The sequence below is a fragment of the Somniosus microcephalus genome, chromosome 3, assembly GCF_052327205.1.
Source record: "Somniosus microcephalus isolate GS21.2 chromosome 3, FLI_Smic_1.0, whole genome shotgun sequence".
NCBI lineage: Eukaryota > Metazoa > Chordata > Chondrichthyes > Squaliformes > Somniosidae > Somniosus > Somniosus microcephalus.
In genome coordinates, this window is record NC_140989.1 from 297,086,521 (window position 1) to 297,230,699 (window position 144,179).

A 144,179-nucleotide genomic window follows, 5' to 3' on the forward strand; every position below is an offset into this window, starting at 1 on the left:
CTATGCCCCCTAGTCCTAGAATCCCCAACCAGCAGAAATAGTTGCTCTCTATTGACCCTATCGGTTCCCCCTAATATCTTGAAAACTTTGATCAGATCACCCCTTAACCTTCTAAATTCTCAGGTACAGCCTAATTTGTGTAATCTCTCCTCGTAACTTAACCCTTGAAGTCTGGGTATCATTCCAGTAAACCTACACTGCACTCCCCTGAAGGCCAATACATCCTTCCTAAGGTGTAGTGCCCAGAACTGCTCACAGTACTCCAGGTGTGGTCTAACCAGGATTTTGTACAGCTGCAACATAACTTCTGCCCCCTTGTACTCTAGTCCTCTCGATATAAATGCTAGCATTCCATTCGCCTTTTTGATTATTTTCTGTACCTGTTCATGACACATTAATGATCTATGTACCTCAACCCCCAAGTCTCTTCGGACATCCATTGTTTTTAGCTTTTTACCAGTTAGAAAGTAGCGTGTTCTATCCATTTCAGGTCCAAAGAGGCTGACCTCACATTGAAATCCATTTGCCACAGTTTTGCCCATTCACTTAATCTATCAATATCCCTTTGTAATTTTATGCTTTCATCTACACTGCCTACAATGCTGCCTATCATTATGTCATTAGCAAATTTGGATATATGACTTTCTATGCCATCATCTAAGTTGTTAATAAATATTGTGAATAGTTGAGGCCCCAACACAGATCCCTGTGGAACACCGCTAGTCACATCCTGCCAATTTGAGTACCTACCCATTATGCCTACTCCCTGGTCATTTCATAGGAACCTCTTTTGAACATTTACAGTGGCACCATGTCTACAAATCAGATGGGTGGTTTGTATACCTCATTCATGACCAGCAGGTTTGACTTCACAAGGCTGGGCACGAGTCTTCCATCAGCATTGTAATGTTTCTTCACAATCCTGTCATTTTATTTGGATGCGATGGTCTGAGGCAGTCAATAGATGATGGATCAAAGTAGTCTCAGGTGCTTCACCTGTGGTTAAAGGAGGCGCAGCCAATACTTACCCAGGAATACTCGAAGTTTTACTGCTAAGATAAACAATAAGTTGCATTTATATAACGTAGTAAAAAGTTCCAAGGTGCATCATAGGAGCATTATCAAACAAGGTTTTAACACCTAGCCACATAAAGAGATATTAGGACAGGTGACCAAAAGCTTGGTCAAAGAGTAGGTTTTAAGGAGCAACTTAAATGATGAGAGAGAGGGGGAGAGGTTATGGGAGAGAATTCCAGAGCTTAGGACCTAGGCAGCTTAAGGCACGGCCACCAATAGTGGAGCAATTAAAATCAGGGATGCTCAAGAGGCCGGAATTGGAGGAGCGCAGAGATCTCGGAGGGTTGTAGGACTGGAGGAGGTTACAGAGATAGTGAGGGGTGCAGCCACAGAGGGATTTGAACACAAGGATGAGAAATTGAAAATAAACTGACCAACTGAGCAGCCTGGATGCACTTCTTTATTGTTCTTGTGAATCTTTCAACCTCGGAGATAGCAGTTAGCCATTGTGGTGTGATTCACCAAAATATGATCTGGTGACATTCATGGTTTTCTAGAAACTGCTAGAATTCTGAATTCTAGATGGAGATCTGCTGTCTAGTTCTAACACCTCTAGAATTCAGTGCACTGCAAAAATCTGTCCAGATACTAGCTACTATGGATCTGGAAATCAGAAAAATCAATTACTCGTGAAAAGTAGTTACCTAAAGGAAGGGCTTCAGAAAAATCATCACTAACTTTCCGTCATGGATCATCAGGCAGATATGACCAGGTGAGTGGTGCTGTCTTGTGTTCAACAGTTGTTATTTGACAGCAGACACATATTTTAACAGCTTCATCACCTTTATTATCTCTTATGGGAAATAAATATATAGGGCTCGATTTTCCCAGCCCCAAGGAGGCGGGTTTGGAGGCGTGCGAGTTGTTAAAAATCGCCAAAACTGGCGGGCGGGCCCGTTCCCACCTCCATCCCACCTCCGAGCAATCTTCCCAAGTGCGTGTTTTCTGACCCGCCTTAAGGCCCTTAACAACCATTTAATTGCCTCTATAATCCCATTTTGAGAGGCCCTTCCGATTTTAACACATTTCCCCCATCCTACATGCCACCTCTGGAACACGCCAGGTAATCCTGGCGGCCTCACTAGTGGATTGCTTACGAACAGCTGCAGCTCCACCATGACAAAGGAGTTTTCACTGATGACCATTTGCAGGTGGCAGAACTTTGTTGTTTCAGGTCTGGGGGAACTTTTAGCAGGCATGCTCAGTGTTGTGGAAGTTTGGAGCCTGACACCCATCTCCAGTGTGACCTCCTTGGAAACCCCTCTCCCCACCTTGACTAAGCACTTCCTCAACTGAGGCATATACCAGAAGCATGGCAACCATTTAATTCCTTTTTTCCTGGACATCAGATTTGGATGAAGACCAGTCACGGCAGCAGCAGAACCATGAGCAACAGCAGCAGGAACATCAACAGGAGCGCCAAGCTAATAGTCACCCACCTGAAGATGCACAGGCCAGAAGGCGCCAGAGCACCACCATATTGCTGCCCAGGATGCAAGGGACGCACTCATCCTGGCCAGATTTGCTTAGCCTGCACAATCAAACACTTAGTCTTGCTCCTTCTTACCAGATCATCGACAATGGAGAAGAACCTACGGAATCCTATCACTCTGACCACCATTCTGATAATCGCAAGGCGCCCTAAGCCCTCAATGTGAAAGTCCCATTTGCAAAATGACACAGGCCACAACTTCAACAGTTTGCCATCAAAACACTTTATAATACAATCACAATGATGGCTGGTCCAAAAACAAAACAGCACCCAAGTGACTACCCTTTGTGACTACTTGTGCTTTATCTTCCTCTTACGCGTGCTCCTACATGGTGCTTCCCCTGTGGCTTCAGCAGATGTGGAGGCCCCTTGCTCGCTCTCTTGCTGCTCCTATCCCAACGCCTTTGGCGGGCATCCTCTGGGGTGGCGAACCTGTGCGGGCTTGCCAACAGTCTGCTGCTCCTACGGCTGTGCTGGGGCTGAGATGCCCATCTCATTTGGGTGAGGACTCTGGTGGGGCTCTGACCGAGGGCTTTGCTGTGGCATGGTCATGTGAGCGCTTGGAGAGGAGCCCCACTTCCTTGTTGTCTGCCACCAACATCCCTCTCATGGGTCAGCCCCACTTCAGAGGTAGCAAGTGGCTTGACAGCACCTTGTTGCACTGCAGGGGGGCCATGAGGACCAATTTCTGCACTGGAAGTCCTACACCAGAGGACTTGCATGAAGGTCTGCTTTGTTTGCCCAATAGCTGACCATCACTCCTCAAGAGATGTCATTCTATTCTGAACAATGACCATGTTCTCAATACCCTTGTGACTAAGCTCCTCCATGGACCATGGAAGGAGTGACTGTAGTGAATGCATAGCATAGATGCTTAGAAGGATACAAAAGACCCTCCCTGTGTGTTGTAAGTAGTTGTTGTCATGTCATCACTGTGATAGGAAGTGTGAAGGCTGCATGGTCGAATAGTGAATGTGACCATAGAGAGAGAGAGAGGGAATGGGTAAGGGTGCAGGGATGTAAGTGTCAAGTGGGATGTGGAGGAAAAGGTTGTCAAAGCAGAGTGCTGGTGAGGAGAGGCGATGGGGATCAGATTGAGGGTGATGGGAAAGTCATACTCACTTTTCCAGTGCGGAGAAGGTCATGAAACCTCTTCCTGCATTGCAGCCAGATTCTGCGGCTCATTGAAATGGAGTTGACAACCTGGCCCACTTGTAGCCACACAGCTTTTGTCTGCTGGGGTGGCTTTTTTCTCCCTGAGGAAGGGAACAGCACCTCCTTATTACAGCTGGCTCCGTACACCAGAGCTTAGAGGGAGGGCTCATCAAACCGAGGAACACACTTTTGCTTGATCGTTGACGTTTTCCACAATTCAACTCCTTCATATAAATTGCAGAGCCTTTGCAGTCTCCAGAAGAATCAAGGTTGCTTGCAGGCCTTAAATCCAATAGCATTGATGACATCCTCGGAGGCGACTTTCTGTATGAAAAGACTAATTGGGCCAGTGGTTCCCACATGCAGGAAATCAATTGGCCAATTAGGGGAAAATTGCAAGTTTTCAACACTTCACTTAGGAGTCGGGGTCCTGACACGATTTCCACCTGACACGCCCCAGCCCGCCCACATGGACAAAATCCAGCCCATAATCTCCAGAACTGCATACAGTTTGATCTGTTTCAGTAATCTTCCCCACATTCTGCTGTTTTGACTTTCTATATTTTTGTAGATATGTACCTGAGGCATCATGTTTCATTGAATGTTTCTGTTGAGCTCTACGGTGGCATAGTGGTTAGCACTGTTGCCTCACAGTGCCAGGGTTCAAATCCGGCCTCGGGCGACTGTCTGTGTGGAGTTTGCACATTCTCCCCGTGTTTGCGTGGGTTTTCTCCGGGTGCTCCGGTTTCCTCCCACAGTCCAAAGATGTGCGGGTTAGGTTGATTGGCTATGATAAATTGACCCTTAGTGTTAGGGGGATTAAATACATGGGGTTACAGGGATAGGGTGGGATATGTGTTGGTGTAGGGGTTACGGGGATCGGGTGGGATATGTGTCGGTGCAGGCTCGATGGGCCGAAATGGCCTCTATCTGCATTGTGGGGTTTCTGTGATTCTGTGATTAGATAATTGACAGCATCAGGATTTTGGTTCCCAAATGCACAAAATTCTTTGCCCTTGCTGGGCAATCACTAGTATGGGGGTTATTTAAACTGCAGTAATAATGCATGCAATTAGATTTGCCCTGGTTTGATTGTGGTTTCACTTTGGCATAATGCAGTTTATACTTCATAGTTATCCAGTTGCTAGAAACTTGTTGCCTATTTTCCACATCTGTTGCACAACATTCAGCTAGACCAACACATTTCTACTAATAATACGGCCAGTTTTAAAAGTTCATCCAAGGTACACCGAGGCTTGACAGTGCAAAGTTTCAGATGAAAGGCCTTCTGTAATATGTTTAGATTTTATGGCCCACATCAAAATCTTGCTTGTTGATGCAAGTGTGTGCAAAATCATTTGCAGATGAATTCTTGTGTTGTGCAACCCATTGAAATATGACTGATTCATATGTTGTACTTTATTCAGGTGTGTTGAGAATTTATGACTTTCTTAGCCTTATCGTAGTCCCAATTATTTCTAGTATCAGACAGCATGTCAAATATTCACCCTCTGAAGTGAATCTCTTCCCCCACCGCCCACCACCCCCACCCCCGGCCCTACGCCAACCCCCTCATCCCCACTATTCCCATTAAGAAAGACTAGGTTCTGCCCATGTACTATGCTAAGGGACAGCTGCTGAAAAATAGAAGGTACCATTATCTTTGGACCCTTTTTCACTGTGATGTAGAAAGACTACCCAAGATACCTCCCAACTGTAAGTTCTGCAGATGCAAAGATACTACAGGGCCAGTTGGAATCTATATCATCTTTTAATAAATGATTTACAAATGATAACGTTCTAACACATCAACAAGACTATATTCAAAAATATTCAAACCACCCCTATTGAAAATTAACCTCCAGGCTAGACACAGGCTCCTGACATTGGGTCACCCAATTAAAACCCAATAAGCAACACGTTCAAATCCTGTGTTTTAAATTTCATTGTCAAAATTAAATTGTTCCAATCCTGACAAACAAAATATTTTATCATTTATATCATTTGTCACATTGTTACATAGATAAAGTATCTCATCATCACAGGCACAATGGGTTGAATGGACTCCTTCTGTGCTGTATCAGTCTATGATCAGTGGAACAATCCATTGCTAGGAAGGGATTGATAAATTTGATAAAAGTAGTTTGACCTCCTCAATGCATTTCAGAATTAAAATATATATCTGTTAGATAAATAGATATCTGTTAGTTTGGAGATTCATTCTAAGTAACATATGGATATAAACACAATCAACTTGTTTATTTATAAGGTACAGCAGTAGCATCTCTGCCACTGTCTTACCACATTTACCATTGCCCTTCCCTGCAAACATATAACTACTTCTTGCATTTATATAGTGTTCCTTATGTACGGAAGACATCTCAGAGTACTTTACACTAAGGAGGAAACAAATAAAGTGGACACAAAGCATGGGCAAAGGGAGATAAAACGGTGAGTTAAGGATGAGAAACCAATGGTGCAATTGAAGAGAAGCGTTTTGAGAAGGTTTTTGAAAGCAGGGAGGGAGGTGACGAGGCAGAGGAGCTGGGTACAGAGTTTCAGTAAAGCTCTGTGGGCAAAAGAGCAGCTGCAGATGGTGGAGCAAGGGATGAGAAGTCCAGTGTTAGAGGAGCAGAGGGCGTGTGCTGGGATAAAAGACAGGAGGAGATCATGAAGGAAGAATGGAATGAGACCATGAAAAGCCTTAAAATCAAGGCCAAGAATTGACATCTGGGGCACAGTCAACTAGAGTTTGGCGAGGACGGGTGATGGGAAAATGAGACTTAATCCGGGTGAGAATATGGGCTGTTTTGGATGAGATGAAGCTTGGGAGAGTTGAGGTGGGAAAGCCCAGCTATGATGGTGTTACAGAAGTCAAACCTTGAGATAATAAAGGCTTGCATTAGAAGGTCATAGACGAGAGCTAAGGCTGGAAATGCTGCGGAGGTAGGAGAGAGTGGTTTTGGTAACCACAGAAGTGAAGAAGGAAACTGAGCTCAGGCCTAAACAGGAAGCCAAGTTTTCATATCTCTTGATTTCAGCTTGAGATGTTGGCTGGGGAGGTTGATGGAATTGAGGCCAGAGGCATAGAGGTATTGATGGGTGTGAAAGAGTATTCAGTTGGAGGAAGCTTTGACTCATTCAGATCTTAATATCAGGCAGGCAATTTCAGAGTGTGGCAATAACCTTTATATCAAAAGAGGAAGCAGCAAGATAGAGCTGCATGTCATCAATATACAAGTGGAAACTCCATTCTTAAGTTTCAATAATGTTGCCAAAGCATAGCTTGTAGACATTGATGAAGAGGGGGCCAAGGATGAACCATTTGTCCCCTCAAGGCGACCAGATGAACAGAGTAGGAAATACCATTGGCAGCAATATAGTTTCTGCATTGAGTCAGATAAGATGTGGAACTAGAAGGCAGCAGCCCCTTGGGGTATATTGCAGATGAGAGATACTAGAGGATTGAGTGGTCAATATTGTCAACTGTGGCAGAAAGGTCAAGGAGGCTGAGGGCATATAGGGAGCTACAGGCACACAGGATGTTGTTTGTGACTTTAGCTAGTACAGTCATGGTATTGTAGGCAAGGCAGAAACCAGATTAGAGGGACTGGAATAAGGAGTGGTCAGAGAGGTGGGTCTGTAGTTGCAAGGCAATCATCTGGTTCCAAACTCTGGAGAACAAAGCAAGTTTGAGGAAGGCTGGTAGTTGGAGATGACAAAAATACTTAGGGTGAGTTTCTTGAGGAGAAGGATGATCATGGTAGTTTTGAAGAAGGTGTGCACAGATTTGGATAAGAGAGGCAGGTTGATAATGTCAGCAAGCATGAGGTTGAGGAGGTAAAGTTGAGTGGTCAAGAGCTGGGAGGAGAGGGTATCAAGGAAGTAGATGGGCTGTATAGATGAGATGAGGGAGAGAGAGGAGAACAGGGAGGTAAGGGCATCATTAGGTGGGGGAATTTAGGGGAAGCTTAGAGTTTGCGGGAGTAGGAACCAGTCAGTCAGAGGAGGCATTGATGGCGATTTGGATGACCTCTATTTTGTAACACCAGCCAACAACATAGTGTATGGAAAGCACAACACTAAATGTCTTGGTTATTTTTCATTGGCAATTACTTATCATTCTGAGTAGCTTGGTCACCATCATTCTCTAAATTGTCCCCTGAGGTGCCATCCTCCTTTGTGGATGTGGAAGCGGACTCGGAGTATGCACCCATATCCAGCACTTGTAAGAACTTCAACTTCTCAAATGCACTTTCTTTTACTCTACTCGTTGTAAGTCTGTTGTCCCTGTGGAAGGAAAAGACTGTGAACAGTGTATGTAATATAAGAAAGAATTTGCATTTATACAGCATCTTTCATGATCTTTCAAAGCGCGTCATAGCCAAAGTATTTTTGAAGTGTACGCCATGTTGTACGGAGCTGCAGTGGCCAATCCCACTGACAGCAACGAGACGAACAGATAATCTGTTTTAGTGATGGTGGTTGAGGAATATATATTGGCCACACACCACCTCTACTCTTCTTCATGAGAACTTTTACATCCACATGAAAGGCAGATGGGGCCTCAGTTTAACATTTCATCCAAACGATGGCACCTTTGACAGTGCAGCACTCCCTAAGTACGACACTGAAGTTTCAGCCTGGATTATGTGCTCAGGTCTCTCAAATAGGACTTAAACCCACAACCATCTGACCCAGAGGCAAAAGGGCTACCACTAAACCAAAGTTGACACTATGGCCGCGATTTTGCCGGCGCTCAGAGGGTGGGTTCGGAGGCGGGTCAGGTGTTACAGTTGCAATGATTGATGGCAGGTTGGAAACACAATGCAAACCCGCCTTCGTCTGAGTTTCAGGATTGTCAGGTCTGAGATCTCACAACAGACCCGACACCATGCGACGGGCAAGTGATTTAAGGCACTTAACTTCTTAATTGCTTGTTTAGAGCTATTTTGACAGCCTTTTGCAAATTTTCCAAGTTTTGGGTCGGGTTTCACAACATTCGGAGAACACGCCAGGTAATTGTGTTGGGAACATCAAGAGCTGGAAACTTCACAGTTGCAACTGCACTCTAAAAGCTGCACTCTCGAATCTGGTCAATTTCAAATGTCAGAGGTTGGTGATTTAACAAATTGGGAGGCACATTCTGTGTTTAGGCTGCAAGTAAGTGGTGTCAACTCTATATCCACTGTCATCTGCATTGCTGGACATAAAAGGCACCCTGACCTTTCACTGTGCCACCTCAAAGTGTTAGCACACACATGGCAATGATGTCAAACATTCATGCAACGTTAATTTATTGCAACTTAAGAAAAGAACAGAAACTTCACAATGAATTCTATTAGAGCACCCAAGTGAGAACCCTTGTTCTTATTTATGTATCAGATTTCTCTTACGCGTGCTTCTACGTTGTGCTTCCCCCTGTGGCTTAAGCAGATGTAGAGACAACCTGCTCACCTCCCTGCTGTGTCTGCTTAGACGCCTTTGGCGGTCGTCTTCTGGGTTTTGGTGCCTGTGAGGGCCCCGCCAAAGTCTGCTCCTCCTGCGGCTGTACAGGGGCAGACTCAGCCATCACTGCTTGGGTGCTCACCTGGGGCTCTGACCAAGGGGTTGGAAGTTTGAGTGCTTGGAGAGGAGCCCTATTTGCATGTCGCCTCCCACCATCATCCCTCTCATGGGCCACCCGCTAGTAAGTAGCTGAAGAGCATCTTGCTGCACATCAGTGGGGCCATGAGGACCCGTCCCTGTACTGACAGTCCTCATAACGGGAACGTCCATGGACCTCTGGTTCCTCTCCACGATAGATGCCTAGCTATCCTCCATAGCTGACCATCTATCTAGAAGAGTCACCATGTTGGTTTGAGTCTGGCGATTTATGTCCTCCATGGAGGTTACCATCCTTTCCATGGCGGTACCTACATTCGCCATTGCATGCACCACGACATTGCTCATGTTTGAGATGGACACCTCCATTCTCTTCACAGTCACCGTGGTTGCAAACCCTGTCAGAGCCTCCTGCACTTGTTCCTGAAACTCCAGCACCGCTCTCTTTCTGGATGGCCCCCGAGGCTCAGTATCTACATGCAGCTGAGCAGAGCAAGGGGCATCCTGCGGCCTCTGACAAGGACTCTCCACTGCTGTCCCTGTCTCCACCATCTGCTATTGCACACTCGTGTGTTGTGATAGACCAGGTGACAACACTACTCTATCTCGCAAACGACCCACCGAGGTGTGCGTCTCTGCGCTGGTGCTGGGTGCGCTGATTGCTGCTGACACTGCTCCCTCAGAGGATGCTGCATCCTCTGAGGAATTCTCCTGCTCTTCCTCCTGGATAGTAGGGAGGGGCTCTTGATGGTCCTGTGGGAGAGTAAAGACAGGAGTTAGATATGTGAAATGTAGATTGCAGACACATCGCATTGTGCACATGATGAGCATTCAATTTCTATTGACATCAGATGCCATATGTGTCACTCATGAAAGCCAAATAAGATGGATGGAAAAGCATTCTGTCACCAGGTTGTTCAACTGAGCCCATCTCTATCCCCCACTTCTAGCTGTTCCACTGATCCCACAATTTCGAGAGCCGCCTCCTCAGCATTGGTCACCTGCGCCACGGATGGTGGTCTGCCTCCTGTTCTCTCCCTCTTATTGTGGGATCTCTTTTCCTGCAATGAGGGAAAGAAGTGGAGTTTCAGTGAGAGTGATGGAATGAGTGTTCTTATCCCTTCTTTGCCTAGCAACAAATCTAGTTGCTTCTCAAATCCACTGTTCTGTCTTCTTGAATGACCTTCCCTAGTAATTTAATTTTATAAATCGGTTATCTGTTGGGTGGAAAAGCCCCCTTCTTATTGTTTAACTTCCTAAATTTCAATTTGTGTCTTCTGTATTTGAACCATTTTGCATAATGAACAATTTGCTCAAATCAACTTTATCTATTCTTGTGTTAGCTACGAACATATTTTCAGTGATTCCAGTAGCCGATTTATACAAGTGCCTTCTCTGGATAGTATGTGTGAAAAACACCTCTCCCCTGTTCTGTTTCCAAGTCTATTATTAGAATAGTTAACAGCCAATGTCACAAGTTACCTGTAATTATTTTCATTTAACCGATTGGACTCCACAGATCTTTTCTTTCTTGCCAGTTTTTCTCCAACAATGTGCTTTCCTTCAGTCCTTGCTTAGTTTCACAGGCACAGGTTCCCTCCAGTAAATGTCCATGAGCTATTTGATGTGGGTCACATCATAGTAAAGCCAGATCCTGTCTGTATTGGTTTCTTTGTGGGTTCAATGATGAGACATTTATGAAAGAGAATGTCTTTTAATCTAAAGTATGTTCAACTCTTTCTAACAGCAGTTACAGGAGACACCATGCTAGAGATCCATCTAGAACAAAACTGAAACTAAACTAAACTGCCTTGCTTGTCTCTGTCACATGCCCTCTGCTGGTCAGGCACAAGCAATCAATACATGCAAACATGCTGGTCAGGCATCATAATCGAACAGGCAAATACCATCTCTATTTGCTGATATCATTACATCTCCTTTTCTTAAAACAAAAGTATTTTACTTTTAACTAACAACATGTTTTCTTTGTATTAATCTGCATTTTAACAGTAACACTTAATGAACTTACATTATTATTATCATGATCAAGGTTTTTTAACCTTACTTTGTGTGTTCACATGAAATATGTCAATACACTAGAACTTGAAGAAAGAATAAGATAACATTACTTCCTTCTATAACAATAGTCCTTAAATTTGCTCAATGAGTCTCTCAGGAGGCTTCACGTGTCTTGAGGATTTTCTGATTGATTGTCCTTGAATCTGAGTTGTTGCCTCAGATGATGGTTTCTCAGCTGTGTGATCAGGTTGTTAAACAGTATCAGTCTCTTGACCTGCTGTGGCTGGTCCCATGAGAAGATCTCAACGATTTCTTCTCAGAACAGCACCCTCATCTGTCTGAATGGTGTATGATCTTGGTTGAACTTCACTCAGGACAGTTCCCTTCTGAGTCCATGTGTTTGTTTTGTCTTTGAACCTTACTTGGTCACCAGTGTGGAGTTCAGGTAGGTTTTGTGTTCCTCTGTCATAGTAGTACTTTTACTTTTCTTTCTGTTGTTCTTTGAACTTCCTCACTTTCTCCCCCTCTTTTGTTTTCAGGAGGTTCTCCGGGATGGGTAGGTTTGACCTTAGCCGACGTCCCATAAGGAGTTGGGCTGGTGACTTACCACACTCGAGCGGCGTTGTGTGGTATACAAGCATGCTCTGGTAGAAGTCAGTTCCACCGTCTTTTGCCTTGTACATCAGTCTTTTCACTGTCTGGACCGATTTTTCCACTAGTCCATTGGACTGTGGAAAGTGAGGACTTGACGTTGTGTGGACAAAGTCCCACTCTTTGGCAAAGTGTTGGAAACTTGCATTGTAAAACTGAGGTCCGTTGTCTGTGAAGACCTCGCTTGCCACGCCATGTCTGGAGAATATGGCTTTCATACATGTTATCACAGCATCTGCAGTGGTGGTGTGCAGTCTACAAACCTCTGGATACAGGGAGTAATAGTCTGTGACTACAAGATAGTCCTTCCCTTGACATACGAATAGGTCAGCACCTACCTTCTGGTAAGGTCTGTCTGGTGCTGGGTGTGGCTTTAGTGGTTCTACCGGATTGCTTGCTCGATATTTCAGGCATATTGTGCAGTTTGACACCTCATTTGTCACATCTTGGTTGATTCGTGGCCAGTACATCACCTTTCGTGCTCTTTTCTTACACTTTTTGATTCCCAGATGTCCTCCATGGATCCTTTTCAGCATCTCTCTTCGCAGACTCTTTGGGATAACTATTTTACTTCCTTTGTAGATGATGTCTTCGACCACTGATAGTTCCGCCCTGCAGTTCCAGTACTCTGCCATGTCAGGTGAGCAGTCTTGCTTCATGTTGGGCCATCCATCCAAGATGCTTTGCCTCAGTCGTCTCATTGTTTCATCTTTGTTTGTCTCAGTCTTTATGAGCTCCATTTTTGCATCTGCTATGGGCAGTGCACTTGTGATCATGTCCACGTAGGCGTTCACTTTTTCATCCATCGTGGTGTTTGCGGGCTCACTTGGGTCAACAGCTCTGGACAACGTGTCTGCTGTATACATCAGTTTACCCGGTGTGTACGCAACATTCAGTGTATAGCGTTGCAGCCTGATCATCATTCTTTGTATTCTAAGCGGACAGCTATTTAGTGGCTTTTGGAACAATGCAATCAAGGGCTTATGGTCAGTCTCTACACTGATTGCTTGTCCTGCCACAAACTGGTGAAATCTTTCACAGGCGTATGTGATGCTGAGCAGCTCCTTTTCTATTTGAGCATATCGCGTCTCCGCATCTGTCATTGAGCGCGATGCATATGCAATAGGTTGCCAGTAGTCATATTGTTGCAGAAGAACGGCACCGAGCCCACTCTGTGATGCATCTGATGATATCTTGATGGGTCTCGCTGGGTCATAAAACCTCAGAACTGGTTCCTCTGTGAGCAGTTTCTTTAGATCGCTCCATGACTTCTCATGCTCATGATTCCATTCCCATTCTATGTTCTTTTCAGTTAGTCTTCTCAGTGGCGCCATCTTTTCTGAGAGGTTGGATATGAATTTACCCATGTAGTTGATCATTCCATTAAACCTCTGCACGTCCTTTTTGCATTGTGGCTTTGGCATATTCTCAATGGCGGACACCTTTCTGGGATCTGGTCTGATGCCCTCACTGCTAAGGATGTCTCCCACGAATGTCAGTTCTGTCACCCCGAGCTGGCATTTCTCTCTATTCAGCTTCAGGTTTGTTTTCCTTGTTGCTTCCAGCACTTTTTTCAGTCTCTCGTCATGCTCAGTTCTCGTGGTTCCCCATACTATGATGTCATCCATTGATGTATCAACTCCCTCCAGGTGCTCATAGATCATATGGATAGTTTTGTGATACACTTCAGGAGCTGAGGCAATGCCAAATGGTAACCTTAGGAATCTGTATCTGCCAAATGGACTGTTGAACATGCACAGTCTTGAACTTGCTTCATCCAATTTCATCTGCCAAAATCCTGATGATGCATCTAACTTGCTGAAATACTTTGCATTTGCAAACTGTGCCATGATTTCCTCACGTGTAGGAAGCTTGAAGTGCTCTCTCTTTATTGCTCGGTTTAGATCTCTTGGATCCAGGCAAATTCTGAGCTTTCCATTCTTTTTGTCCACTACGACGAGGGAACTCACCCACTCAGTTGGCTCATCTATCTTCCGAATCACGTTCAGGCTTTCCATCCTGTCCAACTCTGCCTTCAGTTGCTTTTGAAGAGCAAACGGGACTTTTCTGCATGGATGTATGACCGGTGTCATACTTTTATCTACTCTGATTGTGTGTTCTACTGGAATGCAGCCTAGACCCTGAAATAGGTCGTTGTACTCTTTCATGAGTTCATCATAGACTGTCTCTCCTTCGCTTTCCACAACGAGGACTCTCTTTACCAGGTTCAGTCTCTCACAGGCTTTTAAACCTAGTATGGCTTGCACATCCTTTGGCACCACGATTAATGCTAGCGTGTGCTCTCTGTCCTTGTGTGTTACTTTGACAATGCATCTTCCTTTCACTGGTATATCAGTACCTGAGTATCCTGTCACTTTCACTTTTATTCCATGTATCTTTGGTCTGGATCTAATTTTCTTAAAATCAGTCTCTGATATCACATTAACTTGTGCTTCAGTATCCAATTTAAATGGAATGTGTATGTCATTCACTTTTAGTGTCAACATCCAGTCTCTTTCTTCTTTTTTGTTTTCAGACACAACATCTACATAGAACTCCTCTATGTCGCTTTCATCTACTGCATGGACCTTGCTTTGTTGCATTTGATTCTTACAGCAACGGGCATAATGGTTGTTCTTGTTGCAACTATTGCATGTTTTACCATATGCTGGACACTTTCTTGGTGGATGCTGTGTACCGCATCGACTACATGACTTTCGATTGTCCCTTTCATTTTCGTTTGCTGGCCACGCCTCTTTTTTCAAATTGGCGCTCTTTTTGTTAAACGGTTTGTGTCCGTTCTTACTCACTGCATCCACGTTGCAGCTACTGTCACTGAACAGCTCCTTTGCCTGCGACTTCACAGTCTCTGTAGCCTTACACAGTGCTATGGCTTTTCCCAGGTCTAGATCTTGCTCTCTTAGCAGTCTTTCCCTTAGACCATTATCTGGAATACCACACACCAGTCTGTCTTTTATCAGCGAGTCTGTCAGTCCCCCAAATTCACACGATTTGCTTCTGTTTCTCAGTTCAGTTACATACTGATCAATAGTCTCTCCCGTTTTCTGTACACATGTGAAAAATCTGTGCCTCTCAAACGTCACGTTACGTTTAGGTATGCAGTAGGCCTCAAACTGTTCCATTATTTTATCTAGCTTCACTTTGTCTCCATCAGCAGCGAATGTGAAGTTATTATACACCTCCAGCGCTTCATCACCCACGACATGTAAGAACAGTGACGCTTTCATTTTATCACCTTTCTCGTCAGCTCCGATTGCTGATAAATACAACCCCAAATGTTGTTTGAACCTCCTCCAATTTTCAGCCACATTACCTGTCAACTGAAGCGTCGCCGGTGGGTGTAAACCTTCCATTTTTTCACTTCGTTAGCTATTCTCCAATGGTAAGCAACGAGGTTCTCTTTTGGCTTGCTAATTTGTGGAGAGCTGATTTAACTTCAGATTTTTTCTCTTCATCTCTTTCAATCACTTCTGACACCATGTATTGATTTATTTGTGGGTTCAATGACGAGACATTTATGAAAGAGAATGTCTTTTAATCTAAAGTATGTTCAACTCTTTCTAACAGCATTTACAGGAGACACCATCTAGAACGAAACTGAAACTAAACTAAACTGCCTTGCTTGTCTCTGTCACATGCCCTCTGCTGGTCAGGCACAAGCAATCAATACATGCAAACATGCTGGTCAGGCATCATAATCGAACAGGCAAATACCACCTCTATTTGCTGATATCATTACACTGTCCTTGCCCAAAATGCACATATATACACTTCCAGAAAGAGGTAATGCATAGTGAACAGGAACAGGAACAGTAACCCTGCATGATTTTCCTCTCTCTGTCCCAGGAGCACTGAGACCAATCCTAGTCGCACCTATCACTGCCCTGACATTTTTCCATTTCCCACACCATCCATCCTCTCTGACTGAGATTACCAATTAATGTTGAACTTTGTGCTGTAGGTCTATGCCTACTGGATTCACACTGCCCAAATGTAACTTTTACATCCAATAATGAGATTGAAGCCAGTATGTATGTGATTAGGCCGTGGAAAACACTTCGAGGCTTCAATTCATTATTGCCTGAAACCGGGTCGACATGGTCTGCATGTTCAATTTCCCTCCATTGGGAATGTTTTGATTTCTCTCTATCCTGTTGGTACTACAGTCATTGATCATGTGGACTTTCTTCTCTTGCTCATCTGAAACTACGAGTTCTTCTTTCTCCCTGCATTATTGCTGTGTTGTCGTTAAGATTCAGGACTTCAAAGACATTGGGCTGAAAATTCAGTAGGCTTAGCGCCCCATTTGGGGCGCTGGAGGGCCTAGCGCCGCAGTTATGGCCAGTTTGAAAATTCAGTGGGGCCCTTCCGTCGGCGTTACACCGGTTGCGCTGCGCCGGCACCGATGACGTCATCGGTGTGCGCAGCGTCCCGGTTGCCGTGGTGACGGGCCCCAGCGCCGAAATTGAGTTGCGGCCGCCTCGCCCGTGGCAGCCGCAACTAAGATTTTTTCAACCGAGTCTTCCCCGAGTTAGCGCCGGCGCATTAAGGTCGCGCGGCGGCCGGCCGCTTTCCCGCCGGCCGCCTGCCCGCACCTCCCTCCCCGGACTCCTCCACCCCCCCCCCGCGGAACAGATGCGTCTGGCCTGCAAGCCCGGCACTTGTCCGAGGTGCCGGGCTCATTTTTTTCAATATTTGAACGGACAGCGGGCGGGTGCAGGCAGCTCCTCCTTAACTGAAGGAGGAGGCCTGCACTTCCCCAGCCTGCCGCACCGCATCGGGTCCCGCAGCGCCGGATTAGCGCCGCAATGCGGCAGTCAGCGCCCATTGGGAGGCGCTCACGCCCGCCAGTAGCGCCGGCAGCCGTCTGGGCGCGGCGCTACTGAATTTTTGGCGCGCGCAGGGGGACTTAGCGCCGGCGCTAAATTTCCGGCGCTAAAGCCCTGGCGCGGCGCCAACTCAATTTCTAGGCCATTCTCTGGTATCAGAAAAATATATTTTTTCTAGAGGCAATTATATCCAAGACACTCTGGTAGATCAGGAGGAACATAGAGGAACCGATTGCCTCAAAACTGTGGAAATTCCAGCTTTCCTCGGTCTTTTCACCTCCAAGTGAACTTATTCAAAATAGACCAAGGATCAAATGGTTTAGTATCACAGTGCACTGAGCTATCAGAAGGCCTCAGCTACAGTTATAAAAGGCAGAAGCTTTCCTATTCCTGAGTACTTTTTCTCTATTGAACTCAGCAGTACAAAGGGATCTTTCCCTCTTTGACAATAAGAGCATGTTAATACTTAATTCATCTTACCTAAGAAAAATCCCTTTGATGTTTGGTGTGGATTCAAAAGCATTCTCTGGGATGACAGAAAGCTGATTGTTCTGGAGGTAAATATATTCAAGAGACTGTGGCAGATCAGAAGGAACATAGGAGAGCTGATTGCCTGAAAGTTCCAAAAGCTGAACACAGAACACAACAAATTAAAACTGACACTGTTATCCATTAGGCACAAAGGAGCTGCATTGTTTTCATGACACATATCATAGTGCAAATGATTTTAATGCCTTCATACAAATATTAATTTGTGTTTATTTAATTAAATTAAAATGTTTGCAGTGTAATAAGTGGCCCTAAGATTTATAATGAAATCTGGTTTTAAGAATATAACTCCTCTCAAACCTATCTCTTTGCCCCATCCATTAATCCCTTCTCTCCCCTAAAACTCATCCTATTGCCTCTTGAACCCATTCATGCTGCTATTCCATGGTATTCTACAAATCTATTACCATTTGAGTGAAAAAATTCCACCTGAAATTCTTCTTACTCCTAACTTATTAATTTTTAAGTTGTGTTGCCTGACTTGTGGAAACCATCAACACAGCCAACAAAAGATCTGCAACCTCACATCATCTAGAAATTCGATGTTTTTTTTGGGCGCCAAATGGGCACCTAAGCCTCCAGTATGACAGGCAGGAAGCACCCGCTTACGGACTGGAAATGCTCTGCCCACCATATTGGTATACACAAAAAAAAGGCATCCAGGCTGCACTCGCATATGCAAATGTAGGGCCTAACGCCTATTTGAGGCCCCCTGTGCAAAATTGGGTTGCCCTGAACACAGCTGGCTTCTCCCTAATCACATTGCAACAAAACAATTCACTGACATATAGCCAGAACACCAGTTCCTCGCCCATTCAACTATATACCCTTAAAATAACATTTATAATATAATGAACATATAAAAAATAGAACATTTTATGAAAAAAAAATCACGAACTCATCCAGAAATATACTGATCCCATCATCCAACAGATCCAACAACTGTGTTTTTCACACGTGGCCCAGCAAACACAGCCAGGCCACATGAACATCCCAGCTTCAGACATACTGTTCCCCAGTATTTCACAGCTTGGCCAACCCAGTTGAGAGCCAATGTTCTGAGACCTGACATCAAGAATGCATGTATAGCAGGGTGAAAGCATGTGTATTCATAGCAGTTAACAATCCAACTTTGTCTCTGCCTCCCGATCCCTTTCCCAGGCATGGCCACATCTGGCACCACTGTTTGCACCTTGTCCCCTTCCCTCCAAACTTTCCTTCTCACTCCCTTCCCTCCATCTTTTGTTTTCAAAATGGTAGTGACAAATTTAATGGAAAGAACAAAAGACAGACAGATTTGCATTTATATTACATCTTATCACAATATTAGAAAAGAATATTGCAAGCTAAATATTGGATAAGAAATTTTAGAAACAAACTGATATGAAGAACATGGGAAATACAAATAATTATGGGGTAACATAGAGTCATACGGCACAGATGGAGGCCATTCGGCCCATTGAGTCCGTGCTGGCTCTCTGTAGAGCAATCCAGTCAGTCCAATTCCCCCGCTCTATCCCCGTAGCCCTGCAACTTTATTTCCCTCAAGTGCCTATCCAGTCTCCTCTTGAAAACATTGAGTGTCTCCGCTTCCACCGGTTCCACAATTTCCATGTCATCATCACTCGCTATGTAAAAAAGTTTTCCCTCACATCCCCCCTGTATCTCTTGCCCAAAACCTTAAATTTGTGTCCCCTAGTCCTTGTACCATCAACTTTCCCCGTCTAGCCTATCGAAACCCGTCATAATCTTGTACACCTCTATCAAATCACCCCTCAACCTCCTTTGCTCTAATGAAAACAAATCCAGCTTCTCCAACCTGTCCTTGTAGCTAAGATGCCCCATCCCCAGAACCATGCTGCTAAATCTCCTCTGCACCCTCTCAAGGGCCTGCACATCCTTCCGGAAGTGTCCTGCCACCTTCAGGGACCCATGCACATTAACTCCCAGGTCACTCTGTCCCTGCACACTATCTAAAACTGTGCCATTAAGTGTATATTGCCTCTCCCTGTTCCTTCTGCCAAAATTCATCACCCCTCACTTCTCTGTATTAAATTCCATCTGCCACGTGTCTGCCCATTCTGCTAGCCTTTCTATGTCCTGTTGCAGTCGATTGGTATCATCATCACTGTTTGCCACATCCCCAAGTTTGGTGTCATCGGCAAATTTAGAAATTCTACTCAGTATTCCAATATCCAGGTCATTTATATATATCAAAAAAAGCAGTGGCCCCAGCACTGACCCTTGGGGAACACCGCTGTCTACAATCCTCCAGTCTGAAAAACAGCCATTTACCACAACTCGCTGTTTTTTGTCCTTAAGCCAATTGCTTATCCAAACTGCCACTGACCCACCTATTCCATGAGCCTCAATTTTGTTAACCAGCCTTCTATGTAGTACTTTGTCAAACGCCTTCCAAAAATCCATGTAGACAACATTCATTGCATTCCCTTCATCAATCCTCTCTGTTACTTCATCAAAAAATTCAATTAGATTCGTCAGGCCAGTGTCGGGAGTGGTGAGAGCGGAGACTCAGTGAGTATTTAAACTCACTTTCTCTGACTTTTTTTCACAGGCCAGTGTCAGGAGCGGTGAGAGCGGAGATTCAGTGAGTATTTAAACTCACTTTCGCAGGGTTTTTACAGAGGCTTACCAATCTCGCAGACCAGCGGCGGCGTTCCAGAGCCGCATCACGATTCAAAACATGACGTGGGCAGGAGGAAGCAGCTGATTGGGAGGGTATTCATACGACTCTATAGTTTGACAGTTAAGGTTCATAGTTTATAAAGTTTAGAAGGTCTTAATTTTGTGGTTATGCTTTCTAAGGTCTCTGTTGTGTAGTGGGGAGTGCTAGGAAACCAGGGCCCTTGAGTATATCATTTAATTGTAGTATAATTGGTGGTATTGATTTAATTTAAATGAATTAAAGGGTAAGTCATGGCAGCATAGCTCAGCCCCGTGGCATGCTCCTCCTGCACTATGTGGGAAATCAGGGACACTTCCTGTGTCCCTGACGACCATGTGTGCGGGAAGTGTATCCAGGTGCAGCTACTGACAGACCACATTGCGGTGCTGGAGCTGCGAATGGATACATACTGGAGCATTTGCGATGCTGAGGACATTGTGGATATCATGTTTAATCAGTTGGTCACATCGCAGGTAAAGTCTGCACAGGCAGGAAGGGAATGGGTGACCGCCAGGCAGAGTAGTAGGTGCAGGCAGGTAGTGCAGGGGTCCCCTGTGGCCATCCCCCTCTCAAACAGATATACCGCTTTGGATATTGTTGGGGAGGATGGCTTATCGGGGGAAGGCAGCATCAACCAATTTCCTGGCATCATGGGTGGTTCTGCTGCATGGGACGGGAGGAAAAAGAGCGAGAGAGCTATAGTGATAGGGGATTCTATTGTAAGGGGAATAGATAGGCGTTTCTGCAGCTGCAAATGAGACTCCAGGATAGTATTTTGCCTCCCTGGTGCAAGGGTCAAGGATGTCTCGGAGCGGCTGAAGGGCATTCTGGAGGGGGAGGGAGAACAGCCAGTTGCCGTGGTGCATATAGGTACCAACGATATAGGTAAGAAATGGGATGAGGTCCTAAAAGCTGAATATAGGGAGTTAGGAGGTAAATTAAAAAATAGGACCTCAAAGGCAGTAATCTCAGGATTGCTACCAGTGCCACGTGTTAGTCAGAGTAGAAATAGAAGGATATTTCAGATGAATACGTGGCTAGAAGAATGGTGTAAGGGGGAGGGATTCAATTTCCTGGGACATTGGAACCGGTTCTGGGGGAGGTGGGACCAGTACAAACTGGACGGTTTGCACCTGGGCAGGACCGGGACTGATGTCCTAGGGGGAGTGTTTCCTAGTGCTATTGGGAAGGGTTTAAACTAAAATGGCAGGGGGTTGGGAACCTGTGCAGGGAGACAGAGGAAAGGGAAGCAAGGATAGAAGCAAAAGACAGGAAGGGGAAAAACAAAAGTGGAAGTCAGAGAAATCAAGGGTGTAAATCAAACATGGCCGCAGTAAACAATAATTCTATAAGGTCTAAGAGTGTTAAAAAAACAAGCCTGAAGGCTTTGTGTCTTAATGCGAGGAGCGTTCGTAATAAGGTGGATGAATTAGCTGTGCAAATAGATGTAAACGGATATGATATCATTGGGATTACGGAGACATGGCTCCAGGGTGACCAAGGCTGGGAATTCAACATCCAGGGGTATTCAATATTCAGGAAGGACAGGCAAAAAGGAAAAGGCGGTGGGGTAGCATTGCTGGTTAAAGAGGAGATTAACACAATAGTAAGGAAGGATATTAGCTCTGATGATGTGGAATCTGTATGGGTAGAGCTGAGAAATACCAAGGGGCAGAAAATGTTAGTGGGAGTTGTATACAGTCCCCCAAATAGTAATGCTGAGGTTGGGGATGGCATTAAATGGGAAATTAGAGATGTGTGCAATAAGGGCACAGCAGTTATCATGGGTGACTTTAATCTACATATAGATTGGTCTAACCAAATTAGTAACAATACTGTGGAAGAGGAATTCCGAGAGTGTATACGGGATGGTTTCCTGGACCAATATATTGAGGAACCAACTAGAGATCAGGCCATCTTAGACTGGGTATTATGTAATGAGAAAGGATTAATTAGCAATTTGTTGTGCGAGGCCCCTTGGGGAGGAGCAATCATAATATGATAGAATTATTCATTAAGATGGAGAGTGAAGTAGTAGATTCAGAGACGTGGGTACTGGATTTAAATAAAGGAAACTACGATGGTATGAGGCGCGAGTTGGCTCGGATGGATTGGGGAATGTTACTTAAATGGTTGACGGTGAATAGGCAATGGCAAACATTTAAAGCACATTGATGAACTACAGAATTTGTTCATCCCAGTTTGGCATAAAAATAAAACAAAAAAGGTGACTCAACATTGGCTAACGAGGGAAATTAGGGATAGCATAAGATCCAAGGAGAGGACATATAAATTGGCCAGAAAAAGCAGCAAACCTGAGGATTGGGAGCTGTTTAGGATTCAGCAAAGGAGGACAAAGGGATTAATTAAGAGGGGGAAAATAGAGTATGAGAGTAAGCTTTCAGGGAACATAAAAACTGACTGTAAAAGCTTCTATAGATATGTGAAGAGAAAAAGATTGGTAAAGTCAAGCGTAGGTCCCTTGCAGTCAGAATCAGGGGAATTTATAATGGGGAACAAAGATATGGCAGACCAATTAAATACATACTTTGGTTCTGTCTTCACAAAGGAGGACACAAATAACCTCCCAGAGATGTCGGGGAACATAGGGTCTAATGAGAGAGAGGAACTGAATGAAATCAGTATTTGTAGGGAAATGGTGTTAGGGAAATTGACGGGATTGAAGGCCGATAAATCCCCAGGGCCTGATAATCTACATCCTAGGGTACTTAAGGAAGTGGCCCTAGAAATAGTAGATGCATTGCTGGTCATCTTCCAAAATTCTATAGACTCTGGAACAGTTCCCATGGATTGGAGGGTAGCTAATGTAACCCCACTATTTAAAAAGGTGGTAGAGAAAAAACAGGGAATTATAGACTGGTAAGCCTGACATCAGGGAAAATGCTAGAGTCCATTATAAAAGATGTAATAGCAGAGCACTTAGAAAACAGTGACAGGATCGGACAAAGTCAACATGGATTTACAAAAGCTAAATCATGCTTGACTAATCTACTGGAATTTTTTGAGGATGTAACTGGTAGAATAGAGAACCAGTGGATGTGGTATATTTGGACTTTCAGAAGACTTTCGATAAGGTCCCGCATAAGAGACTAGCGTGCAAAGTTAAAGCGCATGGGATTGGGGGCAAGGTATTGACTTGGATAGAAAACTGGTTGGCAGACAGGAAGCAAAGAGTTGGAATAAACGAGTCTTTTTCCGAGTGGAAGGCAGTGACTAGTGAGGTACCGCAGGGATCGGTCCTAGGACCCCAGTTATTCACAATATATATTAATGATCTAGACGAGGGAACTAGATGTAATATCCCCAAGTTTGCAGATGACACAAAGCTGGGTGGGCGTGTGTGCTGTGAGGAGGATGCAGAGAAACTCCAGTATGATTTGGACAGGTTGGGCGATTGGGCAGATGCATGGCAGATGCAGTATAATATGTGGATAAATGCGAGGTTATCCACTTTGGTGGCAAAAACAGGAAGGCAGATTATTATCTTAATGGCAATAGATTGGGAAAAGGGGAAGTACAACGAGACCTTGGTGTCCTTGTGCACCAGTCGCTGAAGGTAAGCATGCAGGTGCAGCAGGCGGTTAAGAAGGCAAATGGTATGCTGGCCTTCATAGCGAGAGGATTCGAGTACAGGGGCAAGGATGTCTTGCTGCAGTTGTACAGGGCCTTGGTGAGACCACATCTTGAGTATTGTGTGCAGTTTTGGTCGCCTTATCTGAGGAAGGATGTTCTTCCCATGGAGGGAGTGCAGCGAAGATTCACCAGACCGATACCTGGGATGGCAGGAATGACGTATGAAGAGAGATTGGGTCGATTAGGCTTGTATTCGCTAGAGTTCAGAAGAATGAGAGGGGATCTCATTGAAACTTATCAAATTCAAACAGGACTAGACAGACTAGATGCAGGAAAGCTGTTCCCAATGGCGGGCAAGTCCAGAACCAGGGGTCACAGTCTAAGGATAAGGGGTAAGCCATTTAGGACTGAGCGGAGGAGGAATTTCTTCACCCAGAGAGTGGTGAACCTATGGAATTCTCTACCACAGAAGACAGTTGAGGCCAATTCATTAAATATATTCAAGAAGGAGTTAGATATATTTCTTAAGGCTAAGGGGATCAAGGGATATGGGGAGGAAGCAGGGACAGGGTACTGAATTTGGATGATCAGCCATGATCGCATTGAATGGTAGAGCAGGCTTGAGGGGCCGAATGGCCTACTCCTGCTCCTACCTTCTATGTTTCTAAACACGATCTGCCTTTTACAAATCTGTGTTGGCTCTCCTTAATTAGCTTAAACCTCTCCAAGTGCCTGTTAATTTTTTCCTTGATTATTGTTTCTAAAACTTTACCCACCACTGATGTTAAACTGACCAGCCTGTAGTTACTAGGATTGTCCTTACACCCTTTCTTGAGCAATGGTGTCACATTTGCCACTTTCCAATCCTCAGGCACCTTCCCTGCATCGATGGAAAATTGGCAAATTATGGCAAGCCCTTCCGCTATCTCCTCCCCCAATTCCCTTAGCAACCTGGGATGTAAGTCATCTGGACCAGGCAACTTGTCCACTCTAAGCATACCTAGCCTTTCTAGTACAGGTAGACTACCCTTTATCCGGACTTCCGAAAACCGAAACCCTCTAAAAACCGAAGGTTTTTTCGTTCAGTGTAAGTCGTGCGTACGAACGAAAAAACCTTCGGTTTTTAAGAGGGTTCCGGTTTCGGAAGTTTGGATAAAGGGTAAGTTGTGCGCATGACCCCCCGCGGACCCCGCCGGCCCCGACAACCGCCGGCCCCGCCAGCCCCGACCCCCCCGCGGACCCCGCCGGCCCCGACAACCGCCGATCCCCCCCCGCCGACCCCCCCGCGGACCCCGACAACCGCCGACCCCCGCCGACCCCCCCGCGGACCCCGCCGGCCCCGACAACCGCCGATCCCCCCCGCCGACCCCGACAACCGCCGACCCCACCAACCGCCGACCCCCCCGGCCCCGACAACCGCCGACCCCGCCAGCCCCGACAACCGCCGACCCCCCCGCGGACCCCGCCGGCCCCGACAACCGCCGATCCCCCCCCGCCGACACCCCCGGCCCCGACAACCGCCGACCCCCCCGGCCCCGACAACCGCCGACCCCGCCAGCCCCGACAACCGCCGACCCCCCCGCGGACCCCGCCGGCCCCGACAACCGCCGATCCCCCCCGCTGACACCCCCGGCCCCGACAACCGCCGACCCCGCCAGCCCCGACAACCGCCGACCCCCCCGCGGACCCCGCCGGCCCCGACAACCGCCGATCCCGCCCGCTGACACCCCCGGCCCCGACAACCGCCGACCCCGCCAGCCCCGACAACCCCGCCAGCCCCGACAACCACCGACCCCCGCCAGCCCCGACAACCGCCGACCCCCCTGCGGACCCCGCCGGCCCAGACAACCGCCGATCCCCCCCGCCAACCCCCCCGTGGACCCCGCCGGCCCCGACCCCCGCCGACCCCGACTGACTTACGCTGAGCGTCAGCATAAGTCGTGCGCACGACCCCCCGCCGACCCCCCCGCCGACCCCCGCCGACCCACCTTCCGAAATCCGAAATTCTCCTTTATCCGAAACTCGGCTGGTCCCGAGGTTTTCGGATAAAGGATAGTCTACCTGTACATCCTGTCTATCAATTTTCACCCCTTGCATTGCTTCTACCTTTCCCACTTCTACCGATATTTTGTCAGCATCCACCTCCTTAGTAAACACTGATACAAAGTACTCATTGAATATTCTAGCCTTGCCCTGCGCCTCTAAGCATATAACACCTTCTTTGTCTCGAATAGGCCCCACCCCGCCTCTTACTACCCGCTTACTGTTTACATGCCAGTAGAAGATTTTTGGGTTCCCTTTTATGTTAACCGCCATTCTATTCTCATATTCTCTCTTTGCCAATCTTATTTTCATCTTCACTTCCCCTCTCAACTTATTGTATTTGGTCTGGTTCGCCCTTGAAGAATTCACCTGATATGCATCATACACCCTCTTTTTTTGTTTCATCATCTTCTCTATCTCGCTCATCATCCAAGGAGCCCTTGCTTTGGTTCCCTTACCCTTCCCTCTTGTTGGAATGTACCTAGTCTGTACTTGGAACATCTCCTCCTTAAAGATGGCCCATTGTTCTGTTACAGTTTTGGAAATTTCTGAAAACTGTGGTAAATACCAGTGTCATAAAACAGCAAGTAACCAATGAAACAAGTATTTAACAAGTTCTCCAGTGTCAGCACCTTCCGCAAGCAAGAGCAATATAAATGTACAGTAGTTTTATCTGCACTAAAAGCTAGCACCATTGGCAGCTGTTAACTGATTTAATATTACTGATTTTCTGTGGGGGAACATTTCTGTAATAACATTGTTCCTTTGGTTCCATTTTACCCTGGCTAGATCCACTTGCATCCCATTGAAGTTAGCCCTATTCCAGTTTAGAAGTTCCATTCTAGATTGTTCCTTGTTCCTCTCCATTGCTAATCTAAATCTTATGATACGATGATCATTCATACCTAAGTGTTCTCCCACAGACACTTGGTCGACCTGGCCCACCTCATTCCCCAGCACTAGATCCAGCAATGCCTCCTTCTTAGTTGGGCCAAGAACATATTGGTCAAGGAAATTCTCCTGAGCACATTTCAGAAATTCCTCCCCTCCTTTCCCTTTACCCTAGCATCATCCCAATCGAAATTTGGGTAATTAAAGTCCCTCAAATATCACCACTCTATAGCTCTTGCATATATCTGCGATTTCCCTGCCAATTTGCTCCTCTATCTCCCTCTCACTATTTGGAGGCCTATAGAATACCCCCAATAGCGTGATCATACCCTTTTTTCTCCTCAACTCTAACCAAATGACTTCTGTCCTTGTCCCCTCAAGAACATCCTCCCTTTCCAACACTACAATGTCTTCCTTAATCAGCACTGCCACCCCACCTACCTTTTCTCCTTCCCTATCTTTTCTGAACGCCTTGTACCCTTGAATATTAAGTGCCCAGTCCACACTGTTTTTAAGCCACATTACTGATTATTTTTAATATTCAAAAATTACATTGACTATTCTTGTCTATTAGCAATGCCAAAGATCAACACAGAAAATTTCAATTATACAAGGGTCAAAAACTCTAATGGAAAATTATTTAAGTGATTCCTGATGGAAATTTCTGAAAACTGTGGTAAATACCAGTGTCATAAAACAGCAAGTAACCAATGAAACAAGTATTTAACAAGTTCTTCAGTGTCAGCACCTTCCGCAAGCAAGAGCAATATAAATGTACAGTAGTTTTATTTGCACTAAAAGTTAGCACTATTGGCAGCTGTTAACTGATTTAATATTACTGATTTTCTGTGGGGGAACATTTCTGCAATAACATTGTTCCTTTGAAATTTTCATTAGTTTTGTTTTGAAAATGTATAACATTTTCAACATAACAGCCCGTAATTTGCAGTCAGCGGTGAAGCAAAGGCATTCGCCACTGGCCCTGAAGAAAGCTTCCCACAAAGATCTCGCAATCTCTGTGGTGAGAAGTTCGGCTTTTTTGACCTGCAATTGAGATCAGTGCAAGATAATGGGGAATCCCTAACGCGAGCTGCTGTGGCATTAACAAGCTGTCTAAGCAGCCAATCACAATGCAGAATTCTCACAGCCAGGGAACCAGGAAGTAAAGAAATTGCTTTTATTATGACTTTTAAAAAATGTTACAGAGAGTAACTCAAAGATTGGGGCTCTCACATAGGGAAATGGTAAACCTGAAATAAATATGAACAAACTTTTAGAAAATATAGTTATTTTTAAAGTTTCTTAAAAATTGTAATTTTATAATAATGCATAAATTTGACATTCCACAAAACTAAAATTAGTTTTTCAGGGCGATAATGTTTGTTTAGCAGTCAATACGCTGTTAAAACCCCAGTTACACCTAATCCAACAAGGTCTAACTTTTAATGGGGTATTTAACAGTGATATTACGGCAGAAAAGCCCAAGTTCTCATCAGTTTTACTGATTTCACTGATTTCTCTGATAACACTGATTGCTGGCTGTGGGGCGGGGGGTGGGCGGGGTGGGGTGGGGGTGCGGGGGGGGAGGCACAGTGCAGCAAGTGTTGGAGCAGTGAATGACTGACCGCAACTTCAGGATTTCCGTGTTATGATGTGAATGCGCTACATCCTGAAGTTGCGATCAGTTTCAAAGGGGTAATAACAGTGAACGCTATTCATTCGCTGTTGTTACCCACCACAAATTCCAGGTCAACGTTTTCCCTCAATTTTCTCCACTCTAATTGAAAGTGTTTACTACAATTTCTTGGACATCAGCAGCGAGTGCTATGATTGTACAATTTTTATATTATAGATATGTCATCCAAAAAGTGGGATGAGTCCTTATAAGTTTGCTGGTTGGAATCTCCATCAGTATTTAAAAAGAATTAATTAATTTCTACATCCCAAGGATTATTGACTGTATGTTAGGTATAGGTAGGATCTACTGTTGTTTCCGTGGGTAAAGACATAACTCGGACCAAGAAAGTCCTACTTTTGATCTTTGTTCATGATAAGTTAGCTGATTTCAACAAAGGTGACAGTGCATTTGGCCTCAGTGCCCATGGACTAACGTGGGTTTCCTCCGGGTGCTCCGGTTTCCTCCCACAGTCCAAAGATGTGCGGGTTAGGTTGATTGGCTATGATAAATTGACCCTTAGTGTTAGGGGGATTAAATACATGGGGTTACGGGGATAGGGTGGGATATGTGTTGGTGTAGGGGTTACGGGGATCGGGTGGGATATGTGTCGGTGCAGGCTCGATGGGCCGAAATGGCCTCTATCTGCACTGTGGGGTTTCTGTGATTCTGTGATTCTGAGTACAGTTGATATTGGTAATCCCTTACCTGTAGTGTAGACAGCTGTTTCCATGCCCCTGGATAGACAGAGTTCAGTTTAAGTTTGTTATTGCTCAAGAAGAGCTCCTTCAGTTTTGTCATTCCTGACAGTGCGCCATCAGTAATTGAATTAATTTCATTTTCCTTCAGCTTCAATACATGCAAATTCTTTGGCAGACCACTGGGCACTACATTTAGGTTGTTTCCAGAAAAATCCAAGGATTCAAGCAATCTCATTTTCCGGAATGCTTCCGGGTGGATTTTGGAACTCGTTAGTTTATTGTAACTCAAATTAAGCTCCGTCAAAAAGTATGTGTAAGCAAAATCATTTCTGGAAATTTCCGAGATCTGATTATGGAGAAGCATTAATGTCTTCACCCGTCGTGGTAAGCCACTTGGGATTCTTTCAAGCATATTATTGTAGAGGTGAAAGGTGTGGAGTTTTTTAAGCCCCTTGAATGCAAGTGGATGAATTGCTTTTGCCCTTATCTTGTTATTATGAAGCAAGAGGTATTCAAGATTTTTTATCTGCGTCAACCAGCTACCAGGTATTGATTTAATGGCATTTTTCTCCAAGTGTAAGAGGATAATATTTCGAGGTAACCCACTTGGTATCTGAGTCAGATTGTTGCTTGACAAATCCAGGTATTCCAAGCTTGACAGTTTCCTTAATTCAAGAACAGAGGTTATGTACAATTAAAAAAATAATTTACATTTTTCTACATATGCTACAGCAGCCTGGTCATTAGTAGAATGTGTACTCTCAACAGAATGACTTGAGGTTCAACTTAGTTGCAAAGCTGCATATCATTTAATTTTGCATGCCATCCTCTTGAGATGAGTTTCACCCATTCTTGACTGGCTTTGTATATGGAGTGCCTGAAGAAGTACCCAGCTTCACTATGGATAGAGAAGAATAACTGGAGTAGTTTTAGATGACTGGTACTTTAAGAATGCTCCATGGCGGGGGACAAGTAGCCGAGTGGTTAATGTACTGGACTATTGATTCAGGGATCTACTGACCCCATCCTAACTCGCACCAAGACCCGTTCACCCAGCACCCCTGTGCTCGCTGACCTACATTGGCTCCCGGAATGGCAATGCCTTGATTTAAAAATTCTCATCCTTGTTTTCAAATCCCTCCATGGCCTCACCCCTCCCTATCTCTGTAATCTCCTGCAGCCCTACGACCCTCCGAAATCTCTGCGCTCCTCCAATTCTGCCCTCTTGTGCATCCCTTTACCTAGGCCCTAAGCTGTGGGAATCCCTGCCTTAACCTCTCCGCCTCTCCTTTCTGCTTTAAGATGCTCCTTAAAATCTACCTCTTTGACCAAGCTTTTGGTCACCTGTCCTAGTATCTCTTTATGTGGCTCGGTGTCAAATTTTGCTTGATAACGCTCCTGTGAAGTGCCTTGGGACATTTTACTACATTAAAGGTGCTATATAAATGTAAGTTGTTTTTGTCATGAGTTCAAATCCCACCATAGCAAGTTGTGAAATTGAATTCAATGGGGGTGATTTTCATTCAGAAGTCAGGAAGGAGGCGGGACTACAACTTTCGGGGTTGTAGTTCCGCCTCCATCGAGATGCGGCCAATCCACGCGATTTTAACTTGATTGACCTTGTTGAGCCCGCCCAGTGGGCTCAGCAGGCCAATTAAGGGCCACCCGGCAACAGGTAATGTCACAGACTGAAATTTCATCTGTCAAGACGTTTTGACAGATGAAATATCAGCGTTTCACAGCTGTTTGAAGCTGTCAAACACTGACAGTCTTACTTCTAACCTGAGTCCTTCTACACAGACTCAGTTAGAAACCTCACCGGCACAGAAAGCTGCAGGCTGTCACTTTTGACAGATCGCAGCCATTCTGCTTTCTGTGCCGGTTAGATGATAGACTCCCGAAACCTAGAAGAAGGAAGGCTGTAAAGGTAAGTACAGGTAATTTAAACTTCTTTACACACTTTAGACACATCAAACACACTTACCTTTGCACTCATGCACACATCACTCACCTGAACACCGACATCTTGACCCCTCTAAGTCCTTCAACCCGACGGAGCCGTCGGAAATCCCACACTTCAAGCTTAAAAATAGGGATTAGGCTAAAAACTGCCTGTTAACTACCTGTTAACAGGCAGTTAATTGGCACTAATCCCTTCCCGCCTCAGGTAGGCGGGTCCCAGTGCGGGGCGGGTACCTGCTTCCTTTGAAACTTACATGGAGGCGGGTTGGGGGCTGGATGGTGTCGGGACCCCCGAATTCGGGACTTTAACCCCCGCACGCCTCCAATCCCAACTCCACGGGTCAATGAAAATCGACCCCAATAAATCTGATAAATTGTTGGCTGGCACCAGGAAAAATGACCATGAAAGCCATCCAAGAACACATTTTTTTAAAAATGGGTGCTGCTCAGCCAGCCCTTCCCTCACTTGGACCTGGGTTGAAATTAACGTCTTTGCTTTCTGTGTGAATTAAGTTGTGCCATTCTCAGGAGTTCTGTGGCCATTGCTCCAGCTGATTACTTGACAGCATAAAACGTAGAGTAAAAGCTCCCACCTGACAGATGATCACTTACCTCAGGCAGAAGCTGTCGCTCAGTCCATTTCCAGCACAGATTCTGCAGGCTGCAAGTCTTTCCAGCAAAGTCTCCATCCAGTGTCACCTCAATGGAAGAACTCCCTCACCAATGACAGAATGCTTCTGTCATCTGTACTTCACGTGCCATCTACCATCAACATGGGTGCTCTTTATACTGTCTCACCTTGGTCCTCAGAATCGGACCACAATGAGCCCCAACACCAGCAGCACCAACAACAACACCAATCTTCTCCGCAATCACCTGATGCTGCACAGGACAGAGGGCATCAGTACCCGAGCACATTGCTGCCCGGGAGGCCAGGGATGGCCTCATCATGGCCAGAGTTGGTTAACTTTATGCTGTACACCCATATGGCTGCCACATGATGTGCCAGGTTGGCACCAGCCCACACCAACACCATAAAGCATCCCTACAATGCCCAAGCCATTCCTTTCACACTCATCACCATTGCGGGAGGGGGGTTACCGTTACATCTCACCATTCACTGCAACTCACTAAGACACTTCCAAAAGTGCACACAAATCTGTCTAAGACTGGAATGTGTTGAAAATAAAGATTTTTATGTTTGACAGCACATTAACAGAAACTTTACATAAACATTGGATAAAACACCCAAGTGGCTACCCTTGTGTGTTGTTAGTTGGTATGACTGAGGGTGAGTGTGAGGGGTGCCTAGTGAGATGGGGAAGTGATAATGTAGATAGAGAGGGGTGGGTGGAGGTGCAAGGTAAGTTGGTGTGAGTAAGGATGTGCGGGAGTAGGGTAGGGAAGGCAGAGTAAAGTTGAATGTGGCTTTGTACTAACGTTTCCTGCTCTAATGAGATCATTGAAACGTTTGCAGCACTGCACCCAGGTCCTCCTGACCACATCGCTGCTTGTGACCTCCTCTGCAATTTCCAACCAGGCTGTCTTGGTCTCCTGGGGAGGTCTCTTACACCCATCGGAAGGGAAGAGGACCTCCCTGCGTGCTCGGATTCCCTCCATAAGCGTATGGAGGGAGTCATGGGAGAACCTGGGTGCAGCCCTCTGCCTCTGTGCAGTCATTGTCAATGTTTGCTGCACTCTAATGCTGTAGTGCACTGACAGCACTATGTTAGATTAAACTTCAAATCTAATGTGGCCATAGTTCCTTTAAAGATCCCGGCTGAAAACGTGTCATGAATTCGTCACCAGACCCGCTCCATCTAATTGGGCCGGGTAATGTGCTGGGTGGGCTTAGTAGGTCCCATTAAGTTAAGTTCATTTTCAACAGTGGGATGGAGCCAGCAACGGGGGTTACGACCCCCCCCATGGACACCGCCTGTGCCAGACCCGAAGGAGGCAAAATTCTAGCCTTGGAGTTAAGGCATCCGGTTTGGGCAGAGCAGTGCTTTGATTTAAGTCTGGCTATGCCTGACCTGGGTCTGTGGGAACTGAAAGTGGAAATTTGCAAAGAAATATCATACATCAGCATTAGGAATTTACAGAAATTTCTTTGTGGAAGACAGAGGGTGGAAACATTTGTATATTTTGAAAGTTGTAAAGAACACAAATTTGCAACTAAATTGATTTTATTCTGCTCAATGTCTGCTCAGCAGCTTTACCATGCAAGGTCCTTACCAAAATGTTTCGTTGTCCATTCCTTCATTGGTTATGTAATTGTGGTGAAGATACAGTTCTCGAAGATTTGAAAGATTATCAAAAGCTCCTTTAGGAATCTTTTCAAGTTTATTGTTCTGCAAACATTTCAATATAAAAGAGCGCAATGAGGTAAAGTTATTACATTGAACTTGAAATAATAGCTATTGCCTTTTTTTAAAATGATTTTCACGTACTTTTAAATGTAATCTGAATAGTTGCGTTGGCAAATTCTTAGGAACATACTTCAAGAAATTACTTGACATGATTAATATTCCAACACCATCAGATCCATTAAACATATGATCAGGTAATCCTGCATCTGTAAGCTTATTGTTATGGAGATAGATAGACCTATTAAGAGAGAGAAAAAAATAACAGTCAATAATTTTTTTTAAATGACTTAACATTATCAAATGTAATCAACAATTACAAAATCTAAAAATATAGGGTTATCATGAAAACCCTCAAAAAGAAAAAAATGGTAAGATTAATATTTAAGAATCTCTCAAATATATTTAAAGAGGAAATCCAGCTTGTAATAAATGCACTTTCTTCCACACCAGATGTGATTGTTTTTCTTTCATACATTGTATATTCTGGTTAGGATAACATCTGCATGGCTGATTTAATTGCCACAGGATCTTGGTTCATTGATAAAACAGCTATATCAATTTAAAAAGAATATCTCTATGACCCAAAATTCTGTGGATGGTTGTAGAGGCAACTAAGAACAGAAAACCTACATTTATGTAGCATGTCTTCTGGCAACGTGATTCGCAGCCAGTTAAATGTTGTTGAAGTGTTGTTGTTTTGTAGACAAACATGGCAGCCAATAGTATTTTACTATTGAAGCAGTTGTAATGTTAGCTGGTTTTACTGACCTTGGAGCTAGTTTTCCTCTCTTTTATTTTTTCCCCACTTTACTTCCTCCTCTCCTGAAGACACTGACTGTTAGGGGATGCTGGGACCCATAGAGCTAACTGACCTTTATCCTACACAAGCCTGGACAATGGCTATTGAAAGGCTAATGGACTGCGTGGCCATGAGAAGCACACTGGCTCCTGTCCTCACCCAATATCCACACGTAAACACTTTCTAGGAGGTGTCACTGAATAATGATTCAGAATAGGTGCAGGAGGCACTGAGGCCAATTACCCCAGCTGAGATTAGTTACTCAACTCAGGCTAGGGATCAAAGCTGGGGTATTCCTGGCATGTATAGCTCAATACTACATTTATAGATTATCATTTGTATTTTGTACTTTTAATATGATCATTCTGCATTATTCTGGATTGGTTACAACAATTCTAACTTACTGCCAGCTTGACATTGCCAACAAATATCTCCTCAGTTCGTAGATAAGTTAAGCTGTTGTGCATAAAACATAGAAATATAATTAAAAGAAAAGCATCCATTCTGGAGTGAAATATGCTTTGTTACCAGCTGGATTTTCCTGGTTCAGAATACACAATAAATTGTTTTTTCCCAAGAAAACGTCTAAATTTTACAATTTTTAAATAGCGAAACATTTCTGTTTAAAATGAGTGATATAACATTGAATAATAATGAGATTGTCATGATGGCTTGATTTACTATATAGCTCAGGTATCATACCTAATCTGATCTATTCCTTATTTTTATTCCCTCTACTCTTCCTGGGCCATCCTGTTGGTAAGGCTGAGAGGGCAGAAATGCCACTTGGACCCTTTTCTCTTCCAATACCCTGCAGGAGCAGCTGCTGGGAGGCACGTGAGAACTGGCCTCTAATCTTGTGGGGAAGCATCTGAACTCCATTGAGCACTTACCCACAACATGGTTAAGCATGAGAACTTTTAGAAGAGAATCAAACCTGTGCCCACTACTCATTGGTGCTGCTCATTGAGCTATGCCCTGCTATCAAATCTTTAACAATGCTTCAACATTACACTGGGGCCTTTTAAGTCTGTAACCTGGAAAATATCGGTGATGCTGGTGGACACATTCATATGACATTCCTCTGTCCATTATTTTAATGCATGTCTTAACCTCTGTATTTTAAATGAGTGGATGCTACTGCTAAAAAACAACAGAGGGATATAATACAGTATGTTAAGTATTTATTCATCCATCTTGCAACAGGCATTTCTAGGCTAGAGTCAATTAAAAGGCCACATTTGTGAACTATTTTATAACATAGCCCTAGATTGAGAGTTCTCTTATGTTTTGCCTCTGATAGAGTAGGTAATGTCTGCAAAATTATAGGACCCTTGAAGGAAATTAATATATGTGACCTTCTGCTTGACTTAATGGTTACCTCTGGCCTGACCAAAAGTAACTGCTGCTAATTGGACAGTGAGTGCAATTAACTATCACAGCACATTAGTGAATTGCACAATGAAAAAGGTCGCAGAAAAATGGACAGTATCACAGAATACAATCTCCCAAATGCAGGTAAACATCCTTTTGTATAATAAGATAGGGTATTAGTTGGGGGAAATGGGTAAAATTAGTGAATGCGATCTCCAAAACAATTATAAAAATCCTAGAATCCCATGCAATAAACAGGGAATTTGACATATTCAGTCCTGTAAATCAACAACTCTGATTATAATCTTTCTCACAAAGAAATCCCCCAATAGGGTTTTCATGCAGTGGATAGGAAGATTCCTCCTAGGTTTCCTACAGGTTTTATTTAGAGATAAGATAAAAGAGGTAAGTGCTTGGAGTGATGCCTACGGATCCCCTGACATAATTTAAGCCCTTTGGCTAGGCTCCCGAAAATGTCTCAGTGGGGAATGCACTATCTGGTATGACATTGAGCCACACAGACCAGGATGATCCCTGCTGAAGTAGCTGATCTTGGCCAGGGCAGCAGTTGGGACAGTGAAGTTGGCTGAAGTGCTAAGGGGATAAAAAAAAGTTACCCAAGTCTCCAGATCACTGGGTAGTGACCCCTGCTAAAGAGTGCACTGATGTGAGCAGGGTTGGGCTCAGCTCTGGCATTCTCCATGGTCAAATACTCTGCTGGTGCTGTCTTGAAGAATGTCCACTTGAGCAAGGGCTGATGGCACTGGTGGAACTGCACCCCTGCACAAGTCAGTACCTCTGGGAGAAAACTGGGGGGAAATGCTTTCTGCTTAGGGCGATGGTGATGGAGACTCTTTACACCAATCAACTTTAATATCCTCTGATTTGTTTGTGTGATATAAATATGTATTAGTTCACATGACAAATCATACCTTAGATTTGGCTTCTGCCCAAAAGTGAGGGGATAGATCTTTGTAAGGTAATTTGCAGCAACATCTGCACTAACCAAGGTTTTCGGCAGGTATTTTGGAGCAACTGTAAGCTGAAAAATATACAATAGCCAGTCAGTAGATCACTGACCTGTCTGGTTAAATTAAAGGAATCAGTCAAACTCAATTCTGGGTCATACACCACTGACACAAACATGCTTCTTGATTACTGGCCAACTGCGTGGGCAAGTCCGTTGTCATGCAAGTAAATTAGCCATGTATCATTGTGATGCAACATTTGCTTATTTTGCTTGTGAAAGCAGAGTTTTAACTGTTATGGTTTTCCCTTTGTAAACCAAACTAAGATGTCCATTAAATTAGAACAATTATTGGAGGTGTTAAAATTATGTTATAGGCACTCAAAATTTCTTTTATGTTTAAAAATAAATTCTCACTAACGTTCTCTTATGCCCTCCTCTCCTGAAGACCTTGCTGTGGGTATGGCTCCATTGGTGCCAGGCACCCTCTGGTACCTTGCCACATAACCATTATTCATGTGTGAACTTTTAGGGGGTTATTTTTGTTAAGTCTGTGTGTTCTAGTTGTAATTACTAACACAGACTACAAGATTAAAGTTCAACAGGTCCTTACTGGTTGGAGGTCAGGACTATACTAAATACAATATTACTACACAGTGCTTATATACCGGTGGTCACCACCGGTATTACGTATACAGCAGCCAGAGAAAGTAGTACATCTCTTAAGGTGGAACAGGCTTAAGTTCTCTTAAGGTGGAACAGGTTACATACACCACAATCCTCCCTTTTTAGCTTAACAGTCATATCCCCATTTAACATAACATAATAACATATATAACTTCAGGTATAAACAGTTCAAAGGTTCAGTCTCTCAGGAGGCCTTCTGATTCGGTTTGGATAACGCCTTTCAGTGGTCTCTGATTCCTGTTGCTGAGGTGACTCCTCTAGTTGGTCTCCCATGCATTGGGTGTTATCATCATCAGGTACATTCCCTGCCGAGGTAGATGCTTCAGGTTCATTAACGTCTTCCACAGTTGTCTCTGTCGCAACCATGGGTTCGACCCTTGCTCTCGATTCTACCAGTTGATCCGCATGACGCCTTATCACATTGTTACCAATATCTACTGTGTACATCAGAGGTCCTTGTCTGGCCTGAATTGTTCCGGACTGCCATTTTTCGTTTCCATAGCCCCTTGCCAACACTGGTTGTCCTACGTCGAAACTTCGAGTGGTCTTGTTATTAATATGCCGGAACTGTTTGTTTTCCACTTCCCTCCGCACATTTGGTTTTAACAAGTCCAACCTGGACCGCAACCTCCGGTTATAAAACATCATGGCAGGACTTTGGTTAGTCACTGCATGAGCGGCGTTTCGATATGCCATTAGGAAATTGTCCACCTTGTGCTGTAGTGGAATCTGATCATCGTTCATGGCCTTTATTGCCTTTTTGAATGTTTGGACAAATCTCTCGGCCAACCCGTTTGTCGCCGGATGATATGGGGCAGAGGTATAATGTTTCACCCCATTCTTCTTTAAGAATTTTTGGAATTCTTCCGACACGAACTGTGGTCCGTTGTCCGAACAGATCTGTTCTGGCAATCCATTCCTTGCGAATATTGTTCTTAACACCGCAATTGTATTTTCTGAAGTAGTGGTATTCATCTTGATCACTTCTGGCCATTTGGAATGTGCGTCCACCACAATTAGGAACATGGAGTCCATGAATGGACCAGCAAAGGCAATATGTACGCGTTGCCATGGGGCTGAAGGCCATTCCCATGGGTGTAGTGGTGCAATCGGAGGTGCATTTTGCACTTTTTGGCACCCAGCGCAGCTTTTCGTCAACTCCTCTATCTGTTGGTCAATACCCGGCCACCATACATAAGCCCTAGCAAGACTTTTCATCTTAACTCCCCCCAGATGACCTTCATGCAGTTCTTTTAGAAATCTTTCCATTAACTTGGGAGGAATAATCACTCTTGTCCCGTACATCAAAGTACCATGGCAGACGGACAGCTGGTCTCGCCGTGCCGAGAATACCGGTAACAGAGGATCACCACGTGTTGGCCATCCTTTCACTGTCACCTCGTAGACTCTGGACAGTGTCGGGTCATTCCTGGTTTCCCTTTCAATACTTGCATTGGTGACTGGTAAACACTCAATGATGGTCGAATGAAATAACTCAACAGGGTCAACTTTCGTCGTTTCTTCTTCTTCAGGTAGTGGCAGGCGCGACAGCCCATCAGCATTGCCATGCTGCTTCGTACCTTTGAATTCTATTTGATATTGATGTGCCCCTAGGAAAAGGGACCATCTCTGGAGATGCTGTGCTGTCATCACTGAAACACCCTTCTTAGGGTTAAAAATGGATACCAACGGCTGATGGTCTGTCAGAAGTGTGAATTTTTGGCCCTGCAGGTAATGATTAAACTTCTTCACTCCCCATACAAGGCTGAGAGCCTCCCTATCGATCTGCGCATAGTTGCGCTCAGCGGAGGTCAATGATCTGGATGCAAACGTGACTGGCCTTTCCGTGCCATTTGGCAACTTGTGTGAGAGTACTGCCCCAATACCATATGGAGAAGCATCACAAGCCAACCGAATAGGCAGTGTCGGGTTGAAGTGAGCCAACACTTCCTCTGAGGTGATCAATTCTTTGCTTTTGCGAAATGCCTTCTTACAGTTTTCGCTCCATTCCCATGGTACCCCCTTCTGTAAAAGAGCATTTAGCGGGTGCAGTACCGTGGATAGATTTGGTAGAAATTTATGGTAATAGTTAATCAATCCTAGAAACGACCTCAACTGAGAGACATTATCCGGAGCGGGAGCCTTTACAACTGCCTCTATCTTGTCAGGAGACTTATGAAGCCCCTCCTGGTCAATGACATGACCACAGTACGAGATCCGCTTCTGGAAGAACTCACATTTCTGCCGATTAACTCTAAGTCCATACTCTTTCAGTTTGTTGAGCACCAGTTCCAAGTTTGCGAGGTGTTCTTCATCACCATCACCTGTAATCAGAATATCGTCCAGGTAACATTGTGTGCCTGGAATTCCCTGTAATACCTGCTCCATGGCCCTCTGCCAAATTGCTGGAGCCGATGCCACTCCAAAAACCAGCCTATTGTACCGGTACAAACCTCGATGCGTGTTGATCGTGAGGTATTGGCATGACTCTTCTTCAACCTCCATCTGCAAGTACGCCTGCGCCAGGTCTATCTTGGTGAAGTGTTTCCCGCCAGACAACGAAGCAAAAATATCCTCAATCCGCAGAAGCGGATACTGCACCGTGTGAAGCACCGGATTAACGGTGATTTTGAAATCTCCACAGATGCGAACCTTCCCTGGTTCTCCTGGCTTGTTGCTCGAAGGACGTTTCATAACGGAACAATGGGCGTAGCCCACTCACTCCAATCTACCTTAGACAGTACACCTGAACGTTCTAGCGCTTCCAGTTCCGCTTCTACAGTAGGTCGTATTGCATAGGGTACCGGTCTGGCTTTAAAAAATTTTGGGTGTGCATGTTCATCAATCTTGATGTTTGCCGTAATTCCTCTCAGTGTTCCCAGTCCCTGCTGGAACACCTCTTTAGCATCATCCAATATTTTGGACAATCGTTTAGGTTTGACATCTGTTTCCCCGGAATCTACCGTTAGTGCCTTCAAGGAGTGCCAGTCCATATTCATTTTCCTAATCCACTCCTGTCCCAGTAGTGGTGGACCTCCTTCAGGTAGCACATATAAGTCCATTACTTGGCTTTCTTCGCCCTTGTGGACCACTTTTACCTCTATCTTTCCGATGGGGTACACTCTTTGCCCCGTGTATGTTTTCAATATAATCTCCATATCCCGTAGGGGAATATGTTGGAATAACCTTTTGTAATCTTTCTTATTCATGACCGTCAATGCCGATCCAGTGTCCAATTCCATCTTTACTTGGACTCCTGCTATCTGAAGGGTGACCCAAATTGTCTGGAGATCTGCATCCTTACCAACGTTGTGTACTCTTAAGCTACCCAGTTCATTACTGCTAGCGTCTGAATCTGACTTCTGTTCGGTCGAACTGTTCTTTGTCACCTTGTGTACCTTTATGTATTTTCCTTGCAGTGACTTTTTGTTGCTGGACTTCTTTCCTGACCGGCATACTTTAGCTATGTGGCCAAGCCTACCACACGTTCTGCATTCTTGGTTTTTAAACCAACACTGGTTCTGATCGTGCGTTGTCTTTCCACAACGATAACATTTTACAGTACTCAAACCCAATTTATTTGTACTGAGTTCCGGTGACCGTAGCTGCATTACTGCCGTGCCTCTCGCTGCAGCTTCGTGTGCTGCTGCCATAGTGACCGCTTTCTCAAGCGTCAGCTCATTCTCCTCGAGCAGTCGCTTTTGTGTATCTTCTTTTAATAAACCACACACAAATTTATCTCGTAGCGCCTCTGTCAGTCTCGTTCCAAACTGACAGTACTTTGCTAGCTTACGCAATTCCATTAAATATTCAGCATTGCTTTCATCCTTCAGCTGCCTTCTGCTGTAAAATTTAAATCGTTCCGCTAGCATCAGCGGCGTGGGGTTTAGATGATTTTTCAGGACAGTAACAATCTCCTCGAACGTCTTATCCGCCGGTTCGTCTGGTGATAAAAGGTGTTTCAATTGCCCGTATGTCTTCGCACCCATTAAGTTTAATAATGTTAGTGCTTTCTCTTCATCTGGGATTTTATTTGCTTTACAATAATTTTGTATGCGTTCGACATACATGGCCCAATCTTCGATGTCGCTATCAAAGGTATTAATGTTCCCATGTTTAGGCATCGTTGCAATTTAATTTATTTTAATTTTTATCCAAGATGGCGGCTTCCCGCTCTTGTCTTCATCCTCCGCCTACAAAATGGCAGTTTTCCCGTGCTTGGCGGTCTTCACCCGTCCCCCGACACTGTCTCCGCTTCACCGCGGCTCTCGCGCCTTCAGTTGCCCCAGACGCTGCGCCTTTTTAGCCCGAATGCGGCCCGGCCCTTATCACCAGCCGCGATCGATGTCCCCGCGCTGTGCCTTTCGGCCCGAATGCGGCCCGGCCCTTATCTCCGGTCGCGATCGATCTCACCGCCCTTATTCCTCCGTCTTCCCTCCCCGTCTGTACAGCCAACGCGGCCGACTTTCTGGTCGCGTCGCTGCCCGGCTTACCCACCACCGAGGTAGAAAGAAGATAGCTGACAGCCGCTGATGGAGGCTTCGAGTTCAGGATGTCTTCTGCACTCTGGTTTCTCGATGTCTGCCGCGCGACGTGTCTTCCAGCAGGGTGATGAGGGTGGAAGCCTCTCTTCGACGTCCGTTCTGTGGACGAAGCCGCCGTGGATATAAACTGCCGCAGGGTAAGAATCGGACTCGTCGCCACTGTTAAGTCTGTGTGTTCTAGTTGTAATTACTAACACAGACTACAGGATTAAAGTTCAACAGGTCTTTACTGGTTGGAGGTCAGGACTATACTAAATACAATATTACTACACAGTGCTTATATACCGGTGGTCACCACCGGTATTACGTATACAGCAGCCAGAGAAAGTAGTACATCTCTTAAGGTGGAACAGGCTTAAGTTCTCTTAAGGTGGAACAGGTTACATACGCCACAATTTTAACCTAACCCAACCAGCGGGAAACTGACGGGATCAGATCGACTGCCCGTTTTACACTCCGCCCGATTTCACTTTCCATTGACTTCAATGAAAAATAAAAATCGGGCACGGTGTGAAACAGACAGCCAATCAGATCCCGTTGATTTCCCCCCAGGCGGGATAGGTTAAAATGACTCCTTCAATCCTGAGTGTGAGCAGACATTTGACTAGTGGAGTGGAACCACGGCCAAGTCTCATCCTGTCTTCACCCAACATCCACATGTGCAGTCCTAGCATAATCACTAGATAGTGCTCAGGAATAGGAATCCTAGCTAATCCCTCCCTAAGGATCGCTATTGCGCCCCTACTACCACCTCGACTGGGATAAACCAACTCATCATTAGGGATCAAACTTAGCACTTTCCTGGTCTGTATGGCTCGGATGTGAACATCTTTTATCAGACGTTCCAGATCTGAGATAGCATAGCCAGCTGCAGCGTAAAGCTCCATTTTTTACTAATAGGATAAAAATGGTCACAAAATTATACATTCTCCCCCATGATTTTCCATCTTTTAATTTTATTTGACTGAAAATCAGAGGCTGGGAATATGCAATTCATGATATGTGCTCCTGGAGAGTGGTAGGAGCACAGAAGTGGAATTTCTACTCCAATGTGCCTTAACCCCACCTCACTAGAGCACCAACTACTAAACCAGTGTTCATTGTTCCATTCTGAAATCAGCCATTTTGAAAGCTTCTGCATGAAATTGCAAATTTAGGAGCAGCTTTAGGCTATGCACCCATGGCCAATAGGAACTGGGTTAAGACTTGGCGAGCTTATTTCATACTGGACCCTCAGAGCCAACAGACGCAAGAGTCTTTCACCCTATTAGTCTGGACTGGATTTGAGCCCAAGCCCTCGAGGTGAAAGCACAAATGTACTAACTTAGCACCTATTTTGTGATTCCTCAAGTAAAAAATGAAGTTTAAATTTAGCTGGGTAACAACTTATTTCTTTTTGATCTACAAATAACTACCTCCTAACAGGATGAATACAGCTGTCAAGGGGTCCTGTGTTGATTTTTTAGAGAGCCACGGCACCAAAAATGATTAGGAGCATTCTATCCTTCTGATGGTCAGTACTTTCAGACTTCATCTCCGCTCTGTATATTGAACAGCCATCTACATGGTAAAAGATTACATATGCTTTCTGGGAATTTTCCTGCAGTATTCCTGTAAACTATTAGATTATATGTGTTTGGAAATGTTTTAAATGTATATACAATGGACCTGATTTTAATTAAATAGAATCATAGAATGGTTACAGCTCAGAAGGAGGCCATTTGGCCCGTCGAGCCTGTGCCGGCTCTCTGCAAGAACACTTCAGCTAGTCCCACTCCCCCGCTCTTTCCCCGTAGCCCTGCAATTTGTTTACCTTCAGGTACTTATCCAATTCCCTTTTGAAAGCTGTGATTGAGTCTGCCTCCACCACCCTTTCAGGCATTGCATTCCAGATCCGAACCACTCGCTGCGTAAAAAAGTTTTTCCTCATGTTGCCTTTGGTTCTTTTGCCAATTACCTTAAATCTGTGTCCTCTGGTTCTCGACCCTTCTGCCAATAGACCTGGATTTTGCAGTAGAAATAACGGTGAGGCTATCAGCGCTCACTGTCACTAAAGAGTAAATTGGACAGCAACTTCCGGCGCCCGCACATGCGCAGTTAAACACGGAAATCAGGAAATTGCTGTCTAAGTTGTCCTGCTTCTCCAGAAGTTTCGTTATAACAGTATCTCACCGAGATACTCAGCATACAAATAGATGGTAGGGCGTGAAGTTGTGGTACTTACTCACTATATACCTGCTAAACACGCTATAAAATGTTAGGGCTTGTCCATTCACGAGTAAGTGAATTTTTAATGGTGTGATAAGCCTTAATTACTGCCAAACAACCTACCTGGCACTGATAAATTAACTTTTGCAAGTCTGGAATCTCATTTCTTCAGACTTTAATTATTGTTGAAGATTTTTTTTAATTTAAAAATTAAAATGTTTTAAAAACTTTTTTCTGCCTCTTTTCTCTCTCTCTCTCTTACTCCAATCTTTATTTCCCTCTCATTATTTTGCTTTCTGTACCTGATTTGACATTAAATGAACTATTCTAACTTACATTTCCTGATTTAGACCCTGTGGCTGCAGCAGGTTCGTGGCGGGCGACGTTGGTGGCGGGTCCTGACCCCGCTGCTGGCTCCATCCCGCTGTCCATAATGATTTTCCCCTGATTGGGCTTATTAAGCCCGCCCAGCGCGTTTTCTGGCCAACTGAAGGAAGCAGGTCTGACGACATCATTTGATGATGTGTCGTCAGCCGGTTTCCTTAAAGGGACCGTGCGCAAATTGCTTTTGACAGTTGTGCTGTCAGTGTTCTACAGCATTGAGGTGCTGCAAACACTGACAAGAACTGCACAGAGGTGCATGGCTGCACCCAGGCTCTCCCATTACTCCCTCCAATGGCTTATGCAGGGAGTCACAACACGCAGGGAGGTCCTCTTCCCTTCCAATGGGTGCAAGAGGTCGTCCCAGGAGATCAACGCAGCCTGAATGCACATTGCACAGGAGGACACAAGCAGGGATGTTGTAAGGAGGACTAGGCTGCAGTGGCACAAACCTTTCAATGATCTCAGATCACAAAATGTTAGTACAAAGCCACACTCAACCTCATCCTGCTCTGCCACTCACTCATCACTCTGCCTTCCCTACCCTACTCCTGCACATCCTTACTCACACCAACTTACCTTGCACTTCCGCCCATCCCTCTCTATCTACATTATCACATCCCCATCTCACGAGCTAAGCCTCACACTCACCCTCATCCTAGTCCAATCATAACAACTAACAACACACAAGGGTAGCCACTTGTGGGTTTTAGCCAATGTTCATGTGAAGTTTCTGTTAATGTGCTGTCAAACATTGAAATCTTTATTTTCAACACTTTGCGTTCTTGGACAGATTTGTGTGAACCTTTGAAAGTGGTTTCGTGCGATGCAGTGAATGGTGAGACATAACGGTACCCCCCGCAATGGTCATGAATGTGAACCGAATGGCTTGGGCATTGTAGGGATGCTTTATGGTGTTGGTGTGGAGTGGTGCTAACCTGGCACCTCATGTGGCAGCCAGGGTGTACAGCGTCAAGTTGGCCATGTTGGGGCCATCCCTGGCTTCCCGGGCAGCAATGTGGTCGAGTGCTGATGCCTTGTGTCCTGTGCAGCATCAGGTGATTGCGGAGAAGGTTGGTGTTGTTGGTGCTGCTGCTGCTGGTATTGGGGCTGATCGTGGTGGGATTCTGAGGACCAAGGTGAGATAGTTTCAAGGGCACCGATGCTGATCTAATAGATGGCAGGTGAACTTGAGATGACAGAAGCGATCCGTCAATGGTGAGAGTGGTTGTTCCAATGAGGTTATACTGGATAGAGAGTTTGCTCCAAACACCTATCAAAAATCTATCTCCCAAATGCAAAGAACAACAGCTTCTGAGCTTGGAAAGTGAACAGATGTGCGATGGGAGTTTTTATAGTACATTTGCAGCTGTCAAGTAAAGAGATGATTCCATGGTCATACAACTCCTGACCTCCTTACCTGATGTGATCCCCGAGCAACATGGACCGCACAGGCGACCTTGTAAAATGTAAAGGTGAACACAAAATACTTCTTAATGGGCTGTTAACAAGGTCAACATGACCTCAATTGCCTCCACCTCCACTGCGTGTCGAGTCTGTTCAGCGCTGACAGACCCGACATCTAGGAAAGGCACACAGCGGTGGGTTGACAATGTGGTCCCGACCTGCTGTCAAAACAAACATTTTCCCACCTGACCCGCCACCGAACGCGCCCACTGACAGCCCGAAAAATTCCCTCCTGTGAGTCTCAGTAAGAATTCTTTAATCTGATTGGTTAAGGGGGCACACAGTTGCTTGTCCTGTTCCTACGGGTCCCAGATCCCCTGTAGAGGATGCCACACTGTTTTGGCTCTCTAATAATTGCAAGTTCCAGTGTAAAAGCCCATAGAAAGTCTGTGTACAAGTGTAAGTGTGATGAACAGCTAGCGCTGTTTATTCATCACTGACCACAAAATCCGGGCCACTGAGCTGGATTTTAAGGAGGAGGGCAGGTTGGGGATGGGGTGGGGGAGTCCGGATTTCCCACAGGCCCTGCTGACTTTAACAGCAGGTCCTGATTTGTATGTGAGGCCTCGGTTTCCTGCCCGCAGCCAACCAGATTGAGAGGCTGGCTGGCTGCGGGCGGGTAGGTCTGCGGCACTAGGCCACAGCGAGCGAGGGAGGGAGGGAGTGATTGCATGGGGGCCGGGGGCTGACTGCAGCAGCACAGGGGCTGTTCAAGGATGATCACAGGTTGGGATGAGCTGGGTGATGTGCCATCAATAACTCAAAGACAAGGAGTTTAAAGGATTCAACTGAAGGCTTTTAATCACTAAGAACATTGCAGGTCTTTCCACATCGGGTTCGTCTGATAGAATGACTCATACAGCTCGAGACCTTTATATGACAAAAGACAGGGGCATAGCCAATACACACAATAGGAAGCAGGTAAAACACAGGGGCTGATGAAGGCATATATTTCATCACATTCACCCCTTCTACAGATTTAGTCTGTCCAGGGGTGTGATAGTCCTTCCTGAACGTCGCAACAGTACCTCGGGTTCCGACCGGGAGTCCGTGGTGCCCTCCTGGGCATACCCATGTGTTGGGGGTGTTGCAGGTACTTCTGGGGGTGGTGAGCCTGGGGATGGTGGAGGTTCTTCTGGGGGTGGTGGTGATGGGTCGTCGTCGCTTCCTGCCGAGGCGAGGTCCTTTATGGACACGGTGTCCTCACGCCCGTTGGCGTGCTTGACGTATGCGTACTGTGGGTTTGCGTGGAGTAGGTGTACTGCCTCCACGAGGGGATCCGTTTTGTGGCCCCTCACATGCTTCCGTAATAGGACTGTCCCTGGGGTGGAGAGCCACGAGGGTAGGGACACTCCTGAGGTTGATTTGCGGGGAATAACAAACATCTTCTCGTGAGGAGTGGCGTTAGTAGCAGTACACAGTAACGACCTTATCGAGTGGAGTACGTCTGGGAGGACCTCTTGCCAGCGGGAGGTGGGGAGGCCTTTAGACCTTAGTGCTAAGGTGACCGCCTTCCACACTGTCGCGTTCTCCCTCTCCACTTGCCCATTACCCCGGGGGTTATAACTAGTGGTCCGACTCGTGGCTATCCCCTTCGACAGCAGGTATTGGCGCAGTTCGTCGCTCATGAACGACGCCCCCCTGTCAGTGTGGATGTAGTTAGGCATGCCGAACGTGCAAAACAGGTTGCCGAGGCACTTGATGACCGTGGCACTGGTCATGTCTGGGCAGGGGTAGGCGAATGGGAAGCGGGAGTACTCGTCCACAATGTTGAGAAAGTACACATTGCGGTCGGTGGAGGGGAGTGGTCCCTTGAAATCTAAGCTCAGGCGCTCGAATGGCCGTGTAGCTTTGATCAGGTGGGCTCGGTTGGGCCTGAAAAAACGGGGCTTGCATTCCGCACAGGTGCGGCAGTCCCTGGTCATCGACCGGACCTCCTCGATGGAATAGGGGAGGTTACGGGATTTTATAAAGTGAAATAGCCGGGTGACCCCCGGGTGGCAGAGGCCATTGTGGAGGCCCTGTAGCCTGCCCCCCTGGATGCTGGCATACATCCCTCGTGATAGGGCGTCGGGGGATTCGTTGAGGGCCCCTGGCCTATATATTATGTCGTACTCAAACGTGGAGAGTTCGATCCGCCACCTGAGAATTTTGTCGTTCCTGATCTTCCCCCTCTGTTTGTTGTTAAACATGAAGGCTACCGACCGCTGGTCGGTAAGCAGGGTGAAGCGTTTGCCGGCTAGGTAGTGCCTCCAGTGCCGCACTGCCTCCACTATGGCCAGGGCCTCCTTCTCTACCGAGGAGTGCCTGATCTCGGGCCCTTGGAGGGTTCTTGAGAAAAAGGCTACGGGCCGCCCATCCTGGTTGAGGGTGGCTGCTAAAGCGAAGTCGGACGCATCGCTTTCGACCTGGAAAGGGATGTTTTCGTCCACTGCCTGCAGCGCGGCCTTCTCAATGTCGTGTTTAATGCTGTTGAAGGTGGCGTGGGCCTCGGCCGTGAGCGGGAAGGACGTTGATTTCAGGAGGGGACGGGCCTTGTCGGAATAATTGGGGACCCATTGGGCGTAATAGGAGAAGAACCCCAGGCACCTTTTCAGGGCCTTGGGAGTGTTTGGTAGGGGTAGCTCCCGTAGGGGGCGCAATCGGTCGGGGTCCGGACCGATTTCCCCGTTTTCCACCACGCAGCCCAGGATACAGAGGCGCGCGGTGCTAAAGACACACTTATCCTCATTGTAGGTGAGATTGAGTCTGAGGGCGGTTTTCAGAAATCTCGCGAGGTTCGAGTCGTGGTCTTGCTGGTCATGGCCGCAGATGGTGACGTTGTCTAGGTATGGGTAGGTGGCTGTTAACTGGTTCTCATCGACCATGCGGTCCATCTCCCGCTGGAAGACCGAGACCCCATTTGTTACCCCAAAGGGGACTCTGAGGAAGTGGTAGAGGCGTCCGTTCGCCTCGAAGGCGGTGTATGGACGGTCCTCCGGCCTAATGGGGAGCTGGTGGTATGCTGATTTTAGGTCGATGGTGGAAAACACCCGGTATTGCGCAATTTGGTTAACCATATCCGCTATGCGGGGCAGAGGGCAGGCGTTTAGCTGGGTGTATAGATTAACCATCTGGCTATAATCTATCACCATCCGCTTCTTTTCGCTACCCTTAACTACTACTACCTGGGCGCGCCACGGGCTGGTACTGCAGTCGATGATACCCTCCCGCTTGAGTCTTTCTACTTCCGACGCAATGAACCGTCTATCCTCCCAGCTGTACCGCCTACTCTTGGTCGCTATGGGTCGACAGTTGGGTGCGAGGTTGGCGAACAGAGAGGGCGGCTTGACCTTCAGGCTAGCCAGACCGCACACTGTGAGGGGCGGCTGGGACCCACCGTAGGTAAGCGTGATACTTTGGTGGTGGCACTGGAAGTCCAGACCCAAGATCACGCTCACACAGAGATCTGGCATTATCAATAGTTTAAAATCTCTGTAATCAGTGCCTTTTACCGACAACATAACCGCGCAGAAACCTGTAATTTTTGAGGTATGAGTCTTATCAGCCATGGCGATTTTGCCCTGTGTGGGGACTATCGTTAGTGAAAGTCGTTTTACCAGGCTAGGATGAATAAAGCTTTCGGTGCTCCCGCAGTCAATCAAGCATTTAACCTTGTTCCCGTTTACCTCTATGTCCATCATCGATTTAGACAACGGATGCGGCCTGGATTGATCCACTGTGATCGAGGCCACCAGTGGGTCCTGGAGGTCCGTGTAGTCGGGGCAAGATGGTGGACTCCATGAGGGTGGACAAGATGGCGTCCAAGATGGCCGCCCCCACGGCGCGCACGCGGCGGTGGTGGAGTTGGAGGCGGGGTTCCCTCTGCAGACTTTGCTGAAATGTCCTTTCTACCCGCATTTAAAACAGGTGGTGCCCTTCGCTGGGCACAGATGCCTGGAGTGTTTGTCCTGGCCGCAGAAGTAGCATTTCGGGCCCCGATGCATCGCGGCAGTAGTGGGGCTGCTGGGTGGGGGCTGGGGCTCCGATGGTGCTGGGCTGGCCTGAGACCTGGGAGGTGAAGATGGCTTCCAAGATGGCGGCCCCCACGGCGTGCACGAGGCGGAGTGGGCCGCGTGGCCTGAGGAACAGGATTCAGAGTTCCTCTGGGCCATATCCAGCAATCGCGCTATACCCATAGCCTGTTTTAAGTCCAGTCCCTCCTTTTCAAACAGTTTCTGCCGAATGTAATTTGAACTGAGGCCCGCAATAAAGGAGTCTCGGATCAGCTCCTCCGTGTACACGATGGCAGACACGGCCTTACAGTTACAGTCTCTGCCCAGTACTTTTAGGCTTAGCATGAAGTCCTCTAGTGACTCACCATGCCGCTGCGTGCGAGTAGTCAGAAGATGCCTGGCGTACACCTCGTTTATTGGCCGCACGTAGTGGGCCTTCAGAATGGTGCAGGCATCCCCGTAGCTGGTGGCATCTTGGATGAGAGGGGAGACCCGATGGCTCACCCAGTTTCGCAGGATTCCCAGTTTCACATCTCCGATGGCGGTTGCGGCTGCTATGGCGGTGGATGAGTTTGCGATGAAAAATTCGAAGCATTGGAACCAGTGTCCAAACTGTGTGGCTGTGTCTGAGGCATGGGGGTCCAGATCCAAGCGCTCTGGTTTCAGGAGTCGATCCATCTTGGTGTTTTAGTGATTAAAATTGATGTGCCATCAATAACTCAAAGACAAGGAGTTTAAAGGATTCAACTGAAGGCTTTTAATCACTAAGAACATTGCAGGTCTTTCCACATCGGGTTCGTCTGATATAAAGGTCTCAAGAGCTGTATGAGTCATTCTATGACAAAAGACAGGGGCGTAGCCAATACACACAATAGGAAAAAGGGGGCGGTATACACAATACAAAGCAGGTAAAACACAGGGGCTGATGAAGGCATATATTTCATCACACTGGGATCTACAGAAGATCGTGGGCCAGGAGGAGCATGGGGGAAGGCCGGAAGAGCGGTGGGGGGGTGGGGCTCATGGAGGCATCAGAGGCCTGTGGGGGTGGTAGGGGGTGATTGGAGGCCTCATGGAAAGATCGGAGACCTGGGGGGCGGGTCTCCGATTGTAGGGGGTGGGTTAGGTAGTGACCCTGGATCCAGGAGGTTGGTATAAAGGCACTTATCTCCTGGGTCCAGCCAATTGCTGCCCCATCAGTCTACTCTCAATCATCAGCAAACTGATGGAAGGTGTCATCAACAGTGCTATCAAGCGGCACTTACTCACCAATAACCTGCTCACTGATGCCCAGTTTGGGTTCTGCCAGGACCACTCAGCTCCCGACCTCATTACAGTCTTGGTCCAAACGTGGACAAAGGAGCTGAATTCCAGAGGTGAGGTGAGAGTGACTGCCCTTGACATCAAGGCAGCATTTGACCGAGTGTGGCATGAAGGAGCCCTAGTAAAACTGAAGTCAATGGGAATCGGGGGGAAAACTCTCCACTGACTGGAGTCATACCTAGCACAAAGGAAGATGGTTGTGGTGGTTGAAGGTTAATCATCACAGCCCCAGGACATCGCTTCAGGAGTTCCTCAGGGCAGTGTCCTATGCCCAACCATCTTCAGCTGCTTCATCAATGACCTTCCCTCCAACATAAGGTCAGAAATGGGGATGTTCGCTGATGACAGCACAGTGTTCAGCGCCATTTACAACTCCTCAGGTAATGAAGCAGTCCATGCCCGCATGCAACAAGACCTGGGCGATGTTCAGGCTTGGGCTGATAAGTGGCAAGTAACATTCGCGCCACAGAAGTGCCAGGCAATGTCTATCTCCAACAAGTGAGAGGCTAACCACCGACCCTTTACATTCAACGGCATTACCATTGCTGAATCCCCCACCATCAATATCCTGGGGGTTACCACTGACCAGAAACTTAACTGGACCAGCCACATAAATACTGTGGCAACAAGAGCATACCGAGGCTAGGTATTCTGTGATGTGCCTCAATAATTCCGAGACTCGAAGGTAGCAGAACAAAACAAGGCTTTTATTAACTTAGAACGAAACACGTAAGCGAGAGAGATGTCGTCCTTCTGGGGATTGGGGCTAGACTGAAGCTAGCTTACAAACGGGGCCAGGTATGGGCGGAGCCCTACACACAGCACATTCCAGTATACAATACAGCACATTCCAGTACCCAATACAATGAGGTCTGGGGGAAGGGAAATGACACTGAAACCGATCTCAGTCACAGGCAGTGATGAATGGAAATATTTCATCACATTCTGCGATGGGTGCCTCACCTCCTGACTCCCCAAAGCCTTTCCACCATCTACAAGGCACAAGTAAGGAGTGTGATGGAATCATCTCCATTTGCCTGGATGAGTGCAGCTCCAACAACACTCAAGAAGCTCGACACCATCCAGGACAAAGCAGCCCGCTTGATTGGCACACCATCCACCACCTTAAACATTCACTCCTTGCACCACCGGCACACCGTGGCGGCAGTGTGTACCATCTACAAGATGCACTGCAGCAACTCGCCAAGGCTTCTTCGGCAGCACCTCTCAAGCCCGCGATCTCTTCCACCTAGAAGGACAAGGGCAGCAGGCGCATGGCAACAACACCGCCTCCAGGTTCCCTCCAAATCACACACCATCCTGACTTGGCAGTATATCGCTGATCCTTCATCGTTGCTGGGTCAAAATCCTGGAACTCCCTCCCTAACAGCACTGTGGGAGTTCCTTCACCACACAGACTGCAGCGGTTCAAGAAGGCGGCTCACCATCACCTTCTCAAGGGCAATTAGGGATGATCAATAAATGCTGGCCTTGTCAGCGACGCCCACATCCCATAAAGTAATTTTTTAAAAAGTCCCCGCTTTGCTGTAACTGCCAGGTTTCATGAATTGTGTAAAAGCCGTCCACATGCAGTTTAAAAACAAAATGTAGGTTCAAAAAGAGGCTTCCAGCCTCAATATAATATTTAAATTGATGTCCCGCCCCCTGGGAGTGGGTTGGTCACCCGCCCCACCTTCCTGCCTCCGTTAAAACCGGAAGTGGGCGGGCTGGAGGCGGAATCAAGTCGGGAATCCCATTTTTTCCAATTTAACTACACCCATGCTCCAAACGCACCCTTTTATTCAGGTTTAAATTATCTCCATTGTTTTTTGAAAGGAGTTTGTGCTGGATCTGTTTATATTGGTGCAAATTAATACTAGTGGTATCACAAATAAAACTATCCTTAAATAATTGCATTGTGCAAGGCATAGGGGAAGTGCATGTATAAATATGGTAGGGTCGTTCATGCTTGCAACATTAAAGAACTGCTACACTTTTAGTGTTACCACAAATGGCTCATTGCAATTGCATTACCTCTGCATTGAGCAGCCATTCCTCGCTTGCCCTGAGCACTAATAGCAGAGGTGCATATTATACTTATATAATAAATATATATTTATAATATATATTTAAATATTAAATAGCACTAAACAATGCAATGTTAATGACATATAGTTTATCACATTTGTTCCTGAAACACTATTCTCCAAAAGCCTTACTTTGGTATCAAGGAGAATAGAGAATATTAAATAAAGGCCAACATATTCTTAAATAGATTCACTAAAACATGTGGAGGAGAAGGAAAGGACCTCAGTGGTGTGGGGGATTGCCGAGATATAAATCTATGGCCCATCTCCAACATGCTACACCATCATTTACCTCAACCAATACAACCTTCAACATACAGTATCCTCTTTTGCCTTTACCAGGGTTATTATTTAATTGATTAGGTAGCAGCTATATAACAGAATCATAACAGTATGGATAAAATTTCAATCCAATCTATCAAGTTCAGCAGCAGCAGTCGAATATTTTTTTTCCTGTTCTTTACCATTTGCCACAAGCTTGTGGTCACCTTGGCTTCCTCAGAATCCTCATTCATCTGCACCCAACTGGATCGCAGTCTGGAACCACTTCTTACAGAAACTGTTCTTTGGCTTGCAGCCCTTCAAAATGTCCAAACACCATGTTTTCTGCATCAAGTTAAGTGTTGGCTGCGACTTTGTTTGTTGTTTTATAAAGATATTCTAGACATTTTTTACTCTCCAGCTAAACACAAACATTAAAACTGTTCTTATGAAGCAACCATTCACTCCCAGCATTCTGGAGAAGATCATGGCCCAGAAATTCGGGTCGGGGGCTTCCCGTGGGTGTAAGCCCCCGACCTGCACTTACCTTGCGCGCCGGCCATTGAGCTGTGGGCCCCCGTGGAATTCCGATCCGGGGCCTGGTCCAGCTGCCAGCGCGCAGTGCTTGCGTATCCCAGAGGCGCAGTTAGTTCAATGCGTCCCCTGGGATCACATGGGCCATGGGGAGCCAATCGGAGCAGGGAATGCTCCATTCATAAGTCTGACAGGAAGTGCTGTCAAGACTTATAAATACTACGGCCCCAAAATAGCACTAAATCTTCAAATCATTTTTTTTTAAATATATCATTTTTTAAATAAACTATAAATTACATGAAAAAACTATTTTAAACAATAATTTAAATTTTTGAAAAAAATAATTTTATTTTCTAACGGGGCTAAAAATAAACTTACCTTGCTTTAAAGTATTTAAAAATAATAAACCGGTAGAAAAAATGTTTTAATTTTAATTAATTCACCACTTACCTTGTAAAAAGCAGGCCTTACGCCTGCTTTTTACATTTCTAAATTCTGCAGGCTTACGTTCACGGTAAAACCTGTAACAAAGACCGAAGTTCGATGCGCACGCGCAGCCCCTCCTGTGCACGCGTTCGACCTCTGAACCCCTTCGTTCAGAGGAATGGAAGTGCCGGTTTCCCACGCATGCGCAGTGCATGCAGGAAACCGGCACTTCCATCGGGCCTACGGGTGAGTACCCCGTGCGTACTCACCCGTGGAGACCCGAATTTCTGGGCCATTGATTTTACATGAGCTTTATATCTTGGCCGTAGTATTTTGTCAGGAAATACAGCTTTCACTGAACCACAACGAACTACAGATTGCAAAATTTTGTCGATATAAAACTGAAGTATCTACAAAAGATGCACATTTACAAATTCTTGTTGGTTCATGTTAAATCAAACATAGTACATGTGGTGAAATAAGTCTTATAAGTATATACCTTATTCTACCTGTGTATAGTTTCCTATTGTAATCTATTGTAACCCTGCTGTTTTCTTGGTTGGCCAGGAATGCTGATGTACTGTATACCACTCTGCTGTGCCATTGATTGTCCTGATCTGTTACTTCGCCCCTGGATCCACCTCCTAGTTCACTTCCGAGAAGCTGGTCAGAAGGCTAACATGTGTGTTCTGTTCTGTCCAGTTCTAAGCTATTAAAAGCCAACTGTTTGAGTTATAACTACCAGTCTCTGTAGCTATTTAAGGTATATCAATTTTAATAGCTTATTACTTCCAGGGATGGACAGACTCCTGAAGCCGGAGCGTCTAGACAGTGATCCACATTCGGCGGACGCATCGAAGAAATTCGCACATTGGCTCCGGTGTTTCGAACATTTCATTGCATCGCTCGATGATGGGGCCAACAAACTGGGCCTACTGACTAACCTAGTAAGTCATCGGACTTACTCGCTAATCGAGGACGTTTCTACATACGAGGATGCACTCGCGGCTCTCAAGGCCCAATACCTGAAGCCTGTTAACGAGGTGTATGCCAGGCATCTCTTGGCTACCCGCAGGCAACTACCAGAGGAGTCGCTGGATGATTTTCTACAGAATCTAAAGGCCCTGGCGAAGGACTGCAACTACAAGGCCGTGACGGCCATTTTGTACCAGGAAGAAGCGGTTCGCGATTCGTTTATATCGGGCCTTCGATCGAATTACATTAGGCAGAGGTTGCTTGAAAGGGACACTCTGGATCTAAAGACGGCCGTGGCTACAGCTCGATCGCTGGATGTGGCGCAGAAGAACTCCGAGACCTATGCGTCAGAGCGAGGAGGCGCCATCCTCTCCCCCTGGGCCTCGGACCAGCCCTACACCACGGGAGTCTCCACCCAGCCCCACCACTGCAGCGATGTCCCACGGACCAAGATGCTACTTCTGCGGCCAGCTCAAGCACCCCAGACACCGATGTCCTGCGAGAGACGCCACATGTTTCAAGTGCAAGAAACGGGGACATTTCAGCAAGGTATGTAAGGGGAATCCCGTACCTGATACAGTCTCCGCGGGCCTACACGTGGTCCCAGAATTTGATACCGTCTCAGCGGCCGCCTACGAATCTATGATAGCCTCAGTCACGGTTGACCAGTCCAGACTGCATCCACTATCAAAGTCTATGATGGACGTTAAAGGTAAACGGACACCCGACGAAATGTTTAATCGATTGCGGGAGTACTGAGAGTTTTATTCACCCTAGCCTCATCAAACCGTACTCACTAAAGGTGTACCCTACCCGGAGCAAAATTGCGATGGCATCTAAGTCCCTCACTTCGGAGGTAATCGGTTTCTGTAAAGTAACGCTGACTGTTAAGGGCACAGAGTATAAAGATTTTAAACTCCTTGTGTTGCCGCAGCTCTGCGTGAAACTAATTCTAGGCCTAGATTTCCAGTGCCACCACAAGAGCGTCACACTTGCATATGGTGGATCCCAGCCCCCGCTCACAGTTTGCGGCCTCTCCACTTTAAAGATAAGCCCGCCATCCCTGTTTGCGAACCTCACCCCAAACTGTAGACCTATCGCGACCAAAAGTCGACGGTACAGTTCGGAAGATAAAAAATTTATAAAAGAAGTAGGAAGGCTACAGCGGGAGGGTATCATCGAAAATAGTAATAGCCCGTGGCGTGCTCAGGTAGTGGTGGTTAAAACTAACGAAAAGAAACGGCTCGTGGTCGACTACAGCCAGACCATCAACATATATACGCAACTAGATGCTTATCCCTTGCCTCGCATCTCCGAGATGGTGAACCAGATTACCCAGTATCGTGTGTTTTCCACTATTGACTTAAAGTCTGCCTATCACCAGCTCCCCATAAAAGTAGATGACCGTCCTTATACGGCTTTTGAAGCAAATCACAGAATCACAGAAACCCCACAGTGCAGATAGAGGCCATTTCGGCCCATCGAGCCTGCACCGACACATATCCCACCCGATCCCCGTAACCCCTACACCAACACATATCCCACCCTATCCCCGTAACCCCACGTATTTAATCCCCCTAACACTAAGGGTCAATTTATCATAGCCAATCAACCTAACCCGCACATCTTTGGACTGTGGGAGGAAACCGGAGCACCCGGAGGAAACCCACGCAAACACGGGGAGAATGTGCAAACTCCACACAGACAGCCTGCACCAATTCCTTAGGGTACCCTTCGGGGTCACGAATGGAGTTTCCGTTTTCCAACGGGAAATGGACCGTATGGTAGATGAGAATGCGTTGGAGGCAACATTTCCGTAGCTGGACAATGTTACTGATATACCTATCAATTCAGTCCATGAAAAGCGACGAGTTAAGGTAGTAACCCGCCTGGTTTAGGGTTGCAGCTAGGGCGAAGTCGGATGCATCGCTCTCCACTTAGAAAGGGATGGACTCATCCACTGAGTGCATTGTGGCCTTCGCAATGTCTCCTTTTATGAGGGAGAAGGCTGCGCATGCTTCTTCTGTCAGGGGGAAGGAGGTGGACTTCATGAGGGGTCTGGCTTGTCCGCATAATTGGGCACCCATTGGGCATAGTAAGCGAAGAGCCCCAGGGTTCTCTTCAGTGCCTTTTGACAGTGGGGAAGGGGACGCTCCATGAGGGGGCGCATTCTTTCGGGGTCGGGGCCAATGACTCCGTTCTCTACTACGCAGCCGAGGATGGCAAGGCGCGAGGTGTTAAATATACATTTCTCCTTATTGTAAGTGAGATTCAGCCGTTGGGCCGTACGGAGGAATTTCTCCAGATTAACATCGTGGTCCTGCTGTTCGCGGCCGCAGATGGTGACGTTATCTAGATAAGGAAACGTGGCCTGCAGCGCGTTCTGGTCAACCATCCGGTCCATCTCCCTTTGGAAGACCGAAACCCCGTTGGTGACGCCGAAGGGAACCCTAAGGAAGTGGTAGAGGCGGCCATTCGCCTCGAAGGCGGTATACTGGCGGTCCTCAGGGTGGATAGGGAGTTGGTGATAGGCCGACTTAAGGTCGATGTTGGAGAATACCCGGTACTGTGCAATCTGGTTGACCATGTCAGATATGCGGGGAAGGGGATATGCATCCAGCTGGGTGTACCGGTTTATGGTTTGGCTGTAGTCGATGACCAGGCGGTTTTTATTGCCGGTCTTAACGACTACGACCTGGGCACGCCAGGGGCTGTTGCTCCCCTCGATGATGCCCTCCTTCAGGAGACGCTGCACCTCAGAGCTAATAAAAGCTCTGTCCCTGGCGCTGTACCGCCTGCTCTTGGTAGCGACGGGCTTACAGTCGCGGGTGAGGTTAGCAAACAAGGAGGGGGGCAGGACTTTGAGAGTGGAGAGGCCGCAGGTGGTATGCGGCGGGCGGTTTAAAAACTGCTGGTTGTAGACAGTGAGTGGGGGGAGGGGTCCACCGTATGCCAGAGTGACACTTTGGAGGTGGCATTGGAAATCCAGCCCTAGTAGGACGGCAGCGCAGAGCTGGGGCAGGACGAGAAGTTTAAAGTTTTTATATTCCGTGCCCCTAACCGACAGGGTCACCACACAGTAGCCGCTGATGTCTGTTGAATGGGACTTCGCCGCCATCGAGATCCGATGGCGCGTTGGCCGGACAGTGAGGGAGTAGCAGCTCACCGTGTCTGGGTGAATAAAACTTTCCGTGCTTCCGCTGTCGAACAGGCAGGTCGTGGCGTGGCCGTTTACTTCGATGTCCATCATGGACTTGGACAGATGATGCGGGAGGGCTTGGTCAAGCGTGACGGAGGCCAGTGTATGGCTGAGTGAGCTGCTGTAGTCTGCAGGTGAGGCGGTGGTCGGGTCTGGAGACAAAACGGCGTCCGAGTGCGGCGAACAAAATGGCGGCGCCCATGACGTGGATCCCCACGAAGTTGGACAAAATGGCGGAGAAGATGGCCGCCCCCACAACTCACATGAGGCACTGCTGGCGTCTGTGGCCTTGATCAAAGATGGCCACCCCCACGACGCACATGATGCAATGCTGGCATCTGTGGCCTTGATCAAAGATGGCCACCCCCACAACTCACATGAGGCACTGCTGGCGTCTGTGGCTTTCCCCCTGCGGGCGTTTACGAAGTGGCCTTTCTTTTTGCAGCCGGAGCAGGTCGCGTTCCTTGCAGTGCAGCGCGCCCTTTGATGTCTCGCCTGGCCACAGAAGAAGCAGCTGGCGGCCCGATCGCGGAGGTCCGCTGCCGCAACAGGTCCCGGGGGTGGCGGTCCCGATCGATTCCGGGACACCGACGCCGTAGTAGGTCCCAGGGGCGGCAGTGCGAGGGGTATTGCGGCCGGAATCGGGCCAGAGTCCCAGGGTCGCGCAGCACTGTACCTGGAGTACGCCTCGAGGTCCCGATGGGCCACTTCCAGGGAGCGAGCGAGGGCTGCAGCTGTTTTCAATTCAAGGTCCTTTGATTCGAGCAGTCTTTGCCGTGAGTAGTCGGACCGAAGGCCTTTCACGAAGGCATCGCGGATATTTCCTTCAGTATGTTCTGCAGCCGTTGCCGCTTTAAAGTCACAGTCCCTGCCGAGTGTTTGTAGCGCCCGTAAAAATTCATCTACAGACTCTCCTGGCTGTTGCGAGCGGGATCTTAGGAGATGTCTGGCATACATTGAATTTACTGGGCTCCGGTACTGCTCTTTTAGCAGGTTGAGGGCGTCCTCGTATGTAGCAAGGTCCCGGATGAGTGCAAATACTTTAGGGCTCACCTGGGCGGTCAGAACTCTTAGTTTGGATTCCGGAGGCACGCCGGAGGCTGCCAGGTAGGATTCGAAGCAGCTCAGCCAGTGTTCGAAGTCGAGGGCTGAATTCGCTGCCTGTGGGTTTAGATCCAGGTACGGCGGTCGGAGGGCTCGCAGCCAGGTCGGCTGCTGGGGCTGTTGTAGCTGGCCGTTTGGCTGGGGCTGTTGTAGCTGACCGTTTGGCTGGTCGTTTGGCTGCTCCGGTCCATACATTTCAAAATTTAGCCAATAAAATTGATATACCTATCAATTCAGTCCATGAAAAGCGACGAGTTAAGGTAGTAACTATAGGTTTTTATTGGCTAAATAACAGAGCCCACCCTCGTGGGTGATCGGTTCCAACAAGGAAGAATACTAGCCAAGCGGTCACCTTTATACCTGGGCAAGCAGGCGGAGCCATGGGCGGAGTCAGCTGAGGCCAGCCCAGGTATAACAGCGTGCGTGGCAAGAGGTAACCTTGTGTAGTGATAACAACAGTGTAAACAGTGATAACAACAGTGTAACAATAGTGAACGGTTGTGAACGATAACAGTGGTTTACCACAGTTACTATCTGTGGACGCGACCAACAGGAGCATGACCGGAATCTCGCTAAATTTCTAGACACTGCCCAAAAGCTAAACCTGACCTATAACGAGCACAAATGTACTTTCAACACTACTCGTGTATTCTCGGCTGTGTGGTAGAGAATGGGGTAATTGGGCCAGACCCTGAACGATTACGCCCGCTTAAAGAACTACCACTGCCACATAACCCTAAGGCCTTAAGAAGGTGTCTGGGATTCTTCTCTTATTATGCTCAGTGGGTGGCCAACTATTCGGACAAAGCCCGAGCCCTTATCAAGTCGACGTCCTTCCCTCTATCAGTAGAAGCGCAGGAGGCATTCACCAACATCAAACGGGACATTGAAAAGGCCGTGGTATGTGCTGTAGATGAGAGGATACCCTTCCAGGTAGAGAGCGATGCTTCTGATTTCGCGTTGGCTGCAACCCTCAACCAGGCCGGGAGACCGGTAGCCTTCTTTTCCCGTACACTACAGGGTCCTGAAGTCAGGCATTCTTCCGTTGAGAAGGAAGCACAAGCAATTATCGAGGCGGTCAGACATTGGAGACATTATCTCACCGGCAAACATTTCACACTCCTCACTGACCAGCGGTCTGTGGCCTTCATGATTAACACGAAGCAGAGAGGCAAGATAAAAAATGACAAGATCCTAAGATGGCGGATAGAACTGTCCACTTACGACTACGATATTATGTACAGGCCAGGAGCACTCAATGAGCCACCCGATGCCCTATCTCGAAGGGTATGTGCCAGCCTTAGTACTGACAAGCTCCAAAGTCTCCACGACGCACTCTGCCACCCAGGAATCACCCGATTGAATCACTTCATCAAGTCTCGCAACTTACCCTACTCCATTGAGGAGGTCCGAATGATGACCAGAGCCTGCCGCGTTTGTGCGGAATGCAAACCCCGCTTCTACAGGCCCGAACAAGCTCACCTCATCAAGGCAACTCGGCCATTCGAGCGCCTAAGCCTTGATTTCAAAGGTCCTCTCCCATCGGTTGATCGTAATGTCTATTTCCTCAACGTTATAGACGAATACTCTCGTTTCCCCTTTGCCATTCCCTGCCCGGACATGACCAGTGCTACGGTAATCAAAAGCCTCTGCAACTTATTCTGTCTGTTCGGTATGCCCAACTATATCCATAGCGACAGAGGGACGTCGTTTATGAGTGATGAGTTACGCCGGTTCTTACTATCAAAAGGGATTGCTACTAGTAGAACCACTAGCTACAACCCCCGGGGCAATGGGCAGGTTGAGAGGGAGAATGCGACAGTGTGGAAGGCAGTCGTTCTGTCTTTAAAATCGAAAGGCCTACCGACCTCTCGCTAGCAGGAAGTTCTTCCCGATTGTGATGAAATATTTCCATTCATCACTGCCTGTGACTGAGATCGGTTTCAGTGTCATTTCCCTTCCCCCAGACCTCATTGTATTGTGTACTGGAATGTGCTGTATTGTATACTGGAATGTGCTGGAATGTGCTGTGTGTAGGGCTCCGCCCATACCTGGCCCCGTTTGTAAGCTAGCTTCAGTGTAGCCCCAATCTCCAGAAGGACGACATCTCTCTCGCTTACGTGTTTCGTTCTAAGTTAATAAAAGCCTTGTTTTGTTCTGCTACCTTCGAGTCTCGGAATTATTGAGTCACATCACCGATGTACTGCATTCCATAAGGTCTTTGCTGTGCACCGCAACAAATGCTACTCCTCATGAGAGGATGTTCGGTTTCCCCAGGAAATCTTCCTCAGGTATTTCACTACCCGGGTGGTTGATGTCCTCGGGCACTGTACTGCTACGAAAACATGTGAGAGGTCATAAGACTGATCCCCTAGTGGAGGAAGTACAGCTCCTCCACGCCAATCCTCAGTACGCGTATATCCAATACCCTGATGGACGTGAGGACACTGTTTCAATAAAGGACCTGGCTCCGGCAGGAGAAGAGAGAGAGAGCGATGCTGCTAGCGAAGATGCGGGTGTGGAGCACCGTGATGCGCCGCCTGTGGGGGTGGGATGCCCGGAGGTACAAGACGTACAAAACGTCGTTTTGGAAAACCCAGCAGACGCCGGGACGGCGGAGGAACCTGAGCAAGTCCCCCAAGAGGTTCCTCGGCCGACGCTATGTCGCTCACTACGAACTGTAAAACCCCCGGTCAGACTTAACTTATAGGAGGGGTGAATGTGGTGAAATAAGTCTTATAAGTATATACCTTATTCTACCTGTGTATAGTTTCCTATTGTAACCCTGCTGTTTTCTTGGTTGGCCAAGAATGCTGATGTACTGTATACCACTCTGCTGTGCCATTGATTGTCCTGATCTGTTACTTCGCCCCTGGCTCCGCCTCCTAGTTCACTTCTGAGAAGCTGGTCAGAAGGCTAACATGTGTGTTCTGTTCTGTCCAGTTCTAAGCTATTAAAAGCCAACTGTTTTGAGTTATAACTACCAGTCTCTGTAGCTATTTAAGGTAGATCAGTACATTAATCAATGTAGAAATATTTCTAAGTGGCATCAAATATATAGCAGATATGTGCTGAATGAACACTGAATATGGAAAAGTATTCCTGATAATCCAACCACAGCAGGACCCTCTGGAAAAAGTTATAAATGATTCATGTTCTGGTCAGGTTGTTGTGGAACATTTTCTGTACTCCTTGGTCGCCTGCCATGTGTTCTGTTTATGCCATGAAACTGAAGCTCTTTCAACATTTTGAAACTATTTTTATTTTCCAGTCGTTTTTGTTCAATGTTTTACCTTTCTCCTTGCGGATTCCCTGTGCCACACAACCTTCCTGCGGTGAGGGCAGTCTGGAGAACTAATCCCAGGGCTCTGCTGCATTATAGCTTGTGTGCAAAAGGTGGCAAGGGATGACTAATTTCCCTTCCCTACTGCTGTGGGGATGCCTGGTGATGTAAGAAAACTACTAGGCACTTGGTCAGAGTATTAAACAAGGCTTTAATCGACTGTTTCACAACATGGAAGTCTAGTTATCCTTCACTAGTTCCTGTTTACAAAATGTCCTGAGCAAGCTGGGCCCGTGCCCGAGTATTTATACTCTCCCTGGACAGCGCCACCAGCAGGCCGCCCAGTATATTTCATAAGTCATTTCTATATGAATGGCAAGATTCACTGGCAAATTGATTAGTAGTATATCTGATTAACATTTTTCAACATTCATATTAATAGAAAGACAGCAAATAATTAAAGAAATCAAACTTATATTCTCTTTATCATTTTATATTCTGAGCAGTAACTGGTCTGAGTTGCAAAGTAAAGGGGATTGGATGGTGCAATGAGATAGTATTTAGTGATAATATTTAGTGAATTTTAGAGCTCTTCAAAGATGGCAGATATCAATGTCTTAGAATTCAACTCTTTCCACTTTTGTGCAAACACCAAGCACTCCCAGTCCAGACACAACAGGTCTAGAAGTTGCAGGGGAAAGGACATTCCCTCCGCAATGTGATTTAATCCCAACCATATTCTTAAACAGCCTATCTCGGAGTGAGATTGCTATTTTAGAGTCAATTAGTGCCAAATTATGGGCAGTTTTGTGCAGTGGTCTTGCAGCCCTTTGAACCTGGTTGAGGCACTTCCAAATTCATTTCTTTCAGGAGCGTTATAGCCGTTAGATACAAGAGACTTTCATCCATGGGCTAGACTTATGCCTAATGAAAGGACAATGTTATAATGTGCTTTTGTTTGGCTTGTAATTTAATTAGATAAATAGTACTCAGTCAATCTTACAAAACTGTCTAAAATAATTAAAATATTTTACCTTATTGTTCGCCAGGTATAAATACAGCAAGTTCTCAAGAGAACAAAATGCATCATCTGGAAGCCCTTCAAAAAGTCAAACAATAGAAGATTCAATCATCAACCTTTGACATTAGAGTTGCTTAATTCATCATGTTGGATAATTACAATTTTTAACATGAAATGACTACTTTGCTGCATTATTTATGTTTCATAATTCAATTTTTTGGATAATTCAGATTTTTTTGCGTAAAATAAACTATTATGAGTAGACTGTAATACTAAATCTCCTTTCACTCAGTGATCTTATAAAGTTTTCTCAGTAAAATGGTTCCAAATACATGTATAATATTGGGATCTAGAAATTCGGTAGCGTCCATCTATGGGCGCCTAAACTGCAGAGTCCTAACAGCCCGCGCTTAAATGGGAAGGTCTGAGGAATCCAGGATTTGGGGCCTTGGCCCTCATTAACATGTAGATGGTGCTGCGGTAGGAGCCCGCGCAGGGTGAAGCTCCAATTTCCGGTAAGTGATTGGGTTGCATAGCGTGGGTCTGGAGGAGGAACTGGTGGGCCTCGGTGTCTGTGATCGGAGGGCTGTCGGGGGTCGGGTAAGAAGATCGGGGGCGGGGGGGGGGGGGGGAGGCGGGCCTGCAGTATTGTTGGGGGATCGGCATTTCTTTTGGGGGGCTAAGAGGTCAAGGTCGGAGGAAGATCCGGGGAGCCTGGAGGTTGCAGTTGGGAGGTTGGAGATCTCGGGACCGGAAGCAGTGATGATAATGGTAAGTAATTCACTTTTTTAAATTCAGTGCTGTTTAGCGTTGGTTTTCCCGGGAGTAAACATCACTGGCACTGGCTGCCTCAAGCGCAAATCAAATTTGCAAGAGGGAGCAGAAGCAGGCGTAAGGCCCCTTATTTGAATAGGTTAATGTCCTAACGCCTGCTTAAGACGTGGGTAAACAGCGCCTCTTGTTTGGCCCTTACCAAAATGGGGACCGCCGCAGCCCATGTCGGAAGTGGGCGGAAGCGAGGTGGCCGCCATTTTTTTGCAGAAACCAGCCTTAACTGCTGGCGATAAGCAGGGAAATTTCTCCCTCTAGATGTCTGAAAATCAAGAAGTAATGATCAGGCTTGGATTTTAACCACGTGCAGATTCTAGAAGAAAGGAAAACTTTACAAGATAAGGAGTTGCACATATTGAGATCCTCTAAAAGAATGACATAGAGTAAGAGTAGGAGACGGTGCGAGGAGTCTTGATTTCAACACAGTAAAGATGCAGAAAGGAACAGCATGAAGAATGGAATATTGGAATGCAAACATTTGTTACAAAAATGTGATCATGTTGCTTATCATTGGGATAAAAATGAGACTCAGTTGTTCTGTTCTTATGCCTTTTCTGTACAAATAGACATTACAGGGGGGGGGGTTTTAACTCAGGTGCGGGATGGTGCCGTGTTATCCAAATTTTGTGTTTCCCACACGAATCTAAATGGATGTGGGAGATTGATGCAATTTTAACTGAATTGGCCAATTGATTTCCAACGTGTGGGAAGCCTTTGCAAATGGGTTTTTCATGACTGATAATCCCCTCCGATGATGTCATCATTGCTGCTGCATTTAAGGTCCACAGCAAGCCTTGCTTCTTCTGCAGACTGCCAAGCTTCTTGACTGTGCGGTGTGAGGGAGCTGCAGCAAATATGACAAGCAGGAGGGCCAGATCAGCTCCTCGCTTTGACGAGGTGGCACTGCAGGCATTAATGGATGGGGCTAGGGCCAACAGGGAGGTGCTCTTCCCTTCATCAGGGAGGAAGAGGCCTCCCACTCAGACCAAGGCAGTGTGGATGCAGGTGGCTGAAGAAGTCAATTCCTTGGGAGTCACCTGCAGAACCTGGATACAGTGCAGGAAAAGATTTCTTGACCTTCAGCGCACTGGAAAAGTGAGTATGAATTTCCCATCACCCTCAATCTGATCCCCATTGCCTTTCCTCACTAGCACTCAGCTTTAGCAATCTCTTCCTCCACATCCCACTTGACACTGACATCCATGCACCCTTACCATTCCCTCTCTCTCTATGCTCACATTCACATAACTATTCGACCATGCAGCCCTCACACTCCCTATCACTCTGATGCTTTGAACACAATTGACAACACACAGAGAGGGCCCTTGGTCTTGCAACCTCATTCCATCTTTGTCTCCTTCTAAGTATCTATGCTATGCAACCTCACTCCTTCATTCTCACTCAACCTCCACTTGTCTCCCTCATTGCAGGAAAAGAGAGCTCACAACAAAAGAGAGCGAGCCAGGGCAGGAGGAGGGACAGCCTCAATAGCCCACCTGACCCCCTGGGAGGAGGCTGTCCTGGAAATTATGGGAATAGAGGATGATTCGCACGTGGGGGACGGACAGACGGGTGTAACACAGCAAGCTGGTGACAGAAAAGTTTCCCATCTCTCTCTTTGACATTGCATGAGTCGCTGATAATGATTGTGAAGCTCTAACAGATGGACTTATCTTCTTCTTAGGCAGTCCCTCGGAACCGAGGATGACTTGCTTCCACATTAAAAATGAGCTCGCAGGTGACTGATTAGTCCAATGTGGGACCTACAGTCTCTGTCACAGGTGGGGCAGACGGTGGTTGAAGGGGCGGGTGGGTGGAGTGCTTGGGTTGACGTGCGCTCCTTGCGCTGCCTGCGCTTGGCTTCTGCTTGCTCCTGGCGAAGAGACTCGAGGTGTTCGGTGCCTTCCCGGATGTTTCTCCTCCACTTTGTGCGGTCTTGGGCCAGGGATTCCCAGGTGTCGGTGGGGATGATACACTTTTTCAAGGAGGCTTTGAGGGTGTCCTTGAAGCGTTTCCTCTGCCCACCTGGGGCTCTCTTGCTGTGCCGGAGCTCCGAGTAGAGCGCTTGTTTTGGGAGTCTCGTATCGGGCATGCGGACAATGTGACCCGTCCATTGGAGCTGATTGAGCGTGGTCAGAGCTTCGATGCTGGGGATGTTGGCCTGAGCGAGAACACTGACATTGGTGCGCCTATCCTGCCAATGGATTTGCAGGATCTTGCGGAGGCAGCATTGGTGGTACCTCTCCAGTGCTTTGAGGTGCCTGCTGTACATGGTCCATTTCTCTGAGCCATACAGCAGGGCAGGTATCACTGCTGCCCTGTAGACCATGAGCTTAGTGCCGGGTTTGAGGTCCTGGTCTTCAAACACTCTCTTCCTCAGGCGACCGAAGGCTGCACTGGCACACTGAAGGCGGTGTTGGACTTCGTCGTCGACGTCTGCCCTTGTTGACAGTAGGCTCCCGAGGTATGGAAAGTGGTCCACGTTGTCCAAGGCCTTGTCGTGGATTTTGATAATCGGGGGGGGGGCAGCACTGTGTGGCGGGGGCAGGTTGGTAGAGGACCTTTGTCTTACGGATGTTTAGTGTAAGGCCCATGCTCTCGTATGCTTCGGTGAAGGTGTTTACGATGGTTTGGAGTTCGACCTCCGAGTGAGCGCAGACGCAAGCATCGTCTGCATACTGTAATTCGATGACAGAGGATGGGACGACCTTGGATCTGGACTGGAGGCGACGGAGGTTGAACAGTTTCCCATTTGTTGTGTAAATTAGCTCCACTCCAGTGGGGAGCTTACTGAGGGTGAGATGGAGCATTGCAGCAAGGAAGATTGAGAAGAGCGTTGGTGCAATGACACAGCCTTGCTTGACCCCGGTTCGTACGTGAATTGGGTCTGTGGTGGAACTGTTGGTCAGGATCACGGCTTGCATGTTGATGGACTTATGAGCATCTGCAAAAAGCTATGTGCATGTAGCCTTTGCATCACATCTGACTCTTTCCTTTACTCCCCCACAGGACCATCCCAAGCATCCATCCCCCCTAGCCGGGAAGAAGAGGCTGAACAGCCAGACTCCTCAGAGGGAGCTGCAACCTCGGAGGGCGCAGCGTCAGCAGAATTCAGCGCACCCAGCACCAGCGCAGACACTCACACCTCGGTGGGACTTTCGGGACATAGAGTAGTGTTGTCACCTGGTGTATCACAGCTCACAAGTGAGCATCAGCAGATTGTGGAGACAGGGACAGCAGTGGAGAGTTCTAGTCGGAGGGCGCAGGACTCTGCCAGCTCGGCTCAGCAGCATGTCGACCCTCTGCCTCTGGGTCCATCCATAAGATCAGAGGTGATGGAAATCCAGGCACAGATGCAGGAGTCACTGGCAGGTTTTGTCTCTAGGGTCGCTGCGAGTGTGGAGCGAATGGAGGAGTCCATAGCGAACATGAGCAGAGCCTTTGTGGAGTCATTGGCGCATGAATGCATCACCACAGAAAGGATGGCTACCTCCATGGAAAGGATTGCTACCTCCGTGGTAAGGCTGGCTACCGTAGAGGAGAGGATGGCTATGTCCATGGAGCAGCTTAGTCGCCAGGTTATAGAAAACATGGTCATTGTTCAGAATTGAATGATATCTCTTGAAGAGCGATGGGCATCTATTGAACAGAGAAACCAGACCTTCATGGAAGTCCTCCTGAGTAGGACTGCCATTGCAGATATGGGTCCCCATGGACCCCCTGATGTGCAGCAAGGTGCTCTCCAGCCACTTCCAGGCGCTGGCCCCTTCTGGCCTGTGCAGCTTCAGGTGGGTAAGCAGCAGCCTGGCGCTCCTGCTGCTGCTGCTGTTGCTCCTGGCTCTGCTGCTGCCGTGGCTGGTGCTCGAGCTCCTCTAATTTCCAGATGGGAAGGAAATAAATGGCTCCCATGCTTCTGGTATATGCCTCTGTTGAGGAAGCGCTGAGTGAAGGTGGCGAGAGGGGTTTCCCAGGAGGTCACACTGGAGATGGATGTGAGGCTTCAACCTTCCACAGGTGTGGTTAAGCCTTCTAAAAGTTGTCCCAGACCTGAGACCACTAAGTCCTGCAAATCATGGCTGATCAAATCTCCTCTCTAATGGTTGACCTGCAGCTGATAGTCAGCAATCCAATAGTGCTCCCGCCAGGTTTCACATTCGTGTTTCCCACCAGGCGTGTTTCATGTGGGGAAAGGGTTAAATTCGCAAGGGCCTTTCAAAATAGGATTATCGAGGCCCTTTAGTGGTTGTTAAGGGCCCTAACGACCAGTCCCGCCTGTTGGATGCGGGACGGAGTCGGGACCATCAGACACGACTGAGTTCAAATTGCTCGGAGTCAGGAACCAGGCAGGGGGTCCCGCCCGCTAGTTTTTGCGATTTTAAACCCCCACACGACTCCAAGCCCACCTCCACGGCTCAATGAAAATCGAGCCCTACTTCTTTAAACAGTGATAATAAACTTGTTTGCTGCACATTAACATTGTGGTGTCATTTGATGCTGTCCATATCTACACTGCACTGACGGAATATTCAGCACTATTCCTCTCCTAATAAAGGACACAATCATCTGTACTGACGTGTTTAAAGCTTACTACCTCAACATTGTCATGGCATGGTTAAATTAATTTACATAATGCACAAAAACAGTATTTCTGAGGATCCAATTCGATTGAACTGTTGTAAGCAGATGTCAAGTGGAAAGGAGGGAAACTGGAGGGCCAATCAACAATGGCCTGCTTTTGGGTATTTGTGAGTGAATGGCTGTGCAGAAGAATGGGCAGAGGCCAGGGAAAAGGTTGCCTACTTGCCATTGTAGCCATGTTATAGTAAGTATTTTGAGGACATCTAAAGGGGGGACTTGGAGAAAAAATAAATAACATGACTGTTACAAATTTCAGATCTTCAATAGATATTCTCTTGAGTTCAGTGTCACTGGGCGCTCCCATAAGTGGACCCCACATGCCCTACAATCAGGAGCTAATCTTACTGCCCAATATTTAGTCATATGATAGTGGGAACCAACGCCATTATATTAAGATCCATCGTTGCTGTGTGTTTCTCCTAGCTTTCTAGGAGAGGGACTGATCAGTACGCTCGTGAGATAAGGAGAGATTGAGTAGACTAGGCCTATGTTCCTTAGAGTTTAGAAGAATGAGAGGTGATCTAATTGAAACATATAAAATTCTTAAGGGGCTTGACAGGGTTAATGCTGAGAAAATGTTTCACCTGGCTGGGGAATCTAGAACACAAGGTCACAGTCACAGGATAATGGGTCGGCCATTTAGGACTGAGATGAGGAGAAATTTCTTCACTCAAAGGGTTGTGAATCTTTGGAATTCTGTACCCCAGAGGGCTGTAGATGCTCAGTCGTTGAGTATATTCTCTCAAGACAGAGGTCGATAAATTTTTGGGAACAAAGTGAATTAAGGGATATGAGGATAGTGCGGGAAGGTGGAGTTGAGGTAGAAGATCAGCCATGGTCTTATTGAATGGCGGAGCAGGCTCGAAGGGCCAAATGGCTTACTCCTGCTCCTATTTCTTATGCTCTTATGAGACCAATTGCAAAACAAAAAATTGTTTAATTTTATGTGTAATATATGGACAAGTAGAATGCAGTTTACAGTGAATTTTATATCACACTTCATAAACTGTAAAATAACAAGTATGCCACCTTACCACTGTTAATGGGATATATTTACTTTACTCGCTGGCACTAATTTTCCCAATATGGGGCACATGCATCTGTGCCTCAACATGGAAGCTCTTTCAGCCTTCATTTGGCTGGAGAGAAAGCTCATTGCCTGTTTTCAAATCTAAACTTACTTCAGACTTGTAGTGTATGTACCCGTCTACCTTTAAGAGAACTATTGTATGTAACCGTTCACCTTTAAGAGAACTATTTTAGGTGTGGCACTACTTTGTTTGGCTTCTGTATACTGTAATACCGACGGTGACCACACCAGTATATAAGTGTTGTGTCAGGATTTATTGGGCAGATTCGCCCTGACCTTCGAATAGTAAAGTCCTGTTTTAAGTTACTCTGGTAGTCTGTGTATTAATTAACTAAACAACCCACAGACTTTACAGTGGCGACGAGTCCGATCGTACCCTGCAGCAACAATACTTCTGAAGCAGTTAACGAGCGTCGAGAAGAGGCAACCGCCCTCGTCATTCTGCTGGGAGAAAACTCGAGTCTGCAGAGCTGGAAAGGAGGAAGAATTCAGAGACAAAGACTTCCATCAGCAACAGGCACTGACTGTCCCTTCTGCCACGGTGAGGAGTGAGCCGATCAGCACGAGAAGCAAGCCGGCCACGGTGACTGTGAGTAAGGGAAAGGTAAAAAGAATAACCGGAGGATAAGGGCGGTGCACTCGACCACGGTCGAGGGGGAAAGGAGCCGGACAGAAGTCGGGCCCAGAGGCGCTGAGACTGGGGCAGCGTGGAGCAAGGAAGCCGCGGTACACACAGGCTGGGGACGCAACGGCGTCATGAGACAGCTAGACCGCGACCAGCGAAAAAGGCCGGGCAACGGCCGAAGCCACGAAGCGCTGCGACCGGGAGCGTAGGCGCGGGAAGATATAAAAACTCAGCCGCAGCCGGGGAGGGAAGCACCGGACTGCGAGAGGGCTGGGAGGCGCGATTGGGAGCCGAGCGAGCGGGAGAGGCAGAGCCGACCAAGGGAGACTGAGCGAGAGCCAGTCCAGCGGCTGAAACTGTTCTCCGTCAACGGGGTGTACCCAGCGCCGATAGAGCCGAGCGAGCGGGAGAGAGACAGAGCCCGAGCAAGGGAGACTGAGCGAGAGCCAGTCCAGCGGCTGAAACTGTTCTCCGTCAACGGGGTGTACCCAGCGCCGGTAGAGCCGAGCGAGCGGGGGAGAGACAGAGCCCGAGCAAGGGGAACTGAGCGAGAGCCAGCCCAGCGGCTGAAACTGTTCGCCGTCAACGGGGTGTACCCAGCGCCGGTTGCCCTGCCGAGAAAAGGGAAAGCACTGAAGCCGACGCGCAGGCTGTGAACCTGAAAGCCAGCAGCCGTCGCCCGTGGGGAAAGTGTACCCCTCCCGCCAGGGAAGAAACGCAGGAAGCCGCCATTAGGCGGGGAAGAAGACAGAAGCGGGAAACCGCCATTGAAGTGGGCGGGGAGAGAAGATAAGCGCGGGAAACCGCCATTTTCGCGGGAACCGCCATCTTGAAAAAAAATTTAAAGAAATAATTCGTGGTGTTTATCAGGAAGAGAGGAAGATGCCTAAGCGTGGTAACATCAACGATTTTAATTCCGAGGTAGAAGAATGGGCCATGTATGTGGAACGCATTGAGATCTATTGTGAGGCCAATAAAATAGAAGAAGATGACAAAGCTATAACCTTGCTAAACTCGATGGGCGCGAAGACATACGGGCTCTTGAAGCATTTACTATCACCAGCTAAACCGGCGGATCAGACTTTCGATGATATTGTGGCTGTTCTGAAGGATCACTTGAACCCCACACCGTTGATGTTGGCGGAACGATTCAAATTCTATGCGAGAACGCAACGGAAAGACGAAAGCAACGCAGAATACTTGGTCGAACTGCGTAGACTAGCAAAATACTGCCAGTTTGGAGGGAATCTGACAGAGGCATTGCGAGACAAGTTCGTGTGCGGATTGGCAAAGGAAGGAACGCAAAAGCGACTACTCGAAGAGAACGACCTTACACTTGACAGGGCTGTCCTTACTGCAGCATCGCACGAAGCCGCAGCGAAGGGAACTGCGGAAATGCAGCTAAAGACAGCGGCACTCAGTGTGGATCAAATTACCTCGACAACAACAAAATGTTATCGTTGTGGGAAGACAACACACGACCAGAACCAATGCTGGTTTAAGAACCAGGAATGTAGGAAATGTGGCAAACTGGGTCACATAGCTAAGGTATGCCGGTCAGGGAAGAAGACCAACAACCAAAGGACCAACAACCAAAGGAAGCCATCACAGGAAAAGTACAACAAGGTACACAAGGTGGCTGAGAAGAGTTCAGACGAACGGAATTCGGACTCAGACCCAAACGGCCAGGAGCTGGGTAGTCTGAGAATTCACAATGTGAGTAAGGAAGCTGACCTACAAACTATCTGGGTCATGCTAAAAATAGCTGGAGTCCAAGTGAAAATGGAGTTGGACACTGGATCAGCTCTATCAGTCATAAATCGAAGGGATTACCACCAGCTATTCTCACATATACCTTTAAGAGATACCAAATTCGTATTGCAGACATACACGGGGCATAAAGTATACCCCATGGGAAAGATAAGAGTCAAGGTGAGAGATAGGGGTAAAGAACACCCAAGAATGAACTTATACGTACTACCTGAGGGAGGACCACCACTTCTAGGATGGGAGTGGATCAAGAAAATAGACATGGAATGGCACTATCTAAAAGCCATAACGAGTGAGGACTCGGTGCAGACAATCAACTCAGATTCTGAATCGGATGACGATAAGACCAACCCAAATGTGAAAGACAAGGCTAAAATGGACTTGCCGACTAAGGTTGGAAAAACGAAGGCATGCAGAAAGGCTTATGCTCCAGAGAAGAACAAAGTTTCAGAACAGATCTCCACCGAACAACGACAACATAGTTTGACAGAGAATTCTGAGTCTGTTCAGTTTAAGGACATATCCATGACGGAAGAACACCGAGCTCGGACTCAACTTTATTTCAAATTACGACAACAATTAGAACAATTGAGTTACCGTCTCGTACAAGAGATGAAAACAATGAAAAAGTTCTATGACACCGAATGGGAGAATCTGGAAAGACAACAGAAGCAGCTAGCTCAAGCAGAGAGCGACCATAGAGCCATCGTGACCAATCACCGATCACATCTCCCTTATGATGTTCAGGAGTTAGAATATTTGCAGGAAGAAGCAAATGAAGAGGAATCTTCAGGAAGCCAGGATTTTTATTCCAGTTCTTCTCTACGACTCCTTACAAGCAGAGTTTGAGAAGTTGAAGGAACAGTATGAACAGGCCCAGGCTACAATCCTGGAGGGGGTTAACTCGGCAACCTCCGAAAAGCTAGTTTCAGTGGAAGCATATGAGCAACTAAAGGTTGAACATGAGCAAGAAGTCCAAAGGCTGCAGGAAATTCTTGATGAGCTCAAGGCCAAGACAGACTCATCGGTAGAAGTTCCATCCATAGATGAGAAATTAGAGGTGAAAGACATGGCAGAACATGAAAGTCAAGATGTCCAAGAACTCATAAAAATATTGAAGGAAACCCAAGACAAATATGAGGCGGCAATGACCGAGGTTCAACAACTTGAAGAACAGATTCAACTGGGAATTCTTTCAGTGAAAGAAAAGGCAACTGTAAGAAACACAGAGACTGTAAGAATGGCCCCTGAACATGAGCTAGAGAGCATCAAGGCGCAACTTCTCCGAGCGCTTAAAGCCAAAGTACAGGAGGAAAAAAAGGTGAAAGCATTGGAGGAAAAGGTGGATGAAATGGAGAAGACTCTGATCCACAGGGTCCCCGTGGAAGAGTTAACGGTCAGCCAGCTCCTTCATATGCTGAGAGACAAGACTCTGCAATGGGAACCATTTGAACATGAGCTTCAATCTTCAAAGGGAAGGGGTTCGGAGCTCTCAAAAGTTTGGGGAATAGTTGAGGTTGCAACACAGATTTTACGGGGCTGCCGAAAGTATGCTGAATCACGTCAATGTGAACTACAGAATGTTGAAACAGCTGCTCCAGTAGAAGGATTGAATAGCCCGATCAATCAATCCCCGATGGAAGGGGAAGTATTGGAATCACAAATGAGGTCATTAGTGAAGGATTGGCAGGAAACCCAGGAAGAGCGGGATGAATATGAACGCATGAAGAAGTCTCTTCAGGAAAGATGTCTAGGGAGGGAACAACAGTCGGCTAACGTCCAGTTGGGTAAGGAAGAAGTAGCAGGCCCTCTCGCTAGACTAGCTCATGACGACACCGAATATTACCATGACCTGTTGAGTGACACGGAATATTACGATGACTTGGTCTGCCCAGCTTGTGATGAAAACTCCCAAAGTGCAGAAATCAGGATGAAGCACTTAAAGTCTAAGGAACATAGGGAGATGGTGGCGCTACAGCTGGCAGCGGATAAGGGAGCCCCGAGAGTCTCCAAGAAGCAGAAAAGAAAAAGACGAAGCAGAAGACGATAACCATCTAAATCATTATCACTTCTATCAGATCATGCACGTGGGCCCTACGAAGGGGGCCAAATCAGTTGGAAAGTAGGAAAAATTACCAAGGCAGTCCAGCTGTTTGTAAAAGTCAGCACTGCTGGTTCAGCAGGACGGAAGTTCAAGCTGTTAAGCCAAGGGAAAGACTATTGGATGAGTCACGCTAGAAATGTGAACCGGCTACACCACAGAGATGTTGTTCGGACCGAGTCAAGACCAGAGACTGAATCTGTGAACTGTTCCCGCAGAGACTGAATCTGTGAACTGTTTCCCGCAGAGACTATATCTGTGAATTGTTTTACATGAAGTTGATTATATGTTATGTTTAATGGGGAATAAGTATGTTGTAAGCTAAAAAGGGAGGATTGTAGTGTATGTACCCGTCTACCTTTAAGAGAACTATTGTATGTAACCGTTCACCTTTAAGAGAACTATTTTAGGTGTGGCACTACTTTGTTTGGCTTCTGTATACTGTAATACTGACGGTGACCACACCAGTATATAAGTGTTGTGTCAGGATTTATTGGGCAGATTCGCCCTGACCTTCGAATAGTAAAGTCCTGTTTTAAGTTACTCTGGTAGTCTGTGTATTAATTAACTAAACAACCCACAGACTTTACAAGACTGCCCTTTATTCAATTCAGAGGGGAAGCCTAAAGCTTGACCTCTGAACCCTCCCTTAGCTCTCTGTGTTAAGGATTGAATCATTGTGCTGCCAATGAAAACTATCTTAAATCAGGAACCTGGCCCCCATCATGGCACCTACATGGCCTGTTCAGCCAATATGTTCCACTGTGCTCAGTGAAGGGCAGTCATTGTAACATTACAAGTATGAATGTCCTTAAAATATACCAACAAATTTCATTATCCCAAAACTGATAGGGTATGCAAGAAACACAATCCTATAAACATTCTGTCTGGCTCCAGCTAACGGGCTTAATCAACATTACCAGATTACATTACAGCCTTCTGGACTCAACATCGAGTTAAGCAATTTCAGACCATAACCTCTGCCCCTATCATTTTTTTTCTCTCTCTCACATGGCAGTAGTCTTTCATTCTGCCAGTGCCATTTACACTTCATCTAGAGTCATCTTTTGTTTCTTAACTTGTCCCATTACCATCTCCTTTTGCCTTGCACCATCATCCCTTTTGTCTCTTAACCTCTCCTGCCTTCCATCCTATCACAGACCTTCCCTTTTGTTCTTTCCTCCCCTCCCCCCTTTCCCTGCCCCTACACTTGCTTAAAAACCTTTTCCAGTTCTGACGAAGGGTCATCGACCTGATACGTTAACTCTGTTTCTCTCTCCACAGATGCTGCCTGACCTGCTGAGTATTTCCAGCATTTTCTGTTTTTATTTCAGATCTCCAGCAGCCGCAGTATTTTGCTTTTTTAACACTACCAGATGGTTGTGTGTTATGGAGAGTTAACCCCTTGTCGGCTGAAATTAACTAAATCGCAACAGCTCAGTAAAAATTAACCTGAACTTCCTCCTAGGCCAAATAGGCAAAAATATCAAACTATGACAATAATGCAGACAGAAACAACAATTTCTGCATGTCAGACAAAGAGTGAACTCACAAGAATGTAAACGTGAATTAAAGTGCTAACTTTGTGGCCTTGCATTTGTGCAATACCGGTGAAGGGGAACTTAAGTGTAAGGGTAAATACACTGAATGATGGGGCTTATCCTGACATCAATCCTTTAGTGGAGGGTGGAATTAGTTAACCATCTCAAGTGATTAACTTGCCCCCTCCTCCCCCCATTTATAATAAGTATGAAAGGTCTATAACAAATCTGTTTTTATATTAAAGGCGAATGAAAGCTACTGGTACTCTCGGACATCATAGTCATAAATCTTAAATATTGTGATCTTCAATGCAGCTATACCATAGGGTAAAATAGTAACCATCGTTGCAAAGAGAGAAGGAATGGATGTGATCAGGTACCTAGATAATAGACATAGATTGAAGCATACCCTTTCCTGCTGATAAGAATTTACTGATATCTTAAAAATATTAATAACTAACGGCTCCATCTCCACATCATGAGAAAAAAAATTGAATTCAATTTTTAAAAATGCACTTTTGGTAACAAGTTTACAATTTAGAAATACCCATTCAAAAAACAGATTGTACATGTCAAACCTGGATAGGTGGCAACCAGTGTAACTGGAGCCACAGGGTGGGGGGGAATTGGTCTTCAGTGGCAGCGCAAAACAGGCCATTGGAAAAGAAAATCAGGCATTGTGTAAAATGGGTGCCGATTCGCTATCACCCATTTTGAGTTACCACCCAAGACCAATTTTACCCCTACTGAGTTCATTAATAACCTAAATATGTCATTACAAGGATAGACGGAAGGAATTAAAATCTTGCGGTAAATTTCGGGTGGAGAGGGTCATTACAAATTTATGACTATGTAAAACTGCTAGTACCTGTATTCACAATCTTTAGGTTTTAGTCTCCCTTGTAACCATGGCAATACTCGTAAGAATAGAAGCCAGATTGTTTTGCCCCACCTGTGACAGACTGTAGGTCCCGCATTGGACTCATCAGTCACCTGAGAACTCATTTTTAATGTGGAAGCAAGTCATCCTCAGTTCCGAGGGACTGCCTAAGAAGAAGATAGATGGGGGAATGTTGATGTACAAAGGGACCTGGGTGTCCTTGTACACCGGTCACTGAAAGCAAACATGCAGGTTCAGCAAGCTGTTAGGAAGGCAAATGGTATGTTGGCCTTCATTGCAAGAGGATTTGAGTACAGGAGCAAGGATGTCTTACTACAGTTATACAGGGCCTTGATGAGACCACACCTGAAGTACTGTGTGCTTTTGGTCTCCTTACCTAAGAAAGGATATACTTGCCATAGAGGGAGTGCAGCGAAGGTTCACCAGACTGATTCCTGGGATGGCAGGACTGTCGTATGAGGAGAGATTGGGTCGACTAGGCCTGTATTCACTAGGGTTTAGAAGAATAAGAGGGGATCTCATTGAAACGTATAAAATTCTAACAGGGCTAGACAGACAGGATGCAGGGAGGATGATTCCCCTGGCTTGGGGCTCTAGAATGAGGGGTCACAGTCTCAGGATACGGGGTAGGATATTTAGGACTGAGATGAGGAGAAATTTCTTCACTCAGAGGGTGGTGAACCTGTGGAATTCTCTACCACAGAGGGCTGTGGAGGCCAAGTCACTGAATATATTTAAGAAGGAGATAGATAGATTTCTAGACGCAAGAGGCGTCAAGGGGTATGGGGAGAGAGCAGGAATGTGGTATTGAGATAGAGGATCAGCCATGATCATATTGAATGGAGGAGCAGGCTCGAAGGGCCAAATGGCCTACTCCTGCTCCTATTTTTCTATGTTTCTATGCGAATAGTAGGTGTGTGTTTTGTTCCTCAGAAGGTCTCGACGTCTTTTCACAACTGCTGGGCACTGTTCAATTCATTGTCCAAGCGACCATTCATAGAGTCATAGAGTAATACAGCACGGATAGAGGCCCTTCGGCCCATCGTGTCCGCGCCGGCCATCAAGCCCTGCCTAATCTAATCCCATATTCCAGCATTTGGCCCGTAGCCTTGTATGCTATGGCATTTCAAGTGCACATCCAAATGCTTCTTAAATGTTGTGAGGGTTTCTGCCTCCACAACCCTTTCAGGCAGTGAGTTCCAGACTCCAACCACCCTCTGGGTGAAAAAGTTCTTTCTCAAATCCCCTCTAAACCTCCCGCCCTTTACCTTGAATCTATGCCCCCTAGTTATTGACCCCTCTACTAAGGGAAAAAGCTCCTCAGCATCCATCCTATCTATGCCCCTCATAATTTTGTACACCTCAATCATGTCCCCCCTCAGCCTCCTCTGCTCCAAGGAAAACAAACCCAATCTGCCCAGTCTCTCTTCATAGCCGAAGCGCTCCAGCCCTGGTAACATCCTGGTGAACCTCCTCTGCACCCTCTCTAACGCGATCACATCCTTCCTGTAGTGTGGCGACCAGAACTGCACACCGTATTCCAGCTGTGGCCTAACCAGTGTTTTATACAGCTCCATCATAACCTCCTTGCTCTTATATTCAATGCCTCGGCTAATGAAGGCAAGTATCCCATATGCCTTTTTTACCACCTTATCCACCTGTTCCGCCGCCTTCAGGGATCTGTGTACTTGCACACCCAGATCCCTCTGACCCTCCGTCTTGCCTAGGGTCTTTCCATTCATTGTGTATTCCTTTGCCTTGTTAGTCCCCCCAAAGTGCATCACCTCGCACTTTTCCGGGTTAAATTCCATTTGCCACTGTTCCGCCCATCTGACCAACCCATCTATATCGTCCTGCAGACTGAGGCTACCCTCCTCGCTATTTACCACCCTACCAATTTTTGTATCATCCGCGAACTTACTGATCATACCCTTTACATTCATATCCAAGTCATTAATGTAGACCACAAACAGCAAGGGACCCAGCACCGATCCCTGTGGTACCCCACTGGCCACAGGCTTCCAGTCACAAAAACAACCTTCGACCATCACGCTCTGCCTTCTGCCACTAAGCCAGTTTTGTATCCAATGTGCCAAGGCACCCTGGATTCCATGGGCTCTTACCTTCTTGACCAGTCTCCTGTGCGGGACTTTATCGAAGGCCTTACTGAAATCCATGTATACCACATCCACTGCGTTACCCTCATCCACACACCTAGTCACCCCCTCAAAAAATTCAATCAAATTAGTCAGACATGATCTTCCCTTGACAAAGCCATGTTGACTATCCCTGATTAATCCTTGCCTCTCCAAGTGGAGACAAATTTTGTCCCTCAGGATTTTTTCCAATAATTTTCCTACCACTGATGTTAGGCTCACTGGCCTGTAGTTCCCCGGTTTTTCCCTACTACCCTTCTTGAATAATGGTACTACATTAGCGGTTCTCCAGTCCTCTGGCACATCCCCTGTGGCCAGAGAGGTCCTGAATATATGTGTTAGAGCCCCCGCAATCTCCTCCTTTGCCTCACACAGCAGCCTGGGATACATTTCATCCGGGCCTGGGGATTTATCCATTTTTAGGCCAGCTAAAACCGCCAATAACTCCTCCCTCTCGATGTTAATATGTTCGAGCATATCACAGTCCCCCCGCCCATTCTTCGTGTGTGAGCCTAGACAGCAAGTTTTGATTGATTGTCGAGGCATCACAGCTAGACCCCAAACTGTCCTCACCCATCATTTCTGTACATACAGTTTCGAGCAGGAGTTACTGAACAGTGCTCAGGAGTGGGGATATTTGCTGATTTTTCCTCTCCCCATTTCAGGAGCACTGAGGTCCATTGTAGTGCCCACACCAATGCGGCTCTAACCTCCCGACCAACTAACTGCACAGATCACATCTTCAACCTCTTCACTGTTCAATACTGGGCCACAGAATGTCTTCTCATTGGGTCTTATATACATGGCAGGTGTGACACATGGCAGTGATAGGTAACAACAACTTGCATTTATATAGCGCCTTTAATGTAGTAAAATCGTCCCAAGCCACTTCATAGGAGTGTTAGCAGACAAAATTTGAGACCGAGCTACATAAAAAGAGATATTAGGACAGATGACCAAAAACATCACCAAAGAGGGAACTTTTAAGGAGCGACTTAAAGGAGGAAAGAGAGGCAGAGCAGTTTAGTGAGAGAATTTAAGAGCTAGGGCCTAGGCAGTTGAAGGCACGGCCACCAATGGTGAGGCGATGACAATCGGGGTGTGCAAAAGGCCAGAACTGGAGGCGTGGAGAGATCTCGGAGTATTGTAAGGCTGAAGGAGGTTACAGAGATCGGGAGGGGTGAGGCCATGGAAGGATTTGAACACAAAGATGAGATTTTTAAAATTGAGGCATTGCCAGACCAGGAGCCAACGTAAGACAGCGAGGAGTGAGGGGTGAATGGGCATCAGAGTGTCAGGTAAGTGTCAGCTTGGCTCAGTTGGATGGTAATTGTGCCTCTGAGTCAGAAGATTGTGGGTTTAAGCATCATGACAAATCTGAGCACATAATTTAAGGTGACATTACAGTACTGAGGGCGTGCTGCATTATTGGATGTGCTGTCCTTAAAATGTGACATTAAAGCTGTTGATCTGTTCAGGTGGATGCAAAAAATCACATTGTACTATTTCAAGAAGAACAGGGAATTCTCCTGGTGTCTTGAACAACATTCTTCCTTCAATCAACACCATCAAAAATTATTTTTGTGGGACCTTGCTGTGTGCAAGTTGGCTGCTGCATTTGCGTACAGAACACTTCAAAACTATTTATGTATGTATATATGTATGTATTTCTTTTCTCAGTTTGCACCAAAGTTATCAGAGGGAACTGCTCCTCTTTGTGACCTACAGATTAAATTGATTTGATGTTGGACTGAAACCAGTGCCTGGGTGAGGTCAAGAATGTTAGGTCCGTGTATCTTAATGTTGTGTCCTTCAATAATCAGACAACAGACTGCAGGGAACGATTCAACAGGTGTTTACTGAATGAGGGTTACTCTAGAACTAAATGTACAGATCACTACTCAGGGTTTATATAGAGGTGTGGTCACTGCCGGTACTACAGTATACAGGAGCTGTAAAAAGTAGTTCTCTCCCTTAAAAAGGTACATACATTACAATTCCTCCCCTTTTAGATTAACACTACCATAATACTCATTTAACAATTAACATTTTTAATATACAATGTTATATGAAAATAGTCCATTCATATATTCAGTCTCTGGGGGGGGCTTCCCAATTCTTTCTGGATAACGCCTTTCCCGAGTGTCTCGCTCTTGGTGCGGAGGCGATTCTAGCACCCTGTCGTCAGTTGATTCATCAGCTTCCAATGCTATTGTTTCTGAGGTAGATGCGACCTGTACGTCGGGTTCCTCACCAGGTACGTATGGCCGAGACATGGGGTTGACTCGTTCCTGTGACTCTAGGATCTGGTCAGCATGGCGTCTCACAATGTTCTCCCCAACATCCACTGTGTACATTAGTGGCCCCTGCCGTGTGCACATCGTTCCTGGTTGCCATTTCTCTGTTCGGTAGTCGCGGGCCAAGACTGGTTGCCCTACATTGAAGCTCCTTGTCGGCTTCTCATTGATGTGCTGGAATTGCTTATTCTCAACATCTCTTCGTACATATGGTCTAAGCAAATCCAGAGGAGATCTCAACCTTCGGTTAAAGAACATCATGGCCGGGGCCTGGTTGGTGACTGCATGTGTCGCATTTCTGTAGGCTAACAGGAAATTGTCCACTTTATGCTGCAGTGGAATGTCGTCATTGCACATGGCCTTTACTGCTTTTTTAAAGGTTTGTACGAACCTCTCAGCCAATCCATTTGTGGCTGGATGATACGGGGCGGATGTGTAATGCCTTACCCCATTCCTTTTCATAAATCTTCGAAACTCTTCGGACACAAACTGTGGTCCGTTATCAGAGCAAATCTGCTCTGGCAAGCCGTTCCTGGCAAATATGGTCCGTAGGATTGCAATAGTTTTCTTCGTGGTGGTGGAGGACATTTTGATCACCTCAGGCCATTTCGAGTGTGCATCCACGGCTATTAAAAACATTGAGTCCATGAATGGACCAGCAAAATCAATATGCACCCGTTGCCATGGAGATGAGGGCCACTCCCATGGGTGTAGAGGGGCATGTGGTGGTGCATTTTGGACCTTCTGGCATCCTGAGCAGCTCTTTGTCAGGTCCTCGATTTGCTGATCGATCCCCGGCCACCACACATAAGCCCTAGCAAGGCTTTTCATTTTCACCCCTCCCAGATGACCTTCGTGAAGCTCATTGAGCACTCTCTCCCTTAACTTGGGTGGAATTACCACTCGGGATCCACACAGCAAGGTCCCCTGGCATACTGACAGCTGTTCTCTTCTGGATGAGAATGCTGGCAACAGTGAGTCACCATGTGCTGGCCATCCCTTCACCATCAAATCATATACCCGGGACAGTGTCGGGTCATTTCGGGTCTCCTTCTCTATACCAGCGTTAGTTACTGGCAAGCATTCAATTATAGTCGAATGAAATATTTCGACAGGATCCACTGCTGGTGCTTCCTCTGCAGTAGGCACTGGCAGGCGTGATAGCCCATCAGTGTTTCCATGCTGTTTCGTGCCCTTATACTCGATTTCATATTGGTGCGCCCCTAGAAAAAGGGACCATCTTTGTAGCCATTGCGCAGTCATCACCGGAACGCCCTTCTTTGGATTAAAGATGGAGACAAGTGGTTGGTGGTCAGTCAGCAAGGTGAACTTCTGCCCGTGCAGATAGTGATTGAACTTTTTCACTCCCCACACTAGGCTGAGGGCCTCCCTGTCAATCTGGGCGTAGTTACGCTCGGCTGAGGTTAGTGATCGTGACGCAAAGGCTATTGGCCTCTCTGAGCCGTCCAAGAATTTGTGCGACAGCACCGCTCCAATGCCATAGGGTGACGCATCACATGCCAACCAAATTGGTAATGCCAGGTTGTAATAGGCCAATACCTCTTTCGATGTGATTAGTGTTTTGCTCTTCTGGAAAGCTCGTCTACATTCGTCACTCCACTTCCATGGCACCCCAGTTTGCAGTAGGGTGTTCAGTGGGTGTAGTATTGTAGACAAATTTGGCAAGAACTTATGGTAGTAGTTTACCAGCCCGAGGAACGACCTCAGTTGTGACGCATTTTCCGGTGCTGGAGCCTTGACTACTGCCTCAATCTTCTCTGGGGGCTTATGTAACCCCTCTTTATCGATAACATGGCCACAATACGAGATCTGTTTTCTAAAAAACTCGCATTTGGGGCGGTTAGCTCGGAGCCCATATTCCTGCAATCTAGTGAGCACCTGCTCCAGGTTGGCAAGGTGATCACTGTCATTTTCGCCCGTGACCAGGATGTCGTCCAAATAACACTGGGTCCCTGGGATCCCTTGCAGGACTTGTTCCATTGCCGTCTGCCAAATAGCCGGAGCTGATGCTACCCCGAATACCAGCCGGTTGTATTGGTAGAGACCTTTATGGGTGTTGATTGTGAGGTATTTTTTTGATGCTTCTTCTACCTCCATTTGCAGATACGCCTGGGCCAGATCAATCTTAGTGAAGCGTTTCCCTCCAGATAGCGAGGCGAAAGTATCTTTAATCCGCAGAAGTGGATATTGTACGGTGTGAAGGACCGGGTTCACTGTTACCTTAAAGTCCCCACAGATGCGAACCTTCCTTGGTTCCCCAGGCGTGCTGCTCAACGACTTTTTCATCACAGGGACGATGGGTGTAGCCCACTCGCTCCAGTCTACCTTGGACAGTACACCTGAACGTTCCAGACTCTCCAGCTCTGCTTCGACGGCTGGGCGGATCGCATACCTTAAAAATTTTGGCCTTGCCTTTTCTTCAATTTTACTCATCGCTGTCATGCCTTTTAGTGTTCCGAGTCCTTGCTGGAACACTTCTTTCACGTCAGTTAGGATCTTTGACAGTCGCCCAGGTGTGACGTCGTCATCCTTTTTGTCAGCCACTGTCAGTGCCTGTATGGAATGCCAATCTAGCTGTATCTTCCGGATCCATTCACATCCTAGTAGTGGTGGTCCTCCATCTGGCAATACATATAGGTCCATTTTTGGTGTTTCCTTGCCGTTATATATAACGTTCACCCTTATTTTTCATTTGGGGTAGACTTTTGGCCCCGTGTACATCTTCAAGACAATCTTTGTATCTCTCAAGGGTATATGTGAGAATAGCCGCTTGTAGTCCCTTCGGTTTACGACTGTTAGGGCTGATCCTGTGTCCAATTCCATTTTCACTTGGACTCCTGCTATCTTGAGCGTGACCCAGATAGTTTGGTGATCCTCCATTTTGATCACATTATGTAGTTTCAGACAACCCAGCTCCTTGCTTCCGGAGTCTGTATCACTCTTCTGTTCGTCTGAACTACTCTCCGTCACCTTATGTACCTTCTTGTACTTCTCCTGTGGAGATTTCTTGCTGCTGGTTTTCTTTCCCGACCTGCAGACTCTTGCTATGTGTCCTACTTTTCCACACTGTCTGCACACTTTGTCCTTGAACCAGCAATCATTATGGTCGTGTATTGTTCTGCCGCAGCGATAGCACTTCACTGTTCCGTATGACATTTCATTTGTGCCATATTCTTGCGGTCTCCGTTGTATCTCTGCAGCGCCCCGTGCTGCTGCTTCATGTGATACTGCAATGCTGAAAACCTTGTCCAGCATAAGATCCTTTTCTGATAGAAGCCGTTTCTGGGTTCCTTCACTTTGAAGCCCACACACAAACTTGTCCCTTAAAGTATCCGCTAGTCCCGTTCCAAACTGGCAGTGTTTCGATAGCTTGCGCAGTTCCGTTAAATACTCAGCATTACTTTCATCTTTATGCTGGTTCCTTTTGTGAAACTTAAATCTTTCTGCTATCAGCAGCGGTGTGGGGTTTAAATGGTCCTGTAGGATTGACACTATGTTTTCAAAATCCTTTTCTACTGGCTTCTCTGGGGTTACTAGGTTTCGTAGTAAGCCATACGTTTTTGCACCCATTGAATTCAACAATACCAGCGCTTTCTTGTCATCTGGCACTTCATTCGCCTTGCAGTATACTTCTATGCATTCGACATATGTCGTCCAATCTTCGACTTCATTGTCGAACGCTGTGATATTGCCACCCATCGGCATTTTTGGGTGTGGTTAGACTGGCTTAAAATGGCGTCTCCCGCGCTTTCCTTTCTTCCCTGCTGCGGCTTAAAATGGCGTCTCCCGCGCTGCTGCCAACGCCGCTCTCGGCGGTCCTCGTGGCAAATGGTGACGCCCTGTGGGTTTCATGCGCTGCTCCTGCGCTGCTGCCAATGCCGCTCTCTGCGGTCCTCGTGGCAATGGCAGCGCCTCGCGTTTTCCTGCACGCCTCTCTCCCCTGTTGACGCTGCTCGGCCCTTGAACACCGGCTGCGCCCTGCTCTCTCTCGTCTCTCTCCCCCATGGACGCCGCTCGGTCCTGAACACCGGCCGCGCCCCGTGCGCTCTGCCCTCTCTCCCTCCCCCGTCGATGCTGCTCGGCCTCTTTCTGTGCCGCTCGGTCAGGCTCTAGCCCGTCACTGTCCGGGAAGGGTCTGCGCAGTACCTGTTGCCAGCCCGTTTCGCTGGACCACCGTGACTGGAAAGCCAAGCCTGGCTCTCGACAGCCTCCCCTGCGATGCTCAAATCTCCGCTGGATGACTGGGCGATTGCCCGTGGTCGACGCCCGTGTTTCTGGACTTGACCTTCTTCCACTGTTCTCCAGGAGCGAATCCCTGGGAGGTGATGCAGAGTTGCAGGTAGGTTCGAATCCACCTCGTCGCCAATGTTAGGTCTGTGTATCTTAATGTTGTGTCCTTCAATAATCAGACAACAGACTGCAAGGAACGATTCAACAGGTTTTGACTGAATGAGGGTTACTCTAGAACTAACTGTACAGATCACTACTCAGGGTTTATATACAGGTGTGGTCACTGCCGGTACTACAGTATACAGGAGCTGTAAAAAGTAGTTCTCTCCCTTACATACATTACAAAGAAGGTCACCCCTCAAGCGCTAATACTAAAATACTTAGGCATCAATAAGGATGTAATTCTGTAGTGTGATCCATCTGAAAGAGGACTAGGAATATGCCTCATACAACAGGCAGAGTACGTGACTTATACTTTAAGATCTCTAACTCAAACAGAGATTTTAAAAAACTCTTATCTATTGTTTTTGGTTTGGAGTAATTCAAGCGACACTCCTAAAAAAGTACACAAGTCCAGCACAGACCCATACCTTGCTCTTCTTGACTGGTACAGTACACCAAGAGAGACGCTAGTGATATACTGGACAGCTCACCAGCTCAAAAACTATTTGACAGATGAACCAAGACATCCCTCCCTCCAGCATAACAACAGAAAATGCTGGAAAAACTCAGCAGGTCAGGCAACATCCGTGGAGAGAAATTTGAGTTGACATTTCGGGTCGAACCCCCCTTCAAAACTGGAAAGAAAAGAAAATAGATCGAAGGCAGGGCTGCGATCGGACAAAAGAAGTGAAAGAAACAAAAGAAGTAAAAGAGCTAGACGAGATGGTAATAGGCTGAGATTAGGTGTAAAGTGTACTGGCAGGGCAAGAGATAGCTGCCAGGTGTGAGAGAGAAACAAAAGGAAAGGGGGGGGGGGAAAGGAGTGGAAAAATTACAAGAAAAAATGTGTAATAGGGGCCGAGGTTATGATCTGAAATTGTTGAACTCGATATTGAGTCCAGAAGGCTGCAGAATGCCTAATCGGAAGATGAGGTGCTGTTCCTCAAGTTTACGTTGAGCTTCCGTGGAACAATACAAGAGGCCAAGGACGGTGAGGTCCGAGTGGGAATGGAGCGATGAATTAAAATGACAGGCGACCGGAAGCTCGGGGTCACCCTTACGGACTGAACGGAGGTGTTCTGCAAAGCGGTCACCCAATCTGCGTTTGGTCTCCCCAATGTAGAGGAGACCGCATCGTGAGCAGCGAATACAGTACACTAGATTGCGAGAAGTACAAGTAAATCGCTGTTTCACCTGGAAGGGGTGTTTGGGGCCCTGGACAGTGGGAAGGGGGGAGGTATAGGGGCAGGTGTTACATCTCCTCCGCTTGCACGGGAAGGTGCCAGGCGAAGGGGAAGGGTTGTTTGGGGTGATAGAGGAGTGGACTAGGGTGTCTCGGAGGGAGCGGTCCCTACGGAATGCTGAAAGGGGAGGGGGAGGGGAAGATATGTTTGGTGGTGACTTCTGAAGCTAAGGCTAGTAAGTGATATAAAAGAGAAGCTATACTTTAGAAGAGTCAAACAGACACTGTTCTACAAAAAATGCTAAAGATAAGTTTAGAAGAAGTTGTCAGAATTCAGACAACAGAAAAAGGAAATGGATACCAGCACAAGTGCAACAACAAGTGGATATAAATTTGTGGGATTCAAAACTGAAGCTTGGATGGTGATTAGAAGGAACTAGAAAGACCTGCAGAAAATGGAAACATAGAATTATAGAATGGTTAAACCACAGAATGAGGCCATTCGGCCTGTCGAGCCTGTGCCAGCTCTCTGCAAGAGCATTTCAGCTAGTCCCACTCCCCCGCCCTTTCCCCATAGCCCTGCAATTTCTTTTCCTTCAGATACTTATCCAATTCCCTTTTGAAAGCTACGATTGAGTCTGCCTCCACCACCCTTTCAGGCAGTGCATTCCAGATCATAACCACTCGCTGCATAAAAAAGTGTTTCCCATGTCGCCTTTGGTTCTTTTGCCAATCACCTTAAATCTGTGTCCTCTGGTTCTCGACCCTTCCACCAATGGGAACAGTTTCTCACTATCTACTCTGTCTAGACCCCTCTTGATTTTGAACACCTCTATCTAACCTCCTCTCAACCTTCTCTTCTCCAAGGAGAACCCCAGCTTCTCCAGTCTATCCACGTAACTGAAGTCCCTCATCCCTGGAACCATTCTCGGAAATCTTTTCTGCACCCTCTCTAAGGCCTTCACATCCTTCCTAAAGTGTGGTGCCCAGAATTGGTCGCAATACTCCAGTTGAGGCTGAACCAGTGTTTTATAAAGGTTCATCATAACTTCCTTGCTTTTGTACTCTATGCCTCTATTTATGAAGCCCAGGATCCCGTAATTCTTTTTAACCGCTTTCTCAACCTGCCCTGCCACCTTCAATGATTTCTGCACATATACCCCCAGGTCTCTCTGTTCACACAGCCCCTTTAGGATTGTACCCTTTAGTTTATATTTCCTCTCCTCGTTCTTCCTACCAAAATGTATCACTTTGCACTTTTCTGCATTAAATTTCATCTGCCACGTGTCCGCCCATTTCACCAGCCTGTCTATGTCCTCTTGAAGTCTATCACTATCCTCTTCACTGTTCACTATACTTCCAAGTTTTGTGTCATCTGCAAATTTTGAAATTGTGCCCTGCACACCCAAGTCCAAGTCATTAATATATATCAAGAAAAGCAGTGGTCCTAGTATTGACCCCTGGGGAACACCACTGTGTACCTTCCTCCAGTCTGAAAAACAACCGTTCACCACTACTCTCTGTTTCCTGTCACTTAGCCAATTTGTGGAGCTTGTGGAGAAATCCTGAGTCCAGTTACACACTCCATATCACAAGCAGAGTTCATAGTAAACAAACCACATCTGCAATAAAAGAAAAGGTCATGGACAATAACCAACAAAAAGTGAGCCAGGAACCTGTGACTGAAAAGGTTACCACCAGTACTATGAATAGTAGGCTCATACCCTGATAACAAGCAGTAGTGGAATGGTGCGAAAACCACGTGACAATGATTTTATCTATCACTGACTTTGTATGAACCTTTAATTCTACAACTGATTGGCCTACATTTCTAGGCCAATGTGTAGTGCCGGCCATAAAGGCTGGTTTTGAAGAAAAAATGGCGGCCACCTCACCTGCTTCCAGCACGGGACATGGTGGCCGCCATTTTGGTGAGGGCCATAGCATCACTGATGACAGCGCTGGCCTCTCCAATTTAATTAAGCGGATCGAGACGTCAATCGGCATGCATTGCCTGATTTGACACCACGACTGCTATTTTGGACATTCTCGCACTCCATAATGCCATGTCCTGAATATGCACAGAAAAACGTGCATGAAGCAGCCCTGCAGAGACACTGTCAGTGCTTCTTAAAAGGACATGCACATCTTTCAGGTAATTTTGGATTTCAGCTTTTGGACTTAAAAAAAATATTTTATTGAAGTAGTGGCTTGGTGTAATACATTTAAAAGTTGTTAAAGATTGCAGGGAGTGCTGCAGGACACTTGCAAGGCTTTGGATGGTAAAGGAAGTCCTCTGAAAAAACAGAAAATGCTGGATATACTTAGCGGGTCAGGCAGCATCGAGAGAAACTGTGTTACTGGCCGCAATTTTGCCTACCAAGGCGGGTCTGGGGTGGCCAGGGTCAGTAGCGCGGACCCAGCCCACTGCCTGCTCCCGCCCGCTTTGTTGAAGTGATTTTACATTGATTGGGCTTGTTAAGCCCGCCCAGTGAGCTTCCCAGCCAATTAAAAGGAAGCGGAACTGATAATGTCATTTGATGACACGTCATCAGCTGGTTTCCTTAAAGGGGCCATGTCCAAATTGTTTTTGACAGTTGTGCTGTCAGTGTTCTGCAGCATTGAGGTGCTGCAAACACTGACAAGCACTGCACAGAGGTGCACGGCTGCACTCAGGCTCTCCCATGGCTCCCTCCATATGCTTATAGAGGGAGTCACAGCATGCAGGGAGGTTCTCTTCCCTTCCAATGGGCGGAAGAGACCTCCCCAGGAGACCAACGCAGCCTGGTTGCACATTGCACAGGAGGGCACAAGCAGGATGTCGTCAGGAAGACCAGGCTGCAGTGGCACGAACCTTTCAATGATCTCAGTAGATCACGAAATGTTACTGCTAAGCCACACTCAACCTCATCCTGCTCTGCCACTCATCACATCCCCTTCACTCTACCTTCCCTACCCTACTCCTGCACATCCTTACTCACACCAACTTAACTTGCACCTCCACCCATCCCTCTCTATCTACATTATCATTTCCCCATCTCACTAGCCACCCCTCACTCTCACCCTCATTCTAGTGAAAGCATACCAACTAACAACACACAGGGGTAGGCACTTGAGTGTTTTAGCCAATGTTCATATGAAGTTTCTGTTAATGCACTGTCAAACATTGAAACCTTTATTTTCAACACTTTGCGTTCTTGGACAGATTTGTGTGCATCTCTAGAAGTGGTTAAGTGAGTTGCAGTGAATGGTGAGACATAACTGTAATGATATCAGCAAATAGTGATGATATTTGTCTGTGTTTGATTACTTATGCCTTACAGCATATTTGTCTGTGTTTTTGATTACTTGTGCCTGACCAGCAGAGGTCATGTGAGAGACAAGCAGTCCAGAGGAGTTTTACTTTCAGTTTCATTCTAGATGCATCACAGCATAGTGTGTTCTGTAAAAAGCTGTAGAAAGTCTTGAACAAGACTTTAGATTAAACAACATTCTCTTTCAGAAATGAGTCTTTATTGAACCCAAAAAGAAATCAAAACATGATGTCAGAAGTGGCTGAAAGAGAAAAAATCTGAAGTTAGCAACTTGATGGGACAGCGAACGCAGTTGTGGCAAGTAAGCGAAATCAGCTCTCCACATATTAGCAAGCCAGAAGAGAACATCGTTGCTTACCATTAGAGAATAGCTAACGAAGTGAAAAAATGGAAGGTTTACTCCCACCGGCGACGCTTCAATTGACAGGTAATGTGGCTGAAAATTGGAGAAGATTCAAACAACGTTTACAGTTGTATTTAGCGGCAATCGGAGCTGACAAGAAAAGTAATAAACAGAAATCGTCACTGTTCTTGCATGTCGTGGGTGATGAAGCGCTGGAGGTGTATAATAACTTCACATTCGCTGTTGATGGAGACAAAATGAAGCTAGATAAAATAATGGAACAGTTTGAGGCCTACTGCATACCTAAACGCAACGTGACCTTTGAGAGGCACAAATTTTTCACATGTGTACAGAAAATCGGCGAGACTATTGATCAGTATGTGACTGAACTGAGAAACCGAAGCAAATCGTGTGAATTTGGGGGACTGACAGACTCGCTGATAAAAGACAGACTGGTGTGTGGTATTCCAGATAATGGTCTAAGGGAAAGACTGCTAAGAGAGCAAGATCTAGACCTGGGAAAAGCCATAGCACTGTGTAGGGCTACAGAGACTGTGAAGTTGCAGGCAAAGGAGCTGTTCAGTGACAGTAGCTGCAACGTGGATGCAGTGAGAAAGAACGGATACAAACCGTTTCACAAAGAGAGCGCCAATGTGAAAAAAGAGACGTGGCCAGCAAACGAAAATGAAAGAGACAATCGGAAGTCATGTAGTCGATGCGGTACACAGCATCCACCAAGAAAGTGTCCAGCATATGGTAAAACATGCAATAGATGCAACAAAAACAACCATTATGCCCGTTGCTGTAAGAACCAAGTGCAACAAAGCAAGGTCCATACAGTAGATGAAAGCGAGATAGAGGAATTCAATGTAGATGTTGTGTCTGAAAACAAAAAAGAAGAGAGAGACTGGATGTTGACACTAAAAGTGAACGACATACACATTCCATTTAAATTGGATACTGGAGCACAAGTTAATGTGATATCAGAGACCGATTTTAAGAGAATTAGACCCAGACCAAAGTTACATGGAATACAAGTGAAAGTGACCGGATACTCAGGTACTGATATACCAGTGAAAGGAAAATGCATTGTCAAAGTAACACACAAGGACAGAGAGCACACGCTAGCATTAATCGTGGTGCCAAAGGATGTGCAAGCCATACTAGGTTTAAAAGCCTGTGAGAGACTGAACCTGGTAAAGAGAGTCCTCGTTGTGGAAAGCGAAGGAGAGACAGTCTATGATGAACTGAATGTTGCGTACACACCGGGTAAGCTGATGTATACAGCAGACACGTTGTCCAGAGCTGTTGACCCAAGTGAGCCCGCAAACACCACAATGGATGAAAAAGTGAACGCCTACGTGGACATGATCACAAGTGCACTGCCCATAGCAGATGCAAAAATGGAGCTCATAAAGACTGAGACAAACAAAGATGAAACAATGAGACGACTGAGAAAAAGCATCTTGGATGGATGGCCCAACATGAAGCAAGACTGCTCACCTGATATAGCAGAGTACTGGAACTGCAGGGCGGAACTATCAGTGGTCGAAGACATCATCTACAAAGGAAGTAAAATAGTTATCCCAAAGAGTCTGAGAAGAGAGATGCTAAAAAAGATCCATGGAGGACATCTGGGAATCGAAAAGTGTAAGAAAAGAGCACGAGAGGTGATGTACTGGCCACGAATCAACCAAGATGTGACAAATGAGGTGTCAAACTGCACAATATGCCTGAAATATCGAGCAAGCAATCCGGTAGAACCACTAAAGCCACACCCAGTATCAGACAGACCTTACCAGAAGGTAGGTGCTGACCTATTCGTATGTCAAGGGAAGGACTATCTTGTCGTCACAGACTATTACTCCCTGTATCCAGAGGTTTGTAGACTGCACACCACCACTGCAGAAGCTGTGATAAGAAGTATGAAAGCCATATTCTCCAGACATGGCGTGGCAAGCGAGGTCTTCACAGACAACGGACCCCAGTTTAACAATGCAAATTTCTGACACTTTGCCAAAGAGTGGGACTTTGTCCACACAACGTCAAGTCCTCACTATCCACAGTCCAATGGACTAGTGGAAAAATCGGTCCAGACAATGAAAAGACTGATGTACAAGGCAAAAGACAGTGGAACTGACTTCTACCAAAGCATGCTTGTATACCGCACAACGCCGCTCGAGTGTGGTATGTCACCAGCCCAACTCCTGATGGGACGTCGGCTAAGGTCAAACCTACCCATCCCGGAGAACCTCCTGAAAACAAAAGAGGGGGAGAAAGTGAGGAAGTTCAAAGAGCAACAGAAAGAAAAGCAAAAGTACTACTATGACAGAGGAACACAAAACCTACCTGAACTCCACACTGGTGACCAAGTAAGGTTGAAAGACAAAACAAACACATGGACTCAGAAGGGAACTGTCCTGAGTGAAGTTCAACCAAGATCATACACCATTCAGACAGATGAGGGTGCTGTTCTGAGAAGAAATCGTCGAGATCTTCTCATGGGACCAGCCACAGCAGGTCAAGAGACTGATACTGGTGAACAACCTGATCACACAGCTGAGAACCAATCATCTGAGGCAACAACTCAGATTCAAGGACAATCAATCAGAAAATCCTCAAGACACGTGAAGCCTCCTGAGAGACTCATTGAGCAAATTTAAGGACTATTGTTAAAGAAGGAAGTAATGTTATCTTATTCTTTCTTCAAGTTCTAGTGTATTGACATATTTCATGTGAACACACAAAGCAAGGGTAAAAAACCCTGATCATGATAATGATAATGTAAGTTCATTAAATGTTGTTAGTTAAAAGTAAAATACTTTTGTTTTAAGAAAGGGAGATGTAATATCAGCAAATAGTGATGATATTTGTCTGTGTTTGATTACTTATGCCTTACAGCATATTTGTCTGTGTTTTTGATTACTTGTGCCTGACCAGCAGAGGTCATGTGAGAGACAAGCAGTCCAGAGGAGTTTTACTTTCAGTTTCATTCTAGATGCATCACAGCATAGTGTGTTCTGTAAAAAGCTGTAGAAAGTCTTGAACAAGACTTTAGATTAAACAACATTCTCTTTCAGAAATGAGTCTTTATTGAACCCAAAAAGAAATCAAAACAATAACGGTACCTCCAGCAATGGTGATGAGTGTGAAAGGAATGGCTTGGGCATTGTAGGGATGCTTTATGGTGTTGGTGTGGGGTGGTGCCAATCTGGTGCCTCATGTGGCAGCCAGGGTGTGCAGCGTCAAGTGAAGTAAATGTGGCCATGGTGAGGCCATCCCTGGCGTCCCGGCAGAAATGTGCTCGGGTGCTGATGCTCTGTGTCCTGTGCAGCATCAGGTGATTGCGGAAAAGGTTGGTGTTGTTGTTGGTGCTGCTGGTGTGCCCAGTGATGCTAGTGCTGGGGCTGATCATGGTGGGACTCTGAGGACCAAGGTGAGATTTTTTCAGTGGCACCGATGCTGATACAATAGATGGCAGGTGAGGTTGAGATGACAGAAGCGATCTGTCAATGGTGGGAGAGGTTGTTCCAATGAGGTGACACTGGACAGAGAGTTTGCTCCAAACACTTGCATAAAGCTCAATCTGTGATCCAAATGCAGTAAACAACAGCTTCTAACCTTGGAATGTGAAGAGCTATGAAATGGGAGCTTTTAGAGACCATTTTCAGCTGTCAAGTAAAGAAATCATCCCATGCTGACACAACACCCGACCTCCTTACCTGACGTGATCCCCGTGCAGCAGGGAAGCCATTGGCAAACTCGAAAAATCTAAAGGTAAGCTTAAAATAAGACTTAATTGCCTCTTAACAATCCAGCTAATGATCTAAGTTGCCTCCCCCGCCGCTTGGTTCAGTGCTGACAGACCCGACACCTGGGAGACTCGTGTGGCGGCGGCTTGACAGCGGGGTCCCGACCTGCTGTCAATCATTTGAAATTTCACAGCTGACCCGCCTCCGATCCCATCCTCTCAGCGCTGGCAAAATTCCGGCCAATGTTTCAGATTGAGATCACAGTTCTGGGGGGCACATGGAAATAAAGCAGAGGCTCGCAGAAGGAAGAGGAAGAAGCAGAAGAGAAGGAAGCAGAAGAGGAAGAAGCAGAGGAAGGATGCACGCAGACAGCCCCTTTTTGGCCGGGATATCCAGGATGGAATCATCCGTCGGCGGTATCGTTGACCACAACCCCAATTCTCCTTTCAACATTTCTCCCACACCTTACCTTCCCTCTGTTGCTGACCATCACAGCGTCCTTTTGGCCACAATGCTGAAATAAAAGCCACCACAAAGCAAACTTTCCAATCCAACTTTATACATCTGTCCATCCAATATGACATCAAGAAATCAACTAATCACCCTTATGCATTTCCTTAGTGACTGTCTTGTGTGTGCCTTGCCTATCCTACTGATGTCACGCTGTGCTACCCCAGTGGTTGTAGCATGACTAATGGAAGGCTGCTGACTTTCAGTGAGGTTACTGCAGATGGCCTTGCAGGATGACCTCAAGGAGCTGGTGGCTGGGAGTGTGAAAACGAGTGACGGTGTTTCTTCTTCACTCTCCTCTCGGCTGAGCAGTGCTGCATTTCTTGGGTGTGTGAACTGAAGAAAGCACAAGGGGTAGAGTTGTAGTGAGGGGAGGGCGGGAAAGCAAGCGCTGCATGCTTACACCATATGCACCTTGTAAATCAGAAGATATTGTGGGATGAGGGGGAAGTGTGAGAAGGAAGATAACGTATGAGGTTACCAGCATCAGGTATGCTTTTAGTCCCACCACTGGCCAAGGCTCAGTCATGCCCCTGCTAAGGATGGCCAGCACCATCTCCTCCAAGGGGGTGAGGTGAAGCTAGGAATGGGAGGTGTGTCTCGTGTTTGGTAGAGATTGTTGGTAGGTGAGTGACGGGGCGGGGGGGAGGTCTTGTATTGAGCAGTGTGTGAGGATAGTGGTGCAGTTGGTAGGAGACGGCTTTTGAAGATGCATTCACAGACCTTGACCACTGGTCTGAGGTTACAAAACTTCTTTGGGTACTGCAGCCAGGTCCTGGGGGTGACACTGCTGGCAGTGACGGCCTCGGTGATCTGATCCCGTATCCTTCTTTTTGGAGATCTCCTGGCCCCTGTGGGTAGAGGACCTCTCTTCCAGTGTTGACCCCCTGTGCAAAGCTGGGGTGCTGCGTGAGAGACCCTGGGTGCCCTTTCCCTGGCTTGCTGAGCCATTTGTGTTGGTATTGAAGCACTTTTACCATTTTTTACATGTAGAAGGCAGTTCATCTTTAAGAGCTGAGACTGCTATTTTGGAATTATTTTCAATGTTTTTTTTTCAGAAGGCAGTTGAGTTCTAAGGGCTATTATTAAATGATTTTTCATTTTTTCATTTTAGATGGCAGTTCAACTTTAAGGGCTCGAGACTGCTTTCTAAAATGACAGGCTAGCTTTAAGACATCGCTGCTCTTGCTCCAGGGACGGTACGGCCACGCTACATTGGGCCTCCGGCTGAGCGTGACGTCCAAAACAGTGCGTTGCACGGTCGGTGCTGTGCTCCGATCATTTAAATCAGCAGGTAGCACCAAAATAATGGTGCTGCCTGTGCCCTTTTTATGGGTGGGAGGTAACCTCACTCCATGGTGGCACCGGCCGTTTTCCCGCGCTATCGGATTTCTAGGCCTTAGACTTTATAATTGATACAGATTTTATCTTTTTTGTTCAAGTGTTCTTATTTAAAAGTTACATTTTTTTTTGAGAGAGATGTATCAATATTGGTGTAACTTTCTACCCATAGTTAACAGTATTGCCAACTCTCTTGATTGCATCATGAGAGACGTGATTTTGGAGTGAAATAAAGCTTCATTTGTGATCTGGTGATGGAACGCCTAAATCTCACGAAATGTGCGGATTTGTGCATGTGCGAAAAAGTGTGATTTGCGCAGGCACAGAGGAATAAAGCACACTGATTGTGGAGTGGAGTATTGGATGGTCACTTTGTTATCTGGAGGTAAATTTTCCAAAGTGAGTCTCCCTCCTGCGATCTGACCGTCTTTTTTATTTGCACATCCAAATTAATACTATAACCGGGAAGGGGGTTGTACTGCAAAAAAAAGAGGGAAGATTTTTTTAAAAATAAGTAGAAAAAAAAACTCAAGATGCTTTCTAATGGGAAGTCTGTCGGAGAGGTATTAAGACTTGAAAAAAACTGATGGTTAAATGCTTGAAAAACGTTTAACTTGCAGATGACACAAAGCTGGGTGGGCGTGTGTGCTGTGAGGAGGATGCCGAGAAACTCCAGTATGATTTGGACAGGTTGGGTGATTGGGCAGAAGCATGGCAGATGCAGTATAATGTGGATAAATGCAAGGTTATCCACTTTGGTGGCAAAAACAGGAAGGCAGATTATTATCTGAACGGCAATAGATTGGGAGAAGGGGAAGTGCAACGAGACCTGGGTGTCCTTGTGCACCAGTCACTGAAGGTAAGCATGCAGGTGCAGCAGGTGGTTAAGAAGGCAAATGGTATGCTGGCCTTCATAGCGAGAGGGTTCGAGTACAAGAACAAGGATGTCTTGCTGCAGTTGTACAGGGCCTTGGTGAGACCACACCTTGAGTATTGTGTGCAGTTTTGGTCACCTTATCTGAGGAAGGATGTTCTTGCCATGGAGGAAGTGCAGCGAAGATTCACCAGACTGATACCTGGGATGGCAGGAATGACGTATAAGGAGAGATTTGGTCGATTGGGCTTATACTTGCTGGAGTTTAGAAGAATGAGAGGGGATCTCATCGAAACTTATAAAATTCTAACAGGACTGGACAGACTGGATGCAGGAAGGATGTTCCCGATGGCGGGGGAGTCCAGAACCAGTGGTCACAGTCTAAGGATAAGGGGTAAGCCATTTAGGACAGAGATGAGGAGGAATTTCTTCACCCAGAGAGTGGTGAACCTGTGGAATTCTCTACCACAGAAGGCAGTGGAGGCCAATTCATTAAATATATTCAAGAAGGAGTTGGATACATTTCTTAAGGCTAAAGGGATCAAGGGATATGGGGAGAAGGCAGGGACAGGGTACTGATTTTGGATGATCAGCAATGATCTCATTGAATGGCGGAGCAGGCTCGAGGGATGGATGGCCTACTCCTGCTCCTATCTTCTATGTTTCTATGTAACTTCTTACCGCAATGACAGAGGACACTGGAGGAAGTTACCAAGATTTTCACAGATGGCTGAGACAAAAAAAAACTCTGTTTCATTGGAAGTGTTTGAGATCCGAATGAGTGCTTGATGATAGGTGAACGCTATCAGAACCAGAGAAGCTGCTTTAAGGATTTGTTCCGAAAACGCTGCGCTTTGTAACGCCTGGCCACGATTTGTCATTGGGCCGGATATTCTGATTCCTACAGGTGGGTACGCGCTGTGTACCCACCCGTAGGGACATTGGAAATGCCAGTTTCAGGCATGCACTGGAAACCGGCATTTCCGATCCAGATCCTCTGGCTGTCCGGGAGAAGGGCCTCTGCGGGCGGATAGTTCTGCTTTTTGGAGACCCTCCACCCGCAGAAAACACTTACAATTCTTGCGCCTGGTAAAAGCAGGCATAAGGCCTGCTTTTACCAGGATAAGAGTTGAAAAAAGTTTTTTTTTTTTTTTTTTTAATTTCCACTGATTTATCATTTAAAAATACTTTAAAGAAAGGTAAGTTTATTTATAGCCCCGTTAAAAACTTTAATTATTTTTTTCAAAAATTTAAATTTTTGTTTAAAACACTGTAGTTAATTTATGTAATTTCAAGTCATTTTAAAAATGTGATTTTTTAATATAAATTTATTTGAAGTTTTACTATGTTTTGGGGGTGATCTCCATTCAGGTGTTCCTGTCAAATGTATGAAGGGAGATTCCCTTCTCTGATTGGCTCCCCATAGCCCACATGTTCCCAGAGATGCTGCGAACCGCCTGCGCCTCTGGGATACGTGAGCCCTGCGCACTGGCAGTTTGGAGAGGCCCAGCATCGGAACTCTGCGCCTCCCGGGAGCCCTCAGGTAAGGGCGCAGATTTTTCCAGATCGCAGCCCTCCGCCTGCGGGAGGCCTGCGATCGGAATATCTGGGCCATTATTGAACAGAATCTTGCGGGTGTAGTTACTGGAATCCAGCCTCTAATGTGAACTTTACAGATGTAGGAACGCAAGAATAGGAGCAAGAAACGAATACTCCACTCACTCTCCTCGCCCCAACACGAATCTATTTTCTGGGTCTGTTTTCCTGAAGAGACTATTTTTTCATCCTTCTGTTTTCTTCTCTCTTCCTCTGAAATCACTGACTCATGCTGGGGTACGGTTTCACAGGCATTGCATGCCCTCTCATACATTGCCAAAGTAGCTATTCCTTATGTACTAACCCAGACAGCTATTGTTGGCAGGCTGCATGACCATGGAAGGCTTCATGGTTGAGCCAATCCTATGCTCATCCAATGTATGCCCTCACACATATGTAGTGGGTATGTTACTGGACTAGTAATCCAGAGGCCTGTTGTGGGGAAATTAGATCCACACCCCATGTGTGCAGAGATCCTTTTGTTTTGCTTTTTGTGATCAGACCTATTTCTTATGTTCTTGCGTTCTTATGCCAGTAATTGGTTCGAGACGGCTGTATGCGCTTCCTGTCCGGGAGCAAAGGTTGCGGAACGCGCTTCCTGTCTGGGAGCACAGGTCAGCGAGGGTCGGGGCGGGAAAAAAATAGCAACTCGATTTCTATACCAAATCTCATGATTTTTAATATATTGTCCAGGCGTCATAACATCCTATCTGCATTCAATGACATTTATAATCTAAAGCACACACATGGACATGCTGTGCCACTCTGTAAATCAGTGCGAATCTCAAATTACATGCAATCAAGAAAAATACCAGGGGTATTCGATATTCAGGAAAGATAGGCAAAAAGGAAAGGGAGGTGGGGTAGCATTACTGGTTAAAGAAGGGATTAACACAATTGTAATGAAGGATATTAGCTCTGATGAGGTGGAATCTGTATGGGTAGAATTGAGAAATACTAAGGGGAAAAAAACGTTAGTGGGAGTGGTTTATAGACCTCCAAACAGTAAGGCGGAGGTTGGGGATGGCATTCAAAGAGAAATTAAAGGAGCGTGCAATAAGGGCACAGCAGTCATCATGGGTGACTTTAATCTACATATAGATTGGGCCAACCAAATGAGTAACAATACTGTGGAGGAGGAATTCCTGGAGTGTTTACGGGATGGTTTCCTGGACCAATATGTCGAGGAACCAACCAGAGATCAGGCCATCTTAGACTGGGTATTATGTAACGAGAAAGGATTAATTAGCAATCTTGTTGTAAGAGGCCCCTTGGGTCAGAGCGATCATAATATGATCGAATTCTTCATTAAGATGGAGAATGAAGTAGTTGACTCGGAGACTAGGGTCCTCAATTTAAATAAAGGAAACTATGATGGTCTGAGGAGCGAGTTGGGTAGGATTGATTGGGGAATGGCACTCAAAGGGTTGACGGTGGATAGGCAATGGCAAACATTCAAAGACCGAATGGATGAACTACAGAATTTGTTCATCCCAGTTTGGCATAAAAATAAAACAAAAAAGGTGACCCAACCGTGGCTAACAAGGGAAATTAGGGATAGCATAAGGTCCAAGGAGAGGGCATATAAATTGGCCAGAAAAAGCAATAACCCTGAGGATTGGGAGCAGTTTAGGATTCAACAAAGGGATTAATTAAGAAAGGGAAAATAGAATATGAGAGTAAGCTTGCAGAGAACATAAAAACTGACTGTAAAAGCTTTTATAGATATGTGAAGAGAAAAAGATTGGTGAAGTCAAGCGTAGGTCCCTTGCAGTCACAATCGGGGGAATTTATAATGGGGAACAAAGAAATGGCAGACCAACTAAATACATATTTTGGTCCTGTCTTCACAAAGGAGGACACAAATAACCTCCCAGAGATGCCGGGGAACATAGGGTCTGATGAAAGGGTGGAACTGAAAGAAATCAGTGTTTGTAGGGAAATGGTGTTAGGAAAATTGATGGGACTGAAGGCCGATAAATCCCCAGGGCCTGATAATCTACATCCCAGGGTACTTAAGGAAGTGGCCCTAGAAATAGTAGATACATTGCTGGTCATCTTCCAGAACTCGATAGACTCTGGAACGGTACCCATGGATTGGCAGGTAGCTAATGTTACCCCACTATTCAAAAAAGGTGGTAGAGAAAAGGCGGGGAATTATAGACCGGTAAGCTTGACATCGGTAGTGGGGAAAATGCTAGAGTCCATTATAAAAGATACATAGATACATAGATACATAGAGATAGGAACAGGAGTAGGTCATTCGGCCCTTCGAGCCTGCTCCGCCATTCAATGAGATCATGGCTGATCTTCGTCTGAGATCATAGCTGATCTTACCAGTTCAGTACCCCGTCCCCGCCTTTTCTCCGTAACCCTTAATCCCCTTAGCCTTCAGAAATATATCCAATTCTCTCTTGAAAATATTTATTGAATTAGCCTTCACAGCCCTCTGTGGCAGGGAATTCCACAGGCTCACCACTCTTTGAGTGAAGAAATTCTTCCTCATCTCTGTTTTAAATGATTTGCCCGCTATGTAAGATGTAATAGCAGAGCACTTGGAAAGCAGTGACTGGATCGGACAAAGTCAACATGGATTTACAAAAGGTAAATCATGCTTGACTAATCTACTGGAATTTTTTGAGGATGTAACTGGTAAAATAGATAAGGGAGAACCAGTGGATGTGGTGTATTTGGACTTTCAGAAGGCTTTCGATAAGGTCCCGCATAAGAGATTAGCGTGCAAAATTAAGGCACATGGGATTGGGGGGCAAGGTATTGACTTGGATAGAGAACTGGTTGGCAGAAAGAAAGCAAAGAGTTGGAATAAACGGGTCATTTTCCGAGTGGCAGGCAGTGACTAGTGGGGTACCGCAAGGATCGGTCCTAGGACCCCAGCTGTTCACAATATATATTAATGATCTGGACGAGGGAATTGGATGTAATATCTCCAAATTTGCAGACGACACAAAGCTGGGGGGGAGGGTATGCTGTGAGGAGGATGTCGTGAAACTCCAGCACGATTTGGACAGGTTGGGTGATTGGGCAGAAACATGGCAAATGCACTATAATGTGGATAAATGTGAGGTTATCCACTTTGGTGGCAAAAACAGGAAGGCAGATTATTATTTGAATGGTAATAGTTTGGGAGAAGGGGAAGTGCAAAGAGACCTGGGTGTTCTTGTACACCAGTCGCTGAAGGTAAGCATGCAGGTGCAGCAGGCAGTTAAGAAGGCAAATGGTATGTTGGCCTTCGTAGCAAGAGGGTTCGAGTACAAGAACAAGGATGTCTTGCTACAGTTGTACAGGGCCTTGGTGAGACCGCACCTTGAGTATTGTGTGCAGTTTTGGTCGCCTTACCTGAGGAAGGACGTTCTTGCCATGGAAGGAGTGCAGCGAAGATTCACCAGGCTGATACCTGGGATGGCAGGAATGACGTATGAGGAGAGATTGGGTCGATTGGGCTTATACTCACTGGAGTTTAGAAGATTGAGAGGGGATCTCATCGAAACCTATAAAATTCTGTCGGGCCTGGACAGACTAGATGCAAGAAGGATGTTTCTGATGACCGGGGAGTCCAGAACCAGGGGTCATAGTCTAAGGATAAGGGGTAAGCCATTTAGGACTGAAATGAGGAGGAATTTCTTCACCCATAGAGTGGTGAACCTGTGGAATTCTCTGCCACAGAGGGCGGTGGAGGCCAGTTCATTAAGTATATTCAAGAAAGAGTTGGATATATTTCTTAAGGCTAAAGGGATCAAGGGATATGGGGAGAAGGCAGGGACCGGGTACTGAATTTGGATGATCAGCCATGATCTCATTGAATGGCGGAGCAGGCTCGAAGGGCTGAATGGCCTACTCCTGCTCCTATCTTCTATGTATCTATATGAAAATAAGTCATCAAAAATAAAACAAATAGGCCATCATAAAAGCTCTTTCTCCGCCCTATATCATCAGCATGTTGAAATCAGGACTCATTGCACTGGCTCCTACTCTAATTAATTCTCTCTAGGACCCCAAAACTGTGGAACTCTTTACCCCTCTCAATCAATCCACAAGGTTTTAAAACACTTGTGATCACCACTATTTCTTGATTTTCTTACCTGTTTTCTTACTCTTTAACGGTGTTCTATACTACAGACCTTGGCCACCATCTAGGTTTCTCAATAAAAAAATCCTAGCATGTGTATCAAGAATGTGAGAATGTGATCCAACTTAATCATTTGGGTAGTTAGGATAGTAATATTCAGGACACATGGGGAACAGTATAACACGCTATAGATCACATACTGTGCATTCACTAGGATTTGATGAGGTCTGACAGTTATTATAGATTATGTGAAACTTATGATGGATTAATTAGATCAAATTCACCTATGAGAACCCTGGCTTATCCTCCAAAACAAGCAGTGACAATGGTTGATGAAGGGCTACCTTGTGAGAGATGGCAGTACATAAATGGGTGTTGGATTACTCCACACTACCCAGACCAGCATCCACTGTCACCAACATGGATGCAAGTAGCTCCTGCATATGGACCTCTTGTACCAGCCTTTCTTTCAAAGCAGGCCCACGAAGGTTTGTATATAGGCATATAACTCAGCAGGGTCAATGAATACATTTGACCTCCACCCTGCGCCAGCTAGCCCCTCATCCACCACTATCACTGCTACCCCTTCCTCGGTAGTGCTCAGTGCCTCACCCTGCATTCTTCTTGAACATTACTGTCCACCTTCTCAAAGGTGTGTGTATTGCTGCTGATAACAGTTGGTACTATGGCAAATACTGCTCTTTAGACTCAGATGGAGAATAAGAACATTCATATTGGTATTTCATGTGTATTTGGGAACAATAAATGTATGTGAAAATATTCTGATAAAATATAGTGTCAATTCCAGAATGCCTGACCAATATGGTACATACCACAAATTTAGAGCTGCCCTCAAGCTACACAGAACTAGGGCAGTGTCCTAGGCCCAACCATCTTCAGTTGAACATAAGAACATAAAAAACGTAAGTTCGATGCGCACGCGCTGCCTCTCCTGCGCACAGATTCGACCTCTGAACCCCTTCTTTCAGGGGAACGGAAGTGCTGGTTTCCCACGCATGTGCAGTGCATGCAGGAAACCGGCACTTCCATTGGGCTTAAGAACATAAGAAATAGGAGCAGGAGTAGGCCAATCGGCCCCTCGAGCCTGCTCCGCCATTCAATAAGATCATGGCTGATCTGATCCTAACCGCCAATCTACTATCACAGAACCATCTCCTGAATCTAACAGAATTAGACACATGAAATAGGAGCAGGATCAGGCTACATGGCCCCTGGGCCCGCTCCGCTACCCACAGGGCCATGACCGATCCGAACCTAGACTCATGTCCAAATTCCTGCCCGCTCCCCATAACCCTTAATTCCCTTTACTTCTAGGAAACTGTCTATTTCTGTTTTAAATTTATGTAATGATGTAGCTTCTACAGCTTTTTGGGGCAGCATATTCCATGGACCTACCACCCTCTGAGTGAAGTAGTTCCTCCTCATCTCAGTTTTGAAAGAGCAGCCCCTTATTCTAAGACTATGCCCCCTAGTTCTAGTTTCACCCATCATCGGGAACATCCTCCCCGCATCCACCCGATCCAACCCCTTCACAATCTTATATGTTTCAATAAGATCGCCTCTCATTCTTCTGAACTCCAATGAGTAGAGTCCCAATCTACTCAACCTCTCCTCATATGTCCATCCCCTCATCCCCGGGATTAATCGAGTGAACCTTCTTTGTACTGACTCGAGAGCAAGTATGTCCTTTCTTAAGTATGGACACCAAAACTGTATGCAGTATTCCAGGTGCGGTCTCACCAATACCTTGTACAACTGAAGCAATACCTCCCTATTTTTATATTCTATCCCCCTAGCAATGAAAGCCAACATTCCATTGGCCTTCTTAATCACTTGCTGCACCTGCATACTAACCTTTTGAGTTTCGTGCACCAGGACCCCCAGATCCCTTTGTACTTCAGTACTTTCCAGTTTCTTGCCATTAAGATAATAACTTGCTCTACGATTTTTCCTGCCAAAGTGCATAACCTCACACTTTCCAGTATTGTATTCCATCTGCCAAATCTCTGCCCACTTACTTAGCCTGTCTATGTCCCCTTGCAGGTTTTTTATGTCCTCCTCACTCACTACTTTCCCTCCCATCTTAGTATCATCTGCAAACTTTGATATGTTACACTCGGTCCCCTCCTCCAAATCGTTAATATAGATTGTAAAGATTTGGGGACCCAGCACTGACCCCTGTGGAACACCACTAGTTACTGATTGCCAGTCCGAGAATGAACCATTTATCCCACATATATGCTTCATCAATGACCTTCCCTCCAACATAAGGTCAGAAATGGGGATGTTCGCTGATGACTGCAGTGTTCAGCGCCATTCACAACTCCTCAGATAATGAAGCAGTCCATGCCCACATGCAACAAGACCTGGATGACGTTCAGGCTTGGGCTGCTAAGTGGCAGGTAATATTCGCACCACAGAAATGCCAGGCAATGACTATCTCCAACAAGCGAGAGTCTAACCACCTCCCCTTGACATTCAATGGTATTACCACCGCCAAATCCCCACCATCAACATCCTGGGAGTCATCATTGACCAGAAACTTAACTGGACCAGCCACATAAATACTGTGGCAACAAGAGCAGGTCAGAGGCTAGGTATTCTGCAGCGAGTGTCTCACCTACTGACTCCCCAAAGCCTTTCCACCATCTACAAGGCACAAGTAAGGAGCGTGATGGAATACTCTCCATTTGCCTGGATGAGTGCAGCTCCAACAACTCAAGAAGCTCGACACCATCCAGGATAAAGCAGCCCGCTTGATTGGCACCCCATCCACCACCTTAAACATTCACTCCCTCCACCACCAGCGTACCGTGGCTGCAGTGTGTACCATCTACAACATGCACTGCAGCAACTTGCCAAGGCTTCTTTGGCAGCACCTCCCAAACCTGCGACCTATTCCACCTAGAAGGACAAGGGCAGCAGGCGCATGGGAACACCACCACCTCCAAGTTCCCCTCCAAGTCACACACCACCCTGACTTAGAAATATATCGCCATTCCTTCATCGTCGCTGGGTCAAAATCCTGGAACTCCCTCCCTAACAGCACTGTGGGAGTACCTTCACCACACGGACTGCAGCAGTTCAAGAAGGCGGCTCACCACCACCTTCTCAAGGGCAATTAGGGATGGTCAATAAATGCTGGCCTTGCCAGTGACGCCCACATCCCATAAAAAAATGAAAAAAAACCCTACACTTCCAACTTCTCCTTCCTAAACAACAATAGCCAGTTGTTTATGTTCTTGGGGGTCCAGCACCTTTTCAACACTGCGCCCTTGTTTCTGTGCCAGTTCTGCCTTCAAACACGGGAGCAGTGTGGATTGGCCTATGGAAATTTCTTCCTTCATTACATTCCTTCTCCCACCAGCCATTTATAATGGAACTTGCATAGCGATGCTATTTTTACTTCCAACAAGCCGATAAATCCCCTTGACCCGATGGCCTACATCCTAGGATTTCGAAGAGTTGGCTATACAGATAGTGGATGCATTGGTTGTCATTTTCCAATATTCCATAGATTCTAGAACGGTTCCCACAGATTGAAAGGTAGCAAATGTAACCCCACCAATAAAGAAAGGAGGGAGAGAGAAAATGGGGATCTACAGACTAGTTAGCCTGACATCAGTAGTAGGGAAAAGGATAGAATCTATTATTAAGGACGTGGTAACAGGGCACTTAGTAAATAATAATAGGATTGGGCAGAGTCAACATGGATTTATGAAAGGGGACGAATCTATTAGAGTTTTTTGAGGTTGTAATGAGCAGAATAGATAAGGGGGAACCAGTGAATGTGGTGTATTTGGATTTTCAGAAGTCATTCGATAAGGTGCCACACAAGAGGTTATTAAACAAAATTAGGGCTCATGGGAGTTTGCCGATGATACAAAGCTGGGTGGGAATGTAAGTTGTGAGGAGGGTGCAAAGAGGCTTCAAGGGGATATAGACAGGCTAAGTAAACGGGCAAGAACATGGCAAATGGAATATAATGTGGAGAAATGTGAAGTTATCCATTTTGGTAGGAAGAATAGAAAAGCAGAGTCTTTTTTAAATGGTAAGAGATTGGGAAATGTTGGTGTTCTGAGGAACCTGGGTATCCTTTTACACGAATCACTGAAAGTTAACATGCAGGTACAGCAAGCAATTAGGAAAGCAAAAGGTATGTTGGCCTTTATTACAAGAGGATTTGAGTATAAGAGTAAAGACGTCTTACTGTAATTATATAGGGACCTGGTGAGGCCACACCTGGAGTATTGTGTACAGTTTTGGTCTCCTTACCTAAGGAAGGATATACTTGCCATAGAGGGAGTGCAACGAAGGTTCACCAGATTGGTTCCTGGGATCGGGGGATTGTCCTATGAGGAGAGATTGAGTAGACTAGGCCTATATTCTCTAGAGTTTAGAAGAATGAGAGGTGATCGCATTGAAACATACAAAATTCTTACAGGGCTTGACAGGGCAGATGCGGGGAGGATGTTTCCCTTGGCTGGGGAGTCTAGAACCAGGGGTCACAGTCTCAGAATAAGGGGTTGGCCATTTAGGACTGAGATGTGGAGAAATTTCTTCACTCAGAGGGTGGTGAATCTTTGGAATTCTCTACCCCAGAGGGCAGTGGAGGCTCAGTCATTGAGTATATTCAAGACAGAGATCAATAGATTTTTGAATATTAAGGGAATCAAGGGGTTTGGGGATAGTTCAGGAAAGTGGAGATGAGGTAGAAGATCAGCCATGATCTTATTGAATGGAGCAGGCTCGAAGGGCTAAATGGCCTACGCCTGCTCCTATTTCTTATGTTATGTTCTTATGTTCCAACACCATACTAGTTATGTTTGATTTTTGCAACTATAAGTTTTCCTCATGTTCATGTGGATTTGTTCAACATTTTCTTATTTCTGTCTAGGTCTTTCTAGCAATTATCACAGCATTCCCCATTTCTGTCACATGGTCTCATTCGTGCCTCCTCCTTGGCATATTTGGGTGCTGTTCTCCCTCACCAAAGATGCCCTTGCAATGCCCTATAATAGAGTTCATGAGGACTTGCTGGGCTTGGTTAAATAGTTCTACTGAAGTTAAACCATTTTTTCTAGTATTAAGCACTCCACAGTTGGACTAGTAAACTTTCTGACACTTATACTATTAAGTACCTTGTTAGCTCCTTGTAAAGTTTTGAATCATAGAATTTTCAGCACTGGAAGCCATTCAATCCACTGTTCTCAACACAAATCCCATTTTGCTATATGTTTCCTTTTTAAATCCTTGTCCAATTTCCTTTTTAAATGATTTTACAGTCCTTTTCTCAATAGCCACATAAAGCATTCCATGTTTTGATAATCCTCTACGTAGAAAAACTCTCTTCTAACTTTCCCCTTTGTTTTTCTAGTGATAATCCTGGGCTCATATCACCTTGTTACCAATAAGTGGAAACGATCTTTCACTATTTGCCCTCTCTACAAAAACTTTTCATAATTTGTTAAACTGCTATTAGATCTCTCCTTAACCATCTTTGTGAAAAAAAGACCAATTTTTTTAACCTTTCTTTATAATTATAACTTATTTTTCCTGGTATCAGTCTAGTAAATATTCACTGGACCTTTGCCATGGTTCTGATATTCTTTCTATAATGGGGAGCCCAAACCGCACACTTTAATCAAAAGTTACCTAACCAATGTCTTGTACAAATTCAACATCACTTCTTACTCTTATATTCAAAGCCCCTCTGTATAAAACCCAGAATCCCTCTTACCTTTTCATGCCCCTTTGTACTTGCACTCCCACCTTTAAAGATCTATGTATCTGCACTCCTAGATCTCTTGGTTTCCCAGCTCTGTTAAGTATCTTACCATTTAGGGTATATATCTTTCCACTGTTATGTTTCCCAAAATGTATTACCTCATATTTATTTGCATTGAAAAACATCTGTCCACTCAGCTACCCTGTCTATGTCTTCTTGCAATCTCCTGTATTCTTCCTCACAGTTTGCATGCCTCCCTAATTGGTACAATCAGCAAACTTCAATATCATTCCTCTTCTATGTCCAAATCATCCATATAAATGCAAAACAAAAGAGGTGTCAGCACAGATCTCTGGAACACCACAACCCACATCCTGCCAATCCAGAAAATAATAATTTATCCTTAATCTTTGTATTCTGTCTTCTAGCCATTGCTCTTTCGATGCAACTGTATTCCCTTTAATACCATGTGACTCAATTTTGTTAACAAGTCACGTATGTACCACTTTATCAAACACCTTCTGATAATCCATATGTACAACATTCATTACATTCCCTTTATCTATACACTCTGTGATTTCCTCAAAATATCAATTAAATTAGTAGACTTACCTCGTTACAAATCCCTGTCGTCCGTTCCTGATTAGCCCATGCCTTTCTAAGTGTTCGCTAATTTAATCCCATGTTAGGGACTATAGAGGTCTGTCTACAAGCAAGGTAAAACTAACTGGCCTATAATTTCCCGGCTTATCCTTTTCTCCTTTCTTCAGCAGGGTATAGCATTTGCCACGCTCCAATTCTTTGGTATAATTCCCATTTCCACCGTTTTTTTGGACAATAATGGTTAGTGCCTCCGCTTTCTCCTCCCCAACCTCCTTCAGTATTCTGAGATGCATACCACCTGGGCCTGGTGATTTTTCTAATTTTAGTCCCATTAACTTTTTTTAATACAAAGTCCTTTAGAATCATTGGTGGCTCTTTCACATCTTCCCCTGGTGCTCCCGCAGTCCTGCTTTTACATCCCTCTTTTAAAGCTGATGCAAAATACTTATTAAGCATCTCTGCCATTTCATTAATGTCAAGTCTCCAAGTGGTCCAAAACCTTCTTCATTACCCTTTTACTTATTTGTGCTTATGCAAACTTTTGCTATTATGTTGCTGCTAAAAATGGTTATCACTTCCACTAAATAGCAGAAAGAAGAATTTAGGATGGATATATTAAGTGTTCATGCACTAGTATCTTACAGAGTAATATCAGGACCATTTTTTTGAGAAATCTGGGGAATAGCTAAGAACTATAGTACAGTGCACCACCAGAGTTGAAAAGAGTAGAAGAATAGGAAAAATAAATCAAGAAGTAGTGGTTAGGTGACACCAAGTTTGGATTTTAAAAGATTTATAAATATGAGAGATAGATAAGGTAAGAGGAAAGATTAAGAAAAAGATCTTGCAACTTTATCAGGTCTCTGGAACATCCTTGTACAACATATCAGTATCTGTGGAAATAATTGTGGTACTGCTTCAGGGGACCCAAGAAGATCTTCCACGCACCAAGATCTACCAACACAGGTTGTACGATAGTGTAGTGGTTATGTTGCTGGAGTAGTAATCTTGAGGCATGGAATAATAATCCAGAGAACGGGAGTTTAAATTCCACCTTGGCACTTTGAGAATTTGAATTCAGTTTTAAAAAAAATATGGAAAAAAAATTAGGTAGCAATAAAAGTGACCATGAAGCGGTCAGATTGTCGTAAAAACCCACCGGTTCACTAATGTCTTTTAGGGAAGGGAACCTGCTGTCCCCTATATGTGACTCCAGTTCCCACACCAGCGTGGTTGACTTCTGAAGTGACCTAGTAAGTCGCTCAGTTGTATAAAGCTAACTAGGACCGGGCAATAAATGCTGGCCTTTCTAGCAATGCCCAATTGCCAAATGAAAAACAAAACATAATAATGGGCTTGTAAAGCACCTTTCACACTGAGGACCAGGAAGGTCTTATTCTAACTAATGACATCAGGAGGAACTGACCAGATCCCAAGTCCTTACATGGAAGGAGGGGATAACGGAAAACCTGTCATCCTGGATAGCAGCCATATATGAAATGGCACTGGGAGACTTATATGAGCAGATTTCCTGCTTGCCTATCTGGAGCTCATCTTTAGTGTGTGAATATGGGACTAATAAACTTAAAGATAGAGACATTTAAATTAAAAGTGTAGTTAAAAAAAAGAAATTTAGAAAAAAACAAATATTTTAAAAACTGAAAAAATAACAAAAACAGTAACTCTAAAATACAACCTCTTGCAAGAGCACTGCCTCCATGACAAGAGTATTTGCCAAATCGTTTTTGACGTGGGAAGGGAAGTGAGCCAGAAAAAAAAAGTTTTCATCAAAATAATGCAATTTACTTCATGGTTCTTTCTTTACGTAAATAAATGAATAAAGAATTACAAAACATTTTTAGAAGATTAATATACCAATGCCCCTTTCAGAGCCAAACTTTTTTTTTTTTTTAAACCAGATTGTAAACGCACTAATAAATAGCACAAATTGAACATCTGGTTATGACTTATACACTTTATGCAAACAATTTTAATCACATTATAGGATTAAAGATGTATTGCCAGATGAATAACTGTCTGTACGAGGCCTGAGCTTTTCCATGTTTATTGGAACCGGCACAAAATGAAAGCTTTTCCTTACCTTTTGAAGTAAGCCGGTTATTCTGTAAATTAAAAGTCTCCAGACTCTGAAGCCTTGATAACTCCTCCATAGGGATCACCTCTAAAACATTGTTCTAAATAACAAGAAATGACATGAGTTCTTTGAGTTCCTGCCAGCAGCTCCGAACTTACTCGCCACAGTTTGTAAATAGAGAATTGGATGTGGGGAGTCTCAGTATAGCTCCCAGTGAAGGGGAGTTTACAGGTTTAAAACAAAATAGAACATGATCGTCCTGGGGCATATTCTGTGTATTTAACTTCAGTGGATATTACATTAATGGGCTACTTTCATAACATACCTTTTCTGAGGCAAACACTGTATTAATACTAATTGGCATTCCCCAGTGAGATTCTTCTGCATCTGATCATGGTATATTAAAGAGATGGCTGAAGCATGCTTGAAATGCCAATGGACACATTCTGTGAGTTTCAAAACAACTCACTTCTGTCGGCCAACTTCGAGACAATTTATAGCATTTTTTGAGATACAGCGTATAGTGGATGTATCCATTGTGTGGAAGGTCTCTGATAATTGGAGTGAAGTAGTTGCTAGCAATTTTCATGCTTAGTTAACAATTAGCTTTCTTGTGCCACTTTCGGTCTACCCAAACATATCCCAATCTTTTTTCAATACAGTTACTCTAGTGAAAGGGTTTTTGGGAATGCCATCATTTTGGAATGGATTCTGTTTTATGCCACAGATATAATTTGTGGTTTATTTATGGGTGTTTATTTTTCACCAGAAAATAATTTATGACATCTCATGACCTAAGTCACTTATAATGACAATTACAATCGTCATTTTGCATTTATTAATTCTGTGAACTCTCATTTTCTAAATGCATAAAACAGTTTACCAAAAAGCCCTATCAACAATTAAGTCATTTAGGAGTTGTAAAGTTATTTTGGTGTGAAGTTATTTTGGCATGAAATGGAGTGTCAAACTTTGAGAATTTGAATACAACAACAACTTGCATTTATACAGCACCTTTAACGTAGTAAAATTTCCCAAGGCGCTTAATACATTAAAACAATTTATTATGGGGAGGGTGAGCTGGTAAATGCACTGCCCAGTGTCGAACTGATCTACACAGACCAGGAAGATGCGGTTTGATGCCTGGCCTTCGCTAATCTCAATACGGTGGAGGTAGGGGCACCATAACTGGCTTCAGTATGCCTGATCCAGGCAGGAGAAACGTCATTTTGCGTCCCTATTCCTAACCATTATCCAGCGATCCGATGCCTGCCAGGCTCAGCTGTATTGTCAGATAGCCTGTTGACGCTAATTGCTAAAATTCACACGAGTCCACTTAGGTCAAATACCAGAGAAGGTTCAGCCTGCATCAACATGAAGAACACTAGCATGAGTCAGGAGGGGGAAGAGGGAAAACTCGGGGTAGGGGAAGAAGCAATAGCTACAAACGTTACTTTATCAAATGCACCCAAAGGGAAACATTTACCGCAGCTCTTACCAATCATAGGGAAGAACAGACATAGCCAATAGTTATTTTTTGCAGAGGAACAGCACAAAGATTATTCCTAGGGATTATGTTATCCCTTACCTGCAATGACAGGTGCAGTATTGACTTTGATAAGTTCCGGGGAAATTCCTTTAGATTCACTCCGGCACAGTCCACGGTTCCATCCAGGTTACAGCTGCAGTCAGCGGGGCAATATGGTACTTGCACTTCAGGAGGAGTTGTCTCTACTGTGTGATTCTCTATTGAGTCGTGGAAATCATTTTCCTCGCATATAACACCGCAACTGAAGCTCAGGAGCCACAGCAACAATGGGTGACCGCTGCTCCAATTCATTTTACCCCCTAAAGCAACGCAATTCATTTAATTTTTAACACATACAAGTTAGGGCGGAATGTCTCATCCTCCCTGATAAAAGGTTTCATTTTAATTAAGTTCTATTATTTAAATATAATTATTTTCTGAAGAATCCTGATTGTTTTGACTTATCAAGAATGCTAAAAAATGAAGTTGGACTGAGGTACAATTTAACCTATTAAATATATATATTTAGTTCGTAAATTTTTCAAATGTATAATCCACAAAATATTTCATTCTTCATCACGATATACACATTAAGATATAAAGTACATGAACATACACAATACATTTTCAGTTTGGTATTATTTCATATTTGAACAGTTCACAGTAAAAGTTAAATATTTTTATACATTTGACTTTTATTTACCTGCACATTTTTTACATTAAACTGAAAATGACTAATATTATTATTAATATTGTTACTTCAGAAAGAGGATACAGCCAACCTACCTTCATCAACTCTTAACAATTAATTCAGTGCTAAGCTTCACAGTGAGAAAAAGTGTTTTTTATGTCTCCAAAGTGCTCTGGGTTTAGAGAAGTTTTTCAGAGGAAAGGAAAGATCCTTTCCAGATGTGAAACAAAATATGGAGACAAACTATGCATCGATTTCCAAACAGAACTTCCGCCTTCTTCAGAAACGTCAAAAAGAAATGCCCAGGCCTACTCTAGAGCTATCATATGGAAAAACGCAATTCTGCAAAGACATTTCTAGGGAAAGTCTCTGAAAATCCAGGCCAAAGCATACTATCAAACAGACTCCTTTTATATCTAATCACGCATTTTCTGTTTGGCTCAGAGCCCTAATAACACAGAGAAACATGTCGGACTCAGTAATAACACATCACTCAGAGTGAAAGCAGGAAAATGCCACGTATTAAATTTAACACAAACTACTGAATTCCATTTCAATGAAATTTTAAAAGTGCTTTATCTTGTCTGGTGTCATTAATTAAAACCAGAATTTTCTGTACCATTTACTAAGCACTGAGATAATCACTAACAGGACTGACAAAATTGCATTCTATTTAAAGAGGTAGCTGTTTGATTTAGACCAGTCTGGGTAACTGAAGTCTTACTTTGTAAAATAACAGTTTCCCAACATAAACTGCTTTAGTGTGACTGGAATTGATTAATATCTCCCTTTTGCAACAATCAGGATTCTGATGACCCCACCTTGAACCCGTCTTACAGTAAATTACACCCATCTAAATACCTCATAAGTAAGAAAAACAAAAGCCAGTATCTGTACAGATGTAGCTGCAACTTTATTCTCACTGTATTAATTTACCTTTATAACAAGAACTCATTACATTTCCAGGTGAAGTAACAATCATTTCCTGTTCTAGATTTTAGCCGTCAGTATATTTAGTTTTAACTTACTGCATTAGCAAATACACCACTAATGTATAATTGTTTACACCATTACCATGTTTTCAAAAAGTTAAAAGGAAATGCTGCTGTAGAACAAATTTGTATATTAATCTGAATTCCCATTAACTCAGTATTCTAGGGGGTGACTGCATTTTCTGGCTAACAAGTTAAAAACTTACATTTCCAGCTAATTACTAATAAACAACCACAAGAGGATTCATATAAAAAAATGACTTGAACAAGTTTCTGCCCTAATGTTATGCAAACTGATACGCACCTGAATCCGTTTAAAATCAACGCATACAGAGCCAATTCAACTGCACAGATGCAAACAATCCTCCCAAGTATGACCTAAAGGTATTGCTTTGCCTCTTCTTCCTGCCGGGTGTTACTCTGGCTCGAAGTTTCAGTAATGAGGTGCCGTCAGATTCTATTACTTCTGTTTAGGTTGGACTGTCAATCAAATCTGAGTCTTGCATCTACCATTGATAATATACCTACCTCGGCAAAGTTCTCTAAAGGAATAAGCGTTCACAACAGTGTCTGATTCAAATGCTCATGGTATGACTATGATTTATAGGAATGTGTTGCTTTGCTCTTTTGGGACTCTATAACACATGAGATGCATGTTTGAGACCACACAAAGTAATCTACCATATTTCCTCAATTAGAATCAAATAGTTCTTCTTTAACATGCTGCCATATTCTGGCTAGACCTTAAAGCATGCTTTTTATTTATAGGATTTATTATTACTTGCTAATTAATGCAATAAAAAGTTAGATGTTAGTATGAATTGCTTTCATAGAACTTATATTCAGCTGTGACATGTTTTGCCTCAGTCTATTAAATTAGCCTTTGCCTACCTAAAACCTTCAGTAATTTTCATGCTTCTTCATTCCCTGTACTCTGTAGAGTATCGTACTCATCAAGCTGAGGGATGGAACACTTTCCATTTTGGGTACATATTATCAGCACCAAGCTCTCCCTGGTTAGGGAGATCACAGTTAGGTGCAAAATAAAACTCTCTAAACAATGTGCCTCAGCACCAATCTCAGAAGAGCAACCAATTTTTTATATTCATTCTGGAGATGTGAGCGATGCTGACAAGGCTGCTTTTATTGCCCTTAGAAGGTGGTGGTGGGCCTACTTCTTGAACTGCTGCAGTCCTTGTGGTGATGGTGCTTCCATGATGGTGTTATGTAGGGAATGCCAGAATTTTGACCCGGCGCCGATAAAGGAACTGTAGTATGTTTCCAAGTCAGGGTGGTGTGTGAATTGGAGGGGAACTTGGAGGTGATGGTGTTCCCATGATACTGCTGCTCTTGCCCTTCTTTGTGGTACAGGTCACTGGACTGGAAGATGCTATTGAAGTAAGCTTGATGAGTTGGTGCAGTGCATCTTGTAGATAGTGCAAATGCAGCCATGGTGCAGTGAGTGATTATTGAGTTCAGCGGCAGGGGAATCGATCAAGTATACTGCTATGTCCCGGATAGTGTTGAGTTACTTGATTGTTGCAGCTGCACCCATCCAGGTGGTGTAGTGAGTATTCCATCACAGCCCTGAGAAGTCAGGAGCAAAGTTCTTGCAAATTACCCAGCTTCTGCCTTGCTGGTGAATCCCAGATGGTAATGGCGGGAGACTCGATAATGATGGTGCTGCATGGAGGACAAGGGCAGGGTGTTGGAGATGGTCATTTCTTGGCATTTATGTGGTGCATATGTTTCCTGCCACTTCTCAGCCCAAGCCTGGATACTACTCTGGTGCTGCTGTTGGCTGGCATGGGCTACCCCATAATCAGGAGTTGTGAATGGAGATGAACACTGCAGAATCATCAGTGAACAGCCCCATGCCAGACCGTGTTGATGAAGGAGCTAAAGATGGTTGGGCCAACCATCTTCAGCTGCTTCATCAATGACCTTCCCTCCAACATAAGGTCAGAAATGGGGATGTTCATTGATGATTGCACAGTGTTCAGTGCCATTCACAACTCCTCAGATAATGAAGCAGTCCATGCCCACACGCAACAAGACCTGGATGATGTTCAGGCTTGGGCTGATAAGTGGCAGGTAACATTCGCGCCACACAAGTGCCAGGCAATGACTATCTCTAACAAGCGAGAGTATAACCACCGCCCCTTGACATTCAACGGCATTACCATGGCCGAATACCCCACCATCAATATCCTGGGGGTCACCATTGACTAGAAACTCAACTGGACCAGCCACATAAATACTGTGGCAACAAGAGCGGGTCAGAGGTTAGGTATTCTGCGGCGAGTGTCTCGCCTCCTGACTCCCCAAAGCCTTTGCACGATCTACAAGGTACAAGACAGGAGTGTGATGGAAATCTCCACTTGCCTGGATGAGTGCAGCTCGAACAACACTCAAGAAGCTCGACACCATCCAGGACAAAGCAGCCCGCTTGATTGGTACCCCATCCACCACCTTAAACATTTACTCCCTCCACCACCGGCGTACCGTGGCTGCAGTGCACTACAAGATGCACTGCAGCAACTTGCCAAGGCTTCTTCGGCAGCACCTCCCAAACCCGCAACCTCTTTCACCTAGAAGGACAAGGGCAGCAGGCGCATGGGAACACCACCACCTTCAAGTTCCCCTCCCAGTCACGCAGCATCCTGACATTTTTATTATTCGTTTATGGGATGTGAGCATCACTGGCAAGGCCAGCATTTATTTCCCATCCCTAATTGTCATAGAAACATAGAAACACAGAAGATAGGAGCAGGAGTAGACCATTCGGCCCCTCGATCCTGCTCCGCCATTTAATGAGATCATGGCTGATCATCCAAATTCAGTACCCTGTCCCTGCTTTCTCCCCATATCCCTTGATCCCTTTAGCCTTAAGAAATATATCTAACTCCTTCTTGAATATATTTAATGAATTGGCCTCAACTGCCTTTTGTGGTAGAGAATTCCATAGGTTCACCACTCTCTGGGTGAAGAAATTCCTCCTCATTTCTGTCCTAAATGGCTTACCCGTTATCGTTAGACTGTGACCCCTGGTTCTGGACGCCCTCGCCATTGGAAACATCCTTCCTGCATCTAGTCTGTCTAGTCCTGTTAGAATTTTATAAGTTTCAATGAGATCCCTTCTCATTCTTCTAAACTCCAGCGAATATAAGCACAATCAACCCAATCTCTCCTCATATGTCATTCCTGCCATCCCAGGTATCAGTCTGGTGAATCTTCCTCCCTCCATGGCAAGAACATCCTTCCTCTGATAAGGCGACCAAAACTGCACACAATACTCAAGGTGTGGTCTCACCAAGGCCCTGTACAACTGCAGCAAGACATCTTTGCTCCTGTACTCGAATCCTCTCGCTATGAAGGCCAACATACCATTTGCCTTCTTAACCGCCTGCTGCACCTGCATGCTTACCTTCAGTGACTGGTGCACAAGGACACCCAGGTCTTGTTGCACTTCCCCTTTTCCCAGTCTATTGCAGTTCAGATAATAATCTGCCTTCCTGTTTTTGCCACCAAAGTGGGTAACCTCGCATTTATCCCCATTATACTGCATCTGCCATGCATCTGCCCAATCACCCAACCTGTCCAAATCATACTGGAGTTTCTCGGCATCCTCCTCACAGCACACATGCCCACCCAGCTTTGTGTCATCTGCAAACTTGGAGATATTACATCTAGTTCCCTCGTCTAGATCATTAATATATATTGTGAATAGCTGAAGTCCTAGCACCGATCCCTGCGTACCCCACTAGTCACTGCCTGCCACTCAGAAAAAGACCCGTTTATTCTAACTCTGTGCTTCCTGTCTGCCAACCAGTTCTCTATCCAAGTCAGTACCTTACCCCCAATCCCATGTGCTTTAACTTTACACGCTAATCTCTTATGCGGGACTTTATCGAAAGCCTTCTGAAAGTCCAAATACACCACATCCACTGGTTCTCCCTTATCTATTCTACCAGTTACATCCTTAAAAAATTCCAGTAGATTAGTCAAGCACGACTTACCTTTTATAAATCCATGTTGACTTTGTCCGATCCTGTCACTGTTTTCCAAGTGCTCTGCTATTACATCTTTTATAATGGACTCTAGCATTTTCCCCACTACCGATGTTAGACTTACCGGTCTATAATTCCTCGTTTTCTCTCTACCACCTTTTTTAAATAGTGGGGTTACATTAGCTACCCTCCAATCCATGGGAACTGTGCCAGAGTCTGTAGAATTTTGGAAGATGACGAGAAATGCATCTACTATTTCTAGGGCCACTTCCTTAAGTGTACCCTAGGATGTAGATTATCAGGCCCTGGGGATTTATCGGCCTTCAATCCCATCAATTTCCCTAACACCATTTCGCTACAAATACTGATTTCATTCAGTTCCTCCCTCTCATTAGACCCTATGTTCCCTGACATCTCTGGGAGGTTATTTGTGTCCTCCTTTGTGAAGACAGAACCAAAGTATGCATTTAATTGGTCAGCCATTTCTTTGTTCCCCATTATAAATTCCTCTGATTCTGCCTGCAAGGGACCTACGCTTGACTTCACCAATCTTTTTCTCTTTACATATCTATAGAAGCTTTTAGTCAGTTTTTATGTTCCCGGCAAGCTTACTCTCATATTCTATTTTTCACCTCTTAATTAAACCTTTTGTCCTCCTTTGCTGAATCCTAAACTGCTCCCAATCCTCAGGTTTGCTGCTTTTTCTGGCCAATTTATATGTCCTCTCCTTTGATCTTATGCTATCCCTAATTTCCCTTGTTAGCCACGGTTGCGCCACCTTTTTTGTTTTATTTTTATGCCAGACAGGGATGAGCAAATTCTGTAGTTCATCCATGTGATCTTTAAATGTTTGCCATTGCCTATCCACCGTCAACCCTTTAAGTAATGTTCCCCAATCCATCCTAGCCAACTCGCACCTCATACCATCGTAGTTTCCTTTATTTAAATTCAGGACCCTAGTCTCTGAGTCAACTACTTCACTCTCCATCTTAATGAAGAATTCTATTATATTATGATCACTCCTCCCCAAGGGGCCTCGCACAACAAGATTGCTAATCAATCCTTTCTCATTACTTAATACCCAGTCTAAGATGGCCTGATCTCTAGTTGGTTCCTCAACATATTAGTCCAGGAAACCATCCCGTATACACTCTAGGAATTCTTCCTCCACAGTATTGTTACTAATTTGGTTAGCCCAATCTATATGTAGATTAAAGTCACCCATGATAACTGCTGTGCCCTTATTGCACACATCTCTAATTTCCTGTTTAATGCCATCCCAATTGTCCTTGAGAAGGTGGTGGTGAGGCACCTTCTTCAACCACTGCAGTCCGTGTAGTGAAGGTACTCACACAGTGCTGTTAAGGAGTTCCAGGATTTTGACCCAGCGACGATGAAGGATCGGCAATATACTTCTAAGTCAGGATGGTGTGTGACTTGGCGGAGACCTTGGAGGTGGTGGTGTTCCCATGCGCCTGCTGCCCTTGTCCTTCTAGGTGGAAGATGTTGTGGGCTTGGGAGGTGCTGCCGAAGAAGCCTTGGCGAGTTGCTGCAGTGCATCTTGTAGATGGTACACACTGCAGCCACGGTACAACAGTGGTGGAGGGAGTGAATGTTTAAGGTGGTAGATGGGGTACCAATCAAACGGGCTGCTTTGGCCTGGATGGTGTCGAGCTTCTTGAGTGTTGTTGGAGCTGCACTCATCCAGGCAAGTGGAGAGTATTCCATCACACTCCTTACTTGTGCCTTGTAGATGGTGGAAAGGCTTTGGGGAGTCAGGAGGTGAGACACTCGCCGCAGAATACCTAGCCTCTGACCTGCTCTTGTTGCCACAGTATTTATGTGTCATGTCCAGTTAAGTTTCTGGTCAATGGTGACCCCCAGGATGTTGATAGTGGGGGATTTGGCGATGGTAATGCCAGTGAATATTAAGGGGAGGTGGTTAGATTCTCGCTTGTTGGAGAAAGTCATTGCCTGGCACTTCTGTGGCACGAATGTTACCTGCCACTTATCAGCCCAAGACTGAACGTCATCCAGGTCTTGTTGCATGCGGGCATGGACTGTTTCATTATCTGAGGAGTTGTGACTGGCGCTGAGCACTGTGCAATCATCAGCGAATATCCCCATTTTTGACCTTATGTTGGAGGGAAGGTCATTGATAAAGCAGCTGAAGATGGTTGGGCCTAGGAAAGTGCCCTATGGAACTCCTACAGCAATGTCCTGGGGCTGTGATGATTGAACTTCAACAACCACAACCATCTTCCTTTGTGCTAGGTATGACTCCAACCAGTGCAGCATTTCCCCCCCCCCCCCGATTCCCATTGACTTCAGTTTTACTAGGGCTCCTTGATGCCACACTCGGTCAAATGCTGCCTTGATGTCAAGGGCAGTCACCCTCACCTCATCTCTGGAATTCAGCTCTTTTGTTCATGTTTGGACCAAGGCTGTAATGAGGTCGGGAGCTGAGTGGTTTGGAAGTATATCGCTGATCCTTCATCGTCGCTGGGTCAAAATCCTGGAACTCCCTCCCTAACAACACTGCGAGAGTACCTTCACCACATGGACTGCAGCGGTTCAAGGCGGCGGCTTACCACCACCTTCTCAAGGGCAATTAGGGGTGGGCAATAAATGCCGGCCTTGCCAGCAACGCCCACATCCCATGAACGAATAAAAAAAACTACCCCGAGAACCTCCAGCAATGATGTCCTGGGGGTCCAATGATTGGCTTCAGACAACCACAACCATCCTTTGGTGTGTCAGGTATGACTGTACCGACTGGAGACTTTTCCCATTGACCTGTTTTGCTAGGGCTCCTTTGTGCCATACCTGGTTTAATGCTGACTTGATGTCAAGAGTAGCTATTCTCATCTCCTTCAGCATTCAGATCTTGCATCAAGACTTTGCCAAGGTCAGGAGCTAAGTGATGATAGTGGAACCTGAACTGAGCATGTGAGCAGGTTATTGGTGAGTAAGTAGCACTTGATGGCACTATTACTTCTTCCATTACTTTCCTGGTGATAGGGCAGTATTTGACTAGGTTGGATTTGTCTTGATTTTTGCAGAGATGTCAGCTGTGACTCACCTCTGAGTTAGAAAGTTGTGGGTTCAAGACTCACTCCAGAGACTTGAGCAGAAAAATCTAGGCTGACACTCCAGTGCAGTACTGAGGGAGTGCTGCACTGTTGGAAGTGCTGTCTATTGGATGAAACGTTAAACTGAGGCCCGTCTGCTCTCTCAGGTGGATGTAAAAGATCCCATGGTACTATTTTGAAGAAGAGGAGGGGCGTTCTCCCCAGTGTCCTGGCCAATATTCATCCCTGAACCAACATCACTAAAAACAGATTATCTGGTCTTTATCACATTGCTGTTTGTGGGAGCTGCTGTGTGCAAATTGGCTGCCACATTTCCTACATTACAACAGTAACTATACTTCATTGGCTATAAAGCACATTTGGACATCTGGAGGTCGTGAAAGGTGCTATGTAAATGCAAGTCTTTCTTGCTTCCGATAGGACACACACACACGAGCAATTGTCCACATTATCAGTTAAATGTCAGTGTCATAGCTACAATGGAATAGCTTGGCTAGGTGGTCGGCTAGTTCTGGTGTGCGTGTCTTAAGCACTAAAGCTGGAATGGTATCAGGGTCTATGCTCTTGTCCAGTGTATTCAGCTGCTTCCTAATGTCATGTGGAGTGAACCAAATTGGCTGGACATAAGCACCTATGATAGTGAGGACTTTGGGTGCGGTTGAGTGGGATTGTGCACTTTTGGCTGAAGATTCTTGCAAACACTTCAGTTTTGTCTTTTGCATTCACATGCAGGTGTCTGCCATGGCTGAGAGTGGGGATGTTGATGGACCCTCTCCCTCTCCTTAGTTGTGAATGTGGTAAGGCTATTGAACTTTGCTCTGATCTGTTGGCTGTGGCAAGGTCAGGAGCTGAGCAATACCCCCTCCTCTCCCCTGTTGAAAACAGGTAAATGCAACCTGCCATCAGTGCATCAAGTAGCAGACTTTCCCGGTGTACTCATTAAATCGCAATAGCTTCCAGTCTCGCGTAATAAACTTATCATTGGTTCTGCTTGGGGCCTGACTGGCTCAGGGCCCTGTGCAATTGCATGGTCCTAACACCACCCCTGTAGATCAGTTATGTCGTCAATGGTCAAGTCCAGTAGCAATCATGCAGAACCAAACATGTTGAGAAAAATACCTTGAGGAAATACCCTGGAGACAGGACGTTAGTGTATAAGGAACAAAGCCATACTGACTGATCACAATGCAGACAACTAGATCATCTCAGCAAACAGTAGGGAAACCACAGCTTGAGGTCACTGCCTACATGAGAACAAATAGTTCTCATGATCTCAGTGTAAGTATGCTTTTCATTCTTGGCACAGGAATTTCTGATATGCTTTTCATTTCCAATATACTCTCAAGGTAATGGTGCGATCAGGAGAGAGAGAGAAGCATCCCTTACAGCATCTTGCTGCATGATAAAACCATTATGGTTTAGACTTTCTTATTCTCCAGGCAATCAGCCTTTCATTCTGATGAACAGGATAGACCTGTTCTGGTCTGCTGATGAAAATCTACATTTAATGAAGATGCATTTATACTTGCATTGTATCTTGGCTTTTTATCTCAGGTCAGTGGAATGAAGTTTGAGATTATTATAGAATCGTAACATTTTATAGCACACAGGGAGACCATTTGGCCTTTTGCACCCGAGCCAGCTCTTTGAAAGAGCTATTGATTTAGTTCCATTCCCCTACCCATTCTGCATACTATTTTAAATCTTTTAAAATATTTGTTTAGTTCACTTTTTTCTGTTTCTACCGCCTGTTCCTGGTAGGGAATTCCAAGTCCTAACAATACTCTGCATGAACACATTCTCCTAATCCCTCCTTTCATTCTTTTGGTGTTGATCTTAAATTTATGCCCTTTAATTACTGACTTACCAACCAGTGGAAATAGTGTTATTTTATCAAAGCCCTTTATAATTTTGAACACCTTTCAGAATTCCTCCATCTTCTCTGTTATAATGAAAAGATGAATTTCTCTCTCGTTATAACTAAATCCTCTCATCCTTGGTATCATTTTAATCAATCACTTCTGTACCTGCTGCATGGACCTCCAAAACTGGACACAGTATTCCAACTGTAGCTTAACCAGTTATTTGTATAGGTTTAGCGTTGTTTCTTTTTCTACTCTATGCCCGTTTTTAAAACCTAGAAACCCATATGCATTTTTAAACAGCATCAACAACTTTAAGCTGTGTTTAATGAAATACAAGTATTCAGAAATTGTGAAATATGAAATTAATAGTACTTTCGCATATGCTTAAACCATATCCACCTCCCTGCCCTAAAAGATGGCGACAAAGCACACTCCAGTTACAATACCATAATAAACCATATCTCACCTGTGCAATGACCTCTAAGTTCGTGCTCCATCACTGATATTTCTATAATCCAAAGTTTTATTTGGAACGGTTTGAACTCCATGATAAACTTCTGATCTAACCTATGCAATTCGTCCTGGATGTTTAATGCTGCATGGTGCTAGGCACTTGAAAAGGGGAAGTGTTCTATTCACTAACAATAATTTTCCCTGATGCAAGTAAAAACCCACTAAAAATAACAGGCCTAGAATTCTGTAGACCATTTGAGGGGATGGAATGGTGGTGGGGTGGAGCAGGGCAGGACTTCCGCCTGAAGTTTCCTCCACATTTGTGCCCAGGTATACACATAATCTGGACACAAACCAATTACGTGGCTTAAAAGATCGCTGAATTTTGGGCATGAGTTACGCGTGTACTTACAAAATTCCCAAGTCTCCTTGATCTTTTATGTCATTTAACCTTCTGTCCAAACAAATCTCTGCCCACTGGCCATGCCCCCCCCCCGCATGTATCCTCCAACTGCACTTGTTCGAGGGGATCTCTCGACGTTGCGACCAGATTTTCAGACGCAGCAGAAAACCGTCATTTTTTTTGGCCCTTTAATTGCAATTCTTTGAGTGTTTTAAAAACCATCCTCCTCACGGAGACCTGCTCTGTATTATCGGTTTCTTTTAATACATTTTTATAGCAAAGTATAAGTCACATTAAAAATTGAAAAGCTTTTCCAGTTGCAGGTTCCTAAAAGTGCTGACTGAATGATGGTGAACTTTGTTGAAACTCTAAATTTGAAGTTCGGGTGTATTCGAATGAGATTGGGTGGATGTTTGGCCGTCACTTGACATCGGCAAAATGGGCGCAGCTTCTGGGTTGCATCCATGGAGGAAACTCCAGCCCAGTATGTTTCAAGTGCTGGAGGTGATGCCGAGCCACAGGAATGATTGCCAAGTTTCAGAAGACAGAGCTATGATAGGAAACACTTGGGGCTTTCAACTTCAAAAGGGGGTTCTAGGAGATATTATAGGAGGTGACTAAAAGAGTAAATGGTGCAGAAAAGGTAAGTCTAGGCACTACAAGCTAAATTGTGACAAGGGGCATAGGATCAAAGTAACAAAAAAAAGCAAATTTAGGACTTTTATCAGAATTCTCAATATAAAAAGGTAAATTCTGCAAGGCCCTTAACTGCTGGTGGGGTCTCGCACACAGTTGGTGTATATCGGAAAATGCCAGGTGTGCTACCCATGATTTTCCAACCAATGGATGGAAAATCAATTTTCAAGTAAGCGTGAGGCCTTGTCAATAGTGTAGAACCTTGAAATATTCACCCCAAGAGTGATCATCATAGGCATGGACTTCCAGTAGGCAACAACCCTGTAATTATTAAAGAAACTGTTTCCAGATGGACTGAATGTCCTGTCTCATCCATATTTATTGTGTGATTAACGGCAACTTGCATCTATAGTCAAGACAAGTACTATTACTGTACTTGCACTGCTTGTAGTGTAAAGTGCACATCCACTGTAAAACTACTAGAATCACATTGCGGAAAACTAATTCTACACAGTTTCCTTATTTTACATTAAATCTGATACTTGACATTATAGCACTAATTGTTGAACCACTTAACTGTGCAGTGTGGAGGAGAATGAGCAGTAGGAGAGAGAAATCTGGGGGGAGGGTTGAAGTTAGAGTGAAGACAGAGCAAGGGAGGGTGAAAGGAAGAGTGGAAGGAAGAAAAGAAAGGGTGGGAGTTGCATTCATATAGCGCCTTTCACCGGATGTCCCAAAGTGCTTTACAACCAATTAAGTACTTTTGAAGTGTAGTCACTGTTGTAATGTAGAAAATGTGGCAGCTAATTAGCGCACAGCAAACTCCCACAAACAGCACTGTGATAATGACCAGATTTTTTTTTTTTTTTTTTTTTTTTTTTAAAAGTGATGTTGATTGAGGAATAAATATTGGCTAGGACACCAGGGATAACTCCCCTGCTCCTCTTCGAAATAGTGCCATGGGATCTTTTATGTCCATCTGAGAGAGGTCCACCTGAGAGGGGGGCCTCGGTTTAACGTCTCATCTGAAAGACAGCACCTTTGACAGTGCAGTACTCCCTCAGTACTGCACTGGAGTGTCAGCCTAGATTTTTGTGCTCAAGATTCTGGAGTGGGACTTGAACCCACAACCTTCTGACTCCGAGGCGAGGGTGCTACAAACTGAGCCGCTGGCTGACACACAGGAAGATTTAGACATCAATGTAAACATTAGTTGGAATATGTAATTCAGCAACAATATTACACAGTTCCTGTTGTGTTGCCACTCAACTGTTTTTTGATCAGACAGTCCACTAAGTAGTATGTCCAGAAATTTCTAAAATATATAAACCAGATATACAAAGTTTTTTTTATTTTTTATAAATAGCCCATTTTTCCCAATGGAATTCTATGCCGTTTAACCCATTAATTATTAAGGTTTTTAAAATTTTCATCAGCTGCAAAATAAACTTCAGAACCAAAGCCATAATGTCACCCCGCCCTGCCCCTATCCTGGTGTGTTTTTGAACATGGCAAAAAGTGGTAATCCCAGGTTCCACAACTGGCACTCCTATAGTGTCAAAGTGAATCCAAAAAGAAAATAGTCAGTCATTCACAAAGAGATAAAAGCAGGATTTATTTTCAGTCTTTTACTAAACATGCTACAACACCTAGCATATAAATCCTGAAAAGTTATTGATTAAGGAATTGCAAAGGTGATATTCCAAGAACCCGCTAGTAAGGCAAGTTTAAAAAGTTTATCATGTTTAGTTTAAATTAAAGTCAGACAGCTCAATCCATCTTCAAGAATCTAACTTACGATTGTTGTATTCATTCAATGCAGATATATGACGAGTAATAAAGCATTTTACAAAATATATTCAAAGTTACATTTACATCATTTTCAGAAACATATTGAATCAGTTAAAATATAATGAATTGCATTTTGTTGAAAGTCAAATCTGCTCAGGAAGATACCAGTGTTACAAACTTCAAGTGTAATTAGAAAGTGTTGTACATTATTCCAGATTGTTTCAGACATGAAGATAGCAGCTCCTAACCTTCTCTCTGGCAACCTGCCACTCAGATGTCATGTGACCAGAGGCTGGTGCTCTGTCTAGGTTGTTGAGAAAATCACTTGGGATGAATCTTCACAGTTTGGCTTTGCCAGGCTGAAGTTGTAGATTCTGAAGTTTCATGGCCATGCCCATATTACCAGCAATTTTCAGTTTTCCCTGAAAGAAGGCCTAGACAGAAAAATAATTGAAAAAAAAATATTCTCCACTGTTATACGAGTCAGTGCATTGCAATGAAACACTTTCCCACTTTTTACTCTGAGTGCATCTAATCTAATGTACTCCCAAATTAGGGAGGGAATAGAGTAGATACAACGTAATGCTCAGTAATTGCCTTAAGCCCAACATTAGCTCCAGAGCATCACATCCTAATGCATCAAGGTTATTTTGATTACTCACCCCAACCGTCCTCGTGGTCTCACGAGATGAAGTTAGTGTGCCTTCCTTTTAAATTTAGATTTAACACCACAGAATTGTGGAAATATATAACTCGGTTTTAAAATATCACCAAATTTGTATTACAGTAGCAAAATACTGCGGATGCTGGAAATCTGAAATAACAGAAAATGCTGGAAATACTCAGCAGGCCAGGCAGCATCCTCACTCATAGGTGACAACAATGGCTGGTATGGGTATCAATGTATCACACTGGTACATTGTATTATTTGGTTAGAAAGGAGTCATTCAAAACTGACGAAATGGAGCCAGGGTGACACAGTGGTCACTGCCAACAGTAAGTGTAGGTTCTCGATGAACTAAGTTTGTGTAGTTTCAACTACTCTCCGAGTGGGTACAGCACAAAACTGTCCACCATTAAATTCAGTTCAATACTGTTAAGGAAAATATTAAAGCGCATGGGAACAGGAAAAAAAGCAAAGAAATGCAATCAATAGCTCCAATGTGGTACTTGCACAATGGAGCAAATGGCTTCCTTTTGTGCAGAGTTTCATATGATTTCCAAAGTCTCAAAAGGTGACAACAATGGCTGGTATGGGTATCAATGTATCACACTGGTACAGAACAGATGTTTCGGAAGCTGGGACGAAGATCCCATCCCAATCACCTCCTTTCAAGGCGGTAGAGCCAGTGTTTCTAATTTATTTCAGAATTCAGTCCTCTGGCAGTAGGGATCATCTTCATGGCCATTCTCTGCACTGCTTCTTGGGCTTGGAGGCTTCCCTTGGGCACCACTGCTGAATGCAGTACTCAGCTGGGGTCTGACCAGAGAACTACACGGCATGACAATCTCAGACGTGCGCACTCATAATCTGGCAATGATTTAGGCATGGTAAGCATCAAGTCTGTGCATACCCCAGATCTCTCTCAGCCTATCCACTAGCTAGTTCAATGTCACTTATTAAATAAGTATGCCTTTTATTTTTTCCACTCAATTCTTACATGTATTGTGAGAGCTTGCTGTATGCAAAGTGGCTGCTATATTAGCCTACTTGACAAGTGACTACACTTCAAAAGTAATTTATTGGCTGTGAAACATTTGGGATGCCCCAAGGACATGAAAGTTGCTATATAAATGCAAATTGTTTCTTTTATCTTTCTCTGTAGTTCCTCAGCTAATATATCAGTACATCAAACACAACTGCCCTCTCACCGCCACTCCCAGTTTATTATCTGCAACTTGACTAATTTGCATTGTCCAATCCTCCTCCTTCTCCTCATCCTCGGAACTGAGGATGACTTGCTTCCACATTAAAAATGAGTTTGCAGGTGACTGATTAGTCCAATGCGGGACCTACAGACTCTGTCACAGGTGGGGCAGACGGTGGTTGAAGGGGCGGGTGGGTGGGGTGCTTGAGTTGATGTGCGCTTGGCTTCCGCTTGCTCCCGGCGAACAGACTTGAGGTGTTCAGCACCTTCCCAGATGCTTCTCCTCCACTTTGTGCGGTCTTGGGCCAGGGATTCCAAGGTGTCGATGGGGAGGTTACACTTTTTCAAGGATGCTTTGAGGGTGTCCTTGAAGCATTTCCTCTGCCCACCTGGGGCTCTCTTGCCGTGCCGGAGTTCCAAGTAGAGCGCTTGTTTTGGGAGCCTCGTATCGGACATGCGGACAATGTGACCCGTCCATCGGAGCTGATTGAGCGTGGTCAAAGCTTCGATGCTGGGGATGTTGGCCTGAGCAAGAACACCGACGTTGGTGCGCCTATCCTGCCAATGGATTTGCAGAATCTTGTGGAGGCAGCATTGGTGGTACCTCTCCAGTGCTTTGAGGTGCCTGCTGTACATGGTCAATGTCTCTGAGGCAGACAGCAGGGCAGTCATTTATGTAAATAACAAACAGTAGAGGTCCTAGTACGAATCCCTCAGGCACTTCACTCAGCCTGACATCACTCCCTTGGCTAGTTAGTATCTGCTGCTTCCTCTCTTTCAGCTAAATCTTTATCAGTCTCCAAGTGTCAACTAGAATGACCACTCCTTTCAATTTGTGTGGCAGCCTTTCACACAAAGCTTTATCAAAGGCCTCTTAAAGTCCACATCATAGGGTTTTCAACATCCATGTTGGTGTAAAGAAATCAAGGTGGTTAGTCAGATCACATGCTACTAAGTGCCTTCTCTCGCAATGACCTAATACGAGCGTCTCTAATGCTGGCATGCTACTAGTTTTTTGTCTAATGTATACTTCTAGAAAATCATTTAGTATGTTAATTATTTTTTGGTTCATTATCAGTTTCAACTCAGTTTGCATCAATTTGATAATCCTCTTGTTAGAATACTGGAAGAATTTCTCACTACTTGATTTAGCTGCAACAGCCATTATCATTCAAAGAAAGACTTGCCTTTATATAGCACCTTTCACGACCTCAGGACATCCTCAAGCACTTTACTGCCAATTCATTACTTTTGAAGTGTAGTCACTATTGTTATGTAGGCTAATATGGCAGCCAATTTGCACACAGCATGGTCCCACAAAAAACAAAATTAGGTTAGTGGCTAATTAATTTGTTGTGGTGATATTGGTTGAGGAAAGAATGTTGACCATGACACAGAAAAAACTCCCTGCTCGTCTCCAAATAGCACCCTGGAATATTTTACATCCACTATAACAGACAAAGCCTAGCTTTAATGTCTCATCCAAAACACAGCACTCACTTCGAAGAGTGCAGCTCTCCCTAAATACTGAAGTGTCAACCTAGATTATATGCTCAAATTCTGGAGTGGGGCTTGAGCCCACAATCACTTGACTCGAGAGGCGGGAGTTCTACCACTCTAGTTCCCATGCCCCTCTAATTGCTTATGTTAAGTTATTTGTTGGTTCCTGTTGTGTCCCCAGTGGTCTCTCTCATTTTCCTCTGGGTCAAAGAGTTTGATTTCTTACTTATTTTACTTCATACTGTTAAATGAGATCTAGCACATCAGCTAGATGAGCCATGTCGGACCTGGCGAGTACCCGACACTGACACAGGGTAGCCTAGTGATTACAGTACTAGACTACTAGAGATCATGGATTCAAATCCCGCCTTGCCAAGTTGAGAAACGGAATTCAATAGACTGGGTAATTTGTGGGCTGGCAGAAGAAAAAACAATTACATTCTCACAATACATGGTTGATTCTTAATGCCCTCAGGAATGGGCAATAAATACAAGTCATAAAGATGCTAACGGCATCCTATGTTAATTGATGATTACTCATTTAAATGTATACAATGAAAAGGGAAAAAAAGTGATAAAATTGGATATATATACACACACACACATACACATTATATATATACTGCATTATCAAAAGGTCCAAATTTTCTCTTTTAAACTTTTATTGATGTTGTTATATACTTAAGCTGTGTTACATTTCAGTTCACACGTAAATAAATACATCAAAGATATCTCAGTATGCTGCAATGGGCACCGACAGAGTGGAGGTCATTCCTTGACATGGAGCTCAAGTTGAGTAGGGAGTGGATGGGGACTGCATTTTCATGAGGTTTGGGCAGCTCAGGGTCCTTTTTTTTGTTTGGGGAGGGGTGGAGAAGACGGTACCCGTCCCAGTTTTTCTTCAGTTGGGAGGAGAGGCTCTTTAAGGTTTATCAATAAAAAGAAAACATTCTAATGTGTTTCTAGTCCCTTCAAGTGAGCTTTGAGTTTGCAAGTAAACTATGGCAATAAAAAGTAAACTTAATGGAATTTTATTTTTCCAGCAAAGTGTATCATCATGTATGTTTGGGGAGTTTGATGCCATGTCTGCATTTTGTTTCCATTATTCATTTTGCTACAACAGGTGTTAAAAGCAACATTCTGGAATGTAGGAATAGAGGCATTTAGCCAAACAGTCTGCAATTTGAAAAGTAAGCAGTCGATTTAATAAATTCAGCCTTCTGTTCAACATTATATTTTTATATAGGAACTACTCACAGTCTGGGGATTCATCTTGCCAGTCATCAAAGCTAACAAATCATCATCAGACATGGTTATGGTGCAGTCAGCTTTCTTCTCTGAATGCAGACACAAAAAAAAAGTTAAGCTTTCTTGACAGGAAATCTATTTACAACACTAATCAAAGTAAAACTAGCTTTGAACCCATTCACTATACATTAAGAGGAAGCACTTCCCCATAATTGTCATAACTATTGATGGTAATATCTATACATGAACATCCAGTATCCGCAGCCCCACAGTAAAATTCCTTCTACTGTAATCCAACTCTGTTTTTTTTTTAAATAAGAGCAACCCTAAACAGTTTTTCCAATTCCCACACTAAACATTCTGTGGCCCCTGTGAGTGAGTCTGCCAGTTACCTCCAGAATTAGGGAGAGTTTTCTACTGTGGGCATACTAGTAACTGAATTATGAGTATCCAAACTCATTGGACCCTTGCAGTCAGTAGAGACTTCATCTCATCAGTTTGGGCAGGATTTGACCCCAGTTCTAGAATTGATGGACCGGTGTTCAACCCACTCACCGGCCTGAATTTTAATACTTTGGTGGGTTGGGAGTGGGGGGGGGGGGGGGGGGGCTCGGAATCGGGTTTCCCGCAGGCCCTGCCGAATTTGAAACCTCCGTTTCCCACCCGCAGCCAGCCAGATTGAGGCACTGGCTGGCTGCAGGTGGGTAGGCCTGCGGCACTAGGCCGCAGAGAGAAAAGACGGAGGGTTCGGATGGGGGCTGATTGGAGGAGCAAAGGGGGTGGGGGATCCGGAGAATGATCGGAGGCCTCGTGGGCAGGTCTCCGTTTGCAGGGGGTGTGTTAGGCAGGGATGCTGAATCCAGGAGTTAAGTGTAAAGGCACTTAACCTCCTGGATCCAGCAGTCCTCATCTTCCATTAGCTGGCAGGTTTCACGAGGCCTGCAAAACCCAACCTGCCACCAGTAAATTTAAAATGGTGGTTAAATCTGAGGCATGCCTGCCTCATTATAATATTTAAAAGGACGACCCTGCCTCCGTTAAAATCGGAAGTGGGCGGGTTCTGGTCGGGATTGAGATTTTTTAACACTAACTTCCCACACAACCCCAACCCACCTGTTTTTTTGGGTTAAAATTCCCCCCACCAACTCAGTCCTCCTAGCAGGCATTTTTGTCTCCAGTGAAGTAATTCAGAGAGATAGATATGTGCCCTTTTTATGGATACATTTTTGAATCTGGCCTCGGACGACTGTCTGTGTGGAGTTTGCACATTCTCCCTGTGCCTGCGTGGGTTTCCTCCGGGTGCTCCGGTTTCCTCCCACAGTCCAAAGATGTGCAGGTTAGGTTGATTTGGCTATGATAAATTGACCCTTAGTGTTAGGGGATTAAATACGTGGGGTTACGGGGATAGGGTGGGATATGTGTCGGTGCAGGCTCGATGGGCCGAAATGGCCTCTATCTGCACTGTAGATTCTGTGATTCTATCCCATTTATGATTTCTCTCTCTGGTCACCAGACTCATAACAGAATTTTAGGCACTCAGCCACAGACCCTGTACTTGGGAATGAGATGTCAGTATATATTCGAGTGTTGAACAGTGGCTTTTAATGTTAGACTAAACCTTCCGTTTAAGGTTGTCTTGGGAGCTATACAAAAACACATTATAGTGAAGGCACTTTAAAAAATATGGGGTGACCTTTTCCCAGCATTTTAACATCTGTTAATAGTCTATTAAACTCATTAGCTGCCTTTTTGTAAAATACAGTGAACTTGAACTCTTCAACTCAATTGAAGAGTTTAAATCCAAGGCTTAGTGTCAGCTTTGGCTCCGTTGGTAGCACTCTTGCCTGTGAGTAAAAGTGCCACGAGTTCAAATCCCACTCCAGGACTTGAGCACATAATCTAGGCTGACACTTCAGTATAGTACTGAGAGTGCTGCACTGTTGGAAGTCCCAACTTTTGGATGAGACCGAGGGCAGACGGGAATTTTTGAAGAAGAAGAGCAGGGAAGTTCTTTTGGTGTCCTGGCCAAGATTTATCCCACAACCAACAGTACCAATACAGTTTAATCAGCTTTTACCTCATTACTGTTTGTGGGACCTTGCTGTATGCAAACTGCCTGCTGCATTTCCCTACATTACAACAGTGACTACACTACAAAAGTGATTCATTGGCTGTGAAGTGCTTTGAAGCCGTGAAAGGCACTATGTAATTGCAAGTTATTTTCTATTCTCATATCTTCTTCCCTCCTGAGCATGTTTTGACTTATTAGTGAAGAAGTCCAATCCGAAACTAGGGTCCTAAATCTAAACAAAGGAAACTACGAAGGTATGAGGAGTGAGTTGGCTATGCTAGATTGGGGAGCTTCATTAAAAGGCATGATGGTGGATAGCCAATGGCTAACATTTAAGGAACAAATGCATGAATTGCAACAGTTATACATTCCTTTCTGGCGCAAAAACACAAAAGGAAAAGTGGCCCAACCATGGCTAACAAAAGAAATTAAGGATAGTATTAGATCCAAAGAGGAGTCATATAAAGTTGCCAGAAAAAGTAGCAAGCCTGAGGATTGGGAGCAGGTTAGAGTTCAGCAAAAAAGGACCAAGAGATTGATTAAGAGGGGAAAAATAGAGTATGAGTAAACTTGCAAGGAACATAAAAGTGGACTGTAAAAGCTTCTACAAGTATGTAAAAAGAAAAAGATTAGTGAAGACAAATGTAGGTCCCTTACAGTCAGAAATGGGAGAATTTATAATGGGGAACAAGGAAAAGGCAGAGCAATTAAACAAATACTTTGGTTCTGTCTTCACAGAAAGAGGACACAAATAACTTCCCAGAAATGCTAGGGAACCAAAGGTCTAGTGAGAAGGAGGAATTAAAGGAAATTAGTATTAGTAGAAAAATAGTGCTGGAGAAATTAGTGGGACTGAAAGCTGATAAATCCCCAGGGCCTGATAATCTGCATCCCAGCATACTAAAAGAGGTAGCCATGGAAATAGTGGATGCATTGGTTGTCATCTTCCAAAATTCTATAGATCATGGAACAGTTCTTGCAGAATGGAGGGTGGCAAATGTAACCCCACTATTTAAAAAAGGGAGAGAGAAAACAGGGAACTACAGACCGGTTAGCCTAACATCAGTAGTAGGAAAAATGCTAGAGTCTATTATAAAGGATGTGATAACAGGACACTGAGAAAATATCAACGGGATTAGACAAAGTCAACATGGATTTATGAAAGGGAGATCGTGTTTGACAAACCTACTGGAGTTTTTTGAGGATGTACCTGGTAGAATAGATAAGGGAGAACCAGTGGATGTGGTGTATTTGGATTTTCAAAAGGTCTTTGATAAAGTCCCACATAAGAGGTTAGTGTACAAAATTAAAGCACATGAGATTGGAGGTAATATACTGGCATGGATTGAAAATTGGTTAACAGACAGGAAACAGAGAGTAGGAATAAATGGGTCTTTTTCGGGGTGGCAGGCGGTGACTAGTAGGGTACCGCAGGGATCAGTGCTTGGGCCCTAGCTATTCACAATATATATCAATGATTTGGATGAGGGAACCAAATGTAATATTTCCAAGTTTGTTGATGACACAAAATTAGGTAGGATTGAGAGTTGTGAGGAGGGTGCAGAGGCTTCAAGGCGATTTAGACAAGTTGAGTGAGTGGGCAAATACATGGCAGATGCAGTATAACGTGGATAAATGTGAAGTTATCCACTTCGGTAGGAAAAACAGAAAGGCAGAGTATTATTTAAATGGTGATAGATTGGGAAATGTTGATGCACAAAGGGATCTGGGTGTCCTTGTACTCCAGTCACTGAAAGCAAACATGCAGGTGCAGCAAGCAGTTAGGAAGGCAAATGGTATATTGGCCTTCATTGCAAGAGGATGCGAGTGCAGGAGCAAGGATGTCTTACTACAGTTATACAGGGCCTTGGTGAGACCACACCTGGAGTAGTATGTGCAGTTTTGGTCTCCTTACCCAAGAAAGGATATACTTGCCATAGAGGGAGTGCAGCGAAGGTTCACCAGACTGATTCCTGGGATGGCAGGACTGTCGTATGAGGAGAGATTGGGTCGACTAGGCCTGTATTCACTAGAGTTTAGAAGAATGAGAGGGGAGCTCATTGAAACGTATAAAATTCAGACAGGGCTAGACAGGCTGGGTGCAGGGAGGATGTTTCCCCTGGCTGGGGGGGTCTAGAACGAGGGGGTCACAGTCTCAGGACATTTAGGACTGAGATGAGGAGAAATTTCTTCACTCAGAGGGTGGTGAACCTGTGGAATTCTCTACCACAGAAGGCTGTGGAGGCCAAGTCACTGAATATATTTAAGAAGGAGATAGATAGATTTCTAGACACAAAAGGCATCAAGGTGTACGGGAATATGGTATTGAGATAGAGGATCAGCCATGATCATATTGAATGACGGAGCAGGCTCGAAGGGCCTACTCCTGCTCCTATTTTTCTATGTTCTATATTTCTTAGTCCTAATTACTCCTATAAAAGGGACTTCTCTCGTGTGATCATGCCCATTATGATAAAATGTAGTGCGTCTACCCATTCAATCTTGAACCAGACCATAGAACTATAAAAGCTTTCAGCGCAGAAAGAAGCTACTTAGCCCAGCGTGTCTGTGCTGCCTCTTTGTTAGAGCAATCCAAAACTAATCCTCCTGCCCTGCTCGCTCCCTATATCTTCCTCTTCAATAGCTTATCTACTCTTCCCTTAAAAGAAGCAATGATCTCTGCCTCAATTACTCAGTGGCAAAACTTTTCATTCTGCGGAATTTGTGAGAAGAAATTTCTTCCAACTTCTCTCCTCACTGTCTTAGTGGCAATTGAAAATTGGCAATTCCTTGACAGTGACTCCCCAACTAGAGTCAATAATCTTTCCCTATTCATCCTATCAAAAGGCTTCATAAATTTAGAAATCTCTATTAAATATCCTCTTAACCATCTTTGCTCCATGGAAATAGTCCCAGTATCTCAAGTCTTACCTCATAACTACAGTTTCTCATACCTGGCATCATCTCAGTGAATTTTGATAACCAAATCTCTGGTTTTTGACTGCTGCCTTCAAAATACAATACGTATGTGCAAGCAAACCCATTTTGTATGATGTCATTTTGCAAACAGAAGAGGAGCCCCATTTCACATGAGCAAAAACAGGGTTTTTAATGCTTCATCCCCAGTTTAAAGCCTCACTTTGGTTTTGGATTGAGCAAAAGGATGGCAACTCGAATGAAGTGTAATACCTGAAACGTTCACCTATTTATCTCTTTCAGATCCTGACCAACACCCAGTGCATTTCCAGCATGCTCGGTTTCTGTTTTCTATAATGCATCAGTTAATAAAAGAGCCATTAACAAGGTAGATATTATAAGAGGCTAATGTATCACACGGTCGTACAACTGTGAATTGTTTTTGAAGGAGTGTGTGTGTTAAAAATGACGGTTGCTGGTAACTAGAATACTGGGCTGGATTTAAACCCAGAAAGAAAGGACAGTGTGCTAGCCTACTAAGCCACTCAGTCCCACGACTGAACATTTTGTATATTTCTACAGTTCTTACAAAATTAAAGGGATTGGTGCGCAACCAGCTTCTAAACACAGCATTCCCAGCAAATAACACATGTAAACTTGTGTGATTCAGCATTGTAACTTTAGGTTTTAAAAGGTATATGACCCTGTTCCAGCAGTATCAGTGTGATAATTCCCAGTAAGTAGCTTGTGGAATTCTCCCGTCCCTTGTCCTTCAATAAAAACACAGCTTGCACAAAGCACAGCAGCACTTTCCTGAAGTCCCAATTCTCACAGACAGAATAGCTTTATGGTAAAGGCCTGAGGTCCTGTATCATGTTCTAACCACTGCAGGCAGGTTCAAGCTTCTGCCAGAATGAGCACCTGTAAACACAAGCTCCCTTAGTTTTTTCTAACCTCCTTATTTATCCATGTCATTCTGAAACTTGTAGTCTTTTTTTTTTTAAATGGCATATATTTTTCTGCAACTCTAATCTTTTAAAAAAATATCTGCAGGATAGAGTCACGGTTACAAATTTAGATCTGCCTTACTGTTTCAATGAGGCAATTAGTTCCCCAAGTAGATCTCATGTCCCTCACATTCCTGCAGTCGATAACAATGCCCAACATCTACACAATGGCGTAACTCGGGTGTAACTATACATCCCCCTTACACACAGCTATATAAAAAGAAAAAGGGTGGCTAAAGTGAACGTTGGTCCCTTAGAGGATGGGACCGGGAAACTAGTGGTGGGGAACATGGAGATGGCAAAGACGCTAAACAAATATTTTGTATCAGTCTTTACAGTAGAGGACACTAAAAATATCCCAACACTGGACAAACAGGGGGCAATGGGGGGGGGGGGGGGAAGGAGCTAAACACGATTAAAATCACTAAGGAGATGGTACTCAGTAAAATAATGGGACTTAAGGCGGATAAATCCCCCGGACCTGATGGCCTACATCCTAGGGTCTTGAGAGAAGTGGCGGTAGGGATTGTGGATGCATTGGTGATCATTTTCCAGAACTCCCTGGACTCAGGAAAGGTCCCGGCAGATTGGAAAATGCTAATGTAACACCCTTATTTAAGAAGGGAAGTAGACAAAAAGCTGGAAACTATAGACCGGTTAGCCTAACATCTGTGGTTGGCAAAATGTTGGAGTCCATTATTAAGGAAACAGTAACAGAGCATTTGGATAAACATAATTTAATAGGACAGAGTCAGCATGGTTTTACGAAGGGGAAGTCATGTTTGACAAATTTGCTCGAATTCTTTGAGGATGTAACATACAGGGTGGATAAAGGGGAACCAGTGGATGTAGTGTATTTGGACTTCCAAAAGGCATTTGACAAGGTTCCACACAAAAGATTACTGATCAAGATAAAAAATCACGGAATTGGGGGTAATATACTGGCATGGGTGGAAGATTGGCTATCTAACAGAAAACAAAGAGTTGGGATAAATGGTTCGTTCTCGGGCTGGCAATCAGTAACTAGTGGTGTTCCGCAGGGGTCAGTGCTGGGACCCCAACTCTTTACAATCTATATTAACGATTTGGAGGAAGGGACCGAGTGCAACATATCCAAGTTTGCCGACGATACAAAGATGGGAGGGAAAGTAGTGAGTGAGGAGGACATAAAAAACCTACAAACGGACAGACAGGCTAAGTGAGTGGGCAGAGATTTGGCAGATGCAATATAATGTTGGAAAGTGTGAGGTTATGCACTTTGGCAGAAAAAAATCAAAGAGCAAGTTATTATCTAAATGGAGAGAAACTGCAAAGTGCTACAGTACAAAGGGATCTGGGGGTCCTGGTGCATGAAACACAAAAAGTTAGTATGCAGGTGCAGCAGGTGATCAGGAAGGCCAATGGAATCTTGGCTTTTATTGCAAGGGGGATGGAGTATAAAAACAGGGAAGTCTTGCTGCAGTTATACAGGGTATTGGTGAGGCCACACCTGGAATACTGCGTGCAGTTTTGGTTTCCATATTTAAGAAAAGATATACTTGCTCTCGAGGCGGTTCAGAGAAGGTTCACTCGGTTGATTCCAGAGATGAGGGGGTTGACGTATGAGGAAAGGTTGAGTAGGTTGGGACTCTACTCATTGGAGTTCAGAAGAATGAGGCGATCTTATCGAAACATATAAGATTGTGAGGGGGCTTGATCGGGTGGATGCGGTGAGGATGTTTCCACTGATGGGTGAGACTAGAACTAGGGGGCATAATCTTAGAATAAGGGGCTGCCCTTTTAAAACTGAGATGAGGAGAAACTTCTTCACTCAGAGGGTAGTAAATCTATGGAATTTGCTACCCCAGAGAGCTGTGGAAGCTGCAACATTAAATAAATTTAAAATGGAGATAGACATTTTCCTAGCAAATAAGGGAATTAGGGGTTACGGGGAGAGGGCAGGGAAGTGGACGTGAGTCTAGATTCAGATCAGCCATGATCCTATTGAATGGCGGAGCAGACCTGAGGGGCCGTATGGCCTACTCCTGCTCCTATTTCTTATGTTCTTATGTTCTTATCTGGAAACCAAGTTTTCAGCAAATGCTCATAGTTGTGCTACTTCAATCTTTCTGAAGGTGGCCCAAGAAAACACCAAGTAAAATAAGGCCAGATGCGAATTGCTTTACTTCACAGGAAGAGAACACAGAACACCAAATAATAAAAAATACAGAACACAGTCCTAATGACCCTCCTGCATGTCTAACTTTTTGAGCTTGGCTAAAACTTTTGTAGCTTTCAGTTTAAAAACACAACTACCAAAATGAGGGTCTCTGCTTACTTTCTTGTCTCCACAGGTTGGGGCTTGGGTTCCGCCAAGACCTCATTACAGTCTTGATCCAAACATGGACACAAGAGCTGAATTTTAGAAGTGAGGTGAGTGTGACAGCCCTCGACATCAAGGCAGTATTAGACAGAGTCGTAAAACTGAAGCCAATGGAGATCGGGGGTGGCTGGAGTCATATCTGGCACAAAGGAAGATGGTTGTGGTTGTTGGAGGTCAATCATTTCAGCCCCAGGATATTGGTGCAGGAGTTCCTCGGGGCAGCGTCCGAGGCCCAACTATCTACAGCTGCTTTAGTAATGACCTTGCCTCCATCACAAGATGCAAATTGATGCTGGTCGCTGAAGATTGCAGTGTTCAGTTCCATTCTCAATTCCTCAATGAAGCAGTCCACGTCCGCACACAACAAGCCGTGGACAACATTCAGGTTTGGGCTGATAATGTCAAGTAACATTGGTACCACACAAGTGGCAGGCAATGATCATCTTCAATGAGAGAGTCTACCCTCCCTTTGACATTCAATGGCATTACCATCGCTGGGTCCCCCACCATCAACACCCTGATGAGCACCATTTACCAGAAACTGAACCGCACCAGTCACATAAATGCCACAGCAACTAGAGTAGGTCAGAGGCTGGGTATTCCGAGGCGAGTGGCAGAAAGTTGCTAATTAAACCCACTGCTGTGCCAATCGTTTTGAAACTAGCTTCACTAAAAGTTCATCAGAAAAGGTTATTCCTACCTCATTGGTTCAATAATGTCCTTTAGGGAAGGAAATCTGCTGTCCTTACCTGGTCTGGCTTATGTGATTCCAGACCCACAGCAATGTGGTTGACTCTCAACTGCCCTCTGAAATGGAACTCAGTTGTAACAAACCACGACAAAAACCAAGAATAATAAAAATGAACGGACCGCCCGGCATCGACCTAGGCACCGGCTACAGACATGACAAGGGCACACCCAACCCAATCGACCCTGCAAAGTCCTCCTCACTAACATCTGGGGACTTGTGCCAAAATTGGGAGAACTGTCCCACAGACTAGTCAAGCAATGGCCTGACATAGTCATACTCACAGAATCATATCTTTCAGCCAACATCCCAGACTCCTCCATCACCATCCCTATGTCCTGTCCCACCGGCAGGACAGACTTACCAGAGGTGACAGCACAGTGGTATACAGTCGGGAGGGAGTGGCCCTGGGAGTCCTCAACATTGACTCTGGACCCCATGATGTCTCATGGCTTCAGGTCAAGCATGGGCAAGGAAACCTCCTGCTGATAAATCACCTACCGCCCTTCCTCAGCTGATGAATCAGTACTCCTCGATGTTGAACGCTACTAGGAGGAAGCACTGAGGGTAGTAAGGGCACAGAATGCACTCTGGGTGGGGGACTACAATGTCCATCACCAAGAGGGCTTGGCAGCACCACTACTGACCGAGGAGAGTGAAAGAAAAATTTGAGAGAGAGAGAAGACTCTGCACTTGTAATAATTACTTTTCAGTGGCAGAGGGGTTGACTGGCAGTAATTAACACTTATCACATCGTTAAAAGGGTACTTGGACTTGAAATTCTTTTATTCATTCTAGGATGTGGGCGTCACTGGCAAGACCAACATTTACTGCCCTCAAGAAGGTTGTGGTGAGCAGTCCATGTGGTGAAGGTATTCCCATAGTGCTGTTAGGGAGGGAGTTCCAGGATTTTGACCCAGCGACGATGAAGGAACGCCAATATATTTCCAAGTCAGGATGATGTGTGACTTGGAGGGAACTTGGAGGTGGTGGTGTTCCCATGCGCCTGCTGCCCTTGTCCTTCTAGGTGGAATAGGTCGCGGGTTTGGGAGGTGCTGTCGAAGAAACCTTGGCGAGTTGCTGCAGTGCAGCTTGTAGATGGTACACACTGCAGCCACAGTGAGCCAGTGGTGGAGGGAGTGAATGTTTAAGGGGGTGGATGGGGTGCCAGTCAAGCGGGCTGCTTTGTCCTGGATGGTGTCGAGCTTCTTGAGTGTTGTTGGAGCTGCACTCATCCAGGCAAGTGGAGAGTATTCCATCACACTCCTGCCTTGTGCCTTGTAGATGGTGGAAAGGCTTTGGGGAGTCAGGAGGCGAGACACTTGCTGCAGAATACCCAGCCTCTGACCCGCTCTTGTAGCCACATTATTTATGTGGCTGGTCCAGTTAAGTTTCTGGTCAATGGTGACCCCCAGGATGTTGATGGTGGGGAATTCAGCGATGGTAATGCCATTGAATGTCATGGGCTGGTGGTTAGACAATTTCTTGTTGGAGATAGTCATTGCCTGGCACTTGTGTGGCACAAATGTTACTTGCCACTTTTCAGCCCAAGCCTGTACGTCGTCCAGGTCTTGCTGCATGCGGGCAATATCATGCTTCAATATCATGCAGATTAAACAGGGAAGGGCAAAGTGGGCACCGTTTGTTGACCGGTTGCAGGAATTTTGGGGCCATTATATGTCTGCTTTTACTGAAATCTCCAGTCATCCCTTATGTTTTCTTGCAACTTATTCTTTCCTAGAAGCTCAAAATTGTAGAATGCTGCTGGTTAGAGGAATTTGAGAGCAGACAATTTGAGCAAAACTCTGATATTAGGTTCTGCTTCAATTACATCATTAATGGGAATAATGCACTCGGGACAGCAATCACCATTCATGGCAACACATTACGGAATATTATAATGCCATAACATATGGGAGTTCTACATATAATGCTCCCAAACCTCAGCCAACGACCAGTAACAAGTCATAAATTACAGAAATAAAGGTTGCTGCTAGACCCCAGTATGCAGGTGCTTCCCTTTATATTAATAATATATAAGGACGAATCAGCAAAAAAAAACAATACTTTTATCTGTCACAGAAGAAAATTCATGGTACCAGAATTGAAGTCCACAGATCCTTTTCCATTCTTGACATCCACTACCCATAATCCTTCTTTGCCGCCGGGGCCATCTTTGACTTTAAAAGCAAACACTCCTCCAATCTTCTTCACAAAGAGCTCTCCTTCCTGTGGTGGAAAAAAAAAATCAGGTACAGGAAAATCATAAGACTCTCTTAATATTAAGATTCATCTTAGTTATAAGTGGTAATGTATCAAGTCAGTCTAAAACTTAAGTACTATAGACATATTTGCAGTGGCTCTTATAACGTCTTTCTTACACTCCTGTACAGGATTAAAGGAAAAGCTCATCATCTGATGGCTGGTCCTTCCTTCACCATTTAGCCTTCATCTTCTGCACTCTCCCTCTCCAGAGAAGAAGAAACCAACTAGGGGTAAACAAACCACAAACTGGTGCTCTGCTGGGCTTTAATGAAGAAGTGCACAATGGCAACAGCACAGAATTCAATACTAAGATTGTCAACATTTTTTTTTTTAAAGCAGGCATGGAACTACAAAATAGTACCATTTGGAAAGAGCTTCTTTCAAAAGATCTGGCATGTAGAGGAAAAATGTAATGAGATGGGGATTTTCAAACTGTAGCAAGCTCATAAATCAAAACAGATGTTTACCACACAGGGGTTTAGATAAAAGAAGAATTGTAAATTGTTACAATGTGGTAAATGTCAAAAATCAAAGCACTGCTTTAACTACTTAACTACACAGACTTCCTCCGTGAGGCACTTGAGAAACGCACTGCTCAGTTTACGCTGGTCCATATCCACGGATACCAGACTGTTTACTCAAAGGATGAAAGGACCAAAACTGCAGGCAGGTTATTTAACATCCGGCTTAAACTGGTAATAAATGTGAATTTATCGTCCCATTCAGTAGTCATCTTGTGTATGGTTCCCCAATATAAATATTGTGTAGTAATTTACTACAACCCGGGAGTTCAAATTTAAAATCTAGCAGGGTGGGTGGAGATACAAGCTGCAAAATGAAACACCAACACCAGTTTAATAATGCCGGCATATAAATAGAAGCTTCATGGCAGGTACTAGTACGGTAACCCAATACACAATGTACTAATTCATCGACCTGAGTAAATATGAATAGTGCGAGATTATATTTA

The 144,179-nt window shown here is 45.2% G+C and overlaps 2 protein-coding genes across 3 annotated transcripts in view; both read right to left on the reverse strand.

Annotated features, from left to right (window-relative positions):
- Positions 1–5,482: 5,482 nt before the first annotated feature.
- On the reverse strand, positions 5,483–115,550 carry podn (podocan). Of its 2 annotated transcripts, none has more exons than XM_085982810.1 (10): positions 115,279–115,550; positions 113,352–113,611; positions 111,770–111,863; positions 63,967–64,031; positions 36,424–36,533; positions 33,400–33,556; positions 33,185–33,300; positions 28,995–29,652; positions 17,329–17,477; positions 5,483–8,014 (listed from the first exon to the last, which is right to left on the reverse strand). In XM_085982810.1, the coding sequence occupies exons 2-10, from the start codon at positions 113,601–113,603 to the stop codon at positions 7,837–7,839; spliced, it is 1,779 nt and encodes a 592-aa protein (XP_085838936.1). In that variant the 5' UTR covers positions 113,604–113,611; positions 115,279–115,550; the 3' UTR covers positions 5,483–7,836. The 2 variants fall into 2 exon arrangements, with proteins under 2 accessions (XP_085838936.1, XP_085838935.1); XM_085982809.1 differs by lacking the exon at positions 115,279–115,550 and adding an exon at positions 114,078–115,198.
- Positions 115,551–127,029: 11,479 nt separating this feature from the next.
- scp2a (sterol carrier protein 2a) overlaps positions 127,030–144,179 on the reverse strand; it is a 206,450-nt gene continuing 189,300 nt past the window's right edge. Inside the window, exons 14-16 of the mRNA XM_085982811.1 lie at positions 143,044–143,173; positions 131,850–131,929; positions 127,030–127,658 (exon numbers count right to left, since the gene is read on the reverse strand). Coding sequence (XP_085838937.1) covers positions 127,563–127,658; positions 131,850–131,929; positions 143,044–143,173 — 306 coding nt within the window. The 3' untranslated portion in view covers positions 127,030–127,562. The remainder of the gene's footprint in view (positions 127,659–131,849; positions 131,930–143,043; positions 143,174–144,179) is intronic.

What these genes read in the sequence shown, in the direction of transcription:
- podn (XM_085982810.1), bottom strand. Translation starts at nt 113,603, where the DNA reads ATGAATTGGAGCAGCGGTCACCCATTGTTGCTGTGGCTCCTGAGCTTC. An exon ending in TAACCGGCTTACTTCAAAAG is followed by an intron (nt 64,032 to 111,769) that starts GTAAGGAAAAGC and finishes GACTTTTTGAAG; the next exon opens with GGCTTCCAGATGATGCATTT. An exon ending in AACAGCTGTCTACACTACAG is followed by an intron (nt 17,478 to 28,994) that starts GTAAGGGATTAC and finishes TTCTGTGTTCAG; the next exon opens with CTTTTGGAACTTTCAGGCAA.